This window comes from Cetorhinus maximus, chromosome 21 (genome assembly GCF_964194155.1).
Source record: "Cetorhinus maximus chromosome 21, sCetMax3.hap1.1, whole genome shotgun sequence".
Classification (NCBI taxonomy): Eukaryota; Metazoa; Chordata; class Chondrichthyes; order Lamniformes; family Cetorhinidae; genus Cetorhinus; species Cetorhinus maximus.
In genome coordinates, this window is record NC_135899.1 from 17,174,998 (window position 1) to 17,277,688 (window position 102,691).

The 102,691-nt window shown below is 44.9% G+C and overlaps 2 protein-coding genes across 2 annotated transcripts in view; both read right to left on the reverse strand.

Annotated features, from left to right (window-relative positions):
• Positions 1 to 12,281, reverse strand: part of LOC144695445 (E3 ubiquitin-protein ligase TRIM39-like) — a 14,340-nt gene extending 2,059 nt beyond the window's left edge. Inside the window, exon 1 of the mRNA XM_078566331.1 lies at positions 12,236 to 12,281. Within this exon, the coding sequence (XP_078422457.1) occupies positions 12,236 to 12,281 (46 nt within the window). The remainder of the gene's footprint in view (positions 1 to 12,235) is intronic.
• A 7,098-nt stretch (positions 12,282 to 19,379) lies between these two features.
• Positions 19,380 to 94,363, reverse strand: LOC144695446 (E3 ubiquitin-protein ligase TRIM39-like). Its single transcript, XM_078566332.1, has 10 exons — positions 93,911 to 94,363; positions 93,725 to 93,820; positions 93,398 to 93,631; positions 92,302 to 92,324; positions 88,338 to 88,456; positions 69,929 to 70,471; positions 62,978 to 63,041; positions 20,006 to 20,495; positions 19,820 to 19,915; positions 19,380 to 19,726 (listed from the first exon to the last, which is right to left on the reverse strand). Exons 1-10 carry the CDS (start codon positions 94,316 to 94,318, stop codon positions 19,400 to 19,402), a joined length of 2,400 nt encoding a protein of 799 aa, XP_078422458.1. The 5' UTR covers positions 94,319 to 94,363; the 3' UTR covers positions 19,380 to 19,399.
• Between the last annotated feature and the right edge of the window lie 8,328 nt (positions 94,364 to 102,691).

Genomic DNA, 102,691 nt, shown 5'->3' on the forward strand with positions numbered 1-102,691 from the left:
AGTGCCAGGGTGTGGAAAGAGATAGTGACGCAGGGAGAGAGAGAGTATGAGAGAGGGAAGAGAGATTGTGAGAAGGGGAGCGGGAAGGGGAAAGATAAGGTTTGGGAGAAAAGGGGGAGGAAACAGCAGGCTGGAGAGAAAGAGAGCTGGAGAGACTAGGTGGGGAGTGATACTTCTGCGAAACAGGTATGAAAATGTCACCACACAGATTGTATACAATCTGATCCTGTAAGGTACCAAAGAAAATTAAATTACAAGAACGCTATGATTAGGAGCAGGGGTAGGCCATTCGGTCCCTCAAGCCTGCTTGACCATTCAATGAGATAATGGCTGATCTGATTGGATATATTCAATGACCCAGCCTCCGCTGCTCGCTGGGGAAGAGAATTCCAAACACTAACGACCCCCTGACAGAAAACAAATTCTCCTCATCTCAGTCTTAAATGGGAGACTCCTAATTTTAAAACTGCCCCCTAGTTCCAGATGCCTCTCCAAGGTAAATGTCCTCTTGGCATCCACCTTGTCAAATCCCCTCAGCGTCTTACACGTTTCAGTAAGATCACCTCTCATCCTTCTAAACTCCAATGTTTAAAGGCCAAACCTGTTCAACCTTTTATCATAAGATAATCCATTCATCCCAAGAATCAGTCGAGCGAATCTTCTCTGAACTGCGTCTTATGTAACTATCTCATTTCTTAAGTAAGGAGATCAAAATGGTACACAGACTTCAGATGCAGTCTCACTAAGACCCTGTACAGCTGTAGCAACAATTGCATAGTTTAATACTCGATTCCTCTTGCAATAAACATGAACATTCCATTTACCTTCCTAATCACTTGCTGTACCTGCAAAGTAATTTTTGTGATTCATGTACCAGATTGTCCAGATCCCTCTCTACTGTAGTGTTCTGCTGTCTCCCTTGGTACATAGCGAGGCCAGACCCCAAAATTTGTTACAGTCCCAGACAAGACCCTCAAATTGCTAAGAGGATAAATCCATAAGATTCCATGTTTTGAAACAAACAGAAGAATTTTACTAACCAAGAGTCAACAATGCAAACAGATAATATTATCTCTTATATTCTAATATAAAGAATTAACATGAGGTAAACATTAATTAACAGGAAAACTGCGGTCGAACACACCACAAACCACATGGTTAATGACAGACACGAGCAAGGCAAATCACATGAACTTGCTCATAGTCTGCCCAAATGTCAATTATCACCATTAAGACCCCCCCGGAATAATGGAGGATCAAAGGACAAATATCAGCAAGGAACTGCAACACAATATTATTAGTTCAAAATAAAGTACGAGAGAAATTAATGGGACTTAAAGTAGATAAATCCCCCTGGACCTGATGATCTACATCCCAGAATGTTGAATGAGGTGGCTGTAGAGAAAGTCGGTGCATTGGTGGTCATCTTTCAAAATTTGAGACACTTTGGAATTGTTCCTGCAGATTGGAAGGTGGCAAATGTAACCCCACTATTTAAGAAACGAGGAAGAGAGAAAACAGGGAATTACAGACCTGTTAGCCTAACATCAGTCGTAGGGGCAATGCAAGAGCCTAAAATAAAGGATGTGATAATGGGACACTTAGAAATAATGGGAAGCTTGGGCAGAATCAACATGGACTTGATGAAAGGGAAATCATGTTTAACAAACCCCTGTTGGAGTTTTTGGAGGATGTAACTAGGAGAATAGGGAAGGGGTAACTGGAGGATGTCATTTATTCAGATTTTCAGAAAGCTTTTGATAAGGTCCCACAACAGAGTGTGCAAACAAAATCAGAACAAATGCAATTTGGCGCAATGTACTGGCATGGATTGAGAACTGGTTTATGGGCAGAAAACAAAGAGTAGGAATAAATGGGTCATTTCCAGGTGAACAGGCTGTGACTAGTGGGGTATCGCAAGGAAAGGTGCTTGGGCCCCAGATATTCACAATCCTTATCAATGATTTGGATGTTGGGATCAAATGTAATATTTCCAAGTTTGCAGATGGAAGTGTCAGTTGTGAGCAGGATGCAGAGATGATTGAAGGAGATTTGGAGAGGCTCAGTGAGTGGGCAAAAATGTGGCAGATGGAATTCAAGGTGGAGAAATGTGAGGATATCCACTTTTGTGGGAAAAACCAAAATGTAGGGTATTTCTTAAATGGAGAGAGGCTGGGAAATGTTAAGCATAAAAGGGACTTATGTGTCCATGTTCATGAGTCACTGAAAGCCGGTACAGCAAGGAATTTAGAAGGCAAATGCTATGTTGGCCTTTATTGCAAGATGATTTGGTTACAGGAGTAAAGATGTCTTACTACAATTATATATAGCCTTGGTGAGACTGCATCTGGACTAATATGTGCAGCTTTGGTCTCCTAACATGAGGAAAGGTATATTTGCCATAGACTGAGTGTAATGAAGGTTCACAAATAAATTCCTGGAATGGAGGGATTGTCCTGAAGATGCAGAAAATTTGGATTTAATTTGAAGTGCCAGCTAGGACCAGCATCTAGGTTGCCAAAGCATACACAGACAATCACAGCCTTACATGAAAGCTAAAAACTTGTACAAAGGGCTCAGCTGTAAATTTGCAATTAGAAAATGGGAGACACACATGGGCAGGGACTCAGGATGACTCGATCAAGACATGGGGAAGGCCATTTAACACCGTCTGATAGCCTCGAATCACACCCAGTCAGCCCCCGTAAACCTTTTGTCTAGAACAAACGCACATTCTTTGTTGTCTCCCAAAAGGATAATGCCCAGTCTCTGCACTGCAATTACTGTACAAGAACACAATGATCAGATTATTGTGTTGTGGCCTTTGTCTAACTAGCACCATTAAGTTGTAACTGGTAGTAAAAAATATATTAACTGTGATCATTTGAACCTCGGTGGAGAAGCGGCTGGATTGCCCAGCGTGAGCTGACCACATGTGTAATAAAGGAACCACTTGAATATTGCATCTGGACTCCGAGTGTTGAAATTTTGTACCAGAGTATTCCTCGGACCTTTCAGTCCTGTGAGCAAAGATTAAATAGACGGGTCCTTTGCTCTCTGGAGTTTAGAAAAATGAAAGGTGATCTCATTCAAACATACAAAATTCTGACAGGACTTGACAGGATAAATGCAGGAAGGGTGTTTCCCTGGTTGCGGTGGTGGGGCAGTCGAGAACTAGGGGACACAGTTTCAGATTAAGGGGCAGGTCATTTAAGACCAAGATGAGGAGGAATTTCTTCACTCAGAGGGTGATGAATCTTTGTAAGTTTCTGTCCCAGACGGTTGTGGAGGCTCAGTTATTGAGTATGCGCAAGACTGAGATGGATAGTTTTCTACATATTAAAAACATCAATGGATACGGGGATAGTGCAGGAAAATGATGTTGAAGTAGAGAATCAGCCATGATTTCATTGAATGCCAGAGTGGGCTGGAAGGGCTGGACGATCTACTCCTGCCAAGAGCAGTTCTACTCCAGTATCTTGAAAGGGTTAAACAATTTTAGTTAGAATTGCCTGTTAGTAACAATAAAATATAAGCAGAAAAGCAGAACGGGAGAATAGCAGATATGTTTCAGACAGAATAAGAAAGGAGATGATGGGCAAGGCAGTAGAACAAAGAACAAGGCCAGGGAGTGAGTGGCTGTTGTAGTCTGGAGGCACAGACTCCTGCACAGTCAGCAGGAGATGGTGGTCTTGCGAGGATGAGAACAATGTCGCGTGTCTGTTCACACGGGAAATAAGTGACAAAAGCCGAAGGCCTCTTTAAGCATATGATTGTGAATTGACAAGATTAGATTACGAGTCTGTGACTAATTGTGTATAAAAAGATTTCGCTGTGATCTGCACAGCTCGGTCAAGACTGCCCCACGCTGTCTCTCCCTACGTACGCTTGAATCACTAATGAAAGATCGTGGCCTGTACCTGAGTCTCCTGGTAGTTTGTAAGGCAAATTATAACCTGCTGACAGCAGTTCCACTCCAGCATCTCAACACAGGGACGGTCCCAGCACCTCAGCTGAGCTGCTGCACCAACTGCTGCTCCCAACTCTTTTAACTAAATACAAATGAACACAAATGGTTGTTCACTGACCTTTGAATTCACCTGTTAACCTGTGATCTCCCAGCAGGGTTCAGCCCCCCTTGCCCTGAGACAGGATCTGAATGTATCAACCCTTGGTACATTCTGAACCTTAAATGTTACAATCTCCAGACAACACAAAGGTTATTCCCACAGGTGTGAATTTACAATCGCTCCACGCCGAAAATACACAGTCAGAACTCCAACAATATAGTTTTAATCATCCTCTCTATTAAAATAATACGTTGCCTTGATATTCTTCCGGCCAAGTGGACAAGTTCATGAATTTGGACATTATAATCTACCCGATAAATTAACTAACAATTAATCTATCAAAATCCTTTTGTAGACTCTTCATGTGCTCTTAACAAGTTAAATTCCTAATATCTTTGTGTCATGAACAAATTTAACTACCATACATTCGGTCCCTTCATCCAAGTCGTTGATATAGATTGTAAATAGTTGAGTTCCCAGCGCTCATCCCTGTGTCACTCCACTAGTTACAACTCAGCAACCCAAACACAGGAGCGGGATTGGGAGAAAGAGAGAGAAAAAACGTGTGAATAGAGAGAGGGGAGAGGGAGGGGGAGGGGAGGGAGAAAGGGTAATGAAGGAGTGAGAGATTGGGAGGGGTGGGGGTGTGGTCAGTGAGTGGACAGAGTGGAGCCAGAGTTAGCTGGAGGGGACAGTGACAATGGTGGAAGGGGAGGGCTGAGATGGTGGAAGGGGGAGTGGAGAGAGGTTGGGAGGTGGAGCGGAGAGAGAGCAAGGGAGAGGGAGGGGAGAAAGAAAGCTGGAGGGAAAAGAGGGGGGGTTGCGAGGGACAGTGTGCGGGACAGGGAGGACAGGGAGAGTATGGGACCGAGATGAGGGAAGATGTGCGGAATAGGGAGGGAAGACTGACTGGAGGGAAGTGAGTGAGAGAGGGGATGGATGGGGAGTGGAGTATGTGTAGGAATGGACGGAGAGAAAGAACAAAGGCCACGGGACGGGAGGTGGAGGGGAGCAGGGGACCAGGAAAGTGAGATGAGAGAGAAAGCAGGTGAGGAAGGAGGGTTGTGAGGAAAATCTGCAGGGGGGGAGGCAGAGGGCACATGGGAGCAAGAAATCGAGGAAGGGAGGACTGGGGGGGTGGGTAGAGGGAGTGGGTGGTGAGTATAGAGAGTGGAGGAGGGGAGAGAGCAGAGATGCAGGAGGAGCAAGTGCAGACTTGGGTGGGTAATATTGGGGAGACAGTGGGTGGTGAGCGTAGAGTGCGAAGGGGCCAGGCAGCAGTGGGAGGGGGATGGGCATTGTGTCATCCAGCGTGGACAGGAGCATTGAGGAGCTGAGAAAAACACTGCTGCCTCCCCCATCTCCATATTGTAAACAGGAAAATAAATGTGCTCAGCTTTTCACTGTCGCCCACATCCATGTCCAGGAAACCCAAGGCTCAGGGCTTGAGTCTCAGGACATCCCAATTTTTGGACAGAGTCCAAAACAGCACCAACATTAGCAGATGGATGGCGCCTAACGCTTGTTTTCGGGACTGCCCTAGTCCCTTAAAAACATCCCAGCCCAATTATGAGTTGGACTAGATAACGGAATCTTATGGTGCAGAAGGAGACCATTCAGCCCATCGTACTTGTGCAGGCTGTCCAATTTAATCTTCTAGTCCAGCTTTTTGCCCGGAACCCTGCATATTAGTCCATTTGAGAACATCTTCAATTCATTTTTGAAAGTTCCTATGAAATCCACATTTTCAGATAATGAATTGCAGATCATGAACATAGTCTGTGAGATTTCATTTTTGCTCATTACCCCTCTAATTCTTTTGGTGATTATTTTAAATCTTAGCCTTTAGTTACAGACACACTTACCAGAGTAAACAGATTCTCCTGATCTGCTCAATAAAGCCCCCATAATTCATATTCCTGGATTAAATCTCCCTTTAAACTTCTCTGTTCTCGGGAGAGCATTACCAGCTTATCCAACTACCCTGTAAACTGAAGTCCCTCATCAGTGCTATTGTGCTGGTAAGTACCCCCTGTACCCTCTCCAATGTCTTGACATCCTTCCCAAAGTGTGGTGCCCAGAAATGCAGAAATTACTCCTCCAGAGTCCTATTTGACGTGCTCATTGGTGCAAACACTGCACCTGATACTGCTCCTTTCTCTCCCCGTGCACTTGCACATGAGGGACATGTTCACCATCCAGATTTTCTCATCCAGAAGGCAATCAAAAGTCAACAGCAGATGCTCCAAGGTGACATGGAGACACAGAGGGAGGGGTTGAAATTTGTCATGGACGGTTGTGTGACTTGGACAACACTGAAGTAGCAGCTCGGAACACATTCCACTCAATATCTGTTTCCATTAACTCCGATGGAGATTGATATTGAGCACGATGTAAGCTGGGTTACTGATTTACTGTCTGATTTTCACATATTGCGTTACCATCCAAACAAGGTTTACTCTTTCTGAAACTCTTTTTCAACTGTTTAAAAATAAAGACAGTTTTAACTAAACACACAGACATTTCAGGACATGTCATTGAGGTGGTGGCTCACCAACAGGCACTCCATCTACAGCAACTTTCATAGACAATGGCCTCTCTGGATATGTGTGAATAGCTTTCTTCCTGCCTTATCAAGATACAGATATTACATCCATAGCTGGCATACACCTGGAGATATCCCCTGCTGAGAGCAGGAAATGACCACATGCAGGAGGAGGGATTGATAAGGCATGAAACACAATTGGATGACCCGAATCAAGGTATTAACTTATATATCAAGGGACCAGGGTCAGAAAGGGATATAAAGCCACAGCCACAAGGACAGCCAGGAAAGCGTGACATGGTCAGTCATAGGAAGTCGTGCAGGAGAAGTCATTCAGCAGACTGACCACGTGGGAATGGGCTCCGACAAGCGGATCTCACTGAACAACTGGTGTTGGAAGTGTATATTATTGCATGGTTGGTTAATAAAGGTTTTGAGGGGTTGTTTAGGTTGGGCCTGTACACATCAGATCTCAGGGTCGGGAGGGCATGTGGAGGTGGATCAGAATAATGCCCAGTGGAACGAAGGGAGGTTCAAGCATGACAGAGGGGAGTGGAAAGCTGATATTGGGTGGGTTAATGTGATGGGGGGAAGTTGGTGGGTGGCAGGGGGAAGGGTAGAAGTTGGCGGATGAAGTTTGGAAGGTGACACACACCATCCTTCAAATCTGGCGTTGACCACGCAGTCAGTCAGTAAGTAAGATGCCTCGAAGTGGGAGCAAGGACTTTTTGGTGGGTGGTGCTCAAGGTCAGCGCAAATGGCCGACTAAAGGGACACCCTAATAATTATGAGGTAACTGGATGTCATCCATGCTCAGTCGTGTTCTCCCCTCTATGGTGAAGCCCACACGTCAGCAGGTTTATGCCCATCTCATCACATCGAGATCCCAGCAAGGTATGGAGCTTCCTTTCATTCTGTCCATTCGCCATCAGCTGCAGTCAGAGGCAGGGATGAATGGAGAGAGAGAGGTGGAAGCCTCCAAGGAGCACGGGTGGTGGCCAACTCATGACTCCAAAACTCCATACCCCCAACTGAATGGTCATGCCTGACAAGGGCTCATGTGTTTAGTCTTTCTATGTTACCAAGGCACTGGTCTCTCTGTAGGGTCTCGAGGGTAGTGGAGGGTATTAAAGGAACTATCTCGGTGATTGCCGGGCAGGATCCTCAGGGACAAGGAATACCCCAAGCAAAAATGGCTGATGATGCCAGTTCACCACCCGCAGAGTACTGCTGAGGAGATACAATGATGGCTATACCCCCACCAGGTCCCTGACTGAGCAGATGATTGAGCTCCTAAAGATGAGGTTCAGATGTTTGGATGGCTCAGGCAGTGCTTTCCCATACTGAGAATGTCTCAGATCATCATTGTCTGCTGCACCCTGCACAGCCTCGTGATACAAAAGGGGGATGTGTTGCCTGAGCGAGACATGGGGAAGCAAGATGTCTGCTCCCATGAGAAGGACAATGAAGGGGATGGGAGGGCCAGGATGTGGCCAAGCCACATGCAGAGGCTATAGCTGGAATATGATGTGGTAGACAGGCCCATACCAATCTGATAGTTACCAGATTCCAGACAGAGTAAGCTTCCGGGACATTTGTTGAACTTTTTGGTTTTCTATCCATTAGAGGCTGGAAGGCCCCAGCACCTTCTTGTTTACTGACCATAGGTTTCTCAAATGTACCTTTATTTATGAGAGCAGAATTAAATTGCAGTAGTGACATCTTCCCTGCTGTTGGTTTGAGCCTTGCATGTGCTCAACTATAATAAAATGCTGAACCCTGGCGCCAAATGTGCTTATTAGGATCTGCACCATCTCCTGCAACCTCAGGCACCTGTAAGTAGAATTGTGATTTCAGCAATGCACTGACAAAGTCCTGAACACGACAGATTGGAAGGAATGTCAAATCTAAACTTTCCAGAGATGCACTATCCTGATTGGGCATTCTGAATACACTTGTGTGTCACTGACTGAAAGCTGACGCATTGATCCCAAGTGAAGCCCTAGATGGGTCCATTATTAAAGAAGTTCAAGGCGGGCGTGACCTTCAATGCCACCAGCATTGGATTCCCTCCAAGCCCTTGTGGCCGCAGCTCATTGTGGAGAAGCTGGCAGATAGATCCCGGGATCTACGAAGCCACCTCCAGCATTGCCTTTCACCCATTTGTAGATAAGAGCACCGCCTGTGATACACCTGTGGCCAGGCCAATGGCCACCATCTTGACTTCCCTGAGGCCGGCTCTTGCTAACCCTGACACCTGCTCTCAAAGGGGAGCCGACCTAGCAGAGAGCTCTTTCAACCATAACTAGACAGGGAGGAGCAACATGAGAACGTTTGACCCCTATAAATCGCTGCTCCATGCATATTGATGAGAGATTATCATGTTCCTGCCCCCCCCCGGTCACCACTCACACATCATAATCGCATATCCCTTGACATGTTTATCGTGCCAACAAGTTTAAGGGTTACTTTGTAGTCCACTCACTGAGTGCCTCATCTGCACTATGCTTTGCTGAGGTGCAAGGCCCCTGACCCTCCAGTCACAGAGACCCCTACAAGTCTGAGTCTCAGATGGACTTTAGCTTAAGTGGAAGACCGTGATCTGTCATTGTGACACCCACAGTCAAGGAAAACTTCTTTCCTGCATGGACCCTGCACAGGACAGTTAAAGCTGCTGATCATTCACATGGATCTCCTCACAGTCCTCAGCACAGGTCCAATCGACACTCCCTCTCCTCGTGCTCTAAACAAGCAACGATCCTTCAATGATATCCAATGCACTTTGGTTAGACACATGGCAGCATGATATCATCGCCATAACAGAAACCTGGCATACGGAGGGGCGAAAATTGCAGATTACCATCCCTGGATATAGAGTTTTCAGGCAGGGTAGAGAGGGGGATAAAAAAGGTGGGGGTGTAGCATTATCGATTCAAGAATCAATGACAGCTGAAAGGAGGGATGACATCCAAAATGAAGCATCAAATAAGGCCCTATGGGTGGAGCTCAGAAATAAAAAAGGGGCAGGCACACTACTAGGAGTGTACTCAGGCCCCCAAATGGTGGAATGGGGCAAATATGTAGGCAAATTTCTAAATGCAAAAACAATAGGACGGCAATATTTGGATGCTTTAGCTACCCTAATATGAATTGGGATGCAAACAGTGTGAAGGGCACAGAGGGCACAAAATTCTTGAACTGCATTCAAGAGAACTTTCTTAGCCAGCACATAACAAGCCCAACGAGAGGGGGCGCAATTCTAGATTTAGTCTTAGCAAATGAACCTGGGCAAGTGGATGAAGTAGCAGTGGGTGACCATTTTGGAGATACTGACCATAAGACAGTTAGATTTAACACCATTATGGAAAAGGGTAAATAGAAAGCAGGGATTAAAGTTCTAAATTGGGGGGAGACAAATTTTACAAAGCTGAGAGGTTAATTGGTGAAAGTGGACTGGGTAGAGTCATTAGACGGGAAAATGTTATCAAATCAGTGGGGGTTATTCAAAAGCAAGATTCTATGGGCACAGTGGAGACATGTCCCCATAAAAAGAATGGTGATACTGACAAATCTAGAGCCCCCAGGTTACACAGAAGCAGACAGGTCAAGATGAAGCAAAAAAAGAAGGCTCATGGCAGTCACAAAAAGCAAGTCTAGAGGAGTATAGAAAATACATGGGTGAAGTAAATATGTAAATTAGGAAAGCAAAGCGAGGATTTGCAAAAATGTTGGCAGGTAAAATCATATAAAACCCTAAGGAGATTTGCCAGTACATTAAGAGCAAAAGAATAACTAAAGGAAGGGGAGGGCCTATCAGAGATGTACATGGTAACCTGTGCGTTGATGCTGAGGATGTGGGCAGGGTTCTCAATGCGTACTTTGTCTCAGTCTTCACTAAAGAGAGGGATGATGCAAACATTCTAGTTCAAGAGGAGTAGTGTGAAATATTAGATAAAATAAGTATAGTGAGAGAGGAAGTAATGGAGGAACTGACATCCTTGACATGGATGTATAACCAGGACCACATGGATTGTATCTCGGGTTGTTAAAAGAAGCCAGGGAGGAAATAATGGATGCCCTGAGGATTATGTTCCAATCCTCACTAGAGACAGGTGAGGTACCAGATGGTTGGAGGTCTTTGAACATTGTACCATTATTTAAAAAGGTTGTGAGGGATTGGCAAGAAAATGATAGGCTGGTCAGCCTGACTTCAGTTGTGGGCAAATTATTGGAATCAATTCTGAGAGGCAGGATAAAGTGTCACTTAGAAAGGCATTGATTGATCAGGAATAGCCAGCATGGTTGTGTAGGGGAAGATCATGTCTTACTAACTTAATCGAAATTTTTGAGGAACTAACAAGCAGGATTGATGAGGGTAGTGGAGCAGACATTGTCCACATGGATTTTAGTGAGGCATTTGACAAGGTCCCACATGGCAGACTGGTCAGGAAAGTGAGATCACATGGGTCACAGGGAAGGTGGTGAGTTGGATCCAAAATTGGCTCAGCAACAGGAAACAAAAGGTAATGGTCGATAGATATTTTTGCAAATGGAAAATGGTTTCCAGTGGTGATTGACAGGGCTCAGTGTTGGAGTCCTTGCTGCTTGATGCATATATTCATGGTTTGGGCGTAAATGTGGGAGGTATGATTGGGAAATTTGCTGATGACACAAACATTTTCCCTGTAGTTGGAAGTGAAGAGGGTAGCTGTTATCTCCAGAATTATATCAATGGTTTTGTTGAGTGGAAAAATTGAATTCAATCCGGATAAGTGTGTGTAATGCATTTGAGGTGGGGCTGAGGAACGTTGGCGTGCATGCCGCATATACTGGAAGGTGGCAGTACAAGTGGGTACAGTGGTCTAGAAACCATTTGGAATGCTTTTCTTTATTGGATGAGGTATTTAAGTCCAAGGCAAAGACGTTGTGATGGAACTGTATCAGATGCTGGTTACCACAGGGCACAGATTTACAGTGGTTGGTAAAAGGATTAGAGGGGAAATGAGGAAAATATTTTGCACCCAGAGGGTGATGGGCGTCTGGAAGTCTTGGCCTGGTTGGTGATTTAGGCTGAAATACTCAACTCATTTGAAAGGTACCTGGATCTGCACCTGAAGTGTTGTATCCTGCACAGCTATGTACCAGGAGCTGGAAATTGGGATTAAAATGAGCGGCTAGTTTCTTTTTTCTTTGGCTGGCGCAGGCACAATGGCCTGAATGGCCTCTTACTGCGCCGTAGCTTTTCTATCATTCTATGGTTGCAAACCTTTTATGTGAGGCCTACTGCCACCTTTGATAAAGGAGATAAAGTAGACGAGCACGACACCAAAATCTCCATGTGCGGTCGACAAAGGATTTAGGCAAATGCACAAACATCTCTTTAATATTACACCCAAATCCCTCTTGCAGTCAAGAATAATGTGCAGCCTCTGATTTTCTACTGTTAAGAAGACAGCGTAGAGCTTCAGTCTCTTAGCCTTAAAACTGCATCCGTGCCATTCACATAGCAGATTTAACACTGATTGAGTACTCGTGGCAACCACCACATCTCACATCAGGGCAACAGCTGCAGGAGAAACAATGACCTCGATGATCCATCTTGGTCTCCTTCCAACGTTACCAATGTCATAGATGCCAGTCTTCAGCTGAGGCAACTGACTGCACATGGTCACAAGTAAGGGATGAACTCACTGGATACAGCAAAGGCAATGGACACTAACAACATCCCAGCTGTAGTACTGAAGATTTTAACTCTGAAATTAGTGACACCCATAGCCAAATTGTTCCAGTCGACTTACAACACAGCCATCTGTCCGACAATGTGGGAAATTGCCCAAGTATATCCTGCCGACAAAAAGCAGGACAAATGCAATGCGGACAATCAATGGTCCAACAGCCTACTCTCAATCTTCAGGCAAGTTGTAGAATGTGATGTTGACAATGCCATCAAGTGGCACTTACACAGCAATAAAATGCTTATAATCCTCTGTTTGCGTTCCACCAGAGCCACTTGAAATCGAATCAGTTAGATAAAAATGAAATAAAGATGGGCAGGTGATGTGTTGCAGTTGCAGCAGGTGGGGACCAGAGGCTACCCGTCTGATTCACGGCAACCACATCTGCAGTAAGTGTCTGCAGCTTGAGGAACCTCAGCTCCGAATCCGTGATTTGGACAGTGCAATGCACTGGAGAGGGGTAAAGTTACCAGCACATTTTGTTCCAGGAGGCAGTGACACCCTTAGGTATTCCGATCTGTTCAGTGGTCAGGGAAAGGGAAGAAAGTCAGGTTAGAAAGTACAGCCTTTGCAATTGCCCAACAGATTCAAAGCCCTTGCACCTCATGTGGACGAGAGCATGAATGCAGGGAGGATGAGCAAACTGACTATGGCACAGTGTTGCAGGAAGCTATCCAAATGCAAAAAGGAATGTCATTGTAGTAGGGGACAGGTTAGTTAGGGGGATAGAAACTCTTCACTTCAGGCAAGTGCATGCATTCCAAAGGCTGTGTTGCATGTCCTGTGCCAGAGTCAAAGTAATCCTCTCAGGGCTGGCGAGGAACTTGGAGTGGGAGGAAAAGCATCCAGTTCTTATAGTCCCCGTGGATACTCATATTGATAGGACTAAGAAAGAGGTTCTACTGAGAGAGTATGTGCAGTTAGGCACTAAATTCAAAGGTAATAATCTCTGCCTGAGGCATCAGCTGTTTGGCATGGAGTGAATACGATCAGAGAATTGAATGTGTGGCTCAAAGATTGGTGTTGGAAAAATGTGTTTCAATTCATGGGGCACTGGCACTAACGCTGGGGAAAAAGTGAGTGAAACTATTAGAATGGCCTTCACTTGAACCAAGCTGGAACCAGTGTCCTGGCAAATTGTACAACTAGGTCTGTGGAGAGGACTTTAACCTAAAGAGTGGGGGAGGGGGAGGAATTGTTCATGTGTGGGGAGGTTTTGAACATACATGAAGGCCCTGCCTTTTCAACCTCACCCCACACCTGAGGTGTGGTGACCCTCAGGTTAAACTCACCACCAGTCGTCTCTCTCTAATGAGAGCGCAGCCGATGGTCCTCTGGGACAATGTTGACTTTCACTTCACAGTTTTCATTTCCTTACTTAAGGGAGTTATATTTATGTCTTCGAAGCAGTTCAGGGAAGGTTCGCTAGGCTGATTCCTGGATGAAGGAGTTGTCTGATGAAGAAAGGTTGAGACATTTAACCCTATACTCTTGAAGTTTAGAAAAATTAGAGGTGATCTGAGTGAAACATATGTGATTCTGAGGGAGCTTGATAGTGTTGATAGTGGGAGGAAGATTCCTCTTGTGGGGGTATCTAGAAGCAGTGGACATAGTTTATAAATCAGGGGTCTGTCTCCCTTTTGAGATAGAGATGAGAAGGAATTTCTTCTCTTTGAGGGATGTTAGCCTTTGGAATTCTGTTCCACAGACAGCAATGGAGACCAGGCTGTTGTATAGACTCAGGGCTGAATTAGACAGAATTTTGAACGACAGTGGAGTTAAGGGCTATAGCGAACAGGGAAAAAGGGCAGTTAAAGCCACAGTTAGATGAGCCATGATCTTATCAAATGGCGGGACAGGTTTAATGGGCCAAAAGGCCTCCTGCTGCTCCTATTTCTTATAATCTTATGATGATCATACGACCACAACCCCTCACTGGAGGAACGTTGGATTTCCTGTTTCCCTCACACCCCTGGAACTTTGGAGCTCATTTATTCCCTTCACAACTGGAATTATAGCTAGGAAAATTAATATAAAAGTTTTACCAGGGTCAATGGAATTGATCATTTTCCTCCAAGCTGTGTACTGTAAAGGTCCTAAGAACTTTCCGATAGACAGGGCTGCAACATCTGCTACTGAGAGTTTCGGAGTGTCATCGCTAATCCTGTAAATATCAAAGAATTAATGCTATAAATTGATCCCATTTGAGCATTTTAGACATGATTTAAATGGTGAAGCTACCCCAAAATGCATATCTTTCAGCATTTTTCATATTAGAACAAATGTGATAGAAAGTGAAATTTCTCTCTATAACTGAGCAAAAGATAACTTTGAAACACAAGGGCAGAGGATGGAAACACTCATGTCCTGCAAAAGACCCACAGCCTGATAACAAATTAGTTGCTTGTATATCACAGATCACAGGAGAAGATAAACATTTAGCCTGTCCACTTGCTCTATTACAAACAAAGCTTGTAGAATAAAAGCAAAGGCTGAAAACATTAACCCAACTCTCCGAGACACCTGCTCTCCTCTACTTCTGGCCAATTGAATATCCCTGATTTTAATCACTTCACCATTGGCAGCTGGACCTTCATCTGCCGAGGCCCTGAGCTCTGAAAGTCCTTCTCTAAACCTTTCTGCCTCTCTATTTCTCTTTCTTCCTTTAAGACATTTTAAAATGTACCTCATCTTTGGTATTAATATCTCCTTGTGGTTTGGTGCAAATATTGTTTTATATCTTAAAACACGTTTCTGCTGTTGCGTTGATCTTTTTCATTCATTCACAGGGCGTGGGCTTCGCTGGATAGCCCAGCATTTATTGCCAATCACTAACTGTCCCTTTAGAAGGTGGTTGTGAGCTGCCTTCTTGAACCCCTGCAGTCCAAGTGGTCTAGGTACACCCACAGTGCTGTAAGAGAGGACGTTCCAGGAATTTGATCCAGTGGCAGTGAAGGAATAATGATATAGTTCTAATTCAGGATGGTGAGTGGCTTGGAGGGGAGCTTCCAATTAATGGTGCTCCCACACACCTTCTGCACGTGTCTTTCTAGATGGTAGCAGTCATGGATTTGGAAGGTGTTGTCTAAGGAGGCATGGTGAGTTCCTGCAGTGCATCTATTAGATGGTACACACTGCTGCCACTGTTCGTTGGTGGTGGAGAGAGTTAATGATTGTGGATGGGCTGGCAGTCAAGTGGGCTGCATTGTCCTGGATGATGTCAAACTTTTTGAATGTTAGCGGAGCCACACTCATCCAGGCAAGTGGAAAGTTCATCATGCTCCTGAAATGTGGCTTGTAGATGATGGGCAGGCTGAGTTACTCATCGCAGGATTCCTAGCCTCTGACCTGTGCTTATAGCCATTGTATTTATATGGTTAGTCCAGTTCAGTTTGTGCTCAATGGTATCCCTCAGGATGTTGATAGTGGGGGATTCTGTAATGGTAATAGCAAGCGACGGAATATCAAGTGGCGATGGTTAGATTCTCTCATGTTGGCGATAGCCATTGCCTGGCACTTGTGTGGGGAAAATATTACTTGCCAGTTGTCAGCCCAAGCCTGGATATTGTTTACGTCTTGCTGCATTTGGACATGGAGTGCTTCAGTATCTGAGGAGTAACAAATGGTGCTGAACATAATGCAATCATCAGCGAAAGTCCCCACTTCTGACCACTTATGATGGACGGAAGGTCAATGATGAAGCAGTTGAAGATGGTTGGGCATAAGACAGTGCCCTGAAGAACTACTACAGTGATTTCCTGGAAATGAGATAATTGACCTCCAACAACCACAACCATCTTCTTTTGAGATAGTTATGACTCGAACCAGTGGAGAGTTTTCCTCCGATTACTATTGACTCCAGTTTTGCTAGGGTTCCTTGATGCCACACTCAGTCAAATGATGTAATGTTCCGTCACTCTCACCTCACCTCTGGAGTTCAGCTCTGCTGTCCATGCTTGAACCAAGATTAAAATGAGGTCAGGAGCTGAGCAACCCTGGCAGAACCCAAACTGAGCGTCAGTGAGAAGGTTATTGCTTAGTAAGTGCCACTTGATAGCAATGTTGAAGACTCCTTCCGTCACTTCACTGATGATCGAGAGTAGACCTACGAGGCAGTACTTGGCCAGGTTAGATTTGTCCTGCTTTTTGTGTACATGATATACCTGAGCAATTTTCCACATTGCCGGGTACATGCCAGTTGTACTGGAACAGCTTCGCTAGGGGTGCGATAAGTCCTGGAGCACAAGCCTTTAGTACTATTGCCAGAATATTGTCAAGCCCCATGGCCTTTGCAGTATCCAGTGCCTTCAGCCATTTCTTAATATTACGTGGAGTGAATCAAATTGGCTGAAGACAGGCATCGGTGATGCTGCGGACTTCTGGAGAAGGGCGAGATGGTTCATCCACTGGGCACATCTTGCTGCAGATGGTTGCAAATACTTCAGCCTTAATCGTTTGCACTGATGCGCTGGGCTCCCCATCATTGAGGGTGGGGTATTTGTGGACTCTTCTCCTTACGTTAGTCGATTAATTGTCCACCGCCATGCAACGCTGGATATAGCAGGACTGCAAAGCTTTGATATGATTCATTGGTTGTCAGATCACTTATCTCTGTCTATCCATTGCTGCTTCCGCTGTTTGACATGCAAGGAGCCCTGGGTTGTAGCTTCACCATGTTGACACCTCATTTTTAGGCATGCATAGTCCTGCTTCCGGCATGCCCTCTTGCACTCTTATTCAACCAGGGTTAATTCCCTGCCTTGGAGATAATAGTCGAGTGCAGGATATGCTGAGCCATGAGGTCACAGAGTGTGGTTCAGTACAAATCTGCTGCTGCTGATGGCCAACAGCGCCTCATGGATGCCCAGTTTTGAATGAGGGTATCCTCAATGTGAAGGCAGGAGTTCATCTCCACAAGGACTGTGCGGTGGTCACTCCTACTGCTGCAGTCATAAACAGATGCATGTGCGGTAGGCAGATTGGTGAGGATGAGATCAAGTACGTTTTTATCCTCTTGTTGGTTACCTCATCACCTGCCACATACACAGTCTAGCAGCTATGTCCTTTGGGACATAGCCAGCTCGGCCAGTAGTGGCGCTTTATGAAAAAATCATTCATGAGATGTGGGCATCGCTGGCTAGGTCAGCATTTACTGCCCATCACTAATTGCCCTTGAAAAGTTGGTGGTGAGCTGCCTTCTTGAACTGCTGCAGCCCATGTGGTGTAGGTACAGCCACAGTGCTGTTAGGGAGGGAGTTCCATTAACGAGTCACTCTTGGTGATGGTCATTGAAGTGCCCGATCCAGTGTATATCCTGCACCCTTGCCACTCTCGGTGCTTCTTCCAAGTGGCGTTCAACATGGAAGAGTACTGATTCATCAGCCAAAGAGTATGTGAGGGAGGGGTGGGGGGAGGGTGTTGGCAAACGGGTTGCTACGTGGTCATCATCAGTATGTTTCCTTGCCCATATTTCACCCGATGCCATGAAACTTCATCGCGTTCCGAGTCGATGTTAAGTACTCCCGGGGCAACTCCCTCCAAACTTTATACCACAGTGCCGCCACCTCTGCTGGGTCTGTCTTGTCGGTGTTAAGGATACAGGTCAAGGTTCTATACTGGAATAAAAACAAAACCTGTTCCCACTTAACATGTGACTGTCTCGGTTTGGTCAGGAGCCTTGCAGGGACATGGATGGTCGACACCATGGAAACATGGACGGTGTGGCTCTCTCAGGGTCAGTCGGAAAGCCACAGCCGCACTAACAGCAGTCTGCAGCCTGCAAGTGAGCACTTCAGGACTGCATGGCATCTTGCAATTTAATACAATCATGTGGACCAGTTATAAGAAATCTAATTTAATATCTGCAATAAAACATGTCATAACAATAAAAGACTAGTGCTTAAACCATAAGCAGAGTTATTGTCGCCCGATGAACGGCACTTTAATGTTGCGATGGTAACTAGAAAAGAAATTCATAACAAAACCTTTCTGAGTTATTTTACCAAATTGTGCAGAGTTTCAGCAGAAAACATGTCCTACCTTCTCTTCCGACAAGCTTCCTCCTGAAATAAATGAATCACGAACAGTGAGGAGCACAGTAACAGGTTTAGAAACATAGAAAGCTTACGGCACAGAAAGAGGCCAGTCGGCCCATCCTGTCTGCGCCAGATGAAAAACAAGCCACCCAGCCTCATCGCACTTTGCATCATTTGATCCCCAGCCCTGCAGTTTACAGCACTTCATGTCAATATCCAGACAGCTTTTAAATGAGCTGAGGGTTTCTGCCTCTACTACTCTTACAGGCAGTGAGTTCCAGATCCCATAACCGTCTGGGTGTAAAGGTTTTTCATCATCTTCCCTCTCATCTTTCTATGCACTTTAAATCTGTGCCCCCTGGTCACTGACCTCTCTGCTAAGTAAATAGGCCCTTCCCCACCCACTCTATCAGGCCCCTCACAATTCGGTATATCTCAAATCTCCCCTCAGTCTCCTATGTCCCAGGGAGAACAACCCCAGCCTTTCCAATCTTTCCTCATAGCTGCAATTTTCTAGTCCTAGTAACATCCTTGTAAATCTCCTCTGTACCCTCTCTAATTCAATTACTTTTCTGTCATGAGGTAACCAGAACCGCACACATTTCAGGAGGACATAAACAGGGCGGCTGGTGAAATGAGCAGACTCAGAGCATGTTAGATTCAACACGGAAGTGTAAAGTGATGCATTTTGGCAGGAAGGTTGTGGAGAGTCAAATAAACTGGAACTCAACATCAGTCCCGCTCACAGACACAGTGACTCTCACACACCATAACAGACACGCCCACACACTCACAACATGAACTGGAACTGGATTACAATGGGCGGTCCAGGTGAAAATTAAACTTGGCAACACGGAAATAATCACAAAGCAAGTGTGAAGATCAAGAAAACTCATTCTCTGGAGGTTACAGGTATTCTCGGGAATCTGCAGATAATGTGGAAGCCGATTATTTTGAGGGGAGACCGCAAAACTGCCACGAAACAGACAGAAATGTGCTTAACTCAGTTTTTATTTATTCAGTAAATTCTATATTTATTCCACAGTTATCAGTTATTTTGTCACTGTGTGAAGTTTCATTGAACTGACCCGCAATATATTCCCTCACCTTTAAAAATATCAACTCGTCCTTTTGCTCCATCTGTTTCTGCAACTTTGAGAGTTTCTCCTCAATAGAATTTAAATTCTCCTCAATCTCTCGAAGGTTTTTCTCCATTCTTTCTAGAATCCTCTCCTCTTCTTCCCTGAGATCTCTGAGTAGTCGCTGCTCTTTCTCAGTGAGAATCTGATGCATTTTAGTGAACTCGGATGTGATGTGGGTCTGCAGACTGCTCGGCTGCTCCTATCAAATGAAATGTGAAACATAATTAATGTCCCGCGATAAAGAAAACAAAACTGACCGAGATCCCAGAAAACCAGAACAGGGAGACCTTACCCTGACTTCGGAAATCCTCCGCTTCTGTTTCTGTTCCGTTTCTAGAACCGCCGATTTCTTCTGTGTGAGAGAATCTAAGGAAGATTTCAGCTTATCCTGGGATTGGGAGAGAAAATCACAGAATTGAAGTGTTAGACCATGAAAATGTGATAAAACTATCAACTTAGAAAATATTTCCCCTTTTACCTTGAAGATTTCAACAGCTTCTTTAATCGGCAGGAAGCGGTGCTCTCTGTGTTCCCGCGAATCTCTACAAATCACACAGATCAATTTCTGGTCAGTTTCACAAAACAGCTTCAGTTCTTCCTGATGTTCCTCACAGTGAAGTTTGTTTTCCTTCTCTTTCGGATCCAGCTTTAATTTTCGAACTTTCTCGGCCAGATTCGCTAAGGCCCGATTTGCCCTGTGGTTTCTTTCCGGAAACTCCTCTCTACATTCCGGGCAGGAGTTTTTCTCCTTCTTTTCCCAACACTGGGTGATACAGGAGCGGCAGAAGTTGTGTCCACACTCCAGTGAAACCGGATTAGTGAAGAAATCAAGGCAAATGGAACAAGTTGTCTCCTCGGTCAAACTCTGGACCTGTTCTCTGAAAGCCATGTTCACACTCAGCGCTTCCTGATTCAAACCGCTTTCAGTTTCGATGTTGCTGCCGCACACCCTCAGTTCAGCTTTTTCCCTATAAAGTTCACTGCGATCCTCAGGGAATTATTATTCCATCGTGGTCTATGTCCTCGCGACTTTCACACAGGACAGTAAAAATAACACGCCCATTCTAAAGGCGGAAAAGCAAAGTTAAAGCACGGAGGGGAATAATTGAAACCTGTCGAGGGCGGGATGGGCTCCAGGGAATGTTGACAGTGGAGAGAAAGAGAGAGAGAGGGAGGGAAAGAGGAGGGGGAGATCGGTGGGATCGAGATTCTATTGCACTTTTCTCCAGTCTGAACTCGCTGCCGATTACAATCCCTCTGGTGAAACAAGGTGTGAGATCCAGATCCTTAAAATGCGTTCCTGATTGCAGTCGCTCACACTAAGGCAAAAAGTACCATAATTTCAAGAAAGTATTTGGAGAGATAGATACAGAGAATTTAGAGGGTTCACAGTCCTCTGTGCTTCATCGATCCTTCCCAGGGACACCTCAACTGATGCAGGAAAGCTTTGGGGTGACATATTTCCCCCAATAATAGGGAGAATTTCTCCATCTGGCGATTGGTCACAATGTGGAACTCGCTGCCACATGATGTGGCTGAGGTCGAGAGCATTAATGCATTGAAAAGGAGGCTTGACATATGTTTTTATGCAGAATGTATTTGGAGTTTCTTTGTAAATGCTTGAGAAAATAAGATTTAGTTTCGGAAACAGAAAGAAAAAATCCAGAGATATTCAAACACCGCCTCGGGGATTTTGAGCTCTGTGCATTCATGTCTCAGGCAGTGCTTCCCTCCCAGTCCTTGATAAAGAGGAAGGACATCACAGGGTGTGGGGGCAGGGCTGTGGGACAGACCAATGGAAAATGGGAGGGGATCAAACGGCATCCTATTGGGGTTAAACTTGAAGAGCTTCCCCCGACACTCGTGCTACGGCAGCAAGGAAAACCACAGTCTATTGAAGTTTTGAGATACATCAGGATTATAAACAGACAATTCAGTAAAGTTGGAAAAATATAGGGCAGAATTTAGCCCTCGATGGGCGAGCGGGACCCGCCCCCAACTCGCCGACGGAAAAATTCTGGCCAAAGAGTTAAGGCGGCAGGGGGGGGAAGTGGAGAGATCAACGTCGATTGGAAAAAAAATGTCTTGTTTTATTGCAGAGATATTGTCTGATATTCTCGTGCGAAATGTTTCATACATTTGACAGTATTGAACATTGTATTTTAATGTCACTGTCTGGGTGTTAAACAGCTCCTGTGTGGGGCACAGAAAGGACAATCTGGCCTGGGGGACATGAACAAACCTTTCACAGCCCAGCGGAAATTACTGACATTCATTTCAACGGAGGGAAAACCTGGGAAGTTCCTGTCATTGGAGACATTCCTCCCCACCGGTCGGAATTCGACTCGATTTTGGAAAATACTGTCACCCATCATCAACATGAGGAGAGTTCTGTCATCATCATTAAAATTTGACCGAGGCCATTCGGAGTGAAATCTCGAAGCAACTTTTCGCCTCCAAGTGTCGGAGAAATGTGGAATTGTCTCTCCTTTAAGGGGGAATACTAGGAATAATGTAATTTTCCAGGGTATCAAAACATACGGAGCTGAGGCGGATAAATGGAGTTGAGGGACATGTCAGTCATATCTAATCGAAAGGTGGAAGGGATTCAGGCGGCTGAACGTTCCAATCCTTTTCCTGTCCCCCGCCGACAGTCTGAGACCTTCCAACGAGATATTCAACCAAGGCCTCAAGTGGGAATTTCAGATCCCACAGTAAAGTGGAGCAGGGGAATTCTCCCGGTGTCCTGGACAACATCCCTCCCTCAACCAACACCACCAAGGACAGATTACCCCGTAATTCATCTAATTTCCTTTCTGCAGGGTCGTGCTGGGTGTAATATGACTCATTCATTTCCCTGAAAAACGGCGGTTACTGCACTTGCGAGAAATGAATTTCGGGTGCAGTCAGTTTCTGGGATGGGTTCAGACTCTATGTGAACGTCTCTTTTATTCATACAAAGTGCATCACTGCCACCTGCTGACAGAATATCAGTTCCGAAGAAGAGCCTAAGAAGCATAGAAACATTGAAACTAGGAGCAGGAGTAGGCCATTCGATCCTTCGAGCCTGCTCCGCCATTCATTATGATCATGGCTGATCATCCAACTCAATAGCCTCCTCCCGCTTTCTCCCAATATCCTTGGATCCCTTTCGGGTATTGAGCTATATCTTACTCCTTCTAGAAAACATACAATGTTTTGGCCTCAACTGTTTTCTGTGGTAGCGAATTCCACAGGCTCACCACTCCCTGAGTGAAGAAATTCATCCTCATCTCAGTCTTAAATGGTCTACCCGGTATCCTCAGACTGTGACCCATGGTCCGGGACTCCCCCACCATCGGGAACATCCTTCCTGCATCTAGTCTGTCTTGTCCTCCATTATTTTTAAATGTATTTCCATCCATTATTTTACTTCTACCTTTTAGCCTATTTCGATCCCTTACCCCCACCCCACCCCTACTCGGGTTTTCTGTCACTTGATCGCCCTGCTTTCTACCCTTAATTTAACCATTCGCACATTTCTTAGCTAATATCACGACCGTCAACACCCCTTTGTTCTTTTGTCTATGACATCTTTTGGTTATCTCCACCTATCACTGGCCCTCTATCCAGCTCTACCTGTCCCAACCCTCCCACCCCCAAACCAGCTTATATTTCACCTTTTTTCTATTTTTCCTTAGTTCTGATGAAGAGCCATGCGGACTTGAAGCGTTAACTGTGTTCCTCTCCACAGATGCTATCAGACCTGCTGAGTTTTTGCAGGTATTTTTGTTTTTGTTTAGGAATAAAAAAATTCTTGCATTTCACCCATGCGCTCTTTGAATGTTTGCCATTACCTATCCACCATCATCCCTTTAAGTAAGTTTTCCCAATCCATCAGAGCCAACTCGCGTCTCATACCATCGTAGTTTCCTTTATTGAGGTTCAGGACCCTAGTCTCAGACTCAAGTACATCACTCTCCACCTTGATGAGGAATTCTATCATATTATGGTCACGCATCCCCAAGGGGCATTGCACAACTACATTGCCAATAATTCCTTTCTCATTACAGAATACCCTGCCTAGGATGGCCTGTTCTCTAGTTGGTTCCTCAACGTATTGATCTAGAAAACTATCCCATATACAGGCCAGTAATTCCTCCTCTACGGAATTGTTACTAATTTGGTTTGCCCAATCTAAATGCAGATTAAAGTCATCCATAATTACAGACGTTCCTTTATTGCATGCCTCTCTAATTTCCTGTTTAATGCTATTCCCAACATCACCGCTACAATTTGGGGATCTATATAAAAACCCTACCAACGTTCTTTGCCCTTTAGTGTTTCTCAGCTCTACCCATACAGGTTCCACATCGTTGCAGCTAATATCTTCCCTCACTATTGTGTTAATTTCCTCTTTAACCAGCAATGCAACTCCACCATCTTTTTCTTTTTGTCTGTCTTTCCTAAACACTGAATACCCCTGGATGTTCAGCTCCCGTCCCTGTCCACCCTGCAGCCATTTCTCCGAAATCACGACTATATCATACCTGTTTACATCTATTAATTAATTGATCCACTTTATTGCGAATGCTTCTTGTGTGAAGGCACAAAACCTTAAGGCTTATCTTTTTAACATTACTTGTCCCGTCCCCATTATTTTTCACTGAGGTCCTGCTTGATTCTTGCCATTGATTTCTCTGCCTATCTCTTTTCTTATTCCCCTTTCTGTCTTTTGTTCTTGTCCATAATCCCCCCTCCTCTGACTCCTTGCATAGGATCCCATCCCCTTGATATTTTAGTTTAAACACTACCCAACCACTCTTGCTAATATTCCCCACAGAACATCAGTCCCGAGCCTGCCCAGGTGCTACCTGTTCAGTTTGTACAGGTTCCACGTGCCCCAGAACCAGACCCAATGTCCCAAGAATGTGAAACACTCCTCCTCACACCATCACCTCAGCCACGTATTCATTCAAAATATCCTGCTATTTCTACTCTGACTAGCACGTGGCACTGGTACTTATCCTAAGATCACAACCTTTGAGGTCCGACTTTTCAACTTACTTCCGAACTCTCCTATATTCTACTTTTAGGACCTCAACATTTTATTTTTACCTATGTCGTTTGTACCAATATGTATCATGACCACTGGCTGTTCACCCTTCCCCTTCAGAATGTCCTGTAGCCATTCTGAGACATCCTTCACCCTAGGACCAGGGAGGCAACAAACCGTCCTGGAGTCTCGTTTGTCCACCTGTCCATTCCCCTTACTATTGAATCGCCTAAAATTATTGCACTCCCACACTTTTTCCTCCTCCCCTGTTCAGCAGAGCCAAGTGTGGTGCAACGAAATTGGCTATTGCTGTTTTCCCGTGAGAGGCCATTCCGCCAACAGTATCCAAAGTTGTATATATGTTTTGCAGAGGAATAGCCACAGTACATTCCTGCACTGCCTGCCTAATCCTCTTGCTCCGCCTGGTGGTCAACCAGTCCCTTCCTGCCTGTGGACTCTTAGACTGCGGTGTGACCACCTCTCTATATATGCTATCCACAATACTCTCCACCATGCGGATGCTCCAAAGTGTCCCCAGCCGCCGCTTGAGCTCCGAAACCCGGGCTTCCAGGAAGTGCAGCTGGAGACACTTCCCGCACACATGCTGGTCCCGGGCAAAGGAAATGTTCCCAGCTTCTCACGTGGAGCAGGAGGAGCAACCACGGCTTTGAGCTCTCCTGCCATGACTTACCACTTTAAATTAAATTGTACCTTATACTTAATACCAGATATATCAATTACTCTCGGTTACTTATTCTCTGCTCTCGTTGTTACAGAATATAGCCCTTACAAACGATGAACCACAAAATAAGACCTTGAAAACTATAAGTGTTAAAAGTAGTAAATACTTACCTGAATGTACACACAGTCCTCAAAGTATCACCTCATTCCCTTGCTCACCGCTCTCCCTCAGTCACTAAACTCCAACTTAAGCACTCTACTGCAGCCCAAAGCAGCACCAAAGTGCAATTTCGAAATGTTAACACTCCTTCTCTCTCCACAAATGCTGCCAGACCTGCTGAGTTTTTCCAGGAAATTTCTGTTTTTATTTTCTGACAGAATTTCAGTGCTGAATGAAAGAATTGAGCATTCAAAGCGGCCCAAGAATTGCTGAGTATGGTTTTTGAAGGTTCATATGTTCGAAAGGCTGAGTGGTCTCCTTCTGTGTTGTATGAGGCTGCAACTTTCAAGCATTCTTAGACTTGGATCCGATCAAATTCAGATTCACAAAGTCGATTCAATCAATCCCATTGTTTCTTGATTTGTTCCCAGGGGTGTTAGTGGGAAAGATTAGCTGGAGAATGTCACATTAATATCCACAATTATCCGGGAAATATTTACGAATTAAGATTTTGCATTAATGTGATATATGCTGCAGTATTTAGCTGGTTTTGAAATCGGCTATATAAACCAACATGATTGTCATCCTGGCATTGCTGCGCTAACAGAGGGATTTAAAAACAGTAATGGTGGGAACAAGTGATTGGAGATATCCGGAACTGAACAGCATCGGAGTCAGTCTTGATATCAAGACTCTGGTTTGTGCATATCAACCCCAATCTACTGAACTCCTGGTTTGTCAGTTCATCTGGTGAATATCACAATGGGATCCATTCTGCGGGATGAAATGTTGGACATTAAACTCTCTCGACGGAACTTGTTAGACTCCACAGAGGACCATAGGGTCCGCTTAACCCAGTAAAATCGTCCATGAACCTCGTATTTTCCATCTAAAGTGTGTTCTTATGTAATTATTACTCCTCTTTTACTGACTCCACTGTTGACTGTTGTCTTTGTTTCTGAAATGACACCTACACGTCTCCCTTTCAAACAGCCGCAGGGAATGTAGTGTTAGTTGATCCTGACAGGAATTAGGAATGTTGCCATCCTGCCCTTTACAGCCTTTCAGCCTCAGCATTGAATTAAGGAACTTCAGATTCTAACCACCGTTCACATTCTGCTGTAACCATTAACACCTGCTCTGGAACCAGCTTATGAGCCAAAGAACACAGGAACAGGAGGAGGCCATTCGGCTTGTCGAGCCTGCTCTGCCATTCAATTAGATCATGGCTGATCATCTATTTCAATGCCACTCCCCCGCAATAACTCCATATTCTTTGATGACATTGGTCTCAAGAAATCTGTCGATCTCTGTCTTGCACATGCTTGATGATTGAGTTTCCACAGCCCTCTGGGGTAGAGAATTCCAAAGGTTTACCACCCTCTGAATGAAGAAATTCCTCCTCATCTCAACCTTAAATGGTCTACCTCTTATCTTGAGATTATCTCCCCTGGATCTAGACTCACCAGTCAGGGGGAGCATTTTATCTACATCCACCCTATCACACCTTGTAAGAATTTTGTAAGTTTCAATGAGGTCACCCCTTATTCTTTGAATCTCTAGAGAATACAGACCGTCTCCTCAATCTCTCCTCATAAAACAATCCCTCCAGGATTAATCTTGTGAAGCTCCGCTGCACTACTTCTGTAGCGAGTATATTCCTCTTTAGATGAGAGGACCAAAACTGTGCACATTACTACAGGTGAAGTCTCAGCAAGGCTCTGCATGACTGCAGCAAGACATCCTTACTCCTGTATTCCTCGCGATGAAGGCCAGCATGCATTTACCTTCCCAATTTCTTGCTGCATCTGCATGCTAGATTTTTGTCAAGAGTGTGAAGGTACTATGCTGCAGTTCTGCCGAAGGGCCATGGAGGCTCGAAACGTTGACTGATTTCTTCTCCGCCGATGCTGCCAGACTTGCTGAGTTTTTCCAGGTAATTCTGTTTTTGTTTTGTGTGAAGGAACACTCCACTTGCCTGGTAAAGCGCAGCTCAAACCACACTCACGAAACTCGGCATCATCCAGAACAACGCAGCCCGCCTTATCGACTGCCCAACCACTATCTTAAACATTCACCCCCCTTCACCACCAGTGTTCGGTGGCAGCAGTAATTGCCATATGCACTTTGCACCTTGCTACGAGCCATTTAAGTGCTTGTTGTGTATTTATGGTGTCATTTTTTTATTTGCAGGATTACTGAAGATTATCATTGAGTATCGTTATCAGAGGGCATTTTGTGGGATTTTACTGTGACGGGTGAATGTGCGCTGGTGAGTAATTCACTGTGGACCGCATTAGTTTCTGGGATGGCTTGAGACTCTGAATGTACGCAAGTTTTTCATTGATACAAAGTGCACCGCTGCCACCTGCTGACTGAAGCTCGGTGCTGCAGGAAAGAAAAAGGACCCGAGAAGTGGGGGCTGTCTTTGAAAGTTCACAGGCACCACGGATCATAGAAACATAGAAAATGGGAGCAGGAGTAGGCCATTCGGCCCTTCGAGCCTTCTCCGCCATTCATTATGATCATGGCTGATCATCCAACTATAAAGAACAGGAGTGCATTGTAATTTTGCTTTCTTCTTTTGTAGAAAGTCTGATAATGTGACTTTGCAAAGGAAGGCTACAAGTGGAGTAAAGTAAGCAAAAGCTTCAATAAAATAAAATATCCAAATTACAAGGTTAAAATACAGAAGTTAGGTCTCAGAAGGTGTAGCAGCTTTATTACTTCTAGCTTCTAGACTGTTGCTGGTATGTAATTGCAGTACAGCAGGGTTAATCCAGCCACAGTATTTTAAATTATAACAGCTCCAATTAATACAAATTGAAACTCTCTCCCAGCCAAATCGCACATATTTTTTCAGTATTATACATCAAAGTATCAGTAGAAAACGGTACAAAAATTCCCTGGACAAGAAAGATGCTTTATAGGCATTTAGATTTATTTAAGGATGGGGACCTTGATCAGAAGGCCTCAAGCTTACAAGTTTACACAGTTGGCAAATGGAAGTGCTCGAAATTTTAATGGCAACATAGCAATAGCATAAAATTATATTAGTATCAATTTATTGGTTTGTGTGTGCGTGGAAATTATGTGCCATATCGATCGATTGGGCTCCTTCTGTGCTGGATCATGCAATGATTATCATGTATTCTGCTACTCAAATCTAATCGATACCACCTTCTCAAATTGAATTCATCCAATCCCCTTGTTTGGTTGTATGTTCCGTGACCATCATTGGGAAAGTTTAACTGGGCAGCCCCACACTAAAATCCACAATTATGTGGGATAGATATAATCAGCATGATTTTCCATTAATGTCTAACCTTTGATATATACTGTAGTATTTAACTGGCTTTAACTTCAGCCTCAAGAACATGGTTGACATCAAGACGGTGTAGTTCTAACAGAACGATTTAAGTTCAGTAATGGTGGGACCAAGTGATTGAAGAACTCAGGAAATAGACACAATCACTGTCAGTATGGTGTCAAACCTCTTGTTTAGATGTCAGTTTCTTTAATTCAATCATGCGATGTGCGGTTCTCTGGCTAGGCCAGCATTTATTGCCCACCCCTAATTACCCTTGAGAAGATGGTGGTGATGAACTCCCAATCTTCTACACTTCTGGTTTGTCTGGTACTCAAGTGAATATCGCAATGGGGTTCACTCTACGGAGCAAATTATGTGACGGTCAACTCTCTGTACAGACATCCTTAGACTCTACAGACAAGCACAGAGACACGTGTGCCAATAAAAGTCATTATGAGCCTCGTGTTTTCCACCTAAAGCTTTTCCTTATATTTTTTAATCCCCGAATCAGGTCACTGTTAACTCCTGCCTTTCGCTCTATTCCAAAGGGATTAGAGTACAAGAGTAAAGCAGTCTTACAGTAATTATACAGGGGCTTGGCGAGTCGTCAACTGGTACTGTGTACAGTCTTGGTCTCCTTAACTATCGTAGGATATGCTTATTATAGAGGGAGTGGAAAGAAGTTTCATGAAACTAATTGATGGGGAATTTCTATGCGGAGAGTTTGTGTAAATCTAGCATGTAATCCGTAGAGATGAGGAGAATGAAAGGTTGTCTCATTGCAGCATTTAAAATTGTTAAGAGCTTTGTCATGGTAGATGCTGGAAGGATGTTTCATCTGATTTAAGAGTTTAGAACTGGGAACCATGGTGATTCAGCTGAAAAAATCTGGAAAATTCAATCTGGACGCGACAAGGAAATTAAACATGAGGATCATCGGGAAGAAGTGAAGCTGTTTTGTGAAACTGACAAGACATGTCCTGCTGGGAGAGACCAACAGAATCACGAGTCGCACCATCTCCTGCTGATCAATGAAGCTGCTGAGATCTTCAAGGTACAATCAACAAGAGATTCACTCACATGTTTTCAGAAACACTTTCATTCTGTGGTTGTCTTTCTCAATCCGAGGATCGATTGAAGTCTTCAATAGAATCTCACACAAAAAAATACATCGGCCGTTCTGTAAACGGCACCAAAACAGAAAGAGAAGATTTCCGAAGTTAAGCTGAGGTCTTCTTGTAATAAAAACAGAAAGTGCTGGAAAAACCCAGCAGCTCTTGCAGCAGTGAAAGTGAGTAGGAGGTATTTAAAGTGTGTGTAGTGTGGGAGTGGGGTTGGTTGGGGAGGTGGTGAATGCAGTGTGTCGGGGTTGTGGAAAGGTGAGGAGCAGCCAGCAGCAGGCAGGATAATTCATGCATCTCCTGGGCACAAATTGTCAATAAAGAGAACAAAAAGAAATAACTTTACATTTCTACAGCGCCTTTTGCGACCACATGACATCCCAGAGCACTTTACAGCCAGTGAGTTGTTTACAAAGTCTGTTAACTGTTGCAATATAGGAAACACAACAGGCAATCTATAATCTACAGATGTGATAATGACCAGATAATCTGTTTCTGTGATGTTGTTTGAGAGATAAATATTGATTGAACAGGACACTCAGCGTCATTCACTTCAACCTAGACTGTCACCCACTTTCACTGATCTGGTTTCAGTTATTTACAGTTCTTAGTTCACCAATTAAATACACATCTATCTCTGTTCTGATATTTTAAACCAATATCCCTATTGGAAAAAAGCGGCATAATTCGGATCAATCTTTTGATATTTTTATTTTATTCTCACTCCACTGTTCTCTTTGCAAAGCATATTGTCACAAGTTGATATCCAATCAGAATCCGGGCTGCAGAATGGAGCCCCAGTCTCCTCTCCTGCACCGTTTAAGATTCATGCCCCTAATGGTTGTTACAGTTTAGCTCCGGCTACAAAGCCTAAGCTACAAGGTAAATCTAGGTACAGAACACATTGTCCATCCTATCCTCTGTCTGTTCTGTGTTTGAACCTCTGCTCTTTTCAATGGCTGGAACGCTGCCCCCATTAGATTTCCTGAACTCCGGAATCCCTGAGCCATTTGGACTGTGCCGCCCTGCTGAGAAATGCTCCAGCCAGATAAATGGATTTAGATTGGTGGTCAATACAGACCGTACCCAATTGGTTAGCTGATCTGCTCTCCGACCCATATTCACTTTCACTGACTTGAACAAAATATAATATGCACCCTGTCAGTGAAAGGAGGAGGGGAGGGGAGTGGAGAAGGCAGATAGGAAGGGAGTGAAAGATGGCATTGTGGTACTGTAACTGGACTAGTATTCCAGAGACCCAGGGTTATACTCTGGGGAGTCAGTTTCGAATTCCACCACGTCAGCTGGTGAAATTTAAATTCAATAAAAATCTGGAATTAAAAGTCTGATGATGACTATTACATTGCCCCATTGCCGATTGTTTTAAAAACTCATCTGATTCACTAATGCCCCTTTAGAGAAGGTAAGCTGCTGTCCTTACCTGGTCTGGCCTACATGTGACTCCAGACCCACATCCCATGAACAATTGAAAAAATGTGATTCTACTGTTTTGCGTCCTCACCAATTTCCAATATCACCCCCAATGTTGACTGGCTACCGTGACTCTGCTCTTCCACTCAATCGCTTCAAGTTTAACGTCATTTGTTATAAATTCCTGGTCAGAACAATACTTCACTGCACAGCTGGTCTCTGAGCTTCACTCTGCTACTTTGCTGGGTTCTGGTCAGGAATTGGCTTTCGTCTGAGCTGAATTCCAGTTGTACTGTGATCTCTGTATTTGCTGCAGCTTTTTACTGAGATTGTATCCTCTTCTGGACCCTCCTCCGAGCTCCATTAAGCACATTCCCACTGAACTGCTGCTATCCAACTTCCCGTCCTGTTCCCATGTTAGCTCACAATGTAAATGGGGGCATCTCCTCACTTCCTGTCCAGCTAATTTTCAAATTCCCCCACTTTCATAAGGCCCATTTCAAAAATACCGACCATCAATCGCTGTTCTTGCACTTGATCTCCAACCTTACCTTAACAAAGTCCTTGAATGTGTGCTCACTTCTGAAATCCATGTCCATTTTCCAGCAGTTACATGTTTAAACCAACAACAGGATTTTCATCCATCAGAGCGTCAGTGGTCTAATAATTGTCACAAATAACATGTACTATGACAGCGAGCATAGCGCATTACCCCTCATTATCCTTTTGGACCATCCTGTAACCATTGACATGCTCATCATCACCATTCTCCTCCAATGTCTCTCCTCAATTGTCAGTGTGACTGTATTGATTTGGTTCCACATTTGCCAATTTGATCAACAGAAGAGTTTCTGCAGCAATAGTTTATCTTCCCCCCTCAGCACTGTATCCGGAATCTCCCCAGGATTTATTCTTTTCTTCTCTCTATTACTCATCCACATGTTGCCCAGGTCAACCTAATCCACAGAAACAGGGTCAGTTTTCAATGACAACCAACTCTACCACTCCACGACCTGTCTTGGACCTTCCACCACCAGTTTGTTTTCAAGCAGCTTATTTGGAATCCAGTTATGTAGGAACCGGAATTTCTTTCAAATGAGTATTGAGAAGATTTAAGTTATTACCTTACAAAGTTATTACCGATTCTCCATCCCCTCCTTGTCCACGGTGTCTGACTCCGACTCTGTCTCTGACTGAACCAAACCCTTGCCGTCCTAATCAATCTGGAATCGCACTGCTGGTTGTGATCAAACTAAGAGTGTCTGGGACATTCTCTGGAGTACATGGTGTATCCCGTCTTTCCAATCTCCTCTGCTGAGTGTTTTTTTTTAAATTTAGTTTCTTAAGGTGATTTTGGATTTCTTCATTTCTGCATTCGTTCACCACCTCCCTTTTTCCTTTTTTCCTTCCCTTCGCTCTGATGTTGTGAATTTCTTCCTCTCCTCACCTCAAAAGCATTAATGAGTGACACCCTAGTCAAGCCTCCAGAGATTGCAGGTTAAATTCGCCGAAGTGGTAAAGCAACATGTGCGGTCGCAAATCAGTAGCTCATTTCACATTGCATACTCCCGGGCTCATACTTTATTTTGCCCTTTTCTATCACAGCCGTTCCCTCTCCTCTCCACCGTTGCACTCTCCCAATCCCTGTGCACTGCCAAACATCGACCCCCGCACTCAACCATTCTCAACTCTGCTCCCCCTGCAAACTCTCCACCACCACTTTGCACCAACTCCAAATGTTCAATCTCTCCCACCTCCCACGCCCTGGGCACTCTACACCGCCACCTTACATATTCTACCCTGCCACCAATGGACTTTTCCCTGCACCATCCTCCTTACTCCTGCTCACTCTCCCCTTGCCGCAATGTACTTACCCCTTACCCAATCATCATGCAGTTTGCCTTCCCCACTGAGCACTCTCGCCCTCCAACCACACTCTCCCACACTCCGCAGCCCGCCCGTCCACCCAATGTTTCCAGTGAATTTCAGGTCTTTATCTCCAGACACCCAGGGTGTAAAATCTCAGGTAACAGCAAATTCCAAGAATTTAAACTGCAACCTGAGTGAGATCTTTAAAAGGAAAGCATTCAAATAAAACACAGCAGGAAATTAAATCACTGACTGTGTTATTTTAACTATCCCCCAGCTCCAGCCTCTCCGACTCTGGATGTGAACACAGCGAATCCCCAGCTTATCCTATCTGAGAACCGGACCAGTGTGAGGCTCGGAGACAAATGGCAGCACGGACAAGTTTGACATCTGGGGCTGCGTCCTGCGATTGGGGCAATTTACATAAGGGAGACATTGCTGGGAGGTGAAGGTGGGAAACATGACTTGGTGGGGTCTGTCAATGGTCGAAGAGTCTGCCAGCAGTAAAAAAGGTGATCAACCAGAGACTTCAAACTGGATGCTGGATTGTGTGGCTTGAACCAGGAGCTGGTTATTTTGGCGGAACCATCCACTCATCGACCCCCTTCACCCCGAGAGTGAATCCCCGGAAAATCGGGGTTTTCCTGGACTATGAGGATGGACAATGTAGTTTTACAATGTGGACAACGTGTCCCATCTGCACAATTTCACCCACACTTTCACTGTGAGAACCTTTCCCTTCTTCAGTCCGGGATGGAATAACAATAGGAAAATTCCGCACCGCTGGCATTCCGTGGTATTTAAGGTCACTAACAAGACGACCCCATAATTTCACACCGTCTCCCTGCCTCCTGCCTGCTGAAAACTGATGGGTGTCGGTCTCAGTCACAGGTGGAGAGAGAAGCCAGGTTAACATTCCGGGTATAAACCCGGAACGAGGAACTGGAAGAACAGCGAGGACCTCTGTTGGGCTCGGGGCGAGAAGGAGGGGTAGAGGAGAACTAAATAAAAGCTCAATTGTAGAGAGGAACTTACTGGGTAGAATGAGCTGTGAACTGTAGGAACCCGGTGACCTTTCTGCCTGTAATGTTGCGCCACTGGCGGAAGGTGGTGGGCATCAGCGTGTTTGAGATGAATCAGTGCAATACCTTTGCTGCCAAGCACTGTTATTAAAATATACAGTAAAAGCAGCACTTGCTCGAGAAAGAGGGCTTGATGTTTAATTACATTCCAGAAGCCTCTCCAAGGCCTCACAGTAATAAAGGACAGGCGTTGGGAAACTCCACCGTTGAGCACTTGACCGTAATCCTTCCTTTCGGTGAAAATGTATCAGTCAACCTCTTACATCACATTGATGGGAAAATTATAATTTAACATCTCTAATCTCTCTCTCCTATAGGTTTTAAAAACACATTCCACACATGAACCATTACTTTCTGATTTTCCTCATTTCGTTGTCAAATGCTTTCAACTTTCCTCAAATTCCACAGCCTTCATATCCGTTTCTTACTCTTTAATAATACAAGTGCAAATATTTCATGTTATAAGTTTTTTTTCTCTATTATCACTCAAACGTCATTTGACAAATCAGTTGTGAACATCGGTCTGTGTTAAATTTCCTGTCTTAAGCCATTTAAGAAACCACTGTGACAAGCTTAATGATTGAGATCAGTGTTTCTTATTAATGAATTGATTTGATTAGACCAGAAGAACACAAGAACCATGAGCAGGGGTAGACGATAGGGCCCAAACACTGCTCCATCATTCAATATGATCATCGCTGATATTCTGCATCATCTCCACTTTCCTGCCCACTCCCCATATGCCGTGATTCCTGGAGAGATCAAAAATCTGTCCTTAGTATTAAATACATTCACTGATTCCACAACCTTCTGGTGTAGAGAATTGCAAATCATCACAATCCTATGAGTGAAGAAATTTCTCATGGTGTCGGGCGTAACATATTAGCAAGGGTAGAAGATTAGATAGCCAACAGGAAGCGGAGAGCAGGCATAGTGGGTCATTTTCGAGTTGGCAAGATGTGGCGAGTGGAGTGCCATAGGGATCAGTGCTGGGGCATCCACTGTTTACAATTTATATCAATGACTTGGTTGAAAGGACTGAATGTGTGATTGCTAAATTTGCTGATAACACAAAGATGGGAAAGTGAGTTGTGAAGATGACATAAGAAGCCAGCAAAGACACATAGATGGGTTAAGTGTGTTGACAAAAAATTGGAGTGACAAAATGTGAACTTATTCACTTTTTCAGAAGAATAGGAAAGCAGTACATTATTTAAATGCTGAGAGATTGCAGAACTCTGAGACGCAAAGGGTGTCCTGTGAGTATATGGGTGCAGCAGTGATTAGGGAGGCAAATGGAATGCTAGCATTTATTACAAGGGAGATGGAATATAATAGTGAAGATGTTTTACTCCAGTTGTGCAGGGTACTGGTCAGACTACATCCGATGTATTGCGTACAGTTTCGGTCCCCTTACGTAAGAAAGAATGTAAATGCAGGTGCAGGACAGAGAAGGTTCACTCAACTGCTACCTGGGGCTGGGGAGGTGGAATGGGAGTAATCTTGGCAGGAAAAGTTGAGCAGGTTGGGCCTGTATCAACTGGAGTTTAGAAGAATGAGAGGTGATGCTATTGAAGAACATAAGATCCTGAGGGGACTTGACAAGGTGGATGTTGAAAGGATGTTTCCCCTTATGTGTGCGATTTGAACCAAGGGCTACAATTTTAAAATAAAGGGTCTGCCATTTAAGACTGAGACAAGGAGAAACTTTTTCTCAGAGTGTTGCTCTTCTTTGGAATTAACTTCTGCAGAGAGCAGTGGAGGCAGGGTCATTGAATATTTTTTAAGGCAGAGATAAATAGAGTCTGGACCAACAAGGGAGTAAAAGGATATCGGGGTGTGGAGTTGAGCCACAATCAGATCAGCCATAATCTCATTGAGTGACAGAGCAGGCTTGAGGGTCTGACTGGCCTACTCCTGCTCCTGAATTATATGTTGGACATTTCTCATCTCAGTCCTAAATGATTTACCCTTTACGCTGAGACTGTGTCCCATGATCTAGATTCCCAGCCCAGAATCTTGTCTGTTTCAGTGAGATCATCTCTCATTCTTCTGAACTCCAGACAGTATAGGTCTAATTTAATGAGCCTTTTATCATCGGACAAGCCTTTCTCATAACATGAACTAATCGAATGATCCTTCACTGTAACTGGCTGATCAATTGCTGAGACCAAAATATTTATTTCCTGTCTTTCTTCTAAAATATTTTTCATTATTATTTGCATTCAAAGCCATGAAGCAGACAAATAAAAGCCACCATTTTTTTTTTTCATTTAAGGTCAGTATGAATAATATTTACTTTTTTCATTCATTCAGGTGATATGGGCTTCGCTGTCTGGGGCAGCATTTATTACCCATCCCTAGCTGCCCCTGCGAAGTTGGTGTGTGAGCTGTTTTATTGAACCGCTGTTGTCCATGTGGTGCAGGTACAGCCACAGTGCTTCTAGGATTTTGACCCACCGACAGTTAAGGAATGGCGATATATTTCCAAGTCATGATGGTGAGTGAATTGGAGGGTAACATCCAGGTGGTTGTGTTCCAAACTATCTGCTGCCCTTTCCCTTCTAGATGGTAGTGTTCATGGGATTAGATGGTGCAGTCTAAGGAGCCTTGGTAGTACATCTTGAAGTTGGTACACACTGCTGCTAATGTGCGTCGGTGTTGGAAGGACTGAATATTTATGGATGCGGGGTCAATCAAGCAGGCCACTTTGTCCTGGATGATGTCAAGCTTCTTGAATGTTGTGGGAGCTGCACTCATCCAGCTAGTGGGTCGCACTCCATCAAACTCCTGACTTGTGCCTTGAAGATGGTGGACAGGCTTTGGGGAGTCAGGAGATGAGTTACTAATTGCAGGATTCCTAGTCTCTTAACTGCCCTTCTAGCCGCATTATTTATATGGCTGGTCCAATTAAGTTTCTGGTTAATGTTAACCCCCAGGGTGTTAATAGTGGGTAATTCAGTGATGGCAATGCCATTGAACATCAAGGGATGTTGCTTCAATTCTCTTTTGTTGGAGATGGTCATTGCCTGCCATTTGTGTGGTGCAAATGTTACTTGCCAGTTGTCAGCACAAGCCTGGATATTGTCCAGGCCATGCTGCATTTGGACATGGACTTCTCCAGTGTCTGAGAAGTCATGAATGGTGCTGAACATTCTGCAATCATCAGCGGACATCCCCACTTCTGACCTTATGATGGAAGGAAGTAGATTGATGGAGCAGCTGAAGATGGTTTGGCCTAGGATACTATCCTAAGGAACTCCTGCAATCATGCCCTGGAGCTGAGATGACTGGCCTCCCAACAACCACAAATATCTTCCTTTGTGCTGGGTATGACTCCAACCAGTGGAGCGTTTTCCCCCTGACTCCCATTGACTCCAGTTTTTCTAGGGATCCTTGATGCCACACTTAGTCAAATGCCGCCTCGATGTCAAGGGCAGTCACTCCCACATCACCTACATATGGCATTTGGTAGATGTGGACACTTGAGGAGTTTGTGGGTTAATTAAGCAAACAGCAAAATATCTCCACACCAGTTTTGAGAAGGTCTAATACATCACTCCATTCTCCATCCTGGGTGCATCCATTAAATGCTCCCAGAGACAGATGGCCTTCTGCTTTGATTGGCTGACAGACTTTTTCACTTATTATGTAAATGAGATATATTTCATCACAGAACCTGAAACAAACACTTCATAATGTTGCTCAGTAATTTAGCGAGAGCATGTCATCAGATGTACTGTCCTGGAACATACAAAATTCAAATGTTAACACATTGTGGACTGATGAAAGTCCAAAACTAGACTAAAAAAGCTTTGATTTTCCAGCAGGAAAGAGCACAAGAGTTAATAGTAAAATGATGAGCAAATTGCTGATCTCAGCTGCAAAGAACCTGAAGGGAGAGCTTTGTGTCTTAGACAGGAGTGGACGTGAACTAATAGAAGGAAGTGATTGAAAAGCTAATTAGAAAAGGAGAGTGAATAATACAGGACTAATTGTGTAAAAGTTCAGTGGACGGGCTGGTATTCAATATTGATTTTTACTAACAGACAGAGTCAGCGGAAACACAAATAAGTGCAGCGGCAAACCAAACACATAAAATAATAGAGGATGCACTGACAACAGGGAGAACACTTGTAAAGACCCTGATAAAGCCAAAACAATGGGAAGCTACAGAAACAGGAGTCGGCCTTTAAGCCTCTTGAATCTCCTCACCATTTCATTAAATCACACACTAATGCCTAATACAGAAGATCCAGTCACGGAAGAGGTAGCAGTTCAGAAGCTAGAGAACGTGGTGAGGACAAACTTGATGTTGGGAAGGTGCAGGTAGATTCTGGCTGTGAGTAGTGATAAGTGTGGGAATGATGATGAGTATCTAGAGATAGATATGTGTACATTGAGGATGAATGAGAAAGGGTATTAGAGGAGCGGGAAGGACTAAATAATAAAGTAAGAAATTCTGGAAGTTATTCAGGAAAATAGAGCCAGGCCTTACAGGATTGAAATTAGGAAATATTTCAAGATAAAAAGACTGGTAGAAGTCTGCAACTCTCTTCCCCAAACGGCAATCGATGCTAGATCAATTTTGAATTTCAGGTCAGAGATAGATATTTGTCAGCAAAGGGATAAGGGAAAAGGCATGTATATGGAGTTAGATCGAAGCTCAGCTATGATCTCACTGAATGACAGAACAGTTTCAAGGGGCTAAATAACCCCTCTGCTGTTCCTATGTTCCTTTAGGAAAATGATGGCCTGGACAAATATGTATTTTGATGCCCTTTGAGTTGTTTATAGTAGTGTTTGGTGATAGTTTCAGAAAGAAAACTGCAATCTCGGAAGTTTCTCTACGATTGTTTATTATTTGAATTATAAGAATAACATTGCATTTAAGTGGCAAATAATCTACACATTACACATTGAACTAATAAATAATAACACCGATTTCAAAAAAACCTTGTTCACCAAGATATTTTGAATCACATCATTTTCGATAGACAGGGTCACAAGTGAAGATAGTCTGTCCTCACCCATATTCAATCACTAATGTGATTTTCTAAGCTGTTGACTGCTCACCACTGATGTGAGTTAACAGGGTCTTGAGTGTTATCCATGTGTTCAGAAACCTGAAGTTTGTTTTGTTTAACTGGCACTAGTGTGAGTTGGAAGCAGATTTTGGAGTTAGCCAAATTCTTTGCAGAGGTTGTTTTCAGTATTATCAGGCTCTCCCCAGGCAGTCAACCAACATTAAGACCGGCCATGTCCAAATAAGTCCATTGAGGTTATGATGTCTCTCCATCTTTCCACTATGGAAATGCATCACTTCACACTTATCCACATTAAATCTCATTTGCCTTGAGCCTGTCCATTTCACCAGTCCATATGCTTCTGAAGTCAACTACTCTTCTCTTCACTATTTAGCCTGCAGCCAAGTTTAATATCATCTGCAAATTTTAAAAGTGTAATTTTTATAACCAAGTCCAATTTATTATATACCAAATAGTTTCTTGTCAATTGCTTTGTATTTCTCGCTAATTTTCCTGGATTTGTCTCCGCAACACCCCAACTCACCTCCTCCTCAACCCCTTACCCCTCCTCCTAAGCGACCATTCACCCCTCCTCCTTTCCCCTTCCCCCTCCTCCCTCCACCTCACCCCATCTCCTTTTATACCATCCCCCTCCTCCCTCTTCCTCACCCCATCCCCTTTTTCTCAATCTCCCCCTCGTCAGCCCCCAGAATCCCCCTCCTCCTCAGCTCCCCATCGCACCCTCCTCCTTACCCTCACCATTCCCCTTCCTCTTGATCTCCCATTCCCTTCCTTCTTACCCCATCCCCCTCCTCCTCACCCACCCATTCCCCCTCCTCCTCACCCACCCATTCCCCCTCCTTATCACCCACCCATTCCCCCTCCTTATCACCCACCCATTCCCCCTCCTCCTCACCCACCCATTCCCCTTCCTCACCCACCCATTCCCCTATCCCTCATTCAACCTCCTCCACATCCCCATCCCCCACCTCCTCAACCTCATCCCACTCCTTCTCACCCCCAATCCCCCATCTCCCCACCCTCATACCTCCTCCTCCTCACCCCATTCCCCTCCTAACCCAGATCTCCCCTGCTCCTTACCCCGCATGCCCTCTTCTTCCTTACCCCGTCCCCCCTTCTCCTTACCGTCATTCCCCCTCCTGCTCAACCCATCTCCCCTCCTCACTCCCATCCCCCCTCCTCCTCACCCCCATCCCCTGACCTCTTTACCCCCAATTCCCGGACCTCCTTATCCACCCGCCCCCCCCATTCCCCGACATTAAAAATAGAAAAAAAATCCTGATGTGTCCCCTCATGTGACAATGTCACATGAATTGGGGCATGTCCATAATTTTTTTTAAAAACTTTAATAGCATTTTTTAAAACCTACATGCAACCGTATCCCGCCCGTGCATGAGGTTTCATGTTTTTTCTATTTCCCGCCGGGCCTTCTGGCCTGCTCGCCAGCCTTAATGTTGGATGGGCAGGTCCATTAATTAGTTTAATTACTCTGTCAATGGCCTCAATTTGCCATTGACAGGTCGGTGGACGCGCAGCTGATTGTGCTGAGCCCCCGGCTACCTGAAAATTTAAATGGGGCGCGGTGACATCGGGAGCTCCGCCCGCTCGCCAACGGGAAAATCCTGCCCAAGGTCGACTGTGCTTCTTGCATCACAACAGTGACTACATTTCAAAAGTATTTCATTGGCTGTCAAGCACTTTGGAAGCACTGAAGCTGCGAAATACATTTTATAAATGAGCCATTTTTATTTCTTCCATCGCTAAATTAATGGTAGATGGAGGCTGATAGGTCAGTAAATGCCTCTTCCCTGAATTAAGATTTCAGAACTAAACAATTAGCACAACATTGCACTCAATGAGCTGATATATGATAAATGAAAATAAACTTATATATTCACAGATTTAACAAACAAATACAAAACTTAAACTTAAACTAAGATGTCAAACTCACTTTCTTTGGTGGGCCTGATCCAATATCTTGGCAAAAGTTATTAAAATAGAAATTTAAACTAGATTGGTATTTATTTACATTTAGATTTGAATTACTACTGTTGCTTTGAAATAATTGGCATCTTGAATATTACTGAAACCCTTCACCTTACACTCCTCAGGAGAAACTCAAGGATGCCAAATTTCAAACAATCACAACAATTATACCACAGGGGAAGAGGCTGCAGGGTGAGACCTGTACTGGGGAAGTGGGGGGTATGCCAGGGTTTGTGTGGGACCACCAGTTGAACTGTGCAAGTGACTCAAGATGGTGAGGGCTGAGGAAGCAGTCTCCAGAGATGATGAGGCCAGATGGAGATGTGAGGGCGTGTGTGAAAGGGCGAGTGGTGGTGTCCCTTCAGCTGGCAGTGAGTGAGATGCCAGTGCATGAATGATGGGTTTGAGTGTGTGAGTTTAGAGCAATGAGATGGTTGCCATACCCTGGCGGTACGGGTGAGAGCATTAATCCTTTATCTGCACTGGATGGCCAACCTCTTCTGTGCAGCACTGACTCTGATCACCAGGGCCATCGTCCACCAAGCCAATGGGCAGGATTGTCCCAGATTTTCACTAAGTACGGTGGCAGGAGGGAAAAACAACGTGTCACCTGCCGCCGCAATGGTGGCTTTTTATCCCATATCATCCCAAACTTTCCGCGTTTAACTATGCATTCCCGGGAAACACGCTGTTTCGATGATTTAAACAAACAATTACAAAACTTAAATCTTAAACTAGGATGTCAAACTCACTTTCTTTGGTGGGCCTGATCCAATATCTTGGCAAAAGTTATTAAAATAGAAATGAAATTTAAACTATATTGGTATTTATTTAGATTTGAATTACTACTGTTACTGCTCTGCAATAATTGGCATCTTGAATATTACTGAAGCCTTTTGTCTTACACTCCTCAGGACATACTCAAGAATGCCAAATTTCAAACAGCCAAAACAATTATACCACAGGGAAAGAGGTGGTAATGTTGCTGCCCTTCCTGTGGCCAGAGTGGAGGTAGAGTACATCACAGCGGGCCCCCACGGCGTCCAAAAGACGCTCAAGAGACGCATCACTAAACCTGGGGGCTGCAGTCTTCTTGCCTTTCAGGGCCAGGTCTTACTTGCAGCTGTCCTGGGCTGGAAGCACTGAGAGATATGCGTGTGGCTGTACTTTGAATGTGGCAACTGGCGTGATGAAGCGGCGAGGTGATGGCGTGGTGGGCGAATCAAAACCCACCCACAATCGAAATGGCATGTTTCCCGGGAATGCATAGTTAAAAGTGGCAAGTTTGGGATGATATGTGATAAGAAGCCACCATTGCCGCTGGCAGGTAAAACATTGTTTTTTCCTCCTGCTACCGCACTTGGTGCAAATCTGGGACAATTCTGCCCATTGCCTTTGACAAAGCAACAGGGAACTATCAGCTCCCCAAGCTGCCGGGTAATTCAGAAAAGCGCAAAGCTTGAACTTATTCCTTTTGTTTGCAGAGAACAGATCTCTATATATGAAAATGTGTTGCTTTTAACAAACATAAATGAGCCACAATATGAGCTCGATTGTTCTCGTAAACTGGTAGTTAGTGTAGCTATTAGCACACTCAGGATTGTTCGGTAAGTGCTGCCCAATCACGGAATCACATCGGACAGTTTTGCAAGTGTGGGCTGGTTGCGTATGGTCCATACTCTGCCTATTATGAACAACCAAAGGAACAGGCTGTTTGATTCCAACAGCTAATCGCTGAGCCATATGGCATTTATAACTAGCTCACACCAGCACTGAAATTCATCTCTGACATCTCTTAGCTTGAATCAATGCATCAAATCTTGGTGAAAAATGATTGGGCTGAGGCCTGACCTGGGTAAACCCCTTGTCACGATGGAACGTTTTGTTCCAACCACTAACCCCGGAAGTGAATTCCACAGCCTCACCGTTCTGCATAGAGAAGTTTCTCTTGATTGCTGTCCAAATCTCATACATTTTATTTTGTACCTATGGCCCTTTGTGTTTACCGTTCACTGGAAATAACCTGCTGCTGTCTATCCCATTACATTTTGGCATAATTTAATCATTCGTATGCTATCGACCTGGAACATCTGTTGATTTGAGATGGTTCAATCCTAACAGAAAGGGTACAAAGTCAGAATAGACCTAGGACTGAGCCACCTAACTTTCGGGTGAACTATACACCCGTCTTGTTGAATTCCTCCATTCCTGCTCTGTTTTACAACCACAACTGGCCGCCTTCACGACTATTACCTGTGACTCATAAAGACCTAATGCTCTCTGCTTCAGGGGTGTAGTGCCAAATTCTGAGGTGCAGAGCTCCAATAAAATATGTTGACCATATCATTTCTAAATCTATTATTACGTCATTTTCCTGCATATTAATTTTTGAGTGCCCAAAATTCACTAAAGCTATGATTTTTAAGTGAAAAATATTTCTGCCGGTGGGCAGTGGGCATTTTATTTTCAACTGTGTGGTATTTCAAATTATTCGTCTCTAGCGTAGCTAGAATTTCATTATGCAATATTCTACAGGTTGAGTATCTGTTATCCGAAATCCTCGGGGCCAATCGCATTTCGGATTTCGGATAATTTTGATGTTCGGGATACCACATATGGGACTGGGCTGACTTACATTACAATAGTCCAAGCCTAAATTGAATAAAATGGCCAGAAAAGTAAGATGTATCACTGAATAATAAATGCAGGGTACCTGTAATAATACCCATCCATGGCAATTCTGCTTGTAGGAGAGGGTTCAGAGTGTCAATGTTCTCTCCTGGGAGGCATTCTTGAATAGTTCCCCCAGCTTCATTTGCGTCATCAACATTGGCTTTTCTTTCATAAGTTTGTCATTTGATTGACGTTATTTCTTGCTCACTTATAATTGCACGTTCTTCGAGTGCATCTATCAACCTGTCACACATCTTAATAATATCATCCATGGGCACTTTCTCTACTGGGTTCACTCATCAACACTGTATTTATCCTGACCTGCGGTCTGTCCTCAAGAAAGACCCAAACCTCCCTGTCGCTTGCCTTTTTAACACTCCACGCTGTTCTCTTGCCCACGTGTATGTCCTTGGCTTGCTGCATTGTTTCAGTGAAGCCCAGCGCAAACTGGAGGAACAGCACCTCATCTTCCAACTAGGCACTTTACAGCCTTCCGGGCTGAAAATTGAATTCAACAACTTTAGATCTTAAACTCCCCCTCCCTCCATCCCCACCCCGTTTCTTCCCCCTCCCTTTTTTTTTTCTCAATAATTTATATAGATTCTTCTTTTCCCACCTATTTCCATTACTTTTAAATCTACAACTAATACTTTGTTAGTCTTTCCACCCCACCACCACTAGAGCTGTACCTTGAGTATCCTGCCATCCATTCTTAATTAGCACTTTTTTTAGATAATATCACCACCTTCAACACCTCTTTGATCCTTTTGTCTGTGATATCTTTTGATTATCTGCTCCTATCACTGCTTGCTTATCCCCACAACCACCCCACCCTCAACGTCTCTCTCCCCCCGCCCCCCACCTTAGACCAGCTTATATTTCACCTCTCTCCTAACTATACTTCAGTTCTGCCGAAGGGTCAGGAGGACTCGAAACGTCAACTGTTTTCTTCTCCACCGATGCTGCCAGACCTGCTGAGTTTTTCCAGGTAATTCTGTTTTTGTACTGTATTTATCAAGTTGATCTTGATGTAACACCATTCCTGCAATCTCCCTGTCAGTCAAAGAATGCACATTGGGAGCATTGTTAACGGTGTTAAACACTTCCTCAATATCCTCAGCCTCCAGTGTATTCACACATTCCATTCATATGCATCTTGAATACTCAAGGAGCTAGTTTACCAGAATTTTTTCCCTTGTTCACATGAAAATCTTCAAAGTTCTTTGTCAATATTATCATTTCGATGAACACCGTTGCAGGCCAAAGGTTGTCCCACCGTTGATCGGTGTCTTTATCAACAAGGCACCACACATTAGCAGATACATAGATGGTGTCAGGGGTAGCTGGTGGTTTACTGGTATTGTCACTGGACTAATACTCTAGTGACCCAAGGCAATGCTCTGGGGACCCAGGTTGAAATCCCACCAAGACAGATGGTGAAATTTAAATTCAATCAAAATGTGGAATTTAAAGTCTGATAATAGTCATGGAACCATTGCTGATTGTTGTAACAACCCATCTCGTTCACTAATATCCTTTAGGGTAGCAAATCTGCTGTCCTTACCAGGCCTCCATGTGACTCTGAACAAGGACAATAAATGCTGGTCTAATCAGTGATGCCTACATCACATGAATGAATTTTTTAAAAACTGTAAACTCCTTTTGGAAGCCTTCCACCCCCGAAGCCTCTGTCATAGCGCCAAATATACTATTCAAGAAGGAGTCTTTATATTTACATTTCATGATCCGAAAATTACCTTGGTCCATTGACTGAGTTAATGATGTTACTTTGGGGGAAAAGTAAACAGCGAAAACATTGTTCTTCACCAAGAGTTCCGCAGGAGAATGTGCTTAACCATTGTCCAGGAGAAACATCATTTCACAGCTACCCAACGTGCCTCTGGTACAAAGTGGTTGTGAAATCAATCAGAAAACATGTCCCTGGTTACCCTCATTGGCAGAATAGTGAACAGGTAATGTCCGAATCCTTTGAAGCATCTGGGACGTTTGCTCTTCCCAATTACAGACAATTTACATTTGCGTGTGCCGGCTGCATTGGCACAACCAAGGACAGTCAGCCTGTCCTTAGCACCATTAACACCTGTTGGTGCACTCTCCTCAGCCGCTTTTAGCATTTTCCTCGGGATGTATCACCAGACCAGAGTTGCGTGTTGATCACTGAAACAATTGGTGAGGGTGCGGTTAAATGGGGCCAGAGATAGCAGTCACAGATGAGGCTGTGATGGAAGGAGCAGTGGATGGGTGCAGAGCCCGGGAGGGGGCAACATTCAGACACAAGCATTCAGCGTTTCGAGAGGCACTGGCGGAAATTTCCCCACAGTCAGTCCGCCTCTGAGGGACAGCCAGTAGCCCTGAACAAAACTACTCCACGGGAACACGGGCCTAGCTTTTGACATCCTTTCCCTTTGCCCAGGAAGCTTCATTTTTGTCACATCATTGTCCCACTGTACATTCTGAAACTGAGACGCATGTCTTCCAATTAGCAGACTCCGATTTTAACGAAAGCCTGGCTGTATAGATAATTCCACCTCCTCCACCACCATCACCCCACCCCAATTACCCAAGTAATTCAAACCCAAAACATTGAACACTGATCTGGTTGAATTAATGGGTAAAAATGGTCAAGTAATGACATGTAATATTTGATATTTGTTGAGCAAGGTGACTTGTGATCCTCAGCAAGTAAACATTGCAGAATCATTGGCGGCATTTTAAATTGCAGAAAAAATGTAAGGAGCATTTGGTGAGCACCCTGGCCAGGAGCCTCTTAGACCTGAGTACCGTTTCTGCCCAGTCTACTCTCTCTGAGCACCCATGTGAAGCTGGTTTGCCAGTCAAAACCCAGCTCCCAGCTTCACACCGCAATGCTGGTTATAATCCAGCATCATTTTGGTAATTGTCCTGGGTTACTAGCACAAAATGACGTAATGTGGTTCCTCTTAATGTGGACCTGTGCAGAGATTTAGGTGAGAAAGGGATTCAGTGTCAATGTGAAAGGCTGATGAGTCAGATGGGGTTTAGCGTCTGTGTGAACTGGGTCAAGAGGAGATAGGATACTTGGAGTAACTGGTGAGATAATTTTGGATAAACGTTATTTGTTGAGAGTAGAAATGTCACATTGTCTCTCCCATTTCTAACAAAATCTTAAATCCGGTAATTCTGAAGTATAAAAGGAATTAAAATTGTGAATACGTTTCTGCAGGACAGGCCCCAAGGAAATGCATAACTGATCTTCCACATTTGAGTTTCCTGTTCATGTTTTTGTTTATTTATATTTTCTTAGAACCTACATACGAATTAGGAGCAGGAGTAGGCCACTCAGACCCTCGAGCCTGTTCTGCCATTCAATAAGATCATGGCTGATCTGAATGTAACCTCAAACCCATATTCCTGCCTACCCCTGATAAGCTTTCACCTCCTTGTTAATCAAGAATCTATCTACCTCTGCCTTAAAACTATTCAAAGACTCTGCTTCCACCGCCTTTTGAGGCAGTGAGTTCCAAAGACTCACCACCCTCTGAGAGGAAAAAAATTCTCCTCACCTCTGTCTTAAATGAGAGACACCTTATTTTTAAACATTGACTCCTAGCTCTAGATTCTCCCACAAGACAAAACATCCTCTCCACATGCACCCTGTCAAGACCCCTCAGGATCTTAAAGGTTTCAATTAATTCACCTCTTACTCTTCTAAATTCCAGTGGATACAAGCCTAACATGTCCAGCCTTTCGTCATAAGACAGCATTCCCATTCCTGACGTTAGTCTAGTAAATCTTCTCTGAAATGCTTCTAATGCTTTTACGACATTCTTTAAATAAAGAGACCAGTAATGAGCGCAATACACCAGATATGGTCTCACCAGTGTTCTGTACAACTGAAGCATAACCTCCCTACTTTTGTAATCAATTCTCCTCACAATAAATGATAGCATTCTATTAGCTTTCCTAATTACCTGCTGTAACTGCATACTAACCTTTTGAGATTCATGCACAAGGACACACAGATACCTCTGAATCTGAGCTCTGCAATCTCTCACCATTGAGATAATAAGCTTCTTTTTTATTCTTCCTGCCAGAATGAATAATTTCACATTCTCCCACATCATACTCCATTTGCCAGATCTTTGCCCACTTCACCTATCTGTGTCACTTTGTAGCCTCATTACATCCTCTTCACAACTTACTTTCCTACCTATCTTTGTGTCATCAGCAAATTTACCAACCATTCCTTTGGTCCCTTCATCCAAGTCATTTATATAAATTGTAAACAGTTGAGGCCCCAGCACTGATCCCTGTGGCAAACTACTCGTCACATCATGCCAACCATAAAAAGACCCATTTATGCCTACTCTCTGCTTCCTGTTAGCCAGCCAATCTTCTACCCTTGCCAATATGTCACCACCTGCACCATGAGCCTTTATTTTCTGCAACGACCTTTGATGTGGCACTTTAGCAAATGTTTTCTGAAAAACAGTATATCCACCGGTTCCCCTTTATCCTCAGCACATGTGATTCCTTCAAAAACTCTAATAGATTGGTTAAACATGATTTCCCTTCTGCAAAACCATGTTGACTCTGTCTGATTGCCTTGAATTTTTCTAAGTGCCCTGCTATAACATCTTTAGTAATAGCTTCTAACATTTAACCCATGACAGATACTAGGCTAACTGGCCTATAGTTTCCTGCTTTCTCTCGCCCTCCTTTTTTGAATAAAGGAGTTACGTTTACTATTTTCCAATCTACTGGAACCTTCCCCAAATTTAGGGAATTTTGGTAAATTAAAACCAATGCATCAACTATCTCACTAGCCATTTCTTTCAAGGCCTTAGGTTGAAGTCCATCTGGACCTGGGGATTTGCCAGCCCGCAGCCCCAACAATCTGCTCAATACCACTTGCCCCGTGATTGTAATTTTTCCAAGTTACTCCCTTCCTTCCATTTCCTGATTTACAGCTATTTCCAGGATGTTACTTGTGTCCTCTATAGTGAAGATAAAAGCAAAATATCTGTTTAATTCATCCAGCATCTCCCTACTTTCCATCATCAAATCCCCAGACTCACTCTCTAAAGGATCAGCAATCACTTTCTTAACTCTTTTATTTAAATATCTATTGAAATTCTAACTATATGTCTTTATATTACTAGCGAGCTTTCCCTCAAACTCTAATTTTTCCCTCCTCATTATTTTTTTTGTCATTTTTGCTGTTCTTTATATTCTTTCCAATATTCTGACCTGCCACACGTCTTTGCTTAAGTATATGCTTGCAAGTGAAGATTTTTGTTTACGCCATAAGTTCCAAAACCTGTTTTCACGCAAGGGAAATGTTCTTGAGGATACAGCACTTTTGGATTCTGTCCAACTTTTGACAGTGGTTCAATGGAAGATAATGAACGAAGGGATAAGACAACATTATTAATTTGCACTATGTTAGGCTAGTTAATCAGTGCGCTGTCTTTCACACATATCGATTATGCTCCAACCCGGAAATGAACTGCTGACCCTGTGATCACAATAACTCCATTCCTGTAACATTGTCCAGCTTTGCCCAGACTTCAGCCCGACTGACACACTCAGCCATCACTCTGACTCCAGTCCTGACTATTCCAATGTTCTCATCGCCAGTAACCCGCCCACCGCCCAACATAAACTTCAATTCATCTGTAACTCTACCGCTTATATCCCATCTCTTGCCAAGTCCCTGTTACACATCATCCCCGTCCTCACTAGTCTACAGGGGAACGAAGCGAGTGGCCTGTCAGATCCTCAGTCAAACGGAATCTCTGTCTCTGCTTCCCGCCACACTTACAGACACTAGTCCTTGTATATGGGAGCTAATGGCAGTGGCCGTCCTTTGCCTATCTTATCCAAACCTGTCATAATCTTGTCCACCTCTATTAGACCCACCACCTTCGCTCCAGGGAGAACAAGCCTAGCTTCTCCAACCTAACCACAAAACCAGTGGGGGTTAACCCCAGGGCCACCCAGCAATTCAAAGAGAAATTTGGGCGGCACAGAGGGGTGGGACAGAAAGGAAGGGAGAAAATGACTTCTCCTTTAAAAAAAATATTGAAGGAGGCAAACTGAGTGAAGTGTTGAGAATGCCTTGGGAACAGCTCAGGACTGTTTTGCAGTGAGGATGGCTGAGTTTTGGAGAAAGCAAAATGAGGAGTCAGACTGAGAGGTGAGGGAGTGGCGCCACCAAATGGGGAATATCCATAGTGCAGGCAGAATTCCCTCTGAGTTCGAGCGAGTCTGCCTCACACCCCATCACCCCCACGACCACACCGTGACCTCCAATAAACCCCCTGCCGTGTCCCCACTAACATTACCCTGAACCCCAATAATTCCCCGCCCCCACTAACATTATCTTAAACATCAATAACCCCCTCTACCCACTAACATTACCCTGAACACCAATAATCCACCAGTGCCCCCAAAACATTTTCCTGAACCCCAATAACCCCTGCCCCCAATAACATTACCCTGAACCCCAATAATTGCCCAGTCCCCATTAACATTACCCAGAACCCCAATAACCACCCCTGTTTCCCCACTAACATTATCCTGAAAACCAATAACCCCCACATCAACCCCAATAATGGACCTTTTAATTTTCTCCTCGGATGCTCCCCAGGGCTCTAATCACCTCTCCTGGAGACAACAAACTACATCAGAAACAACAGAAAATGCTGGAAAATCTCAGCAAGCCTGGCAGCATCTGTGGAGAGACAGACAGAGTTAATGTTTCGAGTCTCTATGACCCTTCTTCAGAGCTGTATTTAGGTTTTACAATAAACAACATCTTTGCGACTCCAAAAACTTCCTCAGCAACCTTACCCCAACCACCAAGTTCTAACTGTTGCTCCAAGCGGGAGAGCCTGGACAAACTGCTATCGCCTGATGAACTGACTAAGGTCCTTGAGTCCTTCGAGAAGTGTAAGACTCCCGGAAGCAATGGCTTACCGGCTGAGTTGTATTCGTCTCTGTGGGACTGGATCAGCCCAGACCTGCTAGAAGTGTACGAGACTCTGCTCTTGGCCGGTAGTGTGTCAGAATCCATGAGGAAAGGCATCATCACCCTCATCAACAAGCACAAGGGGGAAAGGGAGGAAATTACAAATTGGCGACCCCTCTCACTGTTGAAAGTGGACTATAAGATTCTATCCAAGGTCATCGCCAATCGGGCCAAGTCTGCTCTGGAGTTGGTGATCCACCCTGACCAGACCTGCACTGTGCCCGGCAGGAAGATCTCAGACAGCCTTGCACTGCTCAGGGATACGATTACCTATGTGCAGGACAGGGGTGTGGATACCTGCCTCATCAGCCTGGATCAGGAGAAGGCCTTTGACAGAATATCACACACCTACATGGTGGATGTGATCTCCAAAATGGGGTTTGGGGAGAGATTCCGCAACTGGATCCAACTGCTCTACACTAACATCAGTAGCACAGTCTCAAATCAATGGGTGGGAATCAGAAAGCTTTCCAATTAAATCTGGAGTCAGGCAGGGCTTCCCTCTCTCCCCTGTTCTGTTTGTGTGTTGCATAGAACCATTTGCTGAGTCCATCAAGGCATAAGAGGAGTGACGATCCCAGGCAGTGGAGGCACTCAGGTCAAAGATTCCCTGTACATGGACGATGTCACCATCTTCTGCTTGGATCTGCTGTCGGTGCGCAGACTGATAAACATCTGCGACCAGTTTGAACTGGCCTGGGGAGCCAAGGTACATCATGGGAATAGTGAGGCCATGTCCTTTGGGAACTGGGCTGACTGATCCTTTGTCCCCTTCACCGTCAGGTCAGACGGCCTGAAGGTGTTGGGGATATGGTTCGGAGGGACCGGGGCATGTGTTAGAAACTGGAAGGAGCGAGTGTCTATGGTGGAAAGAAAACTGGGCATGTGGCAGCGACTCTCCCTCTCCATTGCGGGTAAGAACCTGGTCATCAGGTGTGAGACACTCTCGCTGTTGCTGTACGTGGCGCAGGCCTGGCCCATTCCAGACTCCTGAGTGATGGCGATCACCCGAGCAATCTTTCGCTTTAGCTGGAGTTCGAAAATGGATCGTGTCCACAGGGATGCGATGTACAAGCCTCTAGATAATGGGGAGAAAACGTGCCCAACATCACCCTCATCATGATGGCCACCTTTGTGTGCGGCTGCATCAAGCTGTGTGTAGACCCTCAGTACGCAAACACCAAGTGTCACTCCTTGCTGAGGTTCTACCTGTCCCCGGTGTTGCGAAGGATGGGTCTGGCCACGCTGCCGCGGAATGCTCCAAGTAGTTGGACCGTGCCGTACTACCTGTCCCTTGTGGAAAAATTGATGCAGAGAAACTCCTTTGACCACAAGTCCATGAGGCAGTGGTCGGCACGTAACGTTTTAGAGGCCCTGCAGGAAAAGGAGATGTTGGATCCTGTCGATGGTTCCCTGAGCAGACTGTCAAAGTCATTTGGCAGAATGCCTCATCGCCAGAACTTTCCAAAAGGCACCAAGGTGCCTCCCCATCAGATTCTTCCTACAGGCCAAGAATCTCACCCTCTCTGCACCTTGCCCTCGAGGTGGCTGTATGGTGGTGGGGCGGGGGGGTGGGGGTGGCGGGCAAGAGGCTTTTGTTCACCTCCTTGTGGATTGTGCCTTTGCAAAGAAGTTCTGGAGAGAGATGCAGTAGTTTTTGCCGAGGTTCATCCCGAGTAGTGCTGTGACACAGGACTCTGTGCTCTCAGGGCTGTTCCCAGGGACACACACTGAGACAAACACCAACTGCAGCTGGAGGATCATCAACTCAGTGAAAGACACTCTTTGGTCTGCATGAAGCTTGTTGGTCTTCCAGTGCATAGTTGTTCCCGACCGTGTGTTGCAGACTGGCACATTCCAAGGTCCAGGGCTATGTGCAGAGAGACACACTAAAGCTTGGGGCAGCCGCTGCAAAGGCCCAATGGGGAGAGGTAGCTGACTAAGATCTTTCTGCCATAGTGCACTGAGAGACTGGGAATTGTATAGATCCCTCGGGCTGTACGGCTCACATTGAACGTATGCAGTGAATACTAAATGTATTATAATTGTATTGAAGCACCTCAGAGTGCAACAGGATGTGTGTTGATAACTCCAATATCATTGCACTGTCTGACTGTCTGTAATGACCATATTGAAATGACTGTAATATTCATTGATTGTATTGAAGCACCTCGTGATCCATGTCTAAAAGTTGAATTTGATACACTTTTTGTGATGGTGATTTAGAAATGTTTTGTAATGTTCTTCCAGACATTTAATGAATAAAGTATATTTGTCCAAAAAAGGGGTGGTTCTCCCAGGACGAGGTTAGCCCATTGCACTTCGAGTGTGCTGACACCTGCGATGACCCCAAATGCGGGATTCTCGACTGTAAAATTTGTGGGAGAGGGAGGACTGCATTTGCGCTCTCCTCTGATTAACTAATTAGTATCAGATTTTACTGTAACATATTTGTTCACCAACAGAGACCGCTGTTGCATGTTCTACAAAGTACTCGAAAAATTAACACATACAGGACACATGTATGTGGAGAAGCAAACAGTGTTAACGTTTCGAGCTCCAAGATCGCCAACTTCCGCAGTGTTTTGCTTTTATTTTAACGTTGGCATTTTAGGTCGCTCTGCACTCACTGCATTTATCATGATTTCCTCTCTGCTTGTGTATTAACGTCGAACGGCCAGCAGAGGGTGGCATAAGCAAGAGAAACGGTTTTGAGGAAGAGACGCTTTTTAAATTCATTCACCCAGAAACAAATGATTCCCCCATTGCAGCAGCCAGCTGCTTCTAAAATGTCTTTAGGCTTTTAAATCCCAATGCCAAATCGGCTCCTGAAATGATATTTTTCATTTTTCTTTTATTATTTATTCAATTCCCTTTTGAACAGCATCTGGTTCACAGAATGTGAGCGGGCAAGATAATGTGATTGTCGGTCTACACAGGCTGAACACGTCAGGATCAACAACAGAAGAGCTAAAGGATCCCCAAAAGATATTGGGCGACTGGTGCAGAATCAGGTTCAACTTCTGTCTTCATCAATTAGAGTTCATGTCATTTCGACAACACCCTCCATGCCCAAATATCCGTCCTTGGCCTGCTGCAATGTTCCAGTGAAGCTCAACGCAAACTGGAGGAACAGCATCTCATCTTCCGATTAGGCACTTTTCAACCTTCCGGGCTTAACATTGAGTTCAACAACTTCAGCGCATGACCTCTCTCCCCCATCCTTAGCCCCTTTCCGATCCCCCTTTTTTCTAATAATTTGTCATTTTTAAAATATATTTTTTTAAATATATTTTCCTTTTCCCACCAATTTCTATTAAAGTTAAATTTATTCCCATCCATTGTTTTATCTCCAGCTTTTAGCCTATTTCGATCCCTTCCCCTCACCCCACCCCCACTCGGGCCATTTGTCACTTCCTCGTCTTGCTTTCTACCCTTAATGTCACCATTAGCACATTCCTTAGATAATATCATTACCATAAAAATCCTTTGTCCCTTTGTCTATGACATGTTTGGCAATCTCTTCTTTGCCTCCACCTGTCACTGGCCCTCCATCCAGCTTCACCTGTCCCACCCCCATCAACCAGCTTATATTTCACCTCATTTCTATTTTTCTTTAGTTCTGATGAAGAGTCATATGGACTCGACACTACAACTGTATTCATCTTCTTCGATACTGTCCGACCTGCTAAGTTTTTCCAGCTATTTTTGTTTTTTTTACAGAATCCATAGACCACTTCATCAGCAGGTGCAGGGAAAAGGGTACGTTCTGTGATTTTTCAAATGCAGAGCTAGCAGGCAGAATTGTTGAGTTGGTGATCACATCCACTCCCATGGAAGGATTCCAGGAAGATCTGTTTGACAAGCCGAAAAGGTGTAGCATTCAAGAGTGGCTGAAGAGGAGGGATGTAAGGACGAAGCGATCCTCACAGTTTGATGAAACTTACAGGTCCAAAGTACAACCCAGTTGTTGAAGCACACACTAGGAAACCCAAACCTAGCAGGACATGTGGAGGATATAGCCTTCTGCATGCACCAAGGAAATGCCCAACTTTTCATCGATTCTGTAAGGCATGTGGCAGAAAGGGCCTTTGGCAGAGGCTGTACACTTGAGCAAAGGCTGATGCAGCCACAAAGAGCCGTGCGCTGATCCAAACAACCTGCATGCAACAGGTACTTTTCAGCAATGAGGATGGCCAGCTGGTATCCCGCCAGAAACATATACACAAAGCGATTGACAAACAAGAAAATGACGATGTGCACAATGAGATGGAGAGTGAAGAGCACCTATTTCACACCGTCAATCTTGTGGAAAGCATTGATGCCATCTCAGTGTTTGCCAAGATTCGAATTAGCTGCCCTAAGAAAGTTGGTAAGGATTCATTATTGGTCAAGATTGACACAGGGGCAAGTGCCAACATGCTACCCCTACTAATTCTAAAAGACACATATCTGTCGACATGGCAAAACCCACTGCTGTGATACACTCAGCATACAACAGCTCACGAATTCCATGTGCAGGATCATACTCCTGGGCTGTAAGTACAATCAATCCTCCTGGTGACACAGATGTTCTACATCATGAAGACTAAAGACCCAGAGTCCCTAGGTGTACCAGCATGCCATGACCTCACACTAGCAACAATCCATGGAATCAATCAGACCTCACAAGGCAGATCAAACTCAGAAACTACGCCTGTCACCTCAGTTCATGAACTAAAATCGAAATATCCAGGATGTTTAGACATAATTGTCAATTAAAAGTGAGCTGCAACATTACGCTTGCAGGAGAATGCAAGTCTGTCAATTGATCCAGAGCAAGTCTGCAAGTCTGTCAATTAATCCAGAACATTTTGTGCAAAACAAATGCTAGCAGCTACAAGAAGAAATGGTTAAAGGTGACACTACAGAAACTGTGGAAAACGGATGGCCTGATTCAATTCAGTATCTCCACGAGCACATAAGATCATTTTGGCCATATTGGGACAAGTCAGGCACCTCCCGGTAAGTCATTTTTAAGGCAGGCAGCTCATCAAACTGGAATCTTTATGACCTGATATTAGCTTGATCTAATGTCCGAGGTGAATGAATGATTTGCACAGTGAAATCCCTAATTCTCACATGTAGACAGACCAAGCAAGATCTGCCCATTGCAATGTTACATCCAAGAGTGAAACCTTTAAGTGGAATTATTCTATAACTGGCACAGATCTTGTTTGGCCGACCAGTGCATACCAATTTACGGACTCTTACCCATTCTACTGTCTAAAAGACTAGAGAGCAACTTTTAAAACTGCAAGAGAAGACGGCCAATGTCTTGATAAAAATGTGGGTACAGAGCTGCCAAGTTTACAGTTGGGACAAGTTCACGTCCAGGGGCCCACAGAAGGGTACGTGGCAACCAGCCGACGCGTCAAAGATTGGTTCAAAACCAGGGTCCTATGAAGTCATGACACAAAAAGGCACAATGGTGAGACGTAACTGAGGAGAAATCAGATCTATTCCAGCTCCTCAACCACCGTACATTCCTACTGCATTTAGGAAAAGTTCCCTAATGAAACCAAAATACAAAATGCAAGTCTGACAATCCCGCAGGTCACTGTGAGCAATTAAATACACCTCCAGATAAAGTTACCATCATAGGATCTGGGCGTACCAGCAGATTGCCTTTACCCTTCAGGGACTCATAGATTCATCCGTTCGATACGCTCATGTTATACCATTAGGTAACTAAACATGAACAAGTATTGTAAGTAGTTACACTTCTTTGGAAGGGGTTAAAGTACCTTTAAAAAGGGGGAATGCTGTAATATGTCTTTAAGAGATAGCTGCCTATCATCGCTAGAAGGGAAGTGTGTCATGCAATCTAGCTTTAGTTTCACTTTTGATAGTGAGCAGAGCACACAACAGACAGTTCTGCTGCTGATGCCTTCAATGTTTCTATCCATGTATATCTGTCCCCATGTTCCTCGCCTCAATAAATGAACCCACAGCATATTTACACAATCACTTATGTGCAATTGATGCCTTTATATCATTGTAAAATCACCGACATGGAGTACAAGATAATGTATGTGTACAGGCGAGCAAGGCTCCCCATCAGCACAGGCTGTGTCTGCCGGGTGTCCCTATGTGGTTCACAAAGTGAATGCGGGGGAGAGAGCGCTGTGTCAGATGATGTACAGGTGAGTCATACTCAGTGTCTGGTTTTCCTCAATATTTGTACATTTTCCCCTCAATTATTTTCTGTTCTGTCATTTAATTTTATTTTCCCCAGACAACGTACCAGGGAATGTTTGATATGAAACGAGAATTGTAAATCTATTTGTAATCTGTTTGTGAGCGTGCTGAAGTATCTCAGAATGTCATAGGCTGCATTAAACAAAATAGATCTGTGTTGCACTTTATGTGATGTCAAATTGGAACTGTCGTGTAATTTACCTTAACATTATGAATAAAGTGTATATTTTGAAAAACAATAGAATTACAGTTTCTAGTACCTGTCGAACAGGAATTGACCTATATCTCGGTGTGCGTCCCTGGGAACAACCTGTAGAGCACAGGGTCCTGTGTCACAGAACTGCTCAGGTAGAAACTCGACAAAAACCATTGCATCTCATTCCAGACTTACTTCGTAAAGACACTTTGCAGCATTTAATCTGTCCTGTTTTCTATTTTATCAGAGACCTTCCCTTCTGTTCATCTCCCCCACCCACCCCACCAACCAATGCATCAACTATCTCACTAGTCACTTCTTTTAAGACCCTAGGATGAAGTCCGCAGGATCCGGGGATTTGTCAGACCGCAGCTCCAACTGTTTGCTCAATACCACTTCCCTGGTGATTGTAATTTTCCTGAGTTCCTCACTCCCCTCCATTTCCTGAGATACAGTGATTTCTGGGAGGTTACTTATATCCTCAATAGTGAAGGTTAATGCAAAATATCGGTTCCATTCATCTGCCATCTCATTATTTTCCACTATTAATTCTCCAGACTTACTTTCTGTAGGATTAACGTTCATTTTGGTTAATAAAAACAAAAATTGCTGGAAAAACTCAGCAAGTCTGCCAGCTTCTGTGGAGGGAAGGATAGAGTTAATGTTTCGAGTCCATGGTGACTTTTCTTCAGAACTGAAGAGAAGTAGAAATGTGGTGAAATATATACTGTTTAAGGGGGTGAGACAGATGAAGCTGGATAGTAGGTCAGTGATAGGTGGAGGCAAAGGAGGTATTGCAATAGATGTCATAAACAAAAGTTCAAATGGGGTGTTTATGGTGGTAATACTGGCTAAAGGAAGTGCTAATGGTGGCATTAATGATAGAAATCAGGATAAGCAAGTTACATTTGGCCCTCATGGGGGTGGGGTGGAGGGGCGGGGTGATGGTGTGGGAGAAAAGATCAAAATAGGCTAAAAGGTGGGGATAAAACAATGAATGGAAATAATTATTTTTAAATAATAATAGTAATGGGTAGGAAAAAAATGAATGTATATCAATTAAAATTTAAAATTAGATATTTGGAAAAAAGGGGATTAAAATGGGTAAGGATGGAGGAGAGAGTTCATGATCTGAAGTGGTTGAACTCGTTGTTAAGTCCGGAAGGCTGTAAAGTACCTAGTCGGAAGATGAGGCGCTGTTCCTCAATTTTGCGTTGAGCTTCACTGGAACATTGCAGCAGGCCCATGATGGACATGTGGGCTTGAGAGCGGGATGGTGTGTTGAAATGGCTAGCGACAGAAAGTTCTGGGTCATGTCTGCAGACAGACTGAAGATGTTCCACAAAGCTGTCACCCAGTCGGCGTTTGGTATCTCCATTGTAGATGTGACATCATTGGGAGCAGCGAATGCACTAGACCAAATTGAGGGAAGTGCAAGTGAAGCACTGCTTCACTTGAAAGGAGTATTTGGGCCCTTGGACGGTGAGGAGTGGGGGGGACTAAAGGGACAGGCATTGCACCTTCTGTGATTGTATGGGAAGGTGCCATGGGAGGAGGGTTGAGGTGTTGGGAGTGATGGAGGACTGGACCAAGGTGTCCCGGAGGGAACAGTCCTTACGGAATGCCGACAGGGTGGGTGGAGGGAGGATGTCTTTGGTGGTGGCATCGTGCTGGAGTTGGCGGAAATGGCAGAAATTTTAAATCCTCTCTGCACTCTCACCAGTTCCTCTATCCTTTTTAATAATAAATTGACCAGAGCCACGTGCAGTACTGTAAGTATGACCTAACCAAAGTTTGAAATAAATTTAGCTTAACTTCTCTAATTATCAATTTGATCCCTTCAAAAAGAAGCCCTCCTGGTTGGTTTTTTTCACTTCAGCTTTTCCCTTCCCAGTACTGACTGACTGACTAATTGTTTCTCTCACAGACACACGCACACAGACGCATATACGTGCGTGCGCACACACACACACACACACACACACACGTATGCACACATGCACATATAAAGACACGTCATCCATTTATAAATTGTGTTTCTGATTCTGAAGTTCAAAATATTAATGCAAATTATCAACTGCAGTGGGCCCAGTAATGATCCTTGTCAAATGCTATTTCCCACTTTCTGCCACTCTGAATAACTACCCTCTGCTTACTACCTGCTAGCAATCCATTCTTCCCTTCTCCCCTGACTCCATATTTTCTGACTTTATTCAGTAGCCTATTGTAAGAGGCATTGTCAAAGGCCTTTTGAAAATCCAGGTAAATTGCATCTACTACATTACCATTGTCTACTGTCTCTGTTACCTCCTCCTAAAATTTCATTACTTTGGTCAAGAAAGATTTTGCCTTTTGAAATCCATGCTCATGATTCTTTTTATTGCTAGAAGTTCTTCCTGTCTCTAGTAGGGATTGCATTATTTCTTCTAGCACCAACATTAAGCTGACTGATCGACTATTCCCTAGGCACATTCTGTCCTGCCTTTTTAAGAACAGGAATTACATTCGCTATCCGCCAGTCCTCTAGCACTACACCTTTTCCTCAAAAAAATATTTTAAATCTGCAGTCATACCTCTGCTATCTATTCCCTAGATTTACTTTAAATGTGTGGGTGTGAAACTTCTGGGCCAGGGTTTTCTCCTCTTTGAGTTTGATTCGATCCATTTTCTCTTATTTTAATTGCACTTACTTGAAGACTTAGATTATTAATCAATATCATGTCTACCTGTTCTAGCTCCCTGTTAAACACTGAAATTAAATAATCATTTAATTTACTTAGAAAAATATACTTTATTCATAAACTATCTGAAAGGACATTATAAACATTTCTAAATTGCCATCACAAAAAGTGCAATCAGATTCAACTTTACCACATGGATCACGAGGTGCTTCAATACAATCCATGAATATTACAATCATTTCAACCTGGTCATGACAGTCAGACAGTGCAATGGTATTGGAGTTATCAACCTACATCATGTCGCACTCTGAGGTGCTTCAATACAATCATGATACATTTAGTATTCACTACATACATTCATTGTGAGCCATACAGCCTGAGGAGTCGAGTAATCATTTAATATTTCTGCCCTATCTCTATCCTTATCTGTGGCATTATCCTATCTATCCCTTAATGGTCCTATTTCCATCCCAGCCTTCCTATTTTTATTTATGTGCCTGAAAAATATTTTGTTTTTTACCTTCCTTTTCAGAGTTTAACGTTTCAGAGTAATATCAAACAGTTGAATTTACATATTAAAGGGAAAATGAAAGGAAAATGAAAGGTTATGTGAGGAGAGGGCCATGTAAGTTCTAACAGGACTGGAAAAACATAGAAAAATAGAAGCAGGAGTAGCTCATTCGCCCTTCGAGCCTCCTCCACCATTCGATATAATCATGGCTGATCCTCAATCTCAACGTCATAGTCCAGATCTCTCCCCAGCCCCTTTGACGACTTTAGTGTCCAGATGTCTATCTAATTCCTTCTTCAACATATTCAGTGAATTGGCCTTCACAGCCCTCGGTGGTAGAGAATTCACCACCCTCTGTGCAAAGAGGTTTCTCCTCATTTCAGTCCTAGATGGCATACCCTGTATCCTAAGATTGAGAAACCTTGTTCTAGACCTCGCAGCCAGAGGAAACATCATCCCTGTATCCAGCCTGTCCAGCCCAGTCAGAATTTTACATGTTTCGATGAGATCCCCTCTCATTCTTATAACTCGTGTGAATACAGGCCCACTCGACCCAATGTCTTTTCACACGAGAATCCCAGGAATCAGCCTGGTGAACCTTCGCTGCACTGCCTGTATGGCAAGTTTTCTTTCTCCGCTCAGGAGATCAAAACAGCACACAATACTCCAGTTGTGGTCTCACCAAGGCCCTGTATAGCTGCAGGAAGACATACTTACCCCTGTACTGAAGTCCTCTTGCAACTGCTTGTTGCACGTGCATGCTTGCTTTCAGTGATTGGTATGCAAGGACACCCAGGTCCTTTGGTACATCAACATTTCCCAATCTGACACCATTTAAAAATATTCTGTCATTCTGTTTTTCCTAGGGAAGTGGTTAACTTCACACTTATCCACATTATACTACATCTGACGTGTATTTTCCCACTCACTCAACTCGTCTAAATTGCCTTGAAGCCTCTAAACATCCTACTCACCGCTCACATTCCAGCCTTCAAGAAGCCCCCAGCCATTTGTGCATAAATCTGCTACGTAAAGTAACTGTCAAGTGGGTACTGCGTTAACTTGCTGCTTTTTTAAAATTCTAAAATCTGTTTTGTTCTGTTGCCTTAAAGGGGGATGTATAGCTGGGAATCAGGTTAATATTAGGAATGTTAGGAGTTGGTATAGGAGTAAGTAATTTGTAGTCTGATTTATGTGTTTGAAATCTTTTATTTTGTTAAAAAAATACTCTAATCTCATTTTTAAGATCTCTAAAGTCTTAGTGGACACATTATTTATGAATTTAGTGCACACATCTTCTCGTAATAAATACAAATTGTAAAACCATTGTGATAGAGTGACCAAGATTCCCGTGTGGATGTGGTCCGTCCAGCACACATCATCTGTCTTGTCATAACACCGACCCGTTGGGAACAACACTGTAAAACCACTCCAGTCTGAAAAATAACCATTCACCATACCTGTTTCTGCTGCTGAGGCAAATTCATATTCATACTTTCACTGCCCATTTTATCCCACGAGCTTCAAATTTTCGTGAACCCTATTATGTGACTTTTTTCAAATGCCTTTTTGGAAGTCTAGAAATAGCACATTAGCCATGTTACCCTATCAAGCCTACCTGTTGGCACATTAGAAAACTCAGTCAAGTTGGCCGGACACATTTCTTTTGAAAAATCCAGGCTGTCTTTCCTTAAGTACTCCACACAATTGTCTACGTGTTTTTTAACTGTGTCCAAGGTTATCACTTCTAAAAGCTTTCCCAGCACAGGGGTTAAACTGTCTTACCTGGAGAGGCTGGATTTATTCTTAGACCGTTTCTGAACAAGGATGAAACATTTACATATCTCCAGTCCTCTGGCTCCTCTCCTGTACCTAAGGGGATTGGAAGATTATGGCCAGTGTCTCTGCAGGAAACTTTAATGGAAAATTTAATAGAGAAGTACAAAATCATGAAAGGTTTTGAGAAAATAGGGAGAAACATTTTCCAGTGGCAGAGTGTTCAGCAACCAAAGGATACAGATGTAAGGTATTGTTTAAAAAAAATCCAGAGTGAAATGAATACAGATTTTCCCGCAGCCAGTTATTATCTGGAATACACTGGCTGCCAGTGTGGTGGAAACAATATTCAAAACTAACTTTCAAAAAGGGATTGGTTGTGGGGGTAAAGGAACTGGACTGGGACCAGTTGAATAGCTCTATCAAGGTGCCTTTCCAGACAGAGGGGGCTGATTGACCACAGTCTGTGCATTGTGATTTTATGATTTTGCATTGCTTCCCACCTGAAGCAGGCTGGCATTCCCACTGCCCATCTCAGGTCCCTATCCACGGCAGCGATGGCTTAAGTACCAGAGTAAACTTCAGGACAATTTACAGGCAACTGTCACTCCACTTACTCCAGCAAGAAGCTCTTCAAATCATCCAGGTGAATTTTGAACGGGTGCTGTAAGGATCCAGACTCTGGAGCAATTTGTAAATAAAACAAACAACATGTTTAGTTTCTGCTTCTCAGATTTAATGATGAACTGTGTCCTTCTTTAGAAAACTGCTTCTATTCCACTCGTTTTCAGGGGTCTTTTGGTTGAAGAACCAATTTACAAATGTAATCATGGAACCCCAATGTGAATTATAATTCTATATAAAAATGATAATATGAACAGGTTACATGTACAGAGAGACTTAATAATGTTTTTAATAAAATATGTAAGTACATACTAGTTATTTAAGGACTATTTCACTGACGGGGAAAGTGATGAGACAGAGCAGACAAACCAGAGATAAATTATAACTGTGACTCCGCTTTTTTTTTGCAAAATATACTTTATTCCTAAAATATCTAAAAGAACATTTCAAGATGACCATCACAGAAATTGCAATGATTTTTTTTTTTTTATTGTAAAAATATACTTTATTCATAAAAATCTTCAATCACATTCAAAACCATTTCAAAAACAACATTACAAGGGTACAATCCAGGTTAAACTTTTACAAAATGTATCACCAGGTGCATCAGTACAAACAATATTACAGTCATTTACAGCCTTTCATTTTGATCTGTACAGCCCGAGGGGCTCTAAACAGTTCCCAGTCTCTCGGTGCGCTGTGGTAGAAAGGTCTTAGACAGCGACCCTTCCCCATTGCGCCTTTGCGGCAGCTGCCCCAAGCTTTAGTGCGTCCCTCAGCACGTAGTCCTGGACTTTGGATTGTGCCAGTCCGCAACAATCGGTCGGGGACAAATCTTTGTGCTGGAAGACCAACAAGTTTCGGGCAGACCAAAGCGCGTCTTTCACCGAGTTGATGATCCTCCAGCTGCAGTTGATGTTTGTCTCGGTGTGTGTCCCTGGGAACAGCCCGTAGAGCACAGAGTCCTGTGTCACAGAACTGCTCGGGATGAACCTCGACAGCAACCACTGCATCTCTCTCCAGACTTTCTTTGCAAAGGCACAATCCACAAGGAGGTGAACAACGGTCTCTTCCCCACCACAGCCACCTCGAGGGCATCGTGCAGAGCGGGTGAGACTCCTGGCGTGTAGGAAGGATCTGACGGGGAGGGCCTTTCTCACCACCAGCCAAGCTACGTCTTGGTGCTTGTTGGAAAGTTCTGGCGATGAGGCATTCTGCCAAATGACTTTGACAGTCTGCTCGGGGAACCATCCCACCGGGTCCACCCTCTCCTTATCCCTCAGGGCCTCTAGGACGTTACGTGCTGACCACTGCCTGATGGACTTGTGGTCAAAAGTGTTTTTCTGCATAAATTTTTCCACCAGGGACAGGTGGTACGGCACGGTCCAACTACTTGGAGCGTTCCGCGGCAGCGTGGCCAGACCCATCCTTCGCAACACCGGGGACAGGTAGAACCTCAGCACGTAGTGACACTTGGTGTTTGCGTACTGAGGGTCTACGCACCGCTTGATGCAGCCGCACACAAAGGTGGCCATCAGTATGAGGGCGATGTTGGGCACGTTTTTTCCCCCTTTATCTAGAGGCTTGTACATCGCGTCCCTGCAGACACGATCCATTTTCGACCTCCAGATAAAGCGGAAGATGGCTCGAGTGATCGCCATCGCGCAGGAGTGTGGAATGGGCCAGACCTGCGCCACGTACAGCAACAGCGAGAGTACCTCACACCTGATGACCAGGTTCTTACCCGCAATGGAGAGGGAGCGTCGCTCCCACATGCCCAGTTTCCTTTTCACCATAGCCACTCGCTCCTTCCAGTTTCTAACGCATGCCCCGGTCCCTCCGAACCATATCCCCAGCACCTTCAGGCCGTCAGCCCTGACAGTGAAGGGGACAAAGGATCGGTCAGCCCAGTTCCCAAAGAACATGGCCTCGCTCTTCCCACGATTTACCTTGGCTCCCGAGGCCAGTTCGAACTGGTCGCAGACGTGCATCAGTCTGCGCACCGACAGCGGATCCGAGCAGAAGACGGCGACGTCGTCCATGTACAGGGAGGCTTTTACCTGAGTGCCTCCACTGCCTGGGATCGTCACTCCTCTTATGCCCGGATCCTTCCTGATGGACTCGGCAAAGGGTTCTATGCAGCACACGAAAAGGACAGGCGAGAGAGGACAGCCCTGCCTGACTCCAGATTTAATCGGAAAGCTATCTGTTTCCCACCCATTGATTGAGACTGCGCTACTGATGTTAGTGTAGAGCAGTTGGATCCAATTTCGAATTCCCTCCCCAAAGCCCATTTTGGAGAGCACATCCCCCATGTAGGTGTGCGATATTCTGTCAAAGGCCTTCTCCTGATCCAAGCTGATGAGGCAGGTATCCACACCCCTGTCCTGTACATAGGCAATCGTATCCCTGAGCAGCGCCAGGCTGTCAGAGATCTTCCTGCCTGGCACAGAGCAGGTCTGGTCAGGGTGAATCACCAATTCCAGAGCGGATTTGACCCGGTTGGCGATGACCTTGGACAGAATCTTATAGTCCATATTCAACAGTGAAATGGGTCGCCAATTTCTAATTTCCTCCCTTTCCCCCTTGTGCTTGTAGATGAGGGTGATGATGCCTTTCCTCATGGATTCTGACATGCTGCCGGCCAGGAGCATACTCTCGTACACTTCTAGCAGGTCTGGGCCGATCAAGTCCCACAGAGCCGAATACAACTCCGCCGGCAGACCGTCGCTTCCGGGGGTTTTACTCTTCTCGAAGGACTCGAGGGCCTTAGTCAGTTCGTCGGGAGTTAGCGGTTTGTCTAGGCTCTCCCGCGTACTGTGGTCTAGGACCTCCGTGATAGAGGACAGGAAGGACTGGGAGGCCGTGCTGTCCGTGGGCTTCACGTCATACAGTCCGGCATAAAAGGATTTGCTGATCCTCAGAATGTCGGACCGTGATGACTTTACTGAGCCGTCTTCTTCCTTCAGGCTGCTGATCACAGAGCGCTCTCTGTGTACCTTTTGGAAGAAGAAACGTGAGCACGTCTCATCCTGCTCCACGGAGCGGACTCTGGAACGGAAGATGATCTTGGAGGCCTCCGAGGCAAAGTGCGAGGCTTGCTGGCCCTTCACCTCTTGGAGCTCCTCCTTGACATCGACCCCCATCGACTGCAGCCGGAGCAGATTCTGCATCTTTTCCTGGAGTCGGGACATTTCCCTCTGTTCCTTTCTAGCTTTCTGGGTGCCTTTGAGGATGAAAAACCTCTTGATGCTTCCCTTGATCACTTCCCACCAGTGTGTCAGGGACTCAAAGAGGGGTTTCACGGTTCTCCAACCTTTGTAATCCCTCTTGAGCTCCTCAATGTTCTCTGGGGTCAGCAGTTGCACATTTAGCTTCCATGCCCCCCTGCCCACCCTCAGGTCTTCCTCCAAGTGGCAGTCCGCCAGTAGGAGGCAGTGGTCAGAGAAGAACACCGGCTTGACGTCGGTGGATCTGACTGTGAATGCACGGGACACAAACAGGAAGTCTATCCTGGAACGAATGGACCCGTCTGGCCGCGACCAGGTGTATCTACGCTGCGCTCCGTCTGCAGGGTTGCTGAAGACGTCGTGCAGCTTGGCATCCTTAACTGTTTCCATCAGGGATCTGGACGTAGCGTCCAATCTGCTTCCGGCCCTGCCGGATCGTCCAGCCGCATCGATGATGCAGTTGAAGTCCCCGCCCAGAATGACCGGCCTGTAGGTCGCCAGCAGCAGTGGGAGCTGCTGAAAAACCTCCAGCCGCTCAGCCCCTTGTGCCGGGCCGTACACGTTAATTAACCGGAGTGGAGCGTTCTTGTACATTACGTCTGCTACCAGGAGTCGCCCGCCCACCACCTCCTTGACCTCGGAGACGGTGAAGTTGCCTCCCCGCAGCAGAATACCCAGGCCGGAGGAACGAGAGTCGTTTCCGCCCGACCAGATCGATGGCCCGTGGGACCACCATCGTGACCATTGCCTGTAGGAGCTGAGGTGCGGTATCGCACACTCCTGCAGAAACAACAGGTCAGCTTTGACCTTGGCTAGGTAGTCCAAGGTCGCAACACATCGCGTAGTAGATTTAATGCTACGCACATTTATGGATACAATCTTTAAACCCATTTTAAAGCATTTATTCTCCTACCAAACCCACTGTCTCTGAGAGTCCCAGACCTTTAGTCTGCTCCTTCATACCCGTAGTGAGCTCAAATTCCTTCACTTTGGATGGGCTGAGGTAGATCTCCTTGGCCGTGTTCTGCTCCAGTGGCATCTGGAGGTTCACGTAGTGAGCGGATTTTGAGATGACCTTTGCTGGAGAAGCTTCTCCAAAACTCACCCCCTCTGGGGGGTTGCTGTTCCCGGCTTCCTGGAGCTGGGGTGCGATGATTACCTCACTGCTCCCAGATTCCAGGGGCTGTGGTGCACTGGCCTCCTCAGGTTGCAGGCCAAGTTGGGGTGCGCTGGTCTCCTTGTTGTCTCCAATTTTCTGGAGCTCGGGTGTCTCGTTCTCCAACGCCCTGGAGCTTTGCCGCCTCTTCTGTCGGTGCCGCTCTGTCACTTCCTCATCCGAAGAGCTGCTGCCCTTGTCATCCGTGTCGGATGGGAGACGCCTCTTGCCGCTTCTCTGGGAAACGCCTTTGCTTCTTCTTCGCTCCCTCTTACTTTTCTTGTTCTTCACCGTCCGCCACTCCCCCTGCTGCTTTTCCACTGCTGCCTCCTCCTCCATTGATTCGCTGTCCTGAGGACTGGAAGGTTCAGGGGGTAGTGCTGTTGATTGGCTCTCTGTTGCCTCAATCTCTTTCTCCACCTTGTCTCTCTCTGTGTCCTCCTTTGTCCCGTTGAGCTCCCTGGGGGCCTTGGTGGTTGGAGTGACACGGAACATTTCTTCTGCTTCCCCGTGGTCGGCTTTGGCTGCCTGTGCGTAAGTACGGCAGCGTTTGGGGCAGGTCCTGTAGAGGTGACTTGCCTCGCCACACAGGTTGCAGCACTTGGCCTGTTTGCAGTCTTTTGTCTGGTGCCCTTCCTGTTTGCAGATCTTGCAGAGGGAGGCGCTGCAGTTGGCCGCCACATGACCAGCCTTGCCGCATGAGCGACAATGCTTGGGTTGCCCAGCGTAGACCAGGTAGCCACGGTTTCCCCCGATAGCGAAACTGGAAGGAGGGTGGAAAATGGCTCCCTTACCATCGGTCTTTAGCGTGACCTTAAACAGGCGTTTGCCTGTCCAGATCCCCAAGTCGTCTCGAATCTCAGTGCCGCTCCCCACCTTATCGAAGTACCTGGTGAGGAAGGTGACCACATCGGCGACAGGGACGAAGGGGTTGTACACATGCACCATCACCTCACGTTCCCGTTGCAACGGCAGAGAAAAGTGCGGCTCCGCCGTCAGGATCTTCATCTCCGGCAGGTCTCTCTTCTCCTCGAACACCCTCAGGAGCCGGACGCAGTCTGCCACTTGCTTGAACGTCACGTCAAAATAACCACCTTTGCGGGAGTCGTGCAGGGTGAAGATCTCCGTAGCTTGGAAGCCGCACGCCTTCAACAGGATCCTCCTGGTGAAGAAGCCCCGATCCATAGGTGATCCTCCTTCGTCGCTGTGGTTCACCGTGACTCGGACGGTGATAGGTAACCCACGGTATGAATTCGGATTGCGATTGGTTTTCGCCCTTCCATCCCGACCTTGCCATGGCAGGACCATGGTGTCGCCCCTGCAACACTACACTTGATCTTAGCCAAGAGGCCGAGAAGCGATCAGAAATTGCAATGATATTCAAATGATCATGTTGCACTCGGAGGAGCTTCAGTAAAAGAGAAAGCCCATGACAAACATTCTAATGCAGCAACTGAACTACTTTTCACGTGGTTAACACTGCCTGCTAATGGCATACATACCCGATCAGTTCACACATCACGTTCAATACAGACTATCAAATCAGTATTCACAGCAGTGTCACATCATTTACATGCTCAAACAGTCTCAAAGCACGTTCCCATTTCAATGTGAAACAAACCGGAAACACCCCTCCAATTTTATTACAGAGTACCCACTTGAATTTGACAGTCTGGGCAATATTTACAGGCGTGTACCAACCGAGTCCAGTTTCTCAGTGTTATTGAAACATGGTGAGAGTGTGAAGAAAGTCAAGATAACAGTTTTATCGCGATTACAAGAAACAAACCAATTAGAGATTAATATAAACAGAAAATAATGGAAATACTCAGCAGGCCAGGCAGCATGATAACGGCACTTGCTCACTGTCTGAGCCCAAATTGAAGACAGACGAGTATCACAGCAGCAGCTGGACTTCCACCTCCCCTCCTACCGAAAGGAAATATCAGACTCACCGCTGAAAACCATGACAGCCGAAATGTCCATGACCGTGAAGAAGGGAGAGAATTCGGGAGGTTTGGGGGTGGAAATCTTGAAGCTGCTCATGCAGGAATAACACTAACTCCTGGGAATTTATCCGAAGCGGGGAGCTTGTCATTTCCCCCACTTTATTTCCACTCCCTCTTGTGCTTTACTCTCTCTGCCACCCTCTGGAGAAATTATTTCCTGGACCCCCCGGGAAAGACTCCCCGGACCCCAGTTTGAGAATCACTGAACTGATTCATCTCAAACAAGCTGATGTCCCACCACCTTCCGCCTGTGGAGCAACATTACAGGCAGGAAGGTCACCGGGTTCCTGCAGTTCACAGCTCATTCGACCCAGTAAGTTCCTCTCCACAATTGAGCTTCTATTTGTTTCTTCTCTCCCCCTCCTTCTTTCCCCCAGCCCTACAGAGGTCCTCGCTGATCTTTCAGTTCCCAGTTCCCATACAGGGTTTATACCCGGAATGTTAACCTGGCTTCTCTCTCCACCTGTGACTGAGACCCACACCCATCAGTTTACAGCTGGCAGGAGGCAGGGAGACGGTGTGAAATTATGGGATGGATCTGTTAGTGACCTTGAATCCCGCAGATTCTCAGCGGGGCCGAGTTTTTCCCGCCGTCATTCCGTCCCGGGTGGAAGAAGGGAAAGATTCTCCCAGTGAAAGTGTGGGTGAAACTGTGGAGATGGGACATGTTGTCCGCATTGTAAAATGACACCTGTCCACCCTCATAGTCCAGGAAAACCCCAATCTTCCGGGGATTCACACTCAGGGTGAGGGGGGTCAGTGAGGGGGAGGTGGCGGCAAAATAACCAATTCCGGGAAACAGCCCCACAACCCACAATCCGGACTCGGGGATCAGGGAGATTCCCCCTTTCCTGTTCACAGACTCTCGGGCCACTCCGAGCCACCACAGAGTCTCCTCCCCCACCCCCACCTCCCAGTAATGTCTCCCTGATGTGAATCCCTCTGATCCCAGGACACATTCCCAGGGATCAAACCTCTCCGGGGTGTCAGGGAGCGGCTGCCGTCTGTCTCCGAGTCTCACACTGGTCCGGTCCTCAGACAGGATGAGCCGGGGATTCGCTGTGTTCAGATCCAGAGTCAGAGAGGCTGGAGCTGGGGGAAAGTTAAAATAACACAGTCAGTGATTTAGAGAGAGGGGCTGGGGAGGGGGAGAGAGTGTGAGGAAGGAGCCCGGAGGGAGAGAGGGGGAGAGGAAGTGGAAGAGAGAGAGAGAGAGAGGGAGAGAGAGAGGCGGGGGGAGAGAGGGGGAAACGGAGCTGCAAAGAGATGGAGGGAGGCCGGGAGGTGAAGTTAAGGGGAGAAAATGGCAGCAGAGGAGGGAGCAGGAACGTGGAGAGGGAGAGTGTGGGTGGACTGATGGAGAGGAAGAGGTGGGAGAGAGTGAGAGCAGGAGGGTTTGAGAACATGGGAGCAGGAGAGAGAGAGAGAGAGACCAGCATGACAGAGATTGGTAGAGTGGGTAAGGAAGAGAGGGTGGAGTACAGAGAGCAGGGGGTTGGCAGGAAGTGTGTGGGGATGTGAGAGTGAGATGAAGGGGTAGAGAGCGCAGTGGGGCAGGGAGAGTGCGAGGGTGAAAGTGAGATGGAGGGGTCGAGAGTGCAGGGTGGCTGGAAGAGCGTGATGGTGTGAGAGGGAGAACGAGATGGAGGGGTAGAGAGTGCAGGGGGCAGGGAGAGTGTCAAAGCGTGAGAGAGAGAGTGAGCAAGAACAGGAGGGTGAACGCAAATCGGGGCCAGAGACAAAAGAGAGAAGGGGAGGGGTGCAAGTGTGGGAGAGAGAATGTGAAGGTCTCAGAGAGAGTGGGAGACTGCTGAGAATGTGAAGGAAATCAGAAATGGGAGGGGTGAAAGTCCAGAAGAGGAAAGGGAGAGCGTGGGAGGAGGGGAGGGCGTGGGAGAGGTATAGCGAAATGATGAGGAAAAGGGGACGAAGGGGAAGGAGAGAGAGTGTCTGGGTCGGTGGAAGAGAGGGCGAAATGGGTCTGACAGGGACAATGGGTGGGGAATGGAGGTAGAAGGCGGGAGGGACTAATATTAGATCGAGCAGGAGCATTGTTGAGAGGGTGAGTGCACGGCAGGAAGAGGGGGAGTGTGTGTGGAAGGGGAGAGAGAAAGATTGTTGGAAGGGCAGAGGTAAGAAACAGAGCAGAAGTTAAAGAGGAAAAGAGAAAGGGAGAGTGGGAGGTGAGTGTGAGAGTGTGGGGACAAGGGGAGTGAGAAAGTGTGGGTGGAGAGAAGGATGGGGGAGAAGAGGGAGAGCGTAAGGAGGGGAGATCATGAGCGACAGGGTGTGGAAAGAGATAGTGACGCAGGGAGAGAGAGAGTATGAGAGAGGGAAGAGAGATTGTGAGGAGAGCGGGAAGGGGAAAGACAAGGTTGGGGAGAAAGTGGGAGGAAACAGTAGGCTGGAGAGAAAGAGAGCTGGAGAGAGTAGGCGGGGAGTGATACTTCTGTGAAACAGGTATGAAAATGTCATCACACAGGTGGTATAAAATCTGATCCTGTAAGGTACCAAAGAAAATTAAATTACAAGAACACTATGATTAGGAGCAGGGGTAGGCCATTCGGTCCCTCAAGTCTGCTCGACCATTCGACGAGATAATGGCTGATCTGATTGGATATATTCAATGACCCAGCCTCCACTGCTCGCCGGGGAAGAGAATTCCAAACACTAACCACCCTCTGACAGAAAACAAATTCTCCTCATCTCAGTCTTAAATGGGAGACCCCTAATTTTAAAACTGTCCCCTATTTCCAGATGCCTCTCCATGGTAAATGTCCTCTTGGCATCCACCTTGTCAAATCCCCTCAGCGTCTTACACGTTTCAGTAAGATCACCTCTCATTCTACTAAACTCCAATGAGTAAAGGCCAAACCTGTTCAACCTTTTATCATAAGATAATCCATTCATCCCAAAAATCAGTCAAGCGAACCTTCTCTGAACTGCTTCTTATGTAACTATCTCATTTCTTAAGTAAGGAGATCAAAATGGTACACAGACTTCAGATGCAGTCTCACTAAGACCCTGTACAGCTGTAGCAACAATTGCATACTTTAATACTCGATTCCTCTTGCAATAAACATGAACGTTGCATTTACCTTCCTAATCACTTGCTGTACCTGCAATTAATTTTTGTGATTCATCTTCCAGAATGCCCAGATCCCTCTCTACTGTAGAGTTCTGCTGTCTCCCTTGGTACATTGCTAGGCCAGACCCTAAAATTTGTTACAGTCCCAGGCAAGACCCTCAAATTTGGTTATGATCTGCTACGTGACCATTAACATTTTTCTGTTCGTAGACCAAATTTGAAATCCCAGTTGCTTACTAAGAGGATAAATCCATAAGATTCCATGTTTTGAAACAAACAGACGAATTTTACTAACCAAGAGTCAACAATGCAAACAGATAATATTATCTCTTATATTCTAACATAAAGAATTAACATGAGGTAAACATTAATAAACAGGAAAATTGCGGTCGAACACACCACAAACCACATGTTTAATGACAGACACAAGCAAGGCAAATCACATGAACCTGCTCAGAATCTGCCAAAATGTCAATTATCACCATTAAAAAACCCCCGGAATAATGGAGGATCAAAGGATAAATATCAACAGGGAACTGCAACACAATATTTTTAGTTAAAAAAAAAGTACAAAAGAAATTAATGGGACTTAAAGGAGATAAATCCCCTGGACCTGATGATCTACATCCCAGAATGTTGAATGAGGTGGCTGTAGAGAAAGTCGGTGCATTGGTGGTCAACTTTCAAAATATGAGACACTCTGGAAATGTTCCTGCAGATTGGAAGGTGGCAAATGTAATCCCACTATTTAAGAAAGGAGGAAGAGAGAAAACAGGGAATTACAGACCTGTTAGCCTAACATCAGTCGTAGGGGCAATGCTAGAGCCTAAAATAAAGGATGTGATAACAGGACACTTAGAAATAAAGGGAAGCTTGGGCAGAAACAACATGGACTTGATGAAAGGGAAATCACGTTTAACAAACCCCTGTTGGAGTTTTTGGAGGATGTAACTAGGAGAATAGGGAAGGGGTAACTGGAGGATGTCGTTTATTCAGGTTTTCAGAAAGCTTTAGATAAGGTCCCACACCAGAGGTTTGCAAACAAAATCAGAGCAAATGCAATTTGGTGGAATTTACTGGCATGGATTGAGAACTGGTTTATGAACAGAAAACACAGAGTAGAAATAAATTGGTCATTTTCAGGTGAACAGGCTGTGACTAGTGGGGTATCGCAAGGGTCAGTGCTTGGGCCCCAGATATTCACTATCCATATCAATGATTTGGATGTTGGGATTAAATGTAATATTTCCAAGTTTGCAGATGGAAGTGTCAGTTGTGAGCAGGATGCAGAGATGATTGAAGGAGATTTGGAGAGGCTCAGTGAGTGGGCGGAACTGTGGCAGATGGAATTCAAGGTGGAGAAACGTGAGGATATCCACTTTTGTGGGAAAAACCGAAATGTAGGGTACTTCTTAAATGGAGAGAGGCTGGGAAATGTTCAGCGTAAAAGGAATTTATGTGTCCATGTTCATGAGTCACTGAAAGCCGGTACAGCAAGGAATTTAGAAGGCAAATGCTATATTGGCCTTTATTGCAAGATGATTTGGGTACAGGAGTAAAGGTGTCTTACCATAATTATATATAGCCTTGGTGAGACTGCATCTGGACTATTATGTGCAGCTTTGGTCTCCAAACATGAGGAAAGGTATATTTGCCATAGACTGAGTGTAATGAAGGTTCACAAATAAATTCCTGGAATGGAGGGATTGTCCTGAAGATGCTGAAAATTTGGATTTATTTTAAAGTGCCAGCTAGGACCAGCATCTAGGTTGCCAAAGCATACACAGACAATCACAGCCTTACATGAAAGCTAAAAACTTGTACAAAGGGCTCAGCTGTAAATTTGCAATTAGGAAATTGGAACACACAAGGGCAGGGACTCAGAATGACTCGATCAAGACATAGGGAAGGACATTTAACACCGTCTGATAGCCTCGAACCACACCCAGTCCTCAGCCCCCGTAAACCTTTTGTCTAGAACAAACACACATTCTTTGTTGTCTCCCAAAAGGACAATGCCCAGTCTCTGCACTGCAATTACTGTACAAGAACACAATGATCAGATTATTGTGCTGTGGCATTTGTCTAACTAACACCATTAAGTTGTAACTGGCAGTAAAAAATATAGTAACTGTGCTCATTTGAACATCGGTGGAGAAGCGCCTGGATTGCCCAGCGTTTGCTGCCCACATGTGTAAGAAAGGAACCACTTGAATATCGCATCTGGACTCCAAGTGTTGAAATTTTGTAGTAGAGTATTCCTCGGACCTTTCAGTCCTGTGAGCAAAGATTAAATAGATGGGTCCTTTGCTCTCTGGACTTTAGAAAAAGGAAAGGTGATCTCATTCAAACATACAAAATTCTGACAGGACTTGAAAGGATAAATGCAGCAAGGATGTTTCCCTGGTTGCGGTGGTGGGGCAGTCGAGAACCAGGGGACACAGTTTCAGATTAAGGGGCAGGTCATTTAAGACCAAGATGAGGAGGAATTTCTTCACTCAGAGGGTGATGAATCTTTAGAAGATTCTGTCCCAGACAGCTGTGGAGGCTCAGTTATTGAGTATGCGCAAGACTGAGATGGATAGTTTTCTACATATTAAAAACATCAATGGATATGGGGATAGTGCAGCAAAATGGTGTTGAAGTAGATCAGCAGCCATGATTTCATTGAATGCCAGAGTGGGCTGGAAGGGCTGGACGATCTACTCATGCCAAGAGCAGTTCTACTCCAGTATCTTGAAAGGGTTAAACAATTTTAGTTAGGATTGCCTGTTAGTAACAATAAAATATAGAAAATCAGAACGGGAGAATAGCAGCCGTGTTTTAGACAGAATAAGAAAGGAGATGGGCAAGGCAGGAGAACAAAGAACAAGGCCAGGGAGTGAGTGGGTGTTGAAGTCAGGGGGCACAGACTCCTGCATAATCAGCAGGAGATGGTGGTCTTGCGAGGATGAAAACAATGTCAAGTGTCTGTACACACGGGAAATAAGTGACAAAAGCCGAAGGCCTCTTTAAGCATCTGATTGTGAATTGACAAGATTAGATTACGAGTCTGTGACTAATTGTGTATAAAAAGATTTCGCTGTAATCTGCACAGATCGGTCAAGGACTGCCCAAGGCAGTCTCTCCCTGCGTACGCTTGAATCACTAATGAAAGATCTGGCCTGTACCTGAGTCTCTGGTAGTTTGTAAGGCAAATTATAACCTGCTGACAGCAGTTCTACTCCAGCACCTCAACACAGGTACGGTCCCAGCTCCTCAGCTGAGCTGCTGCGCCAACTGCTGCTCCCAACTCTTTAATCTAAAAACAACTGAACACAAGCGGTTGTTCACTGACCTTTGAATTCACCTGTTAACCTATATCTCCTAGCAGGGTTCAGCCCCCTGCCCTGAGACAGGATCTGAATGTATCAACCCTTGGGACATTCTGAACCTTAAATGTTACGATCTCCAGACAACACAAAGGTTATTCCCACAGGTGTGAACTTACAATCGCTCCACACCAAAAATACACAGTCAGAACTCCAACAATATAGGTTTAATCATCCTCTCTATTAAAATAATACATTGCCTTGATATTCTTCCTGCCAAGTGGACAAGTTCATGTATTTGGACATTATAATCCACCCGCTAATTTAACTATCAATTAACCTATCTAAATCCTTTTGTAGACTCTTCATGTGCTCCTAACAAGTTAAATTCCTAATATCTTTGTGTCATAAACAAATTTAACTACCATACATTTGGTCCCTTCATCCAAGTCATTGATATAGATTGTAAATAGTTGAGTTCCCAGCGCTCATCCCTGTGTCACTCCACTAGTTACAGCTCAGCAACCCAAACACAGGAGCGGGATTGGGAGAGAGAGAGAAAAAAAACGTGTGAATATAGAGAGGGGAGAGGGAGGGGGAGGGGAGGGAGAAAGGGTGATGAAGGAGTGAGAGATTGGGAGGGGTGGGGGTGTGGTCAGTGAGTGGTCAGAGTGGAGCCAGAGTTAGCTGGAGGGGACAGTGACAATGGTGGAAGGGGAGGGCTGAGATGGTGGAAGGGGGAGGGGAGAGAGGTTGGTAGGTGGAGCGGAGAGACAGCCTGAGAAAGGGAGGGGAGAAAGAAAGCTGGAGGGAAAGGAGGGGGGATTGCGAGGGACAGTGTGCAGGACGGGGAGGACAGGGAGAGTATGGGACCGAGATGAGGGAGGAAGTGCGGAATGGGGAGAGAAGACAGACTGGAGGGAAGTGAGTGAGAGAGGGGATGGACGTGGAGTGGAGCATGTGTAGGAATGGGCGGAGGGAGAGAACAGAGGGCACGGGAAGGGAGGTGGGGGGGAGCAGGGGACCAGGAAAGTGAGATGAGAGAGAAAGCAGGTGCGGAAGGAGGGTTGTGAGGAAAATGTGCAGGGGGGTGCAGAGAGGCAGAGGGAGCAAGAAAGTTAGGAAGAGAGGACTGGGAGGGAAGAGGGAGTGCGTGGTGAGTATAGAGGGTGGAGGAGAGCAGAGACGCGGGAAGAGCAAGTGCAGATTTGGGTGGGTGATATTGGGGAAACAGTGGGTAGGTGAGCGTAGAGTGTGACGGGGCCAGGCAGCAGTGGGAGGGGGGTGGGCATTGTGTCATACAGTGTGGACAGGAGCATTGAGGAGCTGAGAAAAACACTCTTGCCTCCCCAATCTCCATATTGTAAACAGGAAAATAAATGTGCTCAGCTTTTCACTGCCGCCCACATCCATGTCCAGGAAACCCAAGGCTCAGGGCTTGAGTCTCAGGACATCCCAATTTTTGGATAGAGTCCTAAAACAGCACCAACATTAGCAGATGGATGTGGCCTAACACCTGTTTTCGGGACTGCCCTAGTCCCTTAAAGACATCCCAGCCCAATTATGAGTTGTGCTAGAAGACGGAATCTTCTCGCGCAGAAGGAGACCATTCAGCCCATCGTACTTGTGCAGGCTGTCCAATTTAATCTTCTAGTCCAGCTTTTTGTCCGGATCCCTGTGTATTAGTCCTTTTGAGAACATGTTCAATTCATTTTTGAAAGTTCCTATGAAATCCACATTTTCAGACAATGAATTGCAGATGATGAACATAGTCTGTGAGATTTCATTTTTGCTCATTACCCCTCTAATTCTTTTGGTGGTTATTTTAAATCTTAGCCTTTAGTTACAGACACACTTACCAGAGTAAACAGATTCTCCTGACCTGCTCAATAAAACCCTCATAATTCAAATTCCTGCATTAAATCTCCCTTTAAACTTCTCTGTTATAGGGAGAGCATTGCCAGCTTAACCAACTACCCTGTAAACTGAAGACCCTCATCAGTGCTATTGTGCTGATAAGTCTCCCCTGTACCCTCTCCAATGACTTGACATCCTTCCTAGGGTGTGGTGTCCAGAAAAGCAGAAATTACTCCTCCAGAGGCCTATTTGACGTGCTCATTGGTGAAAACAGTGCACCTGAAACTGCTCCTTTCTATACCTGTGCACTTGCACATGAGGGACAAGTTCACTATCCTGATTTCCTAATCCAGAAGGCGATCAAGAGTCAACAACAGATGCTCCAAGGTGACATGGAGACACAGGGGGAGGGGGTGAAATTTGTCATGGACGGTTGTGTGACACGGACAGCACTGAAGTAGCAGTTCGGTACACATTCCTCTCAATATCTTTTTCCATTAACTCCGATGGAGATTGATATTGAGCACGATGTAAACTGCGTTACTGATTTACTGTCTGATTTTCACATATTGCGTTACCATCCAAACAAGGTTTACTCTTTCTGAAACTCTTATTGAACTGTTTAAAAATAAAGACAGTTTTAACTAAACAGGGGCACACACAGACATTTCAGGACATGTCATTGAGGTGGTGGCTCACCAACAGACACTCCGTCTACAGCAACTTTCATAGACAATGGCGTCTCGGGATATGTGTGAATAGCTTTCTTCCTGCCTTATCAAGATACAGATATTACATCCATAGCTGGCATACACCCGGAGATATCCCCTGCTGAGAGCAGGAAATGACCACATGCAGGTGGAGGGATTAATAAGGCATGAAACACAATTGGATGACCCGAATCAAGGTAGTAACTTATATATCGAGGGACCAGGGTCAGAAAGGGATATAAAACCACAGCCACAAGGACAGTGTTGCTGCAGCCAGGAAAGCGAGACGTGGTCAGTCACAGGAAGTCATGCTGAAGAAGTCATTCAGCAGACTGACCACGTGGGAACGGGCTCCGACAAGCGGATCTCACTGAACAACTGGTGTTGGAAGTGTATATTATTGCATGGTTGGTTATTAAAGGTTATGAGGGGTTGTTTAGGTTGGGCCTGTAGACATCGGATCTCAGGGTTGGGAGGGCATGTGGAAGTGGAACGAAGGGAGGTTCAAGGGTGACAGAGGGGAGTGGAAAGTTGATATTGGGAGGGTCAATGTGATGGGGTTAGTTGGTGGGGGGCAGGGGGGAGGGTAGAAGTTGGCGGATGAAGTTTAGATGGTGACGCACACCATTTTTCAAATCTGACGTTGACCACGCAGTTAGTTAGTAAGTAAGAAGCCCTGAAGTGGGAGGAAGGTCTTTTCGGGGGGTGGTGGTGGAGGGTATTAAAGGAAGTATCTCGGCGATTGCCGGGCAGGATCCTCAGGGATAAGGGATACCCCCAGCAAAAATGGCTGATGATGCCAGTTCACCACCCGCAGAATACTGCTGAGGAGATACAATGATGGCTATACCCCTTCCAGGTCCCTGACTGAGCAAGTGATTGAGCTCCTAAAGATGAGGTTCAGATGTTTGGATGGCTCAGGCAGTGCTTTCCCATACTGAGAATGTCTCAGATCATCATTGTCTGCTGCACCCTGCACAGCCTCGTGATACAAAAGGGGGACATGTTGCATGGGCGAGACATGGGGAAGCAAGATGTCTGCTCCAATGAGAAGGACAATGAAGGGGATGGGAGGGCCAGGATGTGGCCGAACCACATGCAGAGGCTATTGCTGGAATATGATGCGGTAGACAGGCTCATACCAATCTGATAGTTACCGGAATCAATTTGTTGAACTATTTGGTTTTCTATCCTTTGCAGAGTGGAAGGCCCCAGCACCTTCTTGTTTACTGACCTTCGGTTTCTCAAATGTACCTTTATTTTTGACAGCAGAATTAAATTGCAGTAGTGTCATATTTCCTGCTGTTGGTTTGAGCCTTGCATGTGCCCAACTATAATAAAATGCAGAACCCTGGCGCCAAATGCGCTTATTAGGATCTGCACCGTCTCCTGCAACCTCAGGCACTTGTTAGTAGAATTGTGATTTCAGCAATGCACTGACAAAGTCCTGAACACGACAGATTGGAAGGAATGTCAAATCTAAACTTTCAGCGATGCACTATCCTGATTGGGCATTCTGAATACAGTTCTGTGTCACTGACTGAAAGCTGACGCATTGATCCCAAGTGAAGCCCTAGATGGGTCCATTATTAAAGAAGTTCAAGGCGAGGGTGACCTTCAACGCCACCAGCATTGGATTCCCTCCAAGCCCTTGTGGCAGCAGCTCGTTGTGGAGAAGCTGGCAGATAGATCCTGGGATCTACGAAGCCGCCTCCGGCATTGCCTTTCACCCATTTGTAGATAAGAGCACCGCCTGTGATACACCTGTGGTCAGGCCAATGGCCGCCATCTTGACTTCCCTGAGGCCGGCTCTTGCTAACCCTGACACCTGTTCTCAAAGGGGAGCCGACCGAGCAGAGAGCTCTTTCAAGCTGAAACAGCCGGGGAGGAGCAACCTGAGAACGTTTGACCCCTATAAATCGCTGCTCCATGCATATTGATGAGAGATTATCATGTTCCTGCCCCACCATGGTCACCACTCACACATCATAATTGCATATCTGTTGACATATTTATCACGCTAATAAGTTCAGAGGTTACTTTGTAGTCCACTCACTGAGTGCCTCACCTGCTCTATGCTTTGCTAAGGTGCAAAGCCCCATCACCCACCAGTCACAGAGACACCTACAAATCTCAGTCTCAGATGGGCCTTAGCTTTAGTGGAAGACCGTGATCTGTCATTGTGGCACCCACAGCCAAGGTAAACTTCTTTCCTGCATGCACCCCACACAGGACAGTTGGAGCTGCTGACCCTTCACATGGATCTCCTCACAGTCCTCAGCACAGGTCCAATCTACACTGCCTCTCCTCATGCTCTAAACAAGCAATGATCCTTCAATGATGTCCAAAGCACTTTGGTTAGACACATGGCAGCATGATATCATCCCTATAACAGAAGCTTGGCTTACGGAGGGGCAAAAATTGCAAATTCCCATCCCTGCATATAGAGTTTTCAGGCAGGGTAGAAAGGGGGAGCAAAAAGGTGGGGGTGTAGCATTATCGGTTCAAGAATCAATGACAGCTGAAAGGAAGGATGACATCCAAAATGAAGCATCAAATGAGGCCCTATGGGTGGAGCTCAGAAATACAAAAGGGGCAGGCACACAACTAGGAGTGCACTCAGGCCCCCAAATAGTGGAAGGGGGCAAATATGTGGGCAAATTTCTGAGTGCAAAAACAATAGGACAGCAATATTTGGAGACTTTAGCTACCCTAATATGAATTCGGATGTGACCAGTGTGACCACAGGAGGCACAAAATTCTTGAACTGCATTCAAGAGAACTTTCTTAAAGCACGTAACTAGGCCAACGAGTGGGGGTGCAATTCTAGATTTATTCTTAGGAAATTAACCCGGGCAAGTGGATGAAGTAGCAGTGGGTGACCATTTTGGAGATACTGACCATAAGCCCATTAGATTTAACACCATTATGGAAAAGGGCAAATAGAAAGCAGGAATAAAAGTTCTAAATTGGTGGAAGACAAATTTGACAAAGCTGAGAGGTTAACTGGCGAAAGTGGACTGGGTAGAGTCATTAGAGGGGAAAATGTTGTCAAATCAGTGGGAATTATTCAAAAGCAAGGTTCTACGGGCACAGTGAAGACATGTCCACGTAAAAAAAGGGTAATACTGACAAATCTAGAGCCCCCTGGTTATCCAGAAGCAGACAGGTCAAAATAAAGCAAAAAAAGGCTCATGGCAGTCACAAAAAGCCTAATATTGTAGCAAGTCTAGAGGAGTATAGAAAGTACAGGGGTGAAGTAAATATGTAAATTACGAAAGCAAAGCGAGGATTTGCAAAAATATTGGCAAGTAAAATCATATAAAACCCTAAGGTGTTTTGCCAGTACATTAAGAGCAAAAGAATAACTAAAGGAGGGGTAGGGCCTATCAGAGATGTACATGGTAACCTGTGCATTGATACTGAGGATGTGGGCAGGGTTCTCAATGTGTACTTTGTCTCACTCTTCACCAAAGAGAGGGATGATGCTACATTCTAATTCAAGAGGAGGAGTGTGAAATATTAGATAAAATAAGTATAGTGAGAGAGGAAGTAATGGAGGAACTGACAACCTTGAAGGTGGATATATAACCAGAACCACATGGATTGTATCCCGGGTTGTTAAAAGAAGCCAGGGAGGAAATAATGGCTGCCCTGAGGATTATTTTCCAATACTCCCTAGAGACAGGTGAGGTGCCAGATGACTGGAGGTCTGCGAACATTGTACCATTATTTGAAAAGGTTGTGAGGCATTGGCCAGAAAATGATAGGCTGGTCAGCCTGAGTTCAGTTGTGGGCAAATTATTGGAATCAATTCTGAGAGGCAGGATTAAGTGTCCCTTAGAAAGGCATTGATTAATCAGGGATAGCCAGCATGGTTGTGTAGGGGAAGATCATGTCTTACTTAATCGAAATTTTTGAGGAACCAACAAGGAGGATGGATGAGGGTAGTGGAGCAGATGTTGTCTACATGGATTTTAGTGAGGCATTTGACAAGGTCCCACTTCACAGACTGGTCAGGAAAGTGAGATCACATGGGGCACAGGGAAGGTGGCGAGTTGGATCAAAAATTGGCTCAGCAACAGGAAATAAAAGGTCATGGTCGATAGATAATCTTGCAAATGGAAAATGGTTTCCAGTGGTGTTTGACAGGGCTCAGTGTTGGAGCCCTTGCTTCTTGTTGCATATATTCATGGTTTGGACGTAAATGTGGGAGGTATGATTGGGAAATTTGCTGATGACACAAACATTTTCCATGTAGTTGGAAGTGAAGAGGTTAGCTGTTATCCCCAGGATGATATCAATGGTTTTGTTGAGAGGGTAAATTGAATTCAATCCAGATAAGTGTGAGTGATGCATTTGGGGTGGGGCTGAGGAAGTGAGAGACGTTAGTGTGCATGCGCATATCCTGGAAGGCGGCAGTACAGATGGGTACAGTGGTCAAGAAACCATATGGAATGCTTTTGTTTATTGGATGAGGTATTGAAGTCCAAGGCAAGGACATTGTAATGGAACTGTATCAGGTGCTGGTTACCACAGGGCACAGGCGTAAGGTGATTGATAAAAGTATTAGAGGGGAAATGAGCAAAATATTTTTCACCCAGAGGGTGATGGGCATCTGGAAGTCTTGGCCTGGTTGGTGATTTAGGCTGAAATGCTCAACTCATTTGAAAGATAACTGCATCTGCACCTGAAGTGCTGTATCCTGCACAGCTATGTACCAGGAGCTGGAAATTGGGATTAAAATGAGAGGCTAGTTTATTTGTTCTTTGGCTGGCGCAGGCACAATGGGCTGAATGGCCTCTTACTGTGCCATAACTTTTCTATCATTCAATGGTTGCAAACCTTTTATGTGAGGCCTACTGCCACCCTTGATAATGGAGATAAAGTAGACGAGCAGGCCACCAAAATCTCCACGTGCAGTCTGACAAAGGATTTAGGCAAATGCACAAACATCTCTTCAATCTTACACCCAAATCCCTCTTGCAGTCACGAATAATGTGCAGCCTGTGGTTTTCTACTGTTAAGAAGACAGTGTAGAGCTTCAGTCTCTTAGCTTTGAAACTGCATCCGTGCCACTCACATAGCAGATTTAACTCTGATTGAGTACTCATGGCAACCACCACATCTCACATCAGGGCAACAGCTGCAGGTGAAACAATGACCTAGATGATCCATCTTGGTCTCCTTCCAACATCGCCAATGACGTAAATGCCAGTCTTTAGCTGATGCAACTGACTCCACATGATCACAAGTAATGGATGAACTCACTGGATACAGCAAAGGCAATAACAACATCCCAGCTGTAGTACTGAAGATTTTATCTTCAAAATTAGTGACACCCATAGCCAAGTTGTTCCAGTCGAGTTACAACACAGGCATCTGTCCGACAATGTGGGAAATTGCCCAAGTATATCCTGTCCATAAAAAGCAGGACAAATGCAATGTCGACAATCACCGATCCAACAGCCTACTCTCAATCTTCAGGCAAGTGGTAGAATGTGATGTTGACAATGACATCAAGTGGCACTTACACAGCAATAAAATGCTTATAATCCTCTGTTTGCGTTCCACCAGAGCCACTTGACATCGAATCAGTTTGATAAAAATGAAATAAAGATGGGCAGGTGATGTGTTGCAGTTGCAGCAGGTGGGGACCGGACGCTACCCGTCTGATTTACGGCAACCACATCTGCAGTAAGTGTCTGCAGCTTGAGGAACCTCAGGTCCGAGCTGATCCACTGGAATCCGTGATTTGGACAGTGCAATGCATTGGAGAGGGGTAAAGATACCAGCACATTTTGTTCCAGGAGGCAAAGACATCCTTAGGTATTTCCGATTTGTTTAGTGGTCAGAGAAAGGGAAGAAAATCAGGTAAGAAAGCCCAGCTCTTGCAATTGTCTAACTGGTTGAAAGCCCTTGCACCTTATGTGGACGACAGCATAAATGCAGGGAGGAAGGGCAAACTGACTATGGCACAGTGGTGCAGGAAGCTATCCCAATGCCAAAAGGAATGTCATTGTAGTAGGGGACAGGTAAGTTAGGGGGATAGAAACTCTTCACTTCAGGCAAGTGCATGCATTCCAAAGGCTGTTTTGCCTGTCCTGTGCCAGAGTCAAAATAATCCTCTCAGGGCTGGTGAGGAACTTGGAGTGGGAGGAAAAGCATCCAGTTCTTATAGTCCCTGTGGATATCCATATTGGTAGGACTAAGAAAGAGGTTCTACTGAGAGAGTATGTGCAGTTAGGCACTAAATTCAAAGGTAATAATCTCTGCCTGAGGCCTCAGCTCATTGGCATGGAGTGAATACGATCAGAGAGATGAATGTGTGGCTCAAAGATTGGTGTTGGAAAAATGTGTTTCAATTCATGGGGCACTGGCAGCAACGCTTGGGAAAAAGGGAGCTATACTATTAGAATGGCCTTCACTTGAACCATGCTGGAACCCGTGTCCTGGCAAATTGTATGACTACGGCTGTGGAGAGGACTTTAACCTAAAGAGTGGGGCGGGGGGGAGGAAGTGTTCATGTGCGGTGAGCTTTTGAACATTGAAGAAAAAGGACAAGGCAATAGTGCAGGATAGAATTGCAGGTAATGATAAACAGAGTGCAACAGGAAGCGATAAAGCTTACAAACATAAGAGTATACCAGCCAATAAGGTCAGGGTAGGGGAAAATTGTCCAAAGACCAAAATAACAGCTCCTTATCAGAATGCACACAGAATTCGTATCAAGATGCATGAATTGATAGCACAATAGAAATAAATTATTATATGATGGCCTTTACTGAGATATGGCTGCAGAGTGTCCACAGCTGGGACCTGAATATTCAAGGGTATGTGACATTTTGGAAGGGCAGGAGGAAAGGAAAAAGAGATCGGGTAGCTCTGTTAATAAGGAACGTGATCAGTACAGTTGTGAGAAAGTATTTTGTTTTCGAGGATCAAAAGGTTGTAACAATTTGGGTGGAGATAAGAAACACCAAGGGAAAGAAATCATTAATGGGAGTGGTTTATATGCCTCCTGAAAGTAGCTAAGCTGTAGGACAGAGTGTAACTCAAAAAATAATGGGAGCTTGTAAGAAGGATACTGCAATAACTGTAGGCGGTTGTAATTTTCATACAGTTTGGTTGAATCAGATTGGAAAAGGAAGACTGAGGAATGAGTTTGTAGATTGTATTTGGGACAGATTCTTTGAACAATATGCTCCTGAACCAACCAGGGAACAGGCTATTTTACACCTGGTAATATCCAACGAGACAGGATTAATAAATGACCTCATGGTAAAAGATCCTCTAGTTAAGAGAAATCACAATAACATAGAATTTCACATTCAGTTTGAGGATGGGCAATTTATGTCTGAAACTCATGCCTTAAACTTAAATGCAGGCAATTACAAGGGTATGAAGACAGTGTTGGCTAAAATGGGCAGGGAAAATAGATTAAAGGCAAGTTGGTAGAGAAGCAGTGGCAGACATTTAAGGGGATATTTCATAACTCTCAACAAAAATACATTCCATTGAGAAAGAAAGGCTCAACAAACAGAGTGTACCATTTGTGGCTGACTTAGCAAGGTGATGGTAGCATCAAATTGAGATAAAAGATGTACAATGCTGCAATGATTATTGGTAGGCCAGAAAATTTGGAAAATTTTAGAAACCAGCAAAGATTGACTAAAAAACTGAGGGAGAAATTGGAGTATGAGAGGAAACTTGCAAAAAACCTAAAGACAGACAGTAAAAGCTTCTCCACATACATAAAAAAGAGTAGCGATAGTGAGTGTGGGCCCCTTAGAGGGTGAGACTGGGGAATCGATAATGGGAAACCAGGAAATGGCAGATGCATTGAACAAGTATTCTTCATAGTAGAAGGCACAAGAAGCATCCCAAGAATAGTAGGGGAACAAAGGCAAAAAGGAGAGAGGAATTTGAAACAATCAAGATCACTAGAGAAAAAGTAGGAGGAAAATAATGGGACTAAAGGCTGACAAGAAACTTGGACCTGATGACTTGCATAGTTGGGTTTGTGAGGCAGTGACTGCAGAGATAATGGATTCACTGTTTGCAAACTTCCAAAATTCTCTCGTCTCTGGGAAGGTCACAATGGACTGGCAAGCCATGAATGTAACACCACTGTTCAAGAAAGGAGGGAGACAGAAATCAGTGAACTATAGGCTAGTTAATCTAATATCTGTCATTGGGAAAATGCAGGAAACCATTATTTAAAAGTTAGTAGCAGGATATTTAGAAATCATTACATTATTAGGCAGAGTCAACATAGTTTTGTGAAAGGGAAATCATGTTTGACAAATTTATTAGAGCACTTTAATGATGCAACAAGCAGGATGGATAATTGGGAACCAGTAGATGTAGTGTATTTTGATTTCCAAATGGCATTAGATAAAGTATCAATAAAAATTTACTGCAGAAGATAAGTGTTAGGGATGATACAATCGCATTGATAGAGGATTGGATAATGAGCAGGTACAGAGATTCAGGATGAATGGTTCATTTTCAATTTGGCAAACTGTAACTGGTGGAGTGCCCCTAGAATCAATGCTTGGGCCTCAACTAATTACAGTTTATAGACAAGACATATCAAAAGGACTGACTATATTTCAGCCAAATTTGCTGATGATGCAATAGGTAGGAATGCTAGTTGTGATGATGGATCAAAATTGTCTGCAAAGGAATATGGAAAGATGAAATAAGTGGGAAAAATTGGCAGCTGGAGTATAATGTGGGAAAATGTAAGGTAGTCCACTTTGTCAGTAAGAAGTAAAAAATAGAATATTATTTAAATGGAGAGAAGTTGCAGAACGCTGGAGTACAGGGGTATCTTATATATTAATTACAAAGGTGAGCACAAAAACAGAAGTATTAGGAGCAGGAGTAAGCCATTCAATAAGATTGTGGTTGATCTAATTGTGGCATCAGCTCCACTTTCCTTCTACCTCCCCATGCAGGTACAGAAAGTAATTAGGAAGCAAATGGAATGTAGGCCTTAATTGAAAGGGAGATGGAGTCTAATAGTGGGGAACTCTTGATATAGTGGCACAGGTCAATGGTGAGAGTAACAGTACAGTTTGGGTGTCGGTTAACTCAGCTGGCTGGACGGCTGGTTTGTGATGCAGACTGATGCAACAGTACAATTCCTGTACTGGCTGAGGTCATCCATGAAGGCCCTGCCTTCTCAACCTCACCCCACACCCGAGGCGTGGTGACCCTGAGGTTAAACTCACCACCAGTCATCTCTCTCTAATGAGAGCACAGCCAATGGTCCTCTGGGACTATGGTGACTTTCACTTCACAGTTTTCGTTAACTTACTTAAGGGAGTTATATTTATGTCTTAGAAGCAGTTCAGGGAAGGTTGGCTAGGCTGATTCCTGGGAGGAAGGAGTTGTCTGATGATGAAAGGTTGAACAGTTTAAGCCTATACTCCTGAAGTTTAGAAAAATGAGAGGTGATCTTATTGAAATATCTGTGATTCTGAGGGAGCTTGATAGGGCAGATAGTGGGAGGATGGTTCCTCTTGTGGGGGTATCTAGAAGCAGTGGATCTAGTTTAAAAATCAGGGGTCTGTCTCCCTTTTAAAATAGAGATGAGAAGGAATTTCTTCTCTTCGAGGGATGTTACTTTTTGGAATTCTGTTCCACAGACTGCAATGGAGACGAGGCTGTTGTATAGACTCAGGGCTGAATTAGACAGATTTTTGAGCGACAGTGGAACTAAGGGCTATAGGGAACAGGAAAAAAGGGCAGTTAAAGCCACAGTTAGATGAGTCATGATCTTATCGAATGGTGGAACAGGTTTAATGGGCCAAATGGCTCCTGCTGCTCCTATTTCTTATGATCTTATGATGATCATACGACCACAACCCCTCACTGGAGGGACATTGGATTTCCTGTTTCCCCCACATCCCTGGAACTTTGGAACCCATTTAGTTCCTTCACAACTTGAATTATAGTTAGGAAAATTAATATAAAAGTTTTACCAGGGTTAATGGAATTGATCATTTCCCTCCAAGCTGTGTACTGTAAAGGTCCTTTGAACTTTCTGAAAGACAGGGCCGCAGCATCTGCTACTGAGAATATCTGATTCTTATCACTAATCCTGTAAATATTAAAGAATTGATAGTATAAATTCATTCCATTTGAGCATTTTAGACATGATTTAAATGGTACACCAACATTCATATCTTTCAGCATTTTTCATATTAGAACAAATGTGATAGAAAGTAAAGTTTGTCTCTATAACTGAGTAAAAGATAACTTTGAAATGCAAGGGCAGAGGATGGAAACACTCACGTCCTGCAAAAGGCCCACAGCCTGATAACAAATTAGTTGCCAGTATATCACAAATCACAGGAGAAGGTAAACATTTAGCCTGTCCACTTGCTCTATTACAAACAAAGCCTGTAGAATAAAAGCAAAGGCTGAAAACATGAACCCAACTCTCCAAGACACCTGCGCTCCTCTATTTCTGGCCAATTGAATATCCCTGATTTTAATCGGTCCACCATTGGCAGCTGGACCTTCATATGCCGAGGCCCTGAGCTCTGAAATTCCTTCCCTAAACCTTTCTGCCTCTCTACTTCTCTTTCTTCCTTTAAGATGTTTTAAAACGTCCGTCATCTTTGGTATTAATATCTCCTTGTGGCTTGGTGCCAATATTGCTTTATATCTTAAAACACGTTTCTGCTGTTGCGTTGATATTTTTTTCATTCATTCATGGGATGTGGGCTTCACTGGATAACCCAGCATTTATTGCCCATCCCTAACTGCCCCTTTAGAAGGTGGTCGTGAGCTACCTTCTTGAACCCCTGCAGTCCAAGTTGTCTAGATACACCCATAGTGCTGTAAGGGAGAGCGTTCCAGGAATTTGACCCAGTGACAGTGAAGGAACTATGATATAGTTCCAAGTCAGGATGGTGAGTGGCTTGGAGGGGAGCTTCCAATTAGTGGTGCTCCCACACATCTGCCCGTGTCTTTCTAGATGGTAGCAGTCGTAGATTTGGAAGGTTTTTGGCTAAGGAGGCATGGTGAGTTCCTTCAGTGTATCTAATAGATGGTACGCACTGCTGCCACTGTGCATTGGTGGTGGAGAGAGTTAATGATTGTGGATGGGGTGTCAGTCAAGTGGGCTGAATTGTCCTGGATGATATCAAACTTTTTGAATGTTATTGGAGCCATACTCATCCAGGCAAGTGGAAAGTATTCATCATGCTCCTCACATGTGGCTTGTAGGTGATGGGCAGGCTGCGTTACTCATCGCAGGATTCCTAGTCTCTGACTTGTGCTTGTAACCATTGTATTTATATACCTAGTCCAGTTCAGTTTGTGCTTAATGGTTCAATGGTAACCCTCAGGATGTTGATAGTGGGGGATTCAGTAATGGTGATAGCAAGCAATGGAATATCAAGGGGCGATGGTTAGATTCTCTCATGTTGGCGATAGCCATTGCCTGGCACTTGTGTGGGGAAAATGTTACTTGCCAGTTGTCAGCCCAAGCCTGGATATTGTTTAGGTCTTGCTGAATTTGGACATGGACTGCTTCAGGATCTGAGGAGTCACAAATGGTGCTGAACATCGTTCAATCATCAGAGAACATCCCCACTTCTGACCTTATGATGGAAGGAAGGTCAATGATGAAGCAGTTGATGATGGTTGGGCATAAGACTATGCCCTGAAGAATTCCTGCAGTGATGTCCTGGAACTGAGATAATTGACCTCCAACAACCACGACCATCTTCTTTCGTGATAGTTATGACTCCAAACAGTGAAGAGTTTTCCTCCGAATACTATTGACTCCAGTTTTGCTAGGGTTCCTTGATGCCACACTCGGTCAAATGATGTAATGTTCAGTCACTCTCACCTCACCTCTGGAGTTCAGCTCTACTGTCCATGCTTGAACCAAGACTGTAATGAGGTCAGGAGCTGAGTAACCCTGGGAGAACGCAGACTGAGTGTCAGAGAGAAGGTTATTGCTTAGTAAGTGCCACTTGATAGCAATGTTGAAGACCCCTTCCCTCACTTCACTGATGATCAAGAGTAGACCTACAGGGCAGTGCTGGGCCAGGTTAGATTTGTCCTGCTTTTTGTGTACATGATATACCTGGGCAATTTTCCACATTGCCGAGTACATGCCAGTGTTATAGTTGTCCTGGAACTGCTTGGCTAGGGGTGCAATATGTCCCGGAGCACAAGCCTTTAGTACTATTGCCAGAATATTGTCAAGCCCCATAGCCTTTGCAGTATCCAGTGCCTTCAGCCATTTCTTCATATCATGTGGAGTGAATCAAATTGGCTGAAGACAGGCATCTGTGATGCTGCGGACTTCTGGAGAAGGGCAAGCTGGGTCATCCACTGGGCACATCTGGCTGAAGATGGTTGCAAATACTTCAGACTTAATCTTTTGCACTGATGTGCAGGGCTCCCCATCATTGAGGGTGGGGGTATTTTGGACCCTTCTCCTTACGTTAGTCGATTAATTGTCCACCGCCATGCAACGCTGGATGTAGCAGGACTGCAGAGCTTTGATCTGATCCGTTGGTTGTGGGATCGCTTATCTCTGTCTATTCATTGCTGCTTACGCTATTTGACATGCAAGGAGCTCTGAGTTGTAGCTTCACCATGTTGACACCTTTTTAGGCATGCATGGTGCTGCTCTTGGCATGCCCTCCTGCGCTCTTCATTGAACCAGGGTTAATTCCTTGGCTTGGTGATGATAGTCGAGTGCAGGGTATGCTGAGCCATGAGGTCGCAGAGTGTGGCTGAGTACAAATCTGCTGCTGCTGATGGCCAACAGTGCCTCATGGATGCCCAGTTTTGAATGAGGGTATCCTCAATGTGAAGGCAGGAGTTCATCTCCATAACAACTGTGTGATGGTCACTCCTACTGCTGCAGTCATGGACAGATGCATGTGCGGTAGGCAGATTGTTGAGGATGAGGTCACGTATGTTTTCACCCTCTTGTTGGTTCCCTCACCACCTGCCACATACCCAGTCTAGCAGCTATGGCCTTTGGGATATAGCCAGCTCGGCCAGTAGTTGCGCTTTTAAAAAAAAAAATCATTCATGAGATGTGGGCATCGCTGTCTAGGCCAACATTTACTGCCCATCACTAATTGCCCTTGAAAAGTTGGTGGTGAGCTGCCTTCTTGAACTTCTGCAGCCCATGTAGTGTGGGTACACCCACAGTGCTGTAAGGGAGGGAGTTGCATTAACGAGTCACTCTTGGTGATGGTCATTGATGTGCCCCATCCAGTGTATATCCTGCACCCTTGCAACTCTCAGTGCTTCCTCCAAGTGGCGTTTAACATGGAGGAGTACTGATTCATCAGCTGAGGAGTGGGTGGGGCGGTTCGCAAATGGGTTGGTACGTGGTCATCAGCAGGATGTTTCCTTGCCCATATTTCACCCGATGCCATGAAACTTCATCGGGTCCCGAGTCGATGTTAAGTACTCCCAAGGCAACTCCCTCCAAACTTTATACCACAGTGCCGCCACCTCTGCTGGGTCTGTCTTGTCGGTGTTAAGGATACAGGTCAAGGTTCTATACTGGAATCAAAATAAAACCCGTTCCCACTTTAACATGTGACTGTCTCGGTTTGGTCAGGAGCCTTGCAGGGACATGGATGGTGTGGCTCTCTCAGGGTCAGTCGGATGGTCACAGCCGCACGAACAGCAGTCTGCAGCCTGCAAGTGAGTACTTCAGGACTGCATGGCATCTTGTAATTTAATACAATCATGTAGACCAGTTATAAGAAATCTAATTTAATATCTGCAATAAAACATGTCATCATAGCAAAAGACTAGAACTTAAACCATAAGCAGAGTTATTGTCGCCCGATGAACGGCACTTTAATGTTGCGATGGTAACTAGAAAAGAAATTCATAACAAAACCTTTGAGTTATTTTACCAAATTGTGCAGAGTTTCAGTAGAGAGCATGTCCTACCTTCTCTTCCGACAAGCTTCCTCCTGAAATAAATGAATCACGAACAGTGAGGAGCATTGTAACAGAATTAGAAACATAGAAAGTTTACGGCACAGAAAGAGGCCAGTCGGCCCATCCTGTCTGCGCCAGATGAAAAACAAGCCACCCAGCCTCATCGCACTTTGCATCATTTGATCCACAGCCCTGCAGGTTACAGCACTTGATGTTACTATCCAGACAGCTTCTAAATGAGTTGAGGGTTTCTGCCTCTACTAATCTTACAAGCAGTGACTTCCAGATCCCACAACCTTCTGGGTGTAATTTTTTTTCCTCATATTCCCTCTTATCTTTCTATGCACTTTAAATCTGTGCCCCCTCGTCACTCACCTCTCTGGTAAGTAAACAAGCCCTTCCCCACCAACTCTATCAGGCCCCTCACAATTCAGTACATCTCAAATCTCCTCACAGCCTCCTCTGTCCCAGGGAGAACAGCCACAGCCTTTCCATTCGTTCCTCATAGCTGCAATTTTCTAGTCTTGGTAACATCCTTGTAAATCTCCTCTGTACCCTCTCTAACTCAATTACACCCTTTCTGTCATGAGGTAACCAGAATTGCACACATTTCGTGAGGACATAAACAGGGCAGCTGGTGAAACTCAAAGCATGTTAGATTAAACACGGGAGTGTAAAGTGATGCATTTTGGACGGAAGGTTGTGGAGAGTCAAATAAACTGGAACTCAACATCAGTCCCGCTCACAGACACAGTGACTCTCACACACCGCACCAGACAGACCCACACACTCACAACATGAACTGTAGCTGGATTACAATGGGCGGTCCAGGAGAAAATTAAACTTGGCAACACGGAAATAATCACAAAGCAAGTGTGAAGATCAAGAGGACTCATTCTCTGGAGGTTACAGGTATTCTCGGGAATCTGCAGACAATGTGGAAGCCGATTATTTCGGGGAGACCGCAGAACTGCCACGAAACAGACGGAAATTTGTTTAACTCAGTTTTTATTTATTCAGTAAATTCTATATTTATTCCACAGGTATCAGTTACTTTGTCACTGTGTGAAGTTTCATTGAACTGACCCGCAATATATTCCCTCACCTTTAAAAATATCAACTCGTCCTTTTGCTCCATCTGTTTCTGCAACTTTGAGAGCTTCTCCTCAATAGAATTTAAATTCTCCTCAATCTCTCGAAGGTTTTTCTCCATTATTTCTAGAATCCTCTCCTCTTCTTCCCTGAGATCTCTGAGTAGTCGCTGCTCTTTCTCAGTGAGAATCTGGTGCATTTTAGTGAACTCGGATGTGATGTGGGTCTGCAGACTGCTCGACTGTTCCTACCAAATGAAATGTGAAACATAATTAATGTCCCGCGATAAAGGGAGCAAAACTGACCGAGATCCCAGAAAACCAGAACAGGGAGACCTTACCCTGACTTCGGAAATCTTCCGCTTCTGTTTCTGTTCCGTTTCTCGAACCGCTGATTTCTTCTGTGTGAGAGAATCTAAGGAAGGTTTCAGCTTATCCTGGGATTGGGAGAGAAAATCACAGAATTGAAGTTTTCGACCATGAAAATGTGATAAAACTATCAGCTTAGAAAATATATCCCCTTTTACCTTGTAGATTTCAACAGCTTCTATAATTGGTAGGAAGCCGTGCTCTCTGTGTTCCCGCGAATCTCTACAAATCACACAGATCAATTTCTTGTCAGTTTCACAAAACAGCTTCAGTTCTTCCTGATGTTCCTCACAGTGAAGTTTACTTTTCTTCTCTTTCGGATCCAGCTTTAATTTTCGAGCTTTCTCGGCCAGATTCGCTAAGGCCCGATTTGCCCTGAGGCTTCTTTCCGGAAACTCCTCTCTACATTCCGGGCAGGAGTTTATCTCCTTTTCCCAACACTGGGTGATACAGGAGCAGCAGAAGTTATGTCCACAGTCCAGTGAAACCGGATCAGTGAAGAAATCAAGACAAATGGGACAAATTGCCTCCTCGGTCAAACTCTGGACCTGTTCTCTGGAAGCCATGTTCACACTCAGCACTTCCTGATTCAAACCACTTTCAGTTTCGATGTTGCTGCCGCTCACCCTCAGTTCAGCTTTTTCCCTATAAAGTTCACTGCGATCCTCAGGGAATTATTATTCCATCGTGGTCTATGTCCTTGCAACTTTCACACAGGAGAGTAAAAATAACACGCCTAGTCTAAAGGGGGAAAAGCAAAGTTAAAGCACGGAGGGGAATAATTGAAACCTGTCGAGGGCGGTTTGGGCTCCAATGGATAGTTGACAGTGGAGAGAGGGAGAGGGAGGGAGAGATCGGCGAGATCGAGATTCCATTGCACTTTTCTCCAGTCTGAACTCGCTGCCGATTACAAACCCTCTGGTGAAACAAGGTGTGAGATCCAGATCCTTAAAAGGCGTTCCTGATTGCAGTCGCTCACACTTAGGCAAAAAGTACCATAACTTCAAGAAAGCATTTCGAGTGATAGATACAGAGAATTTAGAGGGTTCGACCTGTCAAGTTACTTTATATTTTCTAAAAGAAAATTTTGCGTTTTAATAGCGCCTTTCGCAGCCGCTGGACGTCCCAGCGCGCTTTGAAACAGAGGAAGTACTTTAGAAGGGGAGTCACTGGTGTCACGTTGGAAAATACATCAGTCAACATGAGAACAAGTCTGAGTTCTGTCCCGAAGCATCTGGAGTGAGACTCGATCCCACCACTTTCTGATTCAGAGCTAAAAAAAATACCAACGAGCCACAGCTGACAGATGGCACTAAAACGAGACTTTTGTTCATCTGTTTCTGGAATGTTCCTTTGCAGGAGTGTGGAGAAATGAAGCCGTGGATTTACTGGCGAGGGCGTCTCCTCCCAGGTAACTCTGTGGCACAGACCCCTTTGCTTCATGGATCCTTCCCAGGGACACCTCAACCGATGCAGGAAAGCTTTAGCCTGACATATTTCCCCCAATATTGGGAAGAATTTCTCCATATGGCGATTGGTCACAATGTGAAACTCGCTGCCACATGATGTGGCTAAGGTCGAGAGCATTAATCCATTGACAAGGAGGCTTGAAATCCAAGATGTTTCTATGCAGAATGTATTTGGAGTTTCTTTGTAAATGCTTGAGAAAATAAGATTTAAATTCGGAAATAGAAAAAAAAATATTCAAACTCCGCCTCGGGGATTTTGAGCTCTGTGCATTCATGTCTCAGGCAGTGCTGCCCTCCCAGTCCCTGATAAAGAGGAAGGACATCACAGAGTGTGGGGACAGGGCTGTGGGACAGGCCAATGGAAAATGGGAGGGGATCAAACGGCATCCAATTGGGAATGAAGAGCTTCCCCCGGCACTCGTGCTACGGCAGCAAGGTAAACAACAGGCTATTGAAGTTTTGAGATACATCAGGATTATAAACAGCGTTAAAATTTGACCGAGGTCATTCAGGAGTGAAATGTTGAAGCAACCTTTCGCCTCCAAGAGTCGGGGAAATGTGGAATTGTCTCTCCACTAAGGGGGAATATTGGGAATAATGTAATTTTCCAGGGTATCAAAACATACAGAGCTGAGGCGGATAAATGGAGTTGAGGGACATGTCAGTCATATCTAATCGAAAGGTGGAAGGGATTCAGGCGGCTGAACGTTCCAATCCTGTTCCTCTCTCCCTCCGACAGTCTGAGACCTTCCAATGAGATATTCAAGTGGGAGTTTCGGATCCCACGGTAAAGTGGAGCAGGGGAGTTCTCCCGGTGTCCTGGACAACATTCCTCTCTCAACCAACACCACCAAGGACGATTAACCCGTAATTCATCCAATTTCCTTTCTGTAGGGTCGTGCTGGGTGTAATATGACTCATTCATTTCCCTACAAAATGGCGATTACTGCAATTGCGAGAAATGCATTTCAGGTGCAGTCAGTTTCTAGGATGGGTTCAGACTCTATGTGAACGTCTCTTTTATTCATACAAAGTGCAGCACTGCCACCTGCTGACAGAATATCAGTTCCGAAGAAGGGCCTTGGAAACATAGAAAATAAGAGCTGGACAAAAACAGAATTACCTGGAAAAACTCAGCCGGTCTGGCAGCATCGGTGGAGAAGAAATCAGTTAACGTTTCGAGTCCTCACGACCCTTCGGCAGAACTGAAGTATAGTTAGGAGAGAGGTGAAATATAAGCTGGTCTAAGGTGGGGGGCGGGGGGAGAGAGAAGTTGAGGGTGGGGTGGTTGTGGCGATAAGCAAGCAGTGATAGGAGCAGATAATCAAAAGATGTAACAGACAAAAGGATCAAAGAGGTGTTGAAGATGGTGATATTATCTAAGAAAAGTGCTAATTAAGAATGGAAGGCAGGATACTCAAGGTACAGCTCTAGTGGGGGTGGGGTGGAAAGACTAACAAAGTTTTAGTTTTAGATTTAAAAATAATGGAAATAGGTGGGAAAAGAAGAATCTATATAAATTATTGAGAAAAAAAAAGGGGGAGGGGAGAGAAACGGGGTGGGGATGGGGGGAGGGGGAGTTTAAGATCTAAAGTTGTTGAATTCAATATTCAGCCTGGAAGACTGTAAAGTGCCTAGTCGGAAGATGAGGTGCCATTCCTTCAGTTTGCGTTGGGCTTCACTGGAACAATGCAGCAAGCCAAGGACAGACATGTGGGCAAGAGAACAGGGTGGAGTGTTAAAATGGCAAGCGACAGGGAGGTTTGGGTCTTTCTTGCAGACAGACCACTGGTGTTCTGCAAAGCGGTCGCCCAGTTTGCGTTTGGTCTCTCCAATGTAGAGGAGACCGCATTGGGAGCAACGAATGCGGTAGACTAAGTTAGGGGAAATGCAAGTGAATTGCTGCTTCACTTGAAAGGAGTGTTTGGGCCCTTGGACGGTGTGGAGAGAGGAAGTGAAGGGGCAGGTGTTGCATCTTCTGCGTGGGCATGCGGAGATGCCATAGGTGGGGGTTGAGGAGTAGGGGGTGATGGAGGAGTGGATTTATATAGATTCTTCTTTTCCCACCTATTTCCATTATTTTTAAATAATATATTATAAAAAATAGAATAAAAAATTCCTGACATGTCCCTTCATGTGGCAATGTCACATGAGTTGGGACATGTCCATAAGTTTTTTAAAAAACTTTAATAAAATATTTTAAAACCTACATGTAACCTTATCCCGCCCGTGGATGAGTTTTCATGTTTTTTCTTGTTCCCACCGTGGCTTCTGGCCTGCCCGCCAGCCTTAAGGTTGGACGGGCAGGTCCATTAATTAGTTTAATTACTCTGTCAATGGCCTCAATTAGCCATTGACAGTTCAGTGGACGCGCAGCTGATTTTGCTGAGCTCCCGCCTACCTGAAAATTTAAATGGGGCACGGTGAAGTCAGGAGTTCCACCCGCTCGCCGCTGGGAAAGTCCTGCCCAAGGTCGACTGTGCTTTTTGCATCACAACAGTGACTACATTTCAAAAGTATTTAATTGGCTGTCAAGCACTTTGGGAGCACTGAAGCTGCGAAATACATTTTATAAATGAGTCATTTTTATTTCTTCCATCACTTTATTGATGGGAGATAGGAGGCTGATAGGTCAGTAAATGCCACTTGCCTGAATTAAGCTTTCAGAACAAAACAATTTGCACAACATTGCACTGAATGAACTGGCATATGATAAATGAAAATGAAGTGGTATATTAACAGATTTAAACAACCAAATACAAAACTAAATCTTAAACTAGGATGTCAAACTCACTTTCTTTGGTGGGCCTGATCCAATATATTGCCAAATGTTATTAAAATAGAAATGAAAGGTGAACTATATCAGTATTTATTTACATTTAGATCTGCAATAATTCAATATTGAATATTACTGAAGCCTTTCATCTTACACTCCTCAGGACAAACTCAAGAATGCCAAATTTCAAACAATCACAACAATTATACCACAGGGGAAGAGGCTGCAGGATGAGATGGGGAAGTGGGGGTATGCCAGGGTTTGTGTGGGGGCACCAGGTGATCTGTGCAAGCGACTCAAGATGGTGAGGGCTGAGGAGGAAGTCTCCAGAGCAGATAAGGCCAGATGGAGATGTGAGGGTTTGTAAAAGAGTGAGTAGTGGTGTGCCTTGAGCTGGCAGCGAGTGAGATGCCAGTGCATGTATGATGGGCTTGAGTGTGTGGGTTCAGAGCGATGAGATGGTTTCCATTCCCGGGCAGGATGTGTGAGATCATTCATCTTTTATCTGCATTGGATGGCCAACCTCTTCTGTGCAGCATTGACTCTGATCAACAGTGCCATCGTCCACCAAACTGGGGTGGTAATATTGCTGCCCTTCCTGTGGCCGGAGGAAAGGTAGAGTACATCACGGCGGGCCCCCATGGCGTCTAAAAGGCACTCAAGAGACACATCACTAAACCTGGGGGCTGCAGTCTTCTTGCCTTTCAGGGCCAGGTCTTACCTGCAGCTGTCCTGGGCTGGAAGCACTGAGAGATGTGCGTGTGGCTGTACTTTGAATGTGGTGCCTGGCGTGATGAAGCGGCGAGGTGATGGCGTGGTGGGCGAATCAGAACCCACCCGCCATCGGAAAGGCCCTTTTCCCGGTAATGCATAGTTAAATGTGGCAGGTTTGTGATGATATGTGATAAGAAGCCACCATTGCGGCTGGCAGGTAAAACATTGTTTTTCCCTCCCGCTACCACACTTGGTGCAACTCTGGGACAATTCCGCCCATTGACTTTGAGAAAGCAACAGGGAACTCTAAGCTCCCAAGCTGCCGGGTAATTCAGAAAAGCACAAAGCTTGAACCTATTCCTTTTGTTTGCAGAGAACGGATCTCTATTTATGAAAATGTGTTGCTTTTAACAAGCATAATTGAGCCACATTATGAGCTCGATTGTTATCGTAATTTGGTCCTTAGAGTAGCTATTAGCACATTCAGGATTGCTCAGTAAGTGCTGCCCAATCACGGAATCACGTCGGACAGTTTTGTAAGTGTGGGCTGGTTGAGTGCGGTCTGTACTCTGCCTATTCTGAGTAACCAAAGGAACAGGCTGTTTGATTCCATCAGCTAATCGCTGCGACATATATGGCATCCATAACTATCTCACAGCAGCACTGCAGTTCATCTCTGACATCTCTTAGCTTGAATCAATGCATCAAAATTTGGAGCAAAATTATTGGGCTGAGGCTTGAACTGGGTAAACCCCTTGAAACGATGGAACGTTTTGTTCCAACCACTAACCACGGAAGTGAATTCCACAGCCTCACCGTTCTGTGTAGAAAAGTTTCTCTTGATTCCTGTTCCAAATCTCATACATTTAATTTTGTACCTATGGCTCTTTGTGTTGACCGCTCACTGAAAATAGCCTGCTGCTGTCTACCCCATCCCATTTTCGCGTAGCTAGAATTTCATTACGCAATATTCTACAGGCTGAGTATCTGTTATCCGAAATCCTCGGGGCCAATCGCGTTTCGGATTTCAAATCATTTCGATTTTCGGGATGCCATATATCGGACTGGGCCTACTTGCATTACAATGGTCCAAGCCTAACTTGAATAAAATGGCTAGAAAAATAGATGTATCACTGAATATTAAATGCAGGCTACCTGTAATAGTACACGCCCATGGCACCGTCTGCAATTCAGCTTGAAGGAGAGGGTTCAGAGTGTCAATGTTCTCTCCTGGGAGGCATTCTTGAATAGTTTCCCCAGCTTCATTTGCCTCATCAACACTGGCTCTTCCTTCATAAGTTTGCCTTCTGATTGACGTTATTTCTTGCTCACTTATAATTGCACGTTGTTCGAGTGCATCTATCAACCTCTCACACATATCCACTATAGGCATTTTCTCTACTGGGTTCACTCATCAACACTGTATTTATCAAGTTGATCTTGATGTAACACCATTCCTACAACAAAAACAGAATTACCTGGAAAAACTCAGCAGGTCTGGCAGCATCTGCGGAGAAGAAATCAGTTAACGTTTCAAGCCTTCATGGCCCTTCGGCAGAACTGAAGCATAGTTAGAAGAAGGGAGAAATATAAATTGGTTTAAGGTGGTGGGGGGGGGTGGGGGTGGGGTGGGGGGCGGAGAGAGAGACATTGAGGGTGTGGTGATTGTGGAGATGAGCAGATAATCATTCCTACAATCTCCCTGTCAGTCGAAGAATGCACAGTGGCATCATTGTTAACGGTGTTAAACACTTCCTCAATATCCTCAGCCTCCAGTATATTCACACATTCCATTCATATGCATCTTGAACAATCAAGGAGCTAGTTTACCAGAATTTTTTCCCTTGTTCAGATGAAAATCTTCAAAGTCTTTCTCAATATTATCATTTCAATGAACACTGTTGGAGGCCAAACTTGTACCAGCGTTGGTCGGTGTCTTTATCAATAAGGCAACACACATTAGCAGAAGCATAGTTGGTGTCAGGGGGAGCTGGTGGCATAGTGGTATTGTCACAGGACTAATACTCTAGTCACCCAAGGCAATTGTCTGGGGACCCAGGTTTAAATCCCACCAAGGCAGATGGTGAAATTTGAGTACAATCATTGTGTGGAATTTAAAGTCTGATAATAACCATGAAACCATTGCTGATTGTTGTAAAAACCCATCTGGTTCACTAATGCCCTTTCAGAAAGCAAATCTGCTGTCCTCACCTGGCCTACATGTGACCCTGAACAAGGACATTAAATGCTGGTGTAATCAGTGATGCCTACATACATGAATAATTTTTAAAAGCCTGTAAACTCCTTTTGGAAGCCTTCCACCCCCCAGGCCTCTGTCATAGCGCCAAATATACTATTCAAGAAGGAGTCTTTATATTTACATTTCATGATCCGAAAATTGCCTTGGTCCATTGACTGAGTTAATGACGTTACTTTGGGGGAAAAGTAAACAGCGAAAACATTGTTCTTCACCAAGAGTTCAGCAGGAGGATGTGCTTAACCATTGTCCAGGAGCAACATGATTTCCCAGCTACCCAAAGTGCCTTTGGTACAAAGTGGTTGTGAAACCAATCAAAAAACAAGTCCCTGGTTACCCTCATTGGCAGAATAATGAACAGGTAATGTCCGATTACTCTTGAAGCATCTGGGACATTTGCTCTTCCCAATTAGAGACAATTTACATCAGCAGTCAGCCTGTTCTTAGCATCCTTAACACCTGTTGGTGCATTCTCCTCAGCCGCTGTTAGCATTTTCCTCGGGGTGTATCACCAGAACAGAGGCGCGTGTTGATCGCTAAAACAATTGGGGAGGGTGTGGTTACATGGGGCCAGAGATAGCAGTCAAAGATGAGGCTGTGATGCAAGGATCAGTGGATGGGTGCAGAAGCCGGGAGGAGGCAACATTCAGTCACAGGCATTCAACGTTTTGAGAGGCACTGGTGGAATTTTCCCCACAATCAGTCCGCCTCTGAATGACAGTCAGTAGCCCTGAATAAAACTACTCCGCAGGAACATGGGCCTAGCGTTTTGACATCCTTTCCCTTTGCCCAGGATGCTTCATTTTTGTCACATCATTGTCCCCCTGGGAAGCTGATTTGTCAGTCAAACCCAACTCTCAGATTCACATCGCAATGCTGGTTATAATCCAGCATCTTTTTGGTAATTGTCCCGGGTTACTAGCTCAAAATGACCTGACGTGGTTCCTCTTAATGTGGACCTGTGCTGAGATTTAGGTGAGAAAGGGATTCAGTGTCAGTGTGAAAGGCTGATGAGTCAGATGGAGTTCAGCATCTGTGTGAACTGGGTCCAGAGGAGATAGTATACTTGGAGTAACTCGTGAGCTAATTTTGGATAAGCGTTATTTGCTGATAGTAGAAATGTCACTTTCTCTCTCCCATTTCTAAAAAATCTTAAATCTGATGACTCAAAAGCATAAAAGGGATTAAAATAGCTAATTATTTTCTGGGAGACAATCTCCAAGACCCCAAGGAAATGCATCACCAATCTTCCACATTTGAGTTTCCTGTTCATGCTTTTGTTTATTTATAGTTTCTTAGAACATACATACGAATTAGGAGCAGGAGTAGGCCACTCAGCCCTCCGAGCCTCCACCACCATTCAATAAGATCGTGGCTGATCTGGTTGTAACCTCAACCTCATATTCCTGCCTACCCCCGATAACCTTTCACCTCTTTATTATTCAAGAATCTATCCAGCTCTGCCTTAAAAATATTCAAAGGCTCTGCTTCTACCGTCTTTTGATGAAGAGAGTTCCAAAAACACTAAGCCATCTGAGAGAAAAAAAATTCTCCTCGTCTCTGTCTTAAATGGGTGACCCCTTATTTTTAAACAGTGACCCCCGAGTTCTAGGTTCTCCCACAAGAGGAAACATCCTCTCCACATACACCCTGTCAAGACCCCTCAGGATCTTAAAGGTTTCAATAAGTCACCTCTTAATATCCTGAATTCCAGTGGATACAA

Coding starts and splice junctions, on each gene's coding strand:
- LOC144695446 (XM_078566332.1), bottom strand. CDS start 94,318: ATGGCTTCCAGAGAACAGGTCCAGAGTTTGACCGAGGAGGCAATTTGT. Junction 88,457..92,301: donor GAAGCTTGTCGGAAGAGAAG/GTAGGACATGCT, acceptor TAATATTTACAG/GATTAGTGATAAGAATCAGA. Junction 20,496..62,977: donor TTGAAGAGCTTCTTGCTGGA/GTAAGTGGAGTG, acceptor TGAACTTTATAG/GGAAAAAGCTGAACTGAGGG.